General features: G+C 29.9%; 7 protein-coding genes and 1 pseudogene across 16 annotated transcripts in view; 3 read left to right on the top strand and 5 right to left on the bottom strand.

The window, feature by feature from the left end:
* Positions 1-5936, top strand: part of LOC114179326 (putative protein phosphatase 2C 55) — an 11246-nt gene extending 5310 nt beyond the window's left edge. The window contains exons 4-6 of one of the 9 annotated variants that reach the window (XR_014993935.1): positions 2503-2793; positions 5612-5704; positions 5855-5936. Coding sequence is in view for 7 of the 9 variants with exons in the window: in XM_028065627.2 (XP_027921428.2) it covers positions 2503-2793; positions 3452-3493 (333 nt within the window). In the remaining 2 variants the exon portion in view is untranslated. Of the gene's footprint in view, positions 1-2502; positions 2984-3451; positions 3892-3938; positions 4077-4156; positions 4499-5611 lie in introns of those variants that run through there. The other 8 variants (XR_014993936.1, XM_085671394.1, XM_028065629.2 and 5 more) reach the window with 8 other exon arrangements.
* A 12414-nt stretch (positions 5937-18350) lies between these two features.
* On the top strand, positions 18351-20504 carry LOC114179220 (scarecrow-like protein 15 pseudogene; annotated as a pseudogene).
* A 16702-nt stretch (positions 20505-37206) lies between these two features.
* Positions 37207-38087, bottom strand: LOC114177579 (disease resistance response protein 206-like). The gene has a single exon (XM_028062984.2). It carries the CDS (start codon positions 37980-37982, stop codon positions 37434-37436), a length of 549 nt encoding a protein of 182 aa, XP_027918785.1. The 5' UTR covers positions 37983-38087; the 3' UTR covers positions 37207-37433.
* An 8842-nt stretch (positions 38088-46929) lies between these two features.
* GBF1 (G-box binding factor 1) lies at positions 46930-52005 on the bottom strand. The gene is made up of 12 exons (XM_028064453.2): positions 51726-52005; positions 49623-49748; positions 49489-49536; positions 49312-49401; positions 49139-49228; positions 48806-48972; positions 48644-48701; positions 48376-48424; positions 48092-48294; positions 47685-47762; positions 47417-47542; positions 46930-47331 (listed from the first exon to the last, which is right to left on the bottom strand). Exons 2-12 carry the CDS (start codon positions 49677-49679, stop codon positions 47281-47283), a joined length of 1017 nt encoding a protein of 338 aa, XP_027920254.1. The 5' UTR covers positions 49680-49748; positions 51726-52005; the 3' UTR covers positions 46930-47280.
* Positions 52006-60141: 8136 nt separating this feature from the next.
* LOC114175685 (serine/threonine/tyrosine-protein kinase HT1-like) lies at positions 60142-65683 on the bottom strand. The gene is made up of 6 exons (XM_028060467.2): positions 65442-65683; positions 62511-62643; positions 61650-61845; positions 61197-61318; positions 60871-61026; positions 60142-60696 (listed from the first exon to the last, which is right to left on the bottom strand). Exons 1-6 carry the CDS (start codon positions 65663-65665, stop codon positions 60316-60318), a joined length of 1212 nt encoding a protein of 403 aa, XP_027916268.2. The 5' UTR covers positions 65666-65683; the 3' UTR covers positions 60142-60315.
* A 31667-nt stretch (positions 65684-97350) lies between these two features.
* LOC114179659 (homeobox-leucine zipper protein ATHB-40-like) lies at positions 97351-99048 on the bottom strand. Its single transcript, XM_028066072.2, has 3 exons — positions 98885-99048; positions 98489-98790; positions 97351-97676 (listed from the first exon to the last, which is right to left on the bottom strand). Exons 1-3 carry the CDS (start codon positions 98967-98969, stop codon positions 97461-97463), a joined length of 603 nt encoding a protein of 200 aa, XP_027921873.1. The 5' UTR covers positions 98970-99048; the 3' UTR covers positions 97351-97460.
* Positions 99049-116692: 17644 nt separating this feature from the next.
* LOC114178805 (NEDD8-conjugating enzyme Ubc12) lies at positions 116693-120085 on the bottom strand. 2 transcript variants are annotated; one of them, XM_028064905.2, is made up of 6 exons: positions 119910-120085; positions 119421-119533; positions 117771-117879; positions 117468-117546; positions 117200-117316; positions 116693-117122 (listed from the first exon to the last, which is right to left on the bottom strand). In XM_028064905.2, the coding sequence occupies exons 2-6, from the start codon at positions 119527-119529 to the stop codon at positions 116985-116987; spliced, it is 552 nt and encodes a 183-aa protein (XP_027920706.1). In that variant the 5' UTR covers positions 119530-119533; positions 119910-120085; the 3' UTR covers positions 116693-116984. The 2 variants fall into 2 exon arrangements, with proteins under 2 accessions (XP_027920706.1, XP_027920707.1); XM_028064906.2 differs by having other exon boundaries at positions 119740-120029.
* A 6888-nt stretch (positions 120086-126973) lies between these two features.
* On the top strand, positions 126974-128433 carry LOC114179227 (geranylgeranyl pyrophosphate synthase, chloroplastic-like). Its single transcript, XM_028065490.2, has one exon. The coding sequence runs from the start codon at positions 127258-127260 to the stop codon at positions 128350-128352; it is 1095 nt and encodes a 364-aa protein (XP_027921291.1). The 5' UTR covers positions 126974-127257; the 3' UTR covers positions 128353-128433.
* Positions 128434-144179: the final 15746 nt, after the last annotated feature.

Below are 144179 nucleotides of genomic sequence, written 5' to 3' on the forward strand. Positions count from 1 at the left end.
TTTTGTGAGTACGAAATACAATTTTTGGAATATCATCAAGGGGCCATGCGAATTTGGTGAAACCCTTCAGCAAGGTCAACTTTTGTGAAACCTGAAGCAAATTCCAAGTCTCCAAGGAACTTGTCTAAGGTGGGAACTGGAAATCGGTCCTTGATCGTAAGCGCATTTAGAGCACAAAAATCCATGCATACTCGCCATGTCTGATTCTTTTTATACTAGTAACACTGGAAAAGAGAATGGACTTTGACTGGTTGAATCCAGCCAATTTGATGCTTGATTTCTTGCTTCGAAAAATATAGATGACAGTATGATCAAACATATGCTGGGGCAATACTGAGAAAGAGGTAGATGTGGTGGTTAGTAGTTCTTGGTGAGGGTAAGGAGTGAAGGGCTGAAAAATGGGTGCAAACTTTGTGATCTTAGTTTGCAGGGAATCAAGTAGGTCGTGGCTTGATCAATGTTTAAGAAGGAAGGGTTAGGAATAAGGAAATTAGAATTGTGCTGAAGTTGGATATGAAAGTAGGTTGTGGCTTGGTAAGTGTTTAGGAGACGTTTAATTTAAATATGAATAATCTCAGTTGGGACAGAACGACCCTGTATAAAATGCATGGTAAGACGAGAGTCGTGCATAACAATTGTGTTGAGGGCCTTAAGCCAATTTACTGCAAAAAACAATATCAGCTCTTGCTGTGTCTATGACAAGCTCAACCTAAAAGCAATGCATTTTAAGAGAAATAGAAAAATGCCCTTGCAAATAGTGGAACAAGTAAGTTTGTTGCCATCACTGACCATGATACTCATCTGTGTGGTAGCTTGAGAAGTGAGGTTGAGAGAATGAACCATGCAAGATTGGATAAAGTTATGACTGCTATCGGCACCAACAACACAAGAACTTTGTGACCATTAAAAATCTCGACAATGCATTGCGCAGAGAAAGTAGCAAAATTGCTTAGGTCATTGGAAGGGTTGGTATCAAGAAGAGGAAGATGAGAGACAGGGCCATGTGGGATATCTTTGTTAGCCACAAATAGGAGGAATTTAGATTTGCATTTGTGGGAAGGTTTCACAAGTGTAACAAAGACCACGATTGGGACAATCTAATAATTCAATTGGGGTGAGGTGTTTGAGTGGTGTTTTGGTAGGGGTAGGAAGGGTAACGACTGAAGTAGAGAGGATAAGGGGGCCAAGGTGGTGTGATGGGAAGAGGGGGATCAAGGGTGGTGAAACTTTTTGGCTTCAAGTAAATTATCCTTTTGTAAATTGGCGAGGATAACAACTTGGATGAGGGTTAAGGGCTGGAGTGGTTTAACCTCATGGTGTATGCTGACAGAGGTTGGAGATGAAGCAACTCAAGGAACAAGGTTGCGAGGCCGACAGTATGATTAGCAAGACTATCGAATTTGGAGAGGCAGTTGTTAACAAAATCATGTTGGTTGAGTTTAAACAAAGTACCTTTAGGGTCATCATAGAACGAAGGCGCAAAATGCAATTCAATGCTTAGAGGAAATCTGCCCAAGACGAGATTTGGTTATTGCTATAAATCCAATAATACCAACTAAGTGCAGGGCTGTTAAGTTAGAAGGCTGCTATTTGGGAAGCGTTCACCAGTAGAGGTAGCATGAAATAATTGGGATAAATATCCTAAGCATATCATCGGATCCATCAAAATGGGAAACATCAAGGGCGGTGAGGGTGAGAACTAGTGCTAGAAGTAAATGACGTAGAGTAAGTTTCTGTGTTGGAAACATGACTGATGGTCATCAAGTTTGGAATGGAGGGGGCTCTGATCAGTTGTGTGGGTAATTTGGTTTTGGGTAAGTTTTACAACATCTCCCCCTATACGAGCCAGCGCCTCAACCTGAGTTTGAGCACGGATCTGGTTAGGGTCAGCCATGATGGATGCCACTGAAAGGACCAATTGATATGAGAACAGAAAATGTTTCTGAATTGGAAGCTCGGAATGTCACCTCCCAAGGAATTTAGGGAAGAATGATTTCTGAATAATGCTTCTTGTCTATTCATAATGGTACATCATACATCCATATATAAGGAAAAAGCAAAACAGAATCACAAAGGAAATAACATACTTTAATAGTTATCCTATAGCAGTTTGGCAGTTCATTGCTAAGGATCTTTGATAGATTCTGAAATCCTTAGTGCATCAAGTCCTCCCATCCAAAGGGACTATTCGTACTACGCTTGGTTCTTGTTTTAAATATCCGTCGTAGGAAAATCATTTGATGATGCAGTTGGGTCCATGGTTGCTAGGCTCCTATCAGATTTGCAGATCAAATTTTTATTTGCTTCAGTTTCCTCTTTCCTTTTAAATGTTAATTTGAAATTGTCCTGCAGAGTATTATTTGGGTCTTGGCACAGTTAACATCCTAGAATTTTTTCATAGGAAGCCTCGTAGCATATTAAGTTTCTGTATTTCAAAACAAGTTCATATAATATCTCTGGAAAGCAAACAGACTAACACACCCGTCACAATCACATATCCAGGTATTCAAAATATCTGTTGCACCAGGAGATGTTGTCGTTGCTGGAACCGATGGATTGTTTGACAATCTGTACAATGATGAGGTTGCTGAAGTTGTTTTGAATGCAGTTAGAGCTGGACTAGAACCCCAAGTAACTGCTCAGAAGATAGCAGCACTGGCTCGTCAGCGAGCACTGGACAGGAATAGACAGACACCATTTGCTACTGCAGCCCAGGAGGCTGGGTTCCATTATTATGGTGGGAAGCTTGATGACATAACAGTTATTGTGTCATACATAACCGGCTCAACATATGTGAGTTTTTCACCATCTTAGCTTTGTTGCATTATGTATATTCCTGTTTATCTACAGGGGCTGGGTTTGTAGCCTTGTCTGTCATTTTTGACCTGAATGTGCTATTGTTTCATAATCTTCTCTAAAACATGTGTTGCTTACATGCTATAGTGATTTACCATATATAAATTTCTGCTCAATGACGCCTTCATCTTCTTGCTTTGCATTTTATACGCCACATTATTTTGGCCATCTGTAATTTCTTTTTTCACGAATGTGAATGACTTTAGTATAACGATCAATGATCATCCTTAAAGTCAACTATCCCCTGACAAACAGCAACTTCAAAACCATATTCAATTCTTTGTTGTGGGACCATATTTACAGGCTAACCCTTGGGCCAAGCTTGGACCAAGGTTGGACCTTTGAGCAAGATAGAGATTAATGAGTTGTGTCATTATTTATTTTTGGAAAATGACACAAATTACCCTTCACAAAAATTGCACTCTATTCGACTGAATGCATCTCATTAGTTTTTTTGTTGAGTGACACTCACAAGCATGAGTGTGGGTACAGTGTCACAGTGGATCTGCTTGGGGTTTGACTAGGACTGGGGCGGTTTTTTTATGTGGGCAGGATAGTTATTCATGGTTGTGGTTTATGTCTGGGTTGTTTGCAGTTAGGAATGGTGACAATGTCAAAATGGAGGTTGATTTCTTAGGGTTGTCTTTTGTAGAGGTTGATGGTGTTCTTTTTTGATTAGTTTGATTGTAAAATGGTTTGTTTCCTGAAAATAACCGCATTTAAGATGGTTGGTGAGGTTGATTGTGGCTTACAACGGGAGGACTTGATAGTGTGTATTGGTGTGTATGGCACGGATTATGAAAACCAAACTTTGCATATCACTTTTGTTGATCAACTCAACAATATCAGTACATGAGAAAGCCATTTATAAGGCTGGAGATACAAAAAAGAGAAGAAAAGCTAACGGTATTAACAGAAGAAAAGCCAACTGGCTGAACAGAAAAACTGTGTATTTCTAACTGTAATAGTGTGTAAAGAGACACAGCAGCGGTCTGTATTTTAGTTGAGTTTCTGCTATTTGAGGTTTAGGTTTTATTCGGATAATTTTATTTGGTTCCGATATCTGTTTTCGGATGGGACAGGATGTTGTGTGTTAAACAGGTAGGATGGGGTTGTGCATAGTTCATCTGTTTTGATACGTAGCTTCTATTTTGGAGCTTGCATGTGATGCTGTTTGATCAGAGGTTTAATTACTGGTGCAATACGGGGATGGAGATCTGGTGAGTATGTTGGCTCCGTTTTTGTGTGCTTTGTGTGGTCTTGGCTGAGAAGTTGTGTTCATTTTCTTGTTCTGTTTCAGTAAGGGGTCAAAACCAGGGGATTGGAGCGTATGCTGAGAAGCTTTCATGGTAATAAACAAGGGAATGTTGTAGAGATATTGCATGGGAAAATTGTCATCTGCAACCACTACTAAATGGAAGCATAACCCTGAAACTAAAGCAAATACTAGATGAGTACATGGAAAGGAGGAATGAACCCCCTCCCCAGAAACCGGTAGCAAATGCCCCCCCAATGGTCCTTTACTTTTGTTTTTTATGTTCTAGGATATTCTTGGTTGAATAAGTTTTGTTTGAAAATATATTTCCATAGACATTTATAGAAGTAAATAAGAAAGGAAAATAGAATAACCTTTTTCCATAAACTATAATTAATTTAGGCCATGTTAAAACCATTTTTTTAAAGAAGTTAAATGACTAGTTTTTCTAAAAAGCTGATTTTAACTTAAGAGATAAATTATTTCATTTTGCGTTTTTATATAAATATTTATGAAGAAACTAATTTGTATAGCACCAAGAAGAAGTCGTTGGGAATATTTTGGTAATAGTTGGAGTGCAAGTTTTGTGTTAGAATGGAATTATGTGTTAATTAGTTAAACTAAACCGCTGCCTGGGAATTTAAGTCTAGTACTATATTGGATAGAAATAAAAATGTTGAATACCATATAAGAATTAAGGTCCACATGTCTTAATATTTTGGATTGGAAGTGGTGTCCATATTTTATATATCTTATTGTGTTTTTCTGATGAGTTCTCTCTTGGATATATCTATGTATTTATTGTTTTAAGATTTAAGTTGGAAAGGGCCTAAGGTGAATTCTCCTCTTTACCCATCACTTGTTTTTGTGTTTTCCTCTCTTTCGTGTCTCTTTGTATAGCAGTGCGAGGCAAAGTACTGCCCGTGCAATTCAATAGTTTATCGCTTACAAATAGTATAACCGAGTTTAATTGAATGAATTAATCATAAATTGGAATATAAAAACACTTTAAGGATTTGTTAGAATCTCCTTAACGTAACAGGGTGCATGGCATTTCTATGCCATGTCGTGGAGTGTGAACATAAATAAGTGCGAGAGCATAAATAACTACAGTGTTCTGTAAAATTTTCTTACTGCATGAAGCACGTGTCTGCTATTTAGGCATTCGCTTGTCTATTTTGTTTTTTGTTTTTTCAAAATCTTAAAAAAATAAATAATATTAGTGTGTGTCGCGGATGGTCCTCATTTTCATATAATGTTTAAAATGTTCATCATTTTTACCGAATGTTTAGAATGATCTTTATCTTCGTAATTCGTGTTTTATTTGGTCTTTTTCTGTAATGCCGTTTAAATCATTAACGGAATATTGTACAGGTGGCACGGTTTGTATTAGGGTGTGTTACGTGTACTGTACAGGTGGCTAATTAACGTTAATTTTTCAATTTAGGAAAAATTTTGCAATTAGGAAAATTTCTTTATCTTCATCTTTCTTGAGTTCAGATTTGCAGAGGAAGCAGCTAATACTTGTCATTTCATCATTGGATTGCAGTTGCACTCTTCATTTCAATTTTCTAGTTAATCATCATCAATGAGGTAAGTGGGTTCAGGGTTTTCTGGGTTATGTTTGCTCGTGGGTTAGGGTTTTCGTAATTCTATTTTTGGGTTTGTTTGTCTTTCGATTGTTGTGATGTTATGTATGGTTTCTAGATTACTTCCATGATTTTGTGTAGTTTGTGTCTGTAGGTGGGGTTCAGTTGGGTATTAAGCCACCTGTACAGTACACGTAATACATCCTAATACAAATTGTGCCACATGTACAATGCTCCTTTAAACGGTGCTACAGAAAAGGACCAAATAAAACACGAATTGCGAAAATGAGGACCATTATAAACATTCGGTAAAAATGAGAACCATTTTAAACATTATGTGAAAATGAAGACCATTCGTAACAAACATTACGAAAATGAGGACCAAAAAGGTATTTAAACCTATTAGATTAACTGAAAACGAAAACAAACCAATTTATTTTTGTGGTTCCTAATTTCTTCAAACTCATACTGGATTGGACATTTAAAAGTGCATCTTTGGTGCTAGGTAAAAAAGACGGCATAAATTAAAGTTTTTGTTTAGTCATTGCCATCTATCAAACGTGTCTTTTTTGTTTTTTGTCCTATCCTCAAACTTATTGTGGGATACAACCATTGGACCCATCACACAACACATTTTAAAACCACCAGACAAGGTTGGCATCTTATATGAAAGGCCCAAATTACAAACTTTAAGCTCCCACTTTTACTTTTTTTCTTCCCTCAATTTCTTGTCCCTAAATTGCACTTTTTTTTTCAGATATATGACGTCATCGAATTGTATTTTTTTTATTTTGCTTTAAAGGAATATGAGATATATAATGAAAATGCTTCATTTTTGTTATTTGGATGTGTATTCGGATAGATGTAAAAAAAGAGGTGTCGGTTTCACATATATAAATATATCGAATACAATAATCAATATTCAATTTTTCTAATTTCTTATATTTAACGAAGAGTATCGGTACTTGCAATTGTTTCAAGTTAACCACAGAAGTTATATGTGGCTATAATTGAATTGCAATATTCAGGAGAGGGACAAAATTTAAAACCTCCAAGAAAATAACTGTTGACAGAATCTCGTAATTGAAATAGTGCTGACTGATTTTCCAATCAAACACGGGTCTCGCTAATCAGGGTTTAAGGAATCTAATCATATTTTTTATTAATATTATTTTCAATGATTGATTAGTAATTTTTTTTTAATTTATTGATCAGGATATTGATTAACATTTACATAATTATTACTATTATTAAAGATAGATGAGGAGTCCAATAAAATTACTTAGGTTCTTGTGAAATTGATGGATTATATATAGGAATGATAATGGAGCAGGTGCAATCCATATTTGACTTGGTGAGTTGAGTTGGTCGGTCTTGCATAAGAAATACAGATTCATTTAATAATTTGAGTACAAGTTTATTGAAAATAAAAATAACTTTGAAGTGGACTTAAACAAGGAAGACATGAATAGTGAAGCTACTTTTGGATAGCTAGATATGAATGAACGAATTATTTTTAGATGATTTGAAGAAGAAAGCGAATTAGTGGACTTAAACAGACGCATAAGAAATATAGACTCATTTAATAATTTGAGTACAAGTTTATTGAAAATAAAAATAACTTTGAAGTGAACTTAAACAAGAAAGATATATGAATAATGAAGCCACATTTGGATAGCTAGATATGAATGAATGAATTATTTTTAGATGATTTGAAGAAAAAAACGAATTAGCAAGTTACTTAGAAGAAACATATATGACATATTGTGTTAGAAGGACAAGATTTTAGAAATTTTGAGTAATATGGATTATACATGCCAAATGCGGATAAACTTGTGGTTGGTCCATGCGGGCTGCGAGTTATGTGGGACGGGCTTAAATAAGACAGCAGACTAAAATATTCAGTCCATCTCACATTTTTTCTTGTAGGCCTGCAGGCTAGCTCGTATTTCTGTTTGCATTGTCACCCTTACTTATATTGTAACAACCAAATCGAAGTTTATACTTAAATTCCTGAATTTTGGATAATGAATCGAAAATATCAAACTAATTGTGTAAAAAAATAGTTCTGCATCAAGCTACAAAATTAATTTGTATCACATTTTTACTATCAAATAAAACGAAATTAGGTCACCGTTTTCAAAAAATAATGACACTAATCATTATTAAATAATAACCAATTGAATAAATTATAAACTAAGAAATTGATTTAATATAATTTAAATATATTTTAAAATAAGTCTATCCAACTTGATTTGAATGACTCATAATTCAATGTGACAAAGATGTTAAGAATGTTAACTATGAAGAAAAAAAAAGTACATAGAAGTTTTGGAAATAATTTTACACCATTGTATTTTATCGGGAAGTTATATTATTTCATTATACCGAGCCTTTTTTTCTCAAATTTAGAATTTCCGTATTTTCAAACTATGAAAATATATAGTTCATTAATATGAGACATCCGATACCTATTTGATTAGATAAAAAGACAGAAAAGAAAATAAATATCCAATAAAAGACATCTATTTTTGATATGGAAGACAAAATTTCCTTTTTGAAGTGAACCCATTGGAATTGATAACGTCATTGATCCATTGAAGTGGCAGAAAATAGTATAAGCACCACAAATCTTTGTGACTTTTTCCATAGACAACAAAGTTGTGTCATTATATCTCACGTCAACTATAATGTCAAGCTAAAGAAGAAGAAGAAGAAGATTACGAACATAAATATGGGAAGGAATCACATGCCGGAAATGCAAAACCGGGCAATAAAAACTACACACTATATTCAACATCTTAAACTTTAATGTGTTATATATGATATGATATAAGCTAACTTACGTTGAAACCCACTAGATTCGGTTCGAGTTTGAGTAATATGCACGGAATTTTGATAGTATCACCGTAACCCTCTTCTATTATTATATGTATAGTTTCAATGAAACAAATATGTTAGGTTTAATGTTAAATAAAGGAAAACTAAAATTACAATTTAACATAGGAAAAACTAAAGAAAAATTAATACAATTTATACAAATTATTACACTCATATCTATATTTATATCTATTTATCTATTGTCCAGAAAGCTTAAAAATGACAATGTCTTGGTCGAAAACTTCAACGAATTGTTATTCCCAAAATAGATGGTGTCAATATTTTTTGACCTTAAGTTCATTGAGATGTTATCATTCGCAATAAACATCACATCCAAGCTATCTGCTATGAAACCTGAAACTCTTATCACATTTTTGTTCTTGAAAGACAAGTCAGAAAATTGAAAAATGAATTTTTATTTAAATTAGTTTTGACCTAACCATACTATTTTTAAGGGTTAAATATATATTTAGTTTCTAAAGTTTGATGTGAAATTGAAATTCATTATTGTTTCGGATGTATTTTAGTTTCCAAACTTTAAAAATGAATGGATATAGTCATTTTAATTCAATTAAGTTAAATTGTTTTGATGTGTCAAATGTGTTTTCTGGTTATCATTGAAGTGGGAACGTGTCAAACAGTGTGTAAATGAGAAGTCATTTCATTTGAATGAAAGTTTTTTAATATATATATTTGTGGAAATGAGAAGCATAGGGAAGAGGTATGAATGTGGAGAAGATAGAAGATAGTAGAGTATTATTCCCGCAAATGAAAAATGACATCCTCCAATTCCTGAAAAAGCTTTAGCCTTTTTCTTTCTGTTTGTTTGGGGAGTGGGTGAATGGAAACCCTCTTTAAATGAGTCATCATAGAAACCAGAATCTTTTACACTCTCACCTTTTGTACTCTTCAAGCTTCCTCTCTCGTTTCCCTAACGCGTCACTCCCGTGTCTTCCATTCCTTCTTCACAACCTTAATGCTTAAGTATATGCAAATACATACATATACTATTCATTAATAATTCTTCCCTTTATGTCTTATTATATTCTATGCATGCCCCCTAATTAAACATGCAAATACATAAATACACAATTCTATGATTAGGTGGTTTGGTTTCAATCTTGTGATTGTGAGTCAATCAGTTCGAAAAGAAAAAAACAAAAATTAAAGATGTTTGATTTTCTTCTGTTTATCTATTAATTCACTTTTCACATGCTTGGAAGGATCTATGTAAATCATCAACTATTTCTTTTACTGTAGTAGAATTTTATTGTTGATTTTATAAATAAATTGTCATTATTTTGTAGTTTTTTTTTTAGAATCGTGAATCTAAAATCTTTGTTTTAATTTTTTATTGAAGTCTATGTGAATCTCGAAAGAATCATAATTCATTACCTTATAGTTAAACCGAACTTATTATATATGAACATCAGTGGTATTTTAATTTATTCATTCATCTACTTCTTTTGTTTCTCATTTACTGTACCTTAATCTTATATTATGTGATTATATTTTTATATATATAAAAAAACTATTATTGATTCTTATTGATGCCCCTAAAAAATTTAACTAACCCATGTTGTAATATGTTGACATGTGAATATATAATTATTACATTATATTTGTGAGCCTTTTGCAAAACTATTCGATATCTGATAAATTTTTGGTTTGTGAATTTTAGAATAATAAATTGATTTATTCCATTAAAAATATTTAATAAACTAATTAATAAATATCTGATAAGTATAAAATAACAAATAATATAATCATATAAGTTTTATCATATATATGTTTCTAAACAAAGATATATTATTATAAATTATAGTTTCATAATTATTTTAAAATAATTATTTGAGTACTTCCATTTGTTTATTAAATGTTGTATATACATTTTGAACAAGTCATTTTATTTAGACAAGTTGATTAAATGAGTATTAATTAAATTTTTTATTTCTTAATTTAATTTACTGTTACATTGACTATTCCTTTTCTATAATTTTTATTGTGTGTAATTTTTTCCATGTAATAAAATATTTACTATGTCAATTTGTAATATTAATTTTTTAAAATTTGATATGTAGAAACAATTACAAATATAAGTAACTCAAAAAATATTAAAAAATATATGATAATTAATTATATCTATAAAATTAAAATAAAAAAGCGGATATTAAAAAAACATTAAAATATAAGGAATATAAAAAAAAATATAAACTGCAAATTATAAAGTAGGTAAAGTAGTTTGCATCTTATAAACTAAAAGTTTCTAAAATAAATTACATTAATGGCCTATGTGAGATAAAAAAAATTAGAGTGCACTTGGAACACTAACCAATTTTGGGTTCCATTACCAACATGTTTGACACTTTTTTTTTCATATTTAGCTAGAAGCAAAATTTACCTCAATCTCCACTTAACTGAATTTCTAACTGAAATCCAAATGCACACTTGAAGACTAAGGAATTTCAGAACACCACTATACATTAAATTTCTCAACATGTCTCAAAATATATATATATATATATATATATGACCATTAAATTATTCCAAATCCCATTAAGTATCACAAACATAACATAATAACATAACTATTGATGATCCTTATGAAGAAAACAAGTAACATGAATCTCTATTGATTCTTCACCATTTAACACATTCATATACATGATTCCCATGATCAATAAAAGCTCTGATATCCCATTAATATATTCTATATAACTCAATATTTACACACACAAATATCAAAGAAATGTATTACATCATTATTATTAAACACCATTCAAAATCATATATTATGCATTCACAAACATATTCATATAAATGTTCAACTATTTTAAAGCTTCATAAAACAATTTATTTAAATTATCGGACTAAATAGTTAAATTAAGTTTTTGAGGAACTCCCTTCAGCAGATTTTTTTTAGATAAAGCCTTTTATCTCAATTTGGAACAATCTTTTTAAGAAACAAAAAATTTCTATTCCAAATGATTTTCCCTATACTAACAGTGCTTTTGGTTGGTTAAATTAGAAAGATAGAGGATCTTTTTGTTTTTTTTTCTTACTCTGTTAAATTTTGTTTTACAAAACAAAGAATATTAATTACAATATTGATATATGTATTATTAGCCATAGTACTACATGATGTCATCCTAGTTTTCGATACACCATATAATCTTAGTTAATAGAATATGCAAGTAATTACATTCTAGAAGGACAGCATAAAGAAATATAATTATGAAAAGTTGATTATCAATCACTTTATCCAAACAATGAATGAGTAGTGTAATAAAAAAAATCAATGGATTTGTTTTCTTTGGTTGTTTAAAGAATATACATGAAATTGTAAACAAAGTTTGCAATAGAGAGATAGCATTGGATCCTATGTAATAACTAGTGTGTTGGATGTAATGGTTTAAACCCTAAGCCAATAAAGATTATAATAAGTGATTAGAAATCGAAAAAGAAAGATAAATAAAGAGAGTTATGAAAAGCTCAAAATGAAAGACGTTTTGCATGTAATGACAAGTGTGGAAGAAGACTATATATATAAAAAAAAAAGTGTGGTGTTACGTTTGGAATAGAAAATGGGCATAAAGAGACTTTATTTTTTAGGTGGCCAAACTTTCTGTTAAAGTGGTCATTCCATTAACAATGTTTGGCGATTATTTACAATAATGGAGGGAGGTGGTAGATAAAGATATGTGCGGTGTGTCTTGGCTATGTAAATGAAGGGACGTATTTCTATCTTACAAAAATTTTGATGCTCTATCTGTCACGTAACATATAATATGTATCTTCATACTTACGAATATATTCCATCCCACAATTTGTTTTTATAACAAACTTTTCCACAACTTTCTACAATCATATCAAAATCAAAAGATTATATGTATTGTGTCAATAGTATAAATATTTCCCTTATATGTATTTACCTTTTTCACTTTTTATTATTTTGTCACATGTTTTCCTTTTACTCGTTTAGTTGTGTTCCCTTTGTTTAGGGTAAAGGCCTATTGTAAGAAAATATGTTTGATTCATTTTCATGTTGGCTTTTGAAACAAAATTTAAATTTAATCTTTGATATTTAAAACGAGTCTTTTAAAAAATTTAAAATAGGCCATCAAATTTAATCATTATTACTATTTAAAATGTTTAGAAAATACTAAAAAATATCATTTTGGTTACACTTTAATATATAAAATACTGGTTTTTTAATTTAGCCTATAAAATATTTTAAGTTTTTCTTACAAACATTAATATATAAGACCGTTTTAGTTTTGTAATCGCTATTAAGGCAACTTTGAGGGGACTTTTTTTTATATATTTTTAATTAGAACTAATTATAATATTTCATAGTACTTATTAATACAAATTAATTAAAATCAAATTCATTTTTTTAGAAAAATAATTATTTTTGTATTAAAAATTAATCAATTGATAATAAGTAATAAAGTTTTAATTTAAGATAATACATACTACATTATATATATAACATTTAAATAAATGTGTAATAATGAAAATTAAATACACTATATATAACTATTACATTTAAAAATATCTTCCTCTTCCTTTATAATGTAGTCATAATGTTTGTTTTTCTTGTTGTTCCAATTACTTTTAAACATGTTAAGCATATTTTTGACCAAAATTTCATATTTGAAAGACAATGAGGATACATATGAAGAAAAAAAAAAATCTTTCATCTCTCTAAAGAATTATCAACAAAACAAATGTCGAGTGTTAGTTTAGTTCATATCTTGATAATAACAATCAAACATGATCTTTAGTGAAAATTTTAAGTGGCAATGACATAGGAACCTTTTTAATCTAATCAGAGTCGTCAAAGTGGGTCAGAACTCGTGGGTCAATCCAGGTCACCATGGGTTTGGGCCGGGTTGAATTGAATTTTTTTTATAAATTTCAGTATGGGTCAATTTTTGACTCGCCCCACCAAGAACCTGGCTCATACAGATTGAACCCAACTCATCCGGGTTGAACTCGTGGTCAGCCGAGTTGGCCCACCAACCCGTATGGTCACACGCATTATGTTGGACTTTACAATGTTGAGCTATTTTTTTAAACCAAACACATTAGTGTGTTGGCAAATGGAAACCTAGCTTTAACTCAAAATAGATGGGATAAAGAAGATGTTTTAAGAGATGGAAATGTTATGGTTTTATCCATTCAAGACTCTAATATTATAGTTGGATAAGTGACAAGAATGCTTTGATCTTAGTTAGTAATTTGTTTTTCTTTTAATTTTGGTTTGTATTGGAGTTTAACATCATTTTGGATTGTATTTAGGTTATATTGAAGTTTATTTAAATTTTATTTTATTTAAATGGACTAATGAATCAACCCGTTTAATCCACCAACCCGTGGTGGATTAAACCAGATTCGAAATTTTTTGGCTCACTTATAAGTGAGTCGGGTTGGATTAACCCACTAAGTGGTCAACCCGTAGTGGGTCAAGTCAGGTTGGGTCGGGTGGCCCATTTTGCCTGTTCTAAATCCAAGTATTTTTCTTTTGATTGATTGTTTGCTTGTAGCATGCAATAAACTTTTGAAATGTAATGTAAAATTTACTCTATCAATATTTTAATTGATTTACTGTCATTGTTGTATGCTTATTTTGATCATCTTCGAGGGTTTCTAATTTGATGATTTAGCTTCACTAACAATAGTCATACAATAATTACTTCCATAAGCAACGAGTTATTTTTGAGAAGTTTTAATGACATTGTTTTTGTTCCATAGAAAAATTATTACCTGAAAAAACTCCAAACATTTATGATACATGTCCTTGGCATCTTTATAAATTTAAACAAGTCCCTACTGCTTGATTTGTTTAACAATCAACTATAGCACTCAGTGGGTCCACACTTGTCTCCAAATACATCACCATAACACGTCACTTGCTACTCTCACATATATTAGAATTAAGTCTAAATATAAATAAAATACATAGTTAATTTTAAAATACAAATTTAGAGTAATTAAATAAAGATTATAAAAGAATATATTAATAAGTAATTCAAATATTTTAAAAGTTTCGCACATTTGGCATATAAATTAAACAAATATAAAAGAATACATTTTACCACATATAAGTACACAAACGAACTCAAAACAGTATATCATTTATTAAAAAGTAACGCTGAATTGTTTTCCATTTCAGTAAATAATTACTATAAACAACATAGTTTTAAATAAATAGCATAATAATGTTGACAATTATAAACATCTCTTATTAAAATATGGATAATTTATACATATTTTTAAAATTGTGGGTAGTTTAGACAACAAGATGAAAATTGTGAATAATTTGATTTTAAATTTTCATATCATCACATGAACTAATAAGAATTAAATTGTTATATGGTACATCAATTATCTTGTGACAGAGTCAAAATTAGTCAAGTTATAATCGAATTAGGACACTTGAACTCCTACGTTCTTAAATAGGTAAACATGTACATTATCTATCAATTATAATTTTTTGTCTAATGATAAACTTTTGATCCAATCATTAGTATGAGAGTCAAGATCACAAATTCAAAACAATTATTTATGAGAACATTATCGCGAGTTGCATAATTATCCGATGCATACACCTTGACTACAAAAAAAATATCTAGACAATGATTAATTTTAATAACAAAAATTAATTAGTCATTATAGTGATTAATTTATATACCAATTTATAAACTATAGATTATTAGTAACTAAAATAATTTCTAAATTGATTGTTAATATAGTGACCAATTTATAGATCAGTTTCTTTGATAGTTAAAATCTTAATAGTTAATATAAGTGTTGAATTTAGAGACTAATTCACTATAATTACTAATTTAAAATATATTTTTGTTATTAATAATTTTTAATTTATGAATCTATATATAAATTGATTATTATAATAATTATTTATTTTTTATCACTAAAATTTATATTTATTTAAAGATTTTCTTTTAAGAAAAAGATGTGATCATTATATACTTGACAGTGACGTTTCTCTCTTGTTATAATAATTTATTAATTTATTTGATATTATTTTATCTTAGCTTCAAATATTAGGATCAACGTTCTCACACTTTTTATATTTATTCTTATGACTTTCGAGTTCTCTTTTTCCACATATTCCATTTCTCTCTCTAAGTAATAATTTTAACGATCTTTGATGATAAATTTAACTTTATAAAATATTATCCCAAATTTAAACAAAATTACACAAAAAGAAACAAATTATATGAACATTATTGGGGTAAGAAAAAAAGCCCTTATTTTATATGATGGATATAAAAGATGAAATACTGTTATGAAACTGGAAGCAAAAGATGCAACTGATAGTGTAATGCTTTATAGACGAAAAAGATGATTGAATTAGAATGTCAAACAAGGCCTAAACAAATAAAGCTTAGTAATAATAATAGTAATAATGATAATTGAATTGGGATATGAAAACCTGCCACATGAGTCATGCATCTATTTCAGCAAAAGAATAAAGCTAAAGTACTTTCTTTCTTTGTACGGACAAGTTAGTTTATGTGATTGGATGGACTATCGATGACCATGCAAATCTTGCATGCTGCTTAAACATCATCATTAATTCCCAACAATTTTTACTGCTCAACTTTAATAAAACTGACTAAGTCAAAACCACTTTATTCCTTTTCATCAACACTCTTTTCTTAACTTACAACCATTTCCACATTTCACATCGATACTTACTTCTCTGCACTAAGATATTCAATTTGATTTTCGTTCGAGGCTCATAATAATAATAATAATAATAATTTGGGGGTTAAATATAAATATGTTTTTGTCTTTAATTTTTAATAAATTTTAGAATTAGTTTATTTTAAAATTTTTGACCAATTTAGTCATTCATTTTTTAAAATACGTAGATTTAGTTTTTTTAATCAAATTTTGTTAAGTTTATTTGGCATTTCAAACACGTTTCATAATAATATTTGACTTAATATTAAAACAAAAATATATCAAACAAAATTTGATTAAAAGGATTAAATCTACGTATTTTGAAAAATGAATGACTAAATTGATCCAAAGTTTCGAAATAAACTAATTCCAAAATTTACTAAAAATTAAGAGACAAAAATATATTTAATCCTAATAATTTGTATTCGAATGACAGTCTATCATAAATTTTTCCTTTTTAGATTATCGATCATATTGAAATTGATAGAACTTTTTTATTTCATTTATAATTTGTACGTTGCAATGGGAAAATTTTTTCATGAAGTGAAAGATAAAGCAGCTAACCCCCCTTGGAAAGTAGTTAATGATGAAGCTTTTGTATAAAGATTGTGGTAGTACTTGTCTTGGAGGGTCCATTATTCACAGCTTTTGTGGGTCCTATTTCAAGAAAGAACGGTTTAACTTGGAGCTTTAATGCTGCCACTATTTCACCCTTTTAAGACTTTCACAATCAAAAGATATATATCTTTTTTCAATTGCAGTTTATACTTTCCTTCAGCTGTTTTATTTTTTCAGAAGCGAATGAAAAAATAATATGTTTAGGAGTCCAAGAAGAGGGAACGAGGAACTAGAGTCCAATAAAACGTAATTAATGAAATAAAATTAGCATATTATAATTTTTCTATTTGCCACTATATAATAGAAGTGGATTTTTCACACATATAAAATGTCTCACACCAAAAAAAATAAAAATATAAAGGCATAAATGATATTACAAAAATGTTTTATGTTACAATGTTTTGCTATATGCACTCAACGACAAAAACATTAAAATGGTGTAATTTTAACTTTGAAACTGCAAAATTGATATATAATTTTGAAATTGTGCCGATTTAATACGATTTTAGTTGATTGTAATTTTTTTTTCTAATTTTAATTATAATTGTGTTAATTTGGTACAACTTGAATGTATCAAAACTGATCGTATAAAATTGTCACGATTTCAAAATTAAACTTTTTTTTTTATTTTGAAAATAAAATTGGCCATTTTAGTGCTTTTGTACTCAACTCTAAGGAGGCATTGATTTTAAGTTATTTGCTTTCTCTGTAGAAAGCTTTTGCCTTAAATTTAATTTTTTTTAAACTTGTCAAAAACATAAAACTAGCAACTTTAAGATAACAAGAAAATAAACAGCTCCCAAAATTACACATGAAAAGTGTATTAACACTGAAAATGTTTATGAAAGTTAGGAGGGAGCGCGTTGCTTTGTGAAATGGATGCATAACTTTTGTCCTAGTATATACTTGATTTAAAGTATATAGTAATTCGGTTCCCCGGTATAAAATAAAATTTGAATTCTCTACTGAATTTTTATCTTTTTAATTTCCAAGATTAATCTTGTCTAAAAATACCGTGGTTAATTCAGTAAATATAATATATATGTTGACGGATTTAAATCTGTTCAAACTCATTCAATGAAGAAATTAAAAGTTAGTTGCTGATATATATATATATATATATTTTGACTTGTTTACATGTTTAAACATTTGATTGATAGGTCTGAAAGCTCATAAACCATAATTAATTTAATTAACCTTAACGATGATTTATGTTGTGTTTGATCCGAAAGGGAGAAAGTTTGTGGCGTGATGAGGTATGGTAAGTGTTTAGTGTTTAGGTAAAGATGTAATGTATTTAGGTGTGGAAGGAAGAAAAGTAAAACGAAAAGGCAAGGAGGTTTAGGGAAGCTTGACGCAGAAGCTTGACATGGTATGTATGCATGGATGTATGGCATTTAAGAGAGAGCGATAGAGATATTAAGTGTAACCCACAAGAGGCTGTTTTACACACAAACCACAGGACACGCAAAGATAAAAAGGCGAGGATCATAGGAAGCAAAAGCCCTCTCTCACTCTCCTAAACTCTTCCACGTTCCCCAAGGAAAGTAGCCATCGAACAAACAAGAATAGAACAACTCTGTTGGGAAAGCCACAAAGGCATCATCATCATCATCACCATAGAGATGAGAGTTCCCTCATCCCAACAGCCCAACACCCATTCTCCCAACCCAAACCTCCTCCTCCACACCCTCCCCACCGCCGCCACCACCACCACCAACCCCACCTTCACCTACGAACCCACCTCCGTCCTCGACCTCTGCCGCAGCCCCAGTCCCGAAAAGAAACCAACTGTCCCCAAGCCAGAATCCCAACACAACACCACCGCCACCACAACCAATACCAACAACACCCTAGACCTGGACGATCATGTCTTGCCAAATTCCGATTGGTGGGAGTCCATCATGAAGGACTTAGCCTTACCCGAAGATTCTCCCACAACCCTCTCCAAGCCTAACAACATCAACCCATGCATCCCTGACTTTCCACCTTCTCATGACCCACCCTTTGATCACCCCCCAGACTTCACCTCGCTTTCAGAAATTTACAACCAAAACCTCCCCTACAACTACACCACCACCAACGCTTTGGACCATTCCTTCCACGACCTCAACCACCACCACCACAACCCCACCAACAACGTCAACAACTGGGACTTCATCGAAGAGCTTATCCGCGCCGCCGATTGCTTCGACAGCAGTCACTTCCAACTCGCTCAGGCCATACTCGAACGCCTCAACAACCGCCTCATTCGCTCACCCATGGCCAAGCCGCTCCACCGAGCCGCCTTTCACTTCAAAGACGCTCTCCATTCCATTCTCTCCGGTCCCAACCGTGCCGCTTCCAACCGCCTCTCCTCCATGGCCGAGATTGTTCAAACCATCAAAACATTCAAGGCCTTCTCGGGAATCTCTCCCATCCCAATGTTCTCTATCTTCACCACCAACCAGGCCTTGCTAGAAACCCTAAACGGATCCTCCTTCGTGCACGTCATCGATTTCGAAATCGGGCTCGGGATCCAATACGCCTCGCTCATGAAAGAGATCGCGGAGAAGGCCGCCGGCGCTACGCTGCTCCTCCGGATCACGGCCGTCGTGCCGGAGGATTACGCCGTGGAAAGCCGCCTCGTCCGCGAGAATCTCAACCAATTTGCGCATGACCTCGGGATCCGCGTTCAGGTGGACTTCGTCCCGCTGAGGACCTTCGAGACGGTGTCATTCAAGGCGGTAAGGTTTGTCGACGGCGAGAAGATCGCGGTGCTGCTGTCGCCGGCGATATTTTGCCGCCTCGGTTCCGGCGGCGCCAGCGTCGGCGCGTTCCTCGCCGACGTGAGGAGGATGGCGCCCGGAGTGGTGGTGTTCGTGGACGGCGAGGGGTGGACGGAGGCTACCGCTGCGGCGTCTTTTCGGCGCGGCGTGGTGAACAGCTTGGAATTTTACTCGATGATGCTGGACTCGCTGGATGCGTCTGTGGCGGCGGGGGGAGGCGGAGAGTGGGTGAGGAGGATCGAGATGCTTCTGCTGCGGCCGAAGATCTTCGCAGCGGTGGAAAGCGCAAGGAAGAGGTCACCACCGTGGAGGGAGGCATTTTACGGCGCGGGAATGAGGCCGGTGCAGCTGAGTCAGTTCGCCGATTATCAAGCGGAGTGTTTGCTGGCGAAGGTGCAAATCAGAGGGTTCCACGTGGAAAAACGGCATGCGGAATTGGTGCTCTGCTGGCACGAACGAGCCATGGTTGCCACGTCAGCGTGGCGGTGCTAGAATAATAATATAGTATACGAGAGAAGTAAAATAATCCAACGACACCAAAACCTTATTTTACCTGTTTTAGAATGTGAACTTTTTTGTGAAGTTCACTTTGACAAAGATTGTAGTTTAACTGTAATTTAGTTTATTATGAAAAGTTTAAAATGTAAAAAAAGAAAAACCTGGAAGGTACATAAACTTGTATTTTTTCCAGACTTTTTTGCTTTATGTAATGTAGATAAATTGTGGGGGTGTCTGTATTCAATTTGTTTGAGAAGAGTTAGCATGATGTAACGCTCTTTTGATTCAAAGTATTTGGAAATGAATAGTTCTATCTTTATGGTTTATGGTGTGGAATATTTTGGTAGAAAAGTCAGAGATAAATTTCAGCACACACGTGCATGGTGATAATAGGCATATTCAGTGAAGAATACTAGTTTAGGCCTCTTGATGAATAGGGTTTTTCTGCAGATGCTGAATTTGTGATTTTGTTATGAATGGTATGTATGTGATAAGCTCTGAAAAGCAACTGCGACGGTTGTTGGAGGCGACATGATCACATGGAGATGTAATGTATATGTTTGTGGATGAGAACATTCTATGGCACATCAATGCAAAAGGAAGAAAAACAAGCACCAACGATTTGTGATAGACTGGGAGTAGTCCCGTAGTACTGTGTTTTCTGATTAGGTCATTACCATCACTTCCAGACGAAGCTTTTGAAACCTAAGATTTTAGTTTTACTTCATCGCAAGTATTCCGATACATGATAGAACTTGAGAAAGCAGGAGTATTGGCACAACGATTCTTGCGGATCTACCCTATGCCAAGAATAAAACATGTTTTTATTATCCTAATTATAGGAACTATAAATTTGATTTTAAATATGAAAGATAAAAACAATCTGAAATCATATTTGGGAGATTAAAAAAATTGTAATTTTATTTTGTCTTCAATCTTTCTGTGATGTTAAAAAAACTGGTGTAAAATCCAAAATGAATAAATATTTTTAATGAATATGCATGTAGATATCAGCTAAACATATTTTAATTAATTAATGGAACATGGAAGATTTGTTAGGATCAAGCAACAATAAAACATGAGTCCAATCACATAAGACATTGACATTATTTTTAATCCAAAACTTTAAGATAATGAGTTTATGGGTCGTTATCCTTATATAGTGTTCTACTTTCTCATTTCTACCTAATGTCTCACACTTGTATTCCTAACATCACTATTAGGAAATCCAAGTGTTGGATAACACTTTACCACTTTTAGAAACTAATTTATTTGCAAATTTTTGAAAACAAATCAAGAAATCAAAATAATATTATTGACTAACATCCCATTTTAATTGTATGAACTACTAAAACAAAGCATTCCATTACAAATATTCAAAAATCCAAGATATTTCTTATGTTAGTATAGTTATCCCAAAGATAGGACTATAATAATATAAGACATATACATCTTTAACTTCTATTTTGTGATTCTATTTCAACACTATAACTAACATGAAGTAATATTCTCTCTCAACTCAAACAACAAACTAAAATATTTTTTAAGATGTATCCTACACTTGCATCTTCATCTACTTATATCGATAATATGATAATTGTAAAAAAAAAAGAGAGTCAACCACATACAAGACAAACAAACACAAAAAGTATGCTAATTTGCAAAAAGAAACATCATATATGAATGAAACACGTCATATCACAATACAATGCATTCCAAACAATCACATAAATATAAATCATACAATTAAAGACTCTTCTAGACTTAATTATCCTGATGCATGCATTGATATCAGATTCACTTTAGACATGTACTTATATGGTGATCTCTATTGCTCTGTAGAGTTATTGCTAATGAGTTTCACCCTACCATACCACTCACAAGGTTAATTCCTTTCGCGTCTTAGGTCAAGGAAAAAATCCTAGACTAGGATCTTCTGCTACTCTTACCACATAACTCATTTTACTATATATGAGTGTGAATACTTATTAGAGTGTCAGGATATCTCCTTACTTGAATTCATACATAAATGCATACGGTAAAAAAACATACATAAAAATGATTTGCTTCATGAAATCTCGTACATCCTTAACACTTCTTATATACATCACTCAACCAATTATCCAATATGATAACTAAAACATCCAAAAATCATGAAACATTCCAAACAAAAGTACATTCTTTTATGTCAAGATCAAACCAAAACCACAAGTAGGTATATAATAGCCCACCAACATATAAAGTATAGAAAAAGTTCTACACAAAAAAGAGATCGGAAAAAAAAATGGAGCATTCGTATTAAGCAGACTTTTTTAACTACAAATATCAAATCAAAATCCCAACAGTCAAAATAAATAATGATATATCTAGAACTTTCTATCAACATTTAGTTCAATCCAACAATTAATGAAGTATGAATCCCAATTCTCCCGAGATGATTTAGACAGGAAAATCCAACTTGTCCAACAGGAGGATTGGTCGTCCAATGAGAAAACCTCTCTACCAAAATTGATTTTGACACTTGCTCAGCGAGTATTTGCTCGCCTAACGAAGACTGTTTGATGAATAAGCCAATTTTACTACAATTTGACAACACCAAATGACTTAAAACCCAATTTCAAGAATCATACATGTTTCAAAGGTAAACAAATCAATCTAACCAGAATGATCACATTCACCGAATATATCATAGAAAACCCCAAATTTTATAATACACCAAAACCCTAAAGTATATTAATTTCATAAAATTGAAGATCATATATACCCCAATTCAATTCTTCACAAAAATGAAACATGTAAGACTAATGAATTAGTTTCCCCACCTCAATTGCTATAAACATTCCTATAGTTAAGATTTCATACTCACTTGGCTGTTGTTGGCTCTACATAAAAAGTTTAGTGTTCAATGAATAGACCAAAATATTCTCCCTCCACTTCTTTTGAGGTTGGACGCACTAGAAAGCCCTCTTTTTATTCCAAACTTGGCAATGGGGCCTCTTTGACCCAAATGTGAGAGTCCTTTCGCTTTTGATGTAAGTCTTCATATGTTCATTGGACTCCTGCGCTTTGCTTCCTCATTCTGTTATAGGTCATTCATTGTATTCATAATTTACTACAATGAAAACAATATATCATAAAAATAATATCGATAAGTAACATTCTAAATAATTGTTCTTGTTATAAATTGAAAATAATGTCAACTAACACCAATTGAGAAGAAACTTTATCAGTGTTAGTTGACAAAAATTTGACTGAAAATTAAAATAAATTAAGATCGTTTAAAAATAATAGTTAATATTGATATATTTTTAATCATTAACAATTATTTAAATAATTTATTGCATTTAATGGTAATTAAAAAAATTACCGAGTTTAAATTTTCTTTGTTCTATCAAAACTTATAAAAAGAAACAATTTAAAATAAAACAACATAAATTTAAATTTAATGTATTTAAATAATTTTAAAATTATGAAATTCTTGTTCCATTATTAGAAGTAACTATGGCAAAGTTAGTAACCATTTTGAGTGATTGGTCGATTATGGTGCACTGATACTTCAATTTGGGTTACATATTCATGTGTGACACATATCTGTGTATGATATTTTATAATACTTTACTGATACTTATCGATAAAGTATCCAATCTACAAAGTAAAGTATTTTTATGATGAAAATAATTTATAATTTTTTATGTTGACAACATTAAATATATTTGATTTTAATTTGGATTCACATAGTACCAATCACATATTTACCATGTTTTTAAGAATTATCGTACATTTTTTAATATGTATATATCACATGTTGTATCATATTATTTTTAAAATAAATATATCGACATATCAAATATGTGTCATATCCATGAATCATAGTGAATGTAGGTTTGTATTCTTGTTAGAGAGAGCATATAGAGGAAAATTTGAAGAATCAAATTTGGTGGATATAATCATATTTTTACTTGTATCTACTGTATTGTATACATTGTCATTCACCAACTATATATCCTTTAAGACATCAAAAGCAATGTGTCTTTCTAGTTTGGCTAGGAGTAGCTCCCGGCTTATATCTCTCTCCCTCTTTATGTTTGTAAATATTTCTTCTTTTATGTATATATAGATCGGATACTCCAAGTGTCAAGTAATATAATATTCTTTTTCTTTGAGAATAAAACTTTGATGCTTTAAACGTGGAAATCTTGAGTAGAAAATGTCTTCAATTTGTGGCTGAGAAATGAAGGGCATTTAAAAAATACCTCACCAAGAACACATATATGGGATAAAGATGGACACATTTCCTTCTCGAAAAGGGTTTCTTGTGAGGTCATATAGGACCTTACCACTGTTGCCTTTCATAAATGTAATATGAGAATTCAATAATGATATATTTACAATTAATATTATAATATAATCACTTTATAAACATTTATTTAGTTATTTTGTAAAATACCATATTGCTAATTCAAATGTTATTATTATATTACCATAAAAAAATTATTATAGTTGATTGTATATTGAAAACAAATTCTTTAAACCATATTTGTTATGAGAATTAGAGTTTACTTAATTATTCCTCCCTATACTTTTTATCTATTACTTTCCTAACCCACGAATCAATTATTTTTCCTGCTCGGTTTGAGATGCTCTGGCTTTTAAGGCATAAGAAAAAAATACATTTAAATTTATAATATTATAAGATTAAATGCTATCAATGGGGTAACTTATAGGGCTTTGCTATAAAATTTCTATAGAAAAATTCCCACCTTTCCAAAATATGTTTTTGTTAACTTTATTTTACACTCCACTTCATAACTAAAACATATTTTTTATATGTGTAAAATATTATTCAGATATATATAAAAAATTATGTTATTTTATATATTTCGACAAAGAAAAATAACGGTTTATATATTAATAATTTTTCAACATATATGCAATAACCATTTTATCTCAACAAATGTTTGCATTAGTATATCTCGGCAAAATCCGGTCGAAATATGAAAACGAAAGCTTATTTTCATTGTCCCGTGGAACGTCAAACACATTTGTGAAAAGATGTTGGTTTAAATAGCCATTTTCGGGGTACTAATAGCAATGTCCTAACTTTTATTATCGTAATTGGGCTTGAATTTTTGTTATCCGTGGACCTATCTTCAATCAAATAGCTGCATGGACTTAGGAAACGAACGGTGTCACTCTTAAACAAAACTCCAGATTTTCGTATACCTATATATAAAAAAAAATGCTCGCATATTAATATTATGTCATAAAAGCGTAATCAAGTACGCTTTTAATTAAGCTTTAGATAGGTTTGGTTGATGACGTAAAAGAAGAGCATTAATATTTGATTAAAGTTTTATCAAAATTTAATTTTAGTAGCACTAATGTCTATTAATACATTTCAGTTATAATTCTTGAATTACTCTATAATTGGATCACTGCACCAGTTTAGTTAGTACTGATATCTTCACACTCAGTGAAGTCCTATAAACTGTTAAATCTCAGCATTTTTATCTTGCTTTTAAAAAATGTATACTTTTCTATGCATCATTATATATTTTTGTTGGAAATCGGTAATCAATTAAAAATATTACCGTCTTTATCTTCAAAACTCATCCATTAACATAAAAATTAAATTAAATTAATATAAAAATTAAATTAAATTAAGGAATGAAAGAATATAACATAGAAATCCAAAATTGGAAAAAATCATGACCGTTGTCTAATGACAACCAAAGAATAACTATGTGAAAATTTATATATAGACTACCTTTCCTTTGATCCCAAATACACATACACTCTCCAAAGTAAAAATTTAACCAAACTTTACAACACTCTACTACTATAATGAAAGTCAAATACAAACTCAATGGTTTTGACGGAAGTAAAAAACAACATGGACCTAGAGTCCATTATATAGTCACAAATATTCACTCTCTTACTTATTCTAAAAGATATGAAACTTTACAAAATGCATATTTTCATCACACTCAACAAATTTTGATATCCACAACAAAAAATACCTCAACGGAATATAATCGCACAAAATAGTGGCTCTGATACCACTCTTGGGTATCACAGTGGTATCAGAGTAATAAAATAAGTATTCACAACTATAATAAAAGATAAAAATGAAAGGAACAAAAAAGATAATAGGCAAATAATGTAATTTTATTAAAGAAACAAAAATTACATACCATTCTATCTCGTTTCAAGGAAAAAATAATGACAACTTCTATTTCTCTTAATTCTTCTATCAAGCAAAGCAATGGGAATAAAATGGGAGATACTTTGAGATGATTTCCTAAAATACACTAATTCTTTTTATAACACGAAAAGTAAATTTCAAGATAAGTTTCCACTAAAGTGAGACTTCTTTTCTGACACTCTTGTCTATTTGTCATCTTATTGTGTATAGGCTTATAAAATCTAGGGACTCATCATTTTCATGTTTCTTAACTATTATTTTTCTCTCCTTTGTACTCTTCTTTACAAGACATCCTGTATTAATTCACAAATTTAATCTTTAGAGGTGATTTTTTAATCCTTTTTTGTAATTTATTTGGTATCTTGAATTTTATTGAGCAAGATTTGTGCTTGATGCATAAGTTGGACTAAACATGTTTCAGGGTACAACTTTAAATGTATCTCATACTCTAGTCAATTGGTCTTTTTCTTTTTCATGTTCATAGTTCTTTATCTTGTATCTGAATCTTTTTTTTTTATTTATGTTAGTTCTTAGTTTTTTTTAGTGAGGGAGTTCAACTCAGAATCTCTTTCACCCTTCTAAATTCATCAAATTTTGTTTTTTTAAATTGTTAAGAGAGAGATCGAACTCTAGACCTTAAGCATGGGATCACATCGTAGACTTTCTAAACATGTGTATATATTTGGTTGAAAATTAAATAGAAATATAATGATTAGTCCCACAATAATATCTATGTAAATCCAATTGTTTTTATTTATTTGTACTTACATTCTTTCTTTCGTTCTGTGATTCATATCTTGTTTGAAACAGCGATTATAATGAAACTAAGAAAAATATGTTAGAATTAATAAATAAATAAATTTAATTAGGTGAGGTGACTCTTATAAAATTTAATAATGAGTTCAAATTTAATAAATTATAAAAATTTACTAATTATTATAAGAATTTATAATTAAATAATTACTATAATAGTGAACACGTTGGTTAATAAAAGGTTACCCCGATTTGGTCTATTAGCATGAAAATTTTCTTATTGTTAACCATTGGAAAGTGTAAAAAGGAAAAAAATAGAGTCGAAAAAGGAGATCTAGAATAAAAAAACTAGAGAACGTACTCTTTTTAGATGACTGATGAATTAATATTAATATTTTTATTATGAAATATACGTAAGAATCATAGATATTTTAAGATCCTGTGAATTATGGAATATATAAAAACTTCATAAAATTACAAATTCACGCCTAATGCCTGCAACGACTTGAAGATTTCATGTTGAGTTGAAAATCACATGTGAATGTTAGAAATATTTTAATATAATTTAAAAAAATAAATAATTAAAATAAAAAATTTAGTGTTACTGAAGTTTTTATAGATCTTTAATTTATGGATTAATGTTTTTTTATGACTAACGGCTATATTTTTATTACTATTTACTCATTTGTCTCCTTTTACTATCTATAAATACCACCTAGGTGCATGGGAAAGAATACAACAACAACAAAGATAACAAACATTAGAGTTTTCTCTGAAATGTTCTTCTTTTCTTCTCTATATTATCTTTAAGACAATGGTGATGGTGTTCATAAGGTTCGGATATCCTTCGCTGCACTCGATCGATCTGACGGGTTGTTGTATCTTGGGAGAGAAACGCATATGATTTGAAACACATATGAGTGTGTATTTGTTTAGTTCTGTGCAGTAGGGGCGTTTTCTCTCTAAGGATAGCGCTATGCGTGCCTCAACCCAGAATATTTCTACTTCTTACCTTTTATCTGTTATTTATTATTGTTATTATAATTGTTGATCTCTGATTAATATTAATTGTTTTATATATTGTCTTAGTATTATTATTGATTTAATAATTATTATTATATTATTTCATATTTATATTATTATTAATATTATCTGAGTAATCATTTTTTCTAACATTCTTAGAGAGAAAAGTCTATTATCTTATTATTTATATTTTTTGATGACTAATCTGTATTCATTTCCACAATTAAAAACAATATAATGTTGAAGACTGCAAAACACATTTTGTGAACTAATGTGTTTCTTATGGTTATAATTACATCAGTTTCAACTAAGCCTAAAATCTTATGTGTATAATTGTTTCTATTTCTATTGGTAACAATAAATGAAATTATGGATAAATGAATTTCCTGCTCATTGAATTTTTTTTGTGTGATATCTATAGCTAATGTTTTTGTTGTTATATTAATTTATGCTTTAATATTGTCTATTCTTACCATTGATAAAGATGTTATATATCATGTTATATATTGAGAAATTTTGGTTAGAGACCATTCAAATTATAAAATTTTGAGGTACAAAATTAATTAAATAGAGAAGTGATGATACATATCTTTATAAATGAGTGTTTTTGTGTGAAACTCATGGTATTATTCATTAAGTAACATCTTTATATAGTGTATGATGTTAATATAATGGTGCAGTGAAAGAAAGAAAGAAAAAAAATGCTTTGATATGGTAAATGTCATTCTACAAGTTGTAGCTTGTGTAACATTATATTGGTGAAATTTTATATCTTGCTTACCATATTTTGAACACAAAAGATTGTGATAAAACTTTTTATGAGTTATGATCACTACGCCAAAATTGTCAATAGACAGCGTTTTTTATATTAATAGATAGCGTTTTTTAAGCGCTGTCTATTGGAGCGGTGTCTATTAATAGATAGCGCTTGTAAAAAAGCGCTGTCTAATGACACCTTATACACAGCGCTTGTTTAGACAAGCGCTATCTATATAATTTCTAACAGATAACGTTTTCTACAAAAAGTGTTATCTATCGGGGCTGTTATAGACAACACTTGATTCAACAAGCGCTATCTATAAGAGCACTTTTCCATTAATAGATAGCGCTTTATTAATGGGAGGCGTTTTTAAATTCATCAATAGATGACGTTTTTTGAAACAAGCCCTCTGTATTGGTTTGATTTTTTATTTATTTATAATTATTTAACTTTTGTTCATTCCTTCTCATTATAATGTTACCTGTAGAAAAAATTTATGACAGCTATAACAACTAATAAAAAACTAACCAAATGTGATTCAGATTATAGAGTAACTAAAATGAAGGAGAATTGAAAATTCTCAAACAGTTACACAAAACATAATGAAATTTATATATTTAAAAAAAAGTATGAAATTATTACATGAAAAAATAAGGAAGAGCTAAAATTTTTGGTTCTCATCCATCATGTCCCATTTTTGGCAGATTGTGGGGCCAAAATACTTCATACAAAAAATTGTTCCTAACCTTCCCTATTTAGGTATAAGGCAATATACAACTAACCTATAAACATTTACTAATGAGATAAAAACACCAATCTTCCCTGACTTCAATGATTTGGTTGTCAGAATATTGTTGACATCTGCAACTAGGAAAATATTACAACAAACAAAAATAAAATTACATTAGTCAATCAAAATCACCCCATTATCAAGAAATATACTCACTATTTAAAATTACACTGTGATTTGTGTGTACCAAAGTCAACAACTACAAATTTAAAACAAGAATAAGAATACAATTAGTAAAAATGAAAAACGGAAGAAGATAATACTTTCTGTTCGTATGTTTAGAATGTTTAAGCATTTGGTCAAATTATATTTTTAAATGCACTATCCATATAGTATTTACAACTAATAACTCACACATGAAAAAACAACACATTAAGGGAAGAAATTTTAGTTTAAATATATATTAGTGTTGAAAACATTTTAGTTTAAATATATATTAGTATTTAATACATTTTAGTTTAAATATATATTAGTACTTTAGTTAATTTTAAAAGTAACGTTTTATTATTTTAATTAGTTTATTTTATTATTTTAATTAGTCTTTTAAAATACGATTAAATTTAAAAGTAAAGTGTTCTTTTATAAATATAAGAAATAATACTTTAAATTTAATGATGTAATTAATACTTTATGTGGCTATAATTGCAAAAAAAGCACATGGTTGGATTGTGTCATAACTTAATTATCTCCGCTTCCCACTGACAACTAACAACTTAAAACATATTTATGTACTACTTGAATATTACCATAGAAATTTGGAACCATTTTTGCCACATTCCTTTTACAGATTTCCTAAAAATGAAATGAAACTTGAAAATGGGAGAAAATAAAATTAAAAGTAAATTAAGAAAAGAATTAAGAAAGAAGATGAATAATTTATTTAATCAAAAGTTAAACTAAATGCATGATCAAAACAAGAATGGATAGCTGCCTAAATGAATGAATTTTCTTCACGGATAGAATGCACCTACCACTAATTCATATGCATGAGAGTAACCCAATTTCTACTGGAGAACTGAATTCACATGTTAAGCATCCCATCATGAATGGAATAAATTTGAAGTGCTATCATGCAATTATGAATGCAAGAAAATTATGTGCACCCATGGGAATTCCTTTGAGATTAATTTCTTGATCAAACTGATATAAAATTCAGAATGAATGTGTAAACATGAGTTCAATATACTGGACAAAATTTAGACTTAACTACAATCCCAACCTACCTAATCCAATTCATATCAAGACATAATACAAGAGCCATGACAGATTCGGGATTCAAATCACAACAGCAAACCAATTCAACTCATCCACTTCTAGATGCAATGTTAAAGCTTGATATGCCATGTATATGAATTAAGTGGTATGCATAGAAAGCTCTAAAATAGAAACTCACAGTGGTTAAACTGCATAAACTTATCAAACTACTTGAAATATGGTGGTGTGGATGCAGAATGTGAGTGCAGATTAAATAGCATGAATGGATTATGAATGTAAATATTAAAATGAATTTAAGTACTGCGTGACAACAATAGATGAAATTATAGCAAAGTGCTACATGATAAAATGCAGAATATTAATTTCACCAGGAATGTCGTGTGAAATTATAGCAAAGAGTGTATATAACATATAGCAATAACAATTAAGCACGTGACAACAACAAAATACCATATTAAACTCACTATGCATTATTAGATTTGTTGTGATAAAGTGCTACTACATGGCAAGAAAATCAAAGTCCATATTTTATATGCTAACAGAGAATCAAATTTTGGCAGCAGAGAAATAATTAAATTCAGAACCAGATTTATGCATCAACATGATAAATGGAATGCTAAATGATGGAAGAAAAATGAAAAGATGAATTAAACTAATTGAGAAGAAGATTAACCTAGATGTAGTGCTAAGCTAAATAAGAAAATGCTTGGAATGTCATGATAGTATTCAATCAGTGCAAGATAGTGGCAAATAACACAAGACAATAGTGACTTTATCACATTACAGCAGCAGAGCACTCCCCATTAATTCATACCAGACCGTAGCATATGCAAAATGAGTTCAAAACAAATCATATGCAATTAAATAAACATTCCAACACCTAAATGAATAAATTTTTTTCACAGATAGAATGCACCTCCCACTAATTCATATGCATGAAAGTAATCCAATCTATGCTGCAAAACTGAATTCATATGTTAAGCATCCCACCGTGAATGGAATAAACTTTAAGTGCTATCATGCAATTATAAATGCAATAAAATTATGTGTACCTATTGAAATTCCTATGAGATAAATCTCTTGATCAAACTAATATGAAAATCAGAATAATGGTGTGAACATGAGTTTAATCAACCAATTCACAACAACAAACCAATTCAACTCATCCACTTCTAGATGCAATGCCAAAGCTTGATATACGATGTATGACTTAAGTGGATATGCATAGAAAGCTCTAAAAAGGAAACTCGTTTTGGTTAAACTATATAAAGTTCCTAAACTACTTGAAATATGGTGGTGTGGATGCAGAATGTGAGTGCAGGTCAAATAGCATGGATAGATTATGAATATGAATATTAAAATGAACCTAAGTACTCTCAAATGAAGATGGATGCATTGATTTGAATATATATTTGATTTCATATAATCAAGCTTTCACCTTTCTTATACACTAATCATGAGAGTACGATCATATAATTACTTTTCTTTTCCCCCTTCTCTGATCATAATGAGTCCCCTAAGAATGGTTATTCGCTCCTCTCATTCTTCCTTCTAATTTTTATGCTTTTCTTCCAATTTTTGCCCTAAATTACAAAGTTTGGTATCCAAGTTTTTCTTCCAACGACAACAGTGGCCAAAATAGATAAAAAGGAATAAAGAATGAACAAAATAGGAGGTAGAAGGAGAAAAATAAGAGAGTTTGGTACTCACTGCAGTGGTTGTTGGTCGTCGTCGTTCGTTCGCTGCTAGAATACGAGAGAAGTCGTCCGCCGCTGCAAAAATTGATGGAGAGCGCCCACTCGCTGTCGCAACACGGAATACTTTCCCAAACCCTTAATCGACAACACCCGCTTGAAGAATGAAAACTATTGTTGTTGGAAAGGGATATGTTCTTGTGGTTGGAGAACGCAAATGCTACTACAGTAGGAGTCGCGGGTGCTGTTGCATGAGGGTTGTAGAAGAGAAAACACGAAGTTATTGCGCAGGAGAATAATTTTTTTAATACATGTGATGCGTGAGGGTTGTAGAAGAGAAAACGTGAAGTGTATGGCGCGGGGGAAAATTTTCCTTAATACATATACGTGCTATTAGCTCTCTATTTTGAATACATAGACTACACTTTTTCATTTAAACGCTCTCTGTTTGATCTATTTAAAATGTTTAATTTTATTTTTAAAATAATTAAATATAAATAGCGTTTATTTAAAAAAGCGCTATCTATGGATATTCATTTAGACAACATTTATCTAATAAAGCGCCGTTTAATGTTCCACATTTCCATTTATAGCGCTTAATTAAATAAGCGTTGTCTAAAGTGCGCTGTCTATTGTTAAATTTGGCGTAGTGGAAAGAAAAAGGAACCACATTTAAAATATTTCAAAGTGTGGGGTGTCTTACAATGGTTAACATACCTGTTAATAAAAAACATCTCGGTTATATATATTATAAAGTGAATGAATATATACCTCACCGTTTTGCCATCTAGTGTAATATTATTTGTGTTTTTTCTAGTTATGACAATATGTCCAATTTCTTGAGATTATTGAATGATATATATTAATGTAAATTGGATATTGATTTTGGTGACAAAATTAACTACTAGTTATGGTTATGTTTTAACCTTGGATGAAGGTGTCCTATTATGGAAGTATGTTGAAAAAAAAAACTAGTGTTCTGTCACAATCTACTATGCAAGCATAAAATTACTCATGGTATTGTCTCTTTTGACTTTGTCAGGTTAAAAAGAAATATTGCAGATCTGCTTATCAAAAGGTTGATGCATCAACAACAAGTATTTGAGTCGTCGAGGGGAATGAGATTATAGCCCATAAATTAGTTGCAACAACGGACACCCGTCTCCACATGAATGACGATCCCATGGAATGAAGTTCAATGGGTAACAACGAAGTTGTTGTTGACTAAAGTACACCAAATAATTTGATTAAATTTTATGTCTCATTCCTATGGCGAGGTGTACTATAAATTGTGGCATTAATAAGGTTGAGGTATGTGCATTATTATGCTTATTTTATAAAATACCTGTTAATAAACCCAATGGTTGAGGTATGTGCATTATTATGCTTATTTTATAAAATACCTCTTAATAAACCCAATGACAATTATTGTAGGGGTGTGAGTCACAAACCACCCTTTGAGGGTTTACCTAGTGAGTGTGATGGTGGGGCCGCCATTGTGAGACATGGGCAAGTCTATAAGTGACACTCATGAAACAAGATACATGCACAAGGTCGTAACGTGTACCCACTGATTAGAACCTACAATGAATACCGATATTGTATGTGTTATCTACTAAAACCCGGTCACAGGGGATGTAGTTCAAGGCAATCAAGTCTTTGCACTTTCTCGGGTGAAAGTTTATAAGAACTAGGTGTAAGGGTCAGACTCGGAAGGTTCCTTACACTAAACTACAATATTTTGTTTTAAATGATAATATTTTTTTTTTTAAATTATGTGGGGGATTGTTAGAAATATTTTAATATAATTTAAAAAAATAAATAATTAAAATAAAAAACTTATTGTTACTGAAGTTTTTATAGACCTTTAATTTATGGGTTAATATTTTTTATGGATAACGACTATATTCTTATTACTATTTACTCATTTGTCTCCTTTTGCTATCTATAAATACCACCTAGGTGCATGGGAAAGAATACAACAACAACAAGACAACAACAACAACAAAGACAACAAACATTAGAGTTTTCTCTGAAATGTTCTTCTTTTCTTCTCTATATTATCTTTAAGACAATGGTGTCACTAGTGCAGTAAGGGCTTTTGGCCCCGGTTGTTTTTGATATTTTGCCCCGGTTCTAGAACCGAGGCATATTGAGGTGAGGCAAAAAATGGTGGTTTTTGGCCTCGGGTGTCAACCGAGGCCATAGGGAGTACTTTTCTGCCTCGGTTCTCTGAGGACCCAAAGCCATAGGGGTACTTTGCTCGTACCACCATTAGCACTGCTGCGCTCATCCACGTCATCGAGATCGTCGACAAACGCTGTCGCAGCCAGACATTCACCAGCACTGAACGAGCAACCCACCGTGACGCTCAGACCCATGCTACCACTACACGGTCTGAATGCGACAATGACAAACCACCATGAACCAATAGAGCCAAGAGATCTAGAGATCCAGCACCTCTACCGTCGTTCGAAGCAGAACTTTAAGCCATTGTTGCGGGCAACCCTACCACTGTGTCGCCATCACCACCGCAAACAAAGGAAGAGAGTGACCACCAAATCACGTCTTTGTTGTGAGCCGCGAGCACGCCTCGTTCGCCAATGAAGAACCAAACACCACCACACGAGAAAACAAAGACGAGAATGCCTCCACCGCGCGCAAAGTGTTCGCTCAGGGACAAAGGTGAATAGTGCGAAGTCGCGAATTTGGGAACCTAAATAGGGCATATGGCCTCGGTTCAATTAATAACTGAGGCCTAAAGTCCCTTTATGGCCTCGGTCAATAAAGACCCGAAGCCAAATGTGACGGTGCTGGTGACATTTTTGAAATTAGGGTTACTGGCTGACTTACAGGCCTCGGTTCTTTTTTAACTGAGGCCAAAAACCTCTTCATAGGGGTGGCAATGAGGGTCGGCCCACCCCATTTAGGCCCGCCCCGCATAAGGCCCGCACACTGTGGGCCGGCCTGCCCCGCCCCGCATATACGTTGGCCCGCGGGCCGGCCAGCTTTTTTTTTTAAAATTTATTTATTTATTTATTTTTTTATGATAAAACTTTCAATGTTTAAAAATTGGGAAACTTTAAGAAGTTTACAAAATTAAGTAAAGACTTTGGGGAATTAGAAGATAAATTGATAATTCAACATTTTCATCATATTCATACTATGCCATACACAATGTATTCTTTACATTTTAGCACATTAAAAATTACATAATACTTGTCTTTTCCAATTATACAAGAATTTGAAATGTTAATGCAAGAGTCCATAAAAGAAGTAATTAATATACACAAGTGCAAGATTTTTTTTTTAAATTTTATGTGGGCTTGCGGGCCGGCCCGCGGGCCGCGGGCTAACCCGTGTGGGCCGCGGGCCTATGCGGGCTGAGCCCGCGCAGGCCTGCGGGCTCACTATCCTGGCCCGCCCCACGTTTTTTCTGCGGGCCGGGCCCGCGGGCCAGGCCCTAATTGCCATCCCTACCTCTTCATATTGCCTCGGTTCAAAAACACCCGAAGCCAAAATTGCTGACGTTGATGGCGTTTTTGAAATTTTGGTTACTGGGCTGCCTTATAGGCTTCGGTTCTTTTGCAACCGAGGCCTAAAACCTCTTACTGCACCAGTTTTGCACACACCCGAGGCAATATAGTTGGACGAAATTGCAAAAATGTCACCGCCTCCTTATAGGCTTCGGTTTCGCTATAACCGAGGCCTATAAGGCGAAGTAAAATGTCAAATCTGCACTAGTGTGTTCATAAGGTTCAGAGATCCTGCGCTGCACTCGATCGATTTGACGGGTTGTTGTATCTTGGGAGAGAAACACATATGATTATGATTTGAAACACATATGAGTGTGTATTTGTTTAGCCCTGTGCAGTAGGGACATTTTCTCTCTAAGGATAGCGCTATGCGTGTCTCAACCCAGGATATTTCTACTTCTTACCTTTTATCTTTTATTTATTATTGTTATTATAATTGTTGATCTCTGATTAATATTAATTGTTTTATATATTGTCTAAGTATTATTATTGATTTAATAATAATTATTATATTATTTCATATTTATATTATTATTAATTATCTGAGTAATATTTTTTCTAACAGTGAAGACTAATTTCGGAACACGAGATATTTTTTTCAGAATGAATTTAAGGTGACTGTATTAGTAAAGAGTTACATAGCAACACATATTGACTAAAAATAGTATTAGCGTACATCACCATGCAGATACTTGTTTTTACAACTTAAGTAATTGATATGGGTTCGTACGACAAAAATAACTTTTTAATTCATTATAATACAGTCAAGTGTTCATTGAGTAAGTGCTTATCAGTTAGCACTATATATAAGTTATTTATATAGTAGAAGAGAAAATAAAATTGTTTAAATGTGAGTTGAATGTTGTTTTCATTTTGAAGAATTTATTGAAATAGGTTTAAAATAGTTTGCTGACATATTACAAATTATCTTCACGAATTCTCCCAACATTCACATATCATTAACTTCATCAAATTTTTCTGAAGCCAAAATATATTTCTGAGTTCAGGAATCTCCATAATACAAGATTGAGAGTGAAGAAATGCATGGTATTGAGTTTTGAGGAGGATAAACACGGTGAAAGGATTTTCATATAGTACGCATTGTCTCGAACTGAGAACCAATAACATTATTACAACAAGCAAACCACATAGTATGAGAAGAGGCTGTAGATACAAACAGCCATATTTATTTAATATAATAATAACAGTAATTAGAGGAGGCTGTAGACAGAAACAGCCACATTTATTTACTGTAACTTGGTGTGTGTATATATGTATCACCAACACTCGTAAAACTTAATCTCAACACGAAGGCGGAAATAAACATCACCTTCAAAAGCATCGGTCATAATGGTGGCGATACCTCTATGCATAAAGAAATCTCCAGTTCCACCGGTGACTGAGATGTCTCTGGTCTTCTTCAAGGTGGGGTCAGCTCCGGCGAGGGTGATGGTTCCCTCATGATGTGTGTTATTGAGAACAAAGGTGAAGCCGAGGCACGCCGAGAAAGTGTTCTTGGAGTCGTAAATGTAGAAGCCCTGTGCCCGACCAACAGGTTCGGAGTGAAGGTTGTTGTCCAAGGTGACGGGGTCATCGAAAACTACTAGATTTCCGAAGTGGAAGAGGTTTGCCAGTTTGGTTAGGTTGGCACCTTCTGGGGCTGCTACTATTGCGGAGGTTGCATTCAGAGCGTTCCTTCCGTTGTAGATGATGTCGTGGAAGAAGAGGACCAGGTGTTTGCACGGTGCATAGTTCCTCTCCAGTGGGAAGGATGAACATAAAGCAAACAACGTTAAGAAAACAAAGAAGCCAACTTTGGCACCCATGAGTGTCTATGGGGAAAATGAGGGAGATGAACACAAGAGGACTTTGAAATAGGGAAGGACTGTGACTAATACTCTCTGGTTTTGAGTATTTCACTTGTATATTGGGTTCCATTCTATGGTCCTTTTTATAGGGAGTGATGGTTGCAGTTTCTTGAAAATAGTAACTGTATAACTCCAGAAATTTTGATAATGGATGCATAATATCTTTCTACTCTTAAAGTTTGGTGTTTAGTGTTGTTTTGAGAAGCATACTTCAAAATATTTTGAGTAACTTACTGTCAAGTGAAACCATCCCAGCCAAAAAAATAAAAATAAAAATTCAAACAGTAAAACAAACATTTAAATTATTTATGCAGTTGTACTAGTCACGACTTTTGATCATGTTAAATTAACAAAACATACACTCATCGTTACATTATGGTCATTATTCTTTGAGATTTCTCTCTTTTCCATCCAATCAACTTTTGTCAACTATTGTACTTTTCTTTTTTTTACTTTTTGTTGAGTGAAAGGGTGGTTAAAGTAGGTTTTCAACCCTTGGACAAACATGTCTCATAAATGAAGCATTTTGTTTTTGGAGTCAGAAACAAAACAAGTGATCAATGTAATCTTGGCAGCAGTCCAACAAAGAAAACCATATTGTTACTTTAGTCTATTTTTTTTTAGATATAAATATGTTTGGTTTAAAGACTTCCACATTAAATTGAAATGCATTTTATTTTAAATTTAGATATATTTTAGTCTTTAAATTTTAAAAATAAATAAATATAATTTTTTAAATTCAATTATGTTAAATTTGTTTGTTCTATCAAACACATTTTAATATAATTTTAATATAATGTTTGAATTGTTTATACCATTTTCACACATTTAAACTTAAATATAATTATGGAACATCTTTTAAAATGCATAAAAAAAACGTTATTAGATTTAAATAATTTCATCTATTTATTTTTAAAATTTGAAGATAAAAAAAATCAAAATTTTGAACATAGACAAATTTTAATTTAATGTCAAAATTTAAAAATTAAAACATATTTAATCATATATATATATATATATATATATATATATATATATATATATATATATATATATATATATATATATAATTAGGAGACAAATCTTTAAATTGCGAAAATTTAAAACTCTTTTTTTTTTCCTAAGCAGTGCTTACTTAAATAACTACAAATTACTTGAGCTGACCCGGGAAAAACTAACAACGATTAGTTCCACTCATCCCGTTAATGCTGGAAAGTTCATTTCCGTATTTATTAATCTTTAAATACAAACAATAACATTATAAATGTACATAATCTTAGTTTTTACATGTTTTCAAAATATCAGTACATTAGGATTCATGCACCAATCAAAGTAAGAAAAATAAGTGTTTTACAATTTTTCTGCTAATCATACACAGATCTTTAGTTGGGTAATAGAAAAAATCTCTTCTACATGAGCCTTTGTATTCCTAAAAATTATAATATTTCTTTATCTTCAAATATCAGTATCTTAAACGCATACGACAATAATTTCTAAGTACAAGATATAAGTAGCATAGAAAAACAGTATTCGAATATGATAACATCATTTTTTTATTTATCAACATGTGAATATTGAATATTGTTAGTAAATTTTCAATCATTGTTGTTTTCGTTATTCAATCATTGTTTTTTTTTTGTGCTTTTACAAATTTAGATGCATGTAATATGAAATTAAACAAAATACCTTATTTCGCATTACTGAATTAATTGATGTAGTAAACATTTTCTATTCCATACTTATACAGTTGATGTAGAACATTGGTTATTCCTTTAACTATATTTTGTGCAACATGTAATTTAATATAAAGATTTTAAGAGATACTTTCAATATTTAATCGTTTGGTACTAATATTCTTGTAAATGTAGTTTGACTTTTCGAAAATATTTCCCAATAATAAAAGTGAAGATAAATAAAATACATTATCTTGATCATTAACAATAAATGATGTACAATATAAACCATGTATTTTCTACATAATAACTATTAATAACCCCCTAATCTGTATTTTCTTAAAACCTTTGTCTCCTTCCATTATTAATTCCTGTTGTTGCCATGTTTCTTCAGGACAACTCTCAAGTGGGACTCACACTGTGATAAAGAAAGGAAAATGATACATTAAAAAAAAAAATTAACAAAATTTAACAAACTATTAAATAAGGTACAAAAAAGTACACTTTTATTATTTTTTTTGTTAAAAAATAAAAAATTAATCTACTTTAATACTATTTATAAAAAGTTTGTTAACTTTTGTTGAAAATTTTTTTCTCAACAAAAATTGACAAACTTTCTGTAAATAATATTAAAGTAGATTAATTTTTTTATTTTTTAACAAAAAAAATAATAAAAGTGTACTTTTTTTTACCTTATTTAATAGTTTTTTAAATTTTGTTATTTTTTTTTGTTAATGTATCATTTTCCAACAATAAAGAAAAATAGCAACATGGCGCTAGGAACTTAGCCATATTTATTTCCTCACATAGCACTTTATTATAGGTTCTTTTATTGAATAGTTAAAGTTCAGATGAACCCTATCAATCAATGGCTCTCATTTTCAAATTAGATTGAAAAGAAAATTAGAAAAAAGTTTTATTTCCAATATTTATTACCATTGCTCCTATAACACAACGCTTTGAGGAGGTCAATTGTTTTTTCTTTTATGAATTTTTCTCAATAAAAATAAATATAATTCATAAGTATTTGAAGATAACATGTATATGTACCTTTTTATCTTAGCGTCTCATTATACTTAATAGATTTTTCAAATGAGATAAAACCTAAATTTAATATTTTATTATTAAACATGATTATAGGAAATATTTACAGAGATTAATGATATTGTGACTCATTTTGTTTGACTATCACATCACAAAAAAATCAAAATAAATAATTAAAATTGGATCAAACAAGTGAGTCAAAATATCATTATTCACCTCTGGTGTCAGATAACTCTTTTTCTTTTTCATTGATTTATGTGTTAACTTTTAGAAATATCCTTACAAAGATATTATTTCAAATAAAAATTATTTTAAATTTTATCAGAAAATGGTAAAAGGAATAAATTAAATGCGTAAATTGTATAATACAATAGAGTATAAATGGGAACAATATTTAAATTACATGATTCAGCAAATAAGTTATTTAAAAATTTCAATCCTAGGGAATACTAGTGAGCGTGTTCATTTTATTATAACAAAAAATCATAAAATTATATTATTGTCATTATTATAATTATAAATTAAATATAAATAATTTTTATAAATTTATTATAATTTTATTTATTTATTTTGTGGATAACTTTTTAATTAAAAAATAATAAAATTTTAAAAAATGTCAAATAAAAAATGGTTAAATTTAAACAAAGAGTCACTTAATAGATAATATTTATAAAATAGTTATTTTAATTTAAAAATACATATTAAAAAATAAAATTAGAAAAAGATCAAAAACAGGTATCATTTCTACATACAGGTATAAATAAATAGAATACATATATAGGACTGTTACTATACAGGGATATTCTTTCCATTATCAAAATAAATCTCTATTAACCGTTATGTAACAAATGCTTTCACAAAAACAACACTTTTTATTACACTTAGGCAATGATAATATTTATTAAACTCTTATTTGTTTACACTCTTTAATTTTAAGTTTCCTTTTTTTTAATCATATATCTTCTTTAGTAGTATTAAAAAAAAGAAAAAGGGTTATTTGACAACTATTTGACACCTTTTCTAAGAATACAATAGTCTTTTTAAAATTTAACTATTATAGTTTTAGAAGAAAGAAAAAGTGAATAATAATAAGAAGTAGTGTCAATTAGTGATAAAATAAAGAGTGATGTCAAAATATCAAGTATCCAATTACATGTTCATACGTGATGCATAATTAACACCGTTAATATATTACTAACTAAGAAAACTTTATTGTAACAAATTTATTAAAATAAAGACTCTATTAAGTCAAATAAACATAAGAATATTTACTTCAGATTTTGTTATAAAATTGAAGAATTCTGAAGTGATTTAACTTTTTATTTATCATGACGTACGTATGCTACCATGAAAAAAAAACTCTAGAGATAGTTTTACTGTTTCTCTTTAACTTCAAGCTTAAATCATGTATAATCACAAATGAAAAGAAAAAGAAAACCATTATGTTACAAAAGCCTTAAACTTCACCTACACTAAAGTCTTCATTTTATTTTAGTCTTGTCAACATCAGTCCTTTTACTCATTAAATATTAGGAATCCAGATAAATTTAACCCAACAAAAACAATGTATTGAAAAAGAGTTTAAAATAGAATTTAAGTCTCCGTTTATTATGTATAAAAACAGTAACTGATTCATTACTCTTACTTTAGTCAAAAATCAAATCCAAAGCTTTAAGATCAAGAAGAACTGAAAACAAATGTGATTGAGCCAAGTAAGAACTATGGGCATAAAAGTGAAACACCACTTTTACTTAAAACTTCAAAACAAGTTGATGAAGTACAAAGTTATATATTATGAAACTTTAAACTCACACGTAAATAAATTGAAATGCCTCAATAAAGTCACCGACTTAAATGGTTGACATACTCGACTATATTTCTCATATTATGGCCTTGGTGTGCAATAAAGAGTGACATATAGGTATGGATATAAATGAATGGTTGAATTCATAAACGACATTATCTTAGTCTTACGATGGAGCAATTTATTCAAAACGTGAGAAGAAGAAGAAGATGGAGATATTTTAGTCGATAAAATATTAATATCTTTATTGTGAATGTTATTATAATTATATTGATAGTGATAATAATTTATGTTCCAATTCCAATCCAAGTTCGTCCGACAATCATTGTTAAGAATAACTACCGCGTTGAGTTTTATGGTGGGTGCAATGTTTCGATTTCAACCCAAGTTCGTCCGGCAGTCATCGTTAGGAATAACCATTACGTTCCCAAAATATTTAAACTTCGCTTGATCTCGACTCTTAAATGATGTGAAATTTATTGGATATACCAGAACAATATAGTTGAAAATTTGGGTTCTATTAGCATAGCATGTGAATTCAAGTGTCTACTCATATGTCATATGCGTGTATGTGGTTACAATTTAGCTTATATCTTTTTTGGGTGAAACAGATGAAAAGGCTTAATGGAATTGATTACGTTAAAAAACAGTGGCAGGTATCTTCCTAACTAAGATTCAGTGATGAATATATAGGTGTCTTTCCATTTGACACAAAATAAATTCTGCGTGGATAACTACAAAATTGAGAAACCACAAGGACTCTTCACAACCACGATCATTTCCATTTTTATATAAGTAGTGCAATCATTAATCTTATCGGATTAACTTGACTAAACTAAGATATGCATTGTATTTTCTGTGACATTATTAGCCAACCATGATTTTCTTAGTAGATCCACCTATGATATAAATAAGTTGATTTTATTTTTTATACCGAGAGAGAAAACTTTTTTTTCTTTTCTATATTATACGAGAATGGATTTAGTGACTTTTTTTCGAGAAAAGTCACGTAATTTTAATTAATTTTTATGTGCTAAATGATTAACTTTAATGTTATGTGACTAAACTATAATTACTTGACTTTTTCTAAAAGTCAATGAATCCGTTCCCATTATACTTTAGTTGTAAATCACAATGTTCTCGTCAAGATAATTCTTATAAATGCTAATTAATTTCTTTATTCGAGTCTTTAATTTATGATTGTTTTTCCATTTCAAGGTCTTGATCTCGTAGGCGGGCTATCTTAAAAAATATTGATTCTTAGTTTGCTAGAAATATTAGTATAATTTAAAAAAATGATAATTTTAATGATAGTTATCTTTACTAATACTTTTATTAATTTCATGAATAAATGTTGTTTATGAGTGAACTCTTTTTAACATTATTATGTAAAACTAATGCGGAAGAAAGATTAAGGACTAACTTTTAGTCATTGTCACTCTCATGATATTCTTTAATGTGTTTTTTTTTTCATTTCAAACATCCACTCTCTAAACTTTGATGGTACAATATAATATAGAAGAGAGCAAATTTGATGACCCAAAACACATAGCACATGTAAAATTTATAGAGATCTCTGTCCATCAACACAATAATTGTCATAATACATTGTTGCAAATTACACAAGATTATAGTATCAAAATTTATGCAACAAATTAAAAAATTGATTGACAAATGGACCACATCCATCGAAATAATTGACCATGTAAATATCTCATATTATCTCACATATCACATATTTGAAAATTTTCTAACCTATTATATTTATTTTGTTTTAGAGGGATTTATTACTAACAACTTTTTACTCTCTTTTATAACTACAATTCGTTTTACATAAGACAAATACACAACAAATACAACAACCCTTACAAAAATTTATAATATTTTATTCTAGATTATCTTCTAAAACATTGGTTTTTATAAGATTTTAAGATTCTTTATTGTACTTGTTGGATTTGATGAGTTGTTGTATTTTGGGATATGAGTGCATATTATTTTGTGTTATCCTGTATAATGGAGGCGTAGTGCGCTACATCATGCTCTTTCTAGTCATTTCTTCATTAATTTTTATCATATATTGTTATTTTTTATAAGAATTAATTGGTTTGATCAATCTTCTTTATTCATACCTCTATTTTATTACTTACATTCTTAAAGAGAAAAACTCGATTCTTCATTATTCTTTTACTAAAAAATTCAAAGATAATATTGTATCATATGTTTGTCATGGATATGTGTAAGTCACTCTCAAGTAAGTTTGAAAAATTTACAGGCAAAATTTTGTCTCTACTGGTAACAACAAATGAAATTTTGATTCACTGAACTATGATTATTTTATGTGATCTCTAAAACTACTAATCCGTCTATTATATTAAGTGATGATTCAACATCTTCTACTTCTAAGCATGGTGTTTCTAATGAAAGTACTTTATGTCATGAATATATTTTAACTGAAAATTTATGAGATATTTTGTCATACTAAAACTCTTCTTGAGTTATGGAAAGCACTTGAAGTGAAATATGGATATGATAAAAAAGGTTTGTGGATATGTAATAACATCCATTTTTATCTATTTTTGTGTGTCTATTGTCATGAATATATAAACTCTTTTTTAACTTTTATCTTGTTTATGCTAACATGTAAACAAAGATAATAGGGAAAGAGAAATTTGCACAATGTATTTTATATTTGTTCAGATCAAAAGATCCCACGTCCAATTGTTAATCACTACTAAAAGAGGAATTAATAGGAATTAATTAAACACTAAAGTAAACTTAATATTACCATAACAATAAGAGCAGTTTAGAAAGAAGAAACTAACTCTTTTGAAGTTATAAGAGATGAAAGACACTTTCCTCGAATCTGCAAAAAATGAACATCTCCTTTGAATTACACAAAGGATGAACAACTTCTCCTAGTAACAAGAACAACACTCAATTAATTAAGATTACACTTGATGAAAAGTTAAAATTGACATTTAAAATTTGTTTATGTCATGAAATTTATGGATGTCCATTGAATTGTTAGCAGTTACCTATAATTGATTTCTATTGATGTTATCATTAGTATTGTAATCATTGAAGTGTAATCCTTGAGTTGTCTTTCATATATATAATTAGGAACTTCTCCTATTGATAAATGACACACAGAAAATCAGTCTCTCTCTACTTCGTGTCCTCTTTCTCACGATTATTCTATAACAGATTCCACACATTTCTGACTCAACATAAGTTAAGTGATCGAAAACTTCTTATGGGCTGCTATTTCCTGCACCCCACTCTTTTCTGTCAGCAACACCAAGTTGTAATTCCCAATTTATTTTTCATATAATAAAATTCCTTACATCTTATTTTTAATATTTTTCAGATTGAAAGTTTCAGATTCCGAAATGTTTTCTGAAACGTCCATTTCTAAATATAAAAAAAAAAAAAAACATTGAAAGATATTTCCAGGGAAATATGTTTGGCAACATTTATTTTGGAAAGCTCTTTTATATTTTGTGAACATTTTCAGATCCGAAAATACTTTCTGGAACGTCCAATCCGAAAAATGAAAAAGCTTTCGGAACGAGCGTATGCATTTCCATTATGGCGGGTTTCGGTTTCTGCGTCGTTCCAGTCGAGGGTGGAAAGCAACGAAACGCAGCGCGGAGCGGCCTTCAGGTGGAGAAGTCCCATGCACGGGTGCAAGACGTTCGAGATGGTTCCATCGTGATGATATAGTTAAATCCATTCTTTTTATCTAATCTTGTTGAAAACCCTGGCATGTCGTTGGCGGAAGGTGTAGGGTTCGGAGATGAAAATGGAGGAAGGTGCGGCGCTGTGTTGTTCATGGAAGAAGAGAAAAGGAAGAATGATGGAGATGGATGAATTAGGGTTTTTAATATTATTTAATAAAAGGGTAAAATGGAGATTAAAGATTGTATGGGGGTGCAGGAAGGAAACAACGGAGGTACGGGAAGAATGAACCCTTCTCATGATAGAGGTTCAGAATATATAAATTCAATTATAAATGTAATTATTTTAAAAGTTGTAATCTATGCAATGAAATGCTGTGACTGTCAAAATGCCTAAAGAACTGAAAATGCAAAATCAGATTATCAGTGTCTTATGTTGTGTCATTCCTTTAAACTAATTACTTGTTTAAAAAAAAGTCAAAAATTACGTAAAATCGCCTCATGGAATCTATACTATTGTAAAAAGTATGCATCTTAAGGAGACTGACAGAGATGACTTAACTACAATATGAAAATCAAAATCCCTCGGGAAGTAAAAATTTCGGGGAGAAGGGATGTAGTTTTGACAGGTAATGATAGCGTGCCTTGGGGTTATAACATTCTTCAATCAGCTGAAAACATGAACATGATTAGTATCGAACAAAAAATGACTCTAAAGTGAAGTAATGAAGATTTCAAAAGTTGAAGCACGACTCTCAACATCAGTTGCAAAACTATGTTCTGAACAGAAGAGCTCAAGTAGCCTACATTGTCTATTCTACGGTACTGGTTGGTAAATATTACAAACAAATGACATGTAAAATCATAAGGGCAATTACAATTGAGGGTTAATCATATAAATTAGTATAACAAGGAAAAAACATTATATCCTATTCTCAATTAAGAGACCGGGCCATTCATAAGAAAATTCCAGCTGCAGATTCGTCTTAATTAAGAAACTATCAAATTTTGCCGTTACCATCAAACACTACACCGAGGAACTCAAATGTGTCGTTGGTTCATCCAAGGTCAGCAACTGCTTCTGGCCCACACATCCGTTCCAACTCTTCCTGTTTAAAGCAATTATGTTCAAATTATAAACTGCAAAAGGTAATAAAGGGCCAGCGAAGGAAGAATGGTAAGAAAAATCTATACCTTGATTGAATTATTTTCAGATGTAAGCTTCTCGCATTCTTCAGAAAGTCTCTGAAGCTCTTCTCTGAGTTTTCGATTCTCACTTCCCAGTGTCTCCACCCTCTTTTGTAAGTCTTCGCATTCAGCCTGGTCAGTACAAGAAATGCAGAACACGTCATTATTCTCTGTTAAATTGTAAAATGGTAGTATGAAAGAACCTGCATAGTCAAAAACTTGTAATCTTCCACAGTAACAAGGGTGCATGAAATGGATATTAGACGAAAGTTACCTGCTTGCGTAACCTTGACCTCCTAGCTGACTCTCTGTTCGACTGTTTCCTCTTCTGTCTTTTCAGCTCACGTTCATCCTACCAAAATCAAGCATAGCCATTAAAACAATTTTACTATTTTAATCTAGGAGGTTCCAAAGTGTTGTTAAGCCTACTACAACCAATTAACTCAAGTTCAAACAAACGATAATCTAGGCAACACAATCTATTTAACTTTAAGCTTTTTTTTCCTTCCTTCAAAATCCTCATAATATTGAGTGACCATACCTGGGAACATGATGTACAGTATCAACAAAACATTCCTTTTCAAATATATTATTATATGTAAAACAATATAAATATGTTCACCATTAAAAGCAAAACATAAATAGAATAATTTCTAACAAAAACAACTGTAGGACTCGTACTTGTATCCATTGTTCACCAAGGGCAACAACTCCTGGGGCACCAGATTGATTATGTCTCATTTTTGCAGCTTCGGCACCACCAGATGAGGGGTTCCATAAGTCCATTCCAATATTAAGATTAGTGGCTGGCATTGAGACAACAGGCTTTCCAGGCACAGAAGATTGAGAAATGGCACCCCCAGAATTGTTCTGGGCATTGGCTCCTGAAAATTTAATGGAAATGATAACTCATCTCAGCAACTGAGAAGGAAAAAAAGATAATCATGAATGGAGATGATTAATACCATCCACAAGCATCAGGTCAAAGCTTCCCTTCTTGTTTGTAGCTGATTCCTGTGGAGAAAACATCATAAAAAAAAAAGGCAAACACAGTTTAGAGAAAAATCAACAAGCTGTTAACTAAACCAATTCAATTCATACTTTTGCTGCGAACATCAAAATAACAAAGCCAAGTGATTGCAAATGAAAAACAGGGTGTTGTTTATATTTCAGCAAGGCTATTATTTACAAAAACAAGTGAAAGCACATGTACTAATGTAATCTGTTATGTACCTGCTGGTTAGTATTCTCGTCACTGGCATTTGATGAACCCTCCGAACCACTTTCACCACTGCTTCATATATTTTTAATAGAAATTCATATTAAAAATGTATATTGAAGATAAAGAAGTAGAAAAGATCTAAATTAATTAGTTCACTCAGTTTTTTGCCAAACCTTTGAGACATGCCATCATTGCCTGAACCTGAGCCTGCCTTTCCACTCTCTCCTGCTTTGGAACCTGTATTTGCAGAAGTTCCTTTCAATTTTTTGGACGAGTCTCGATCCTTTCCATCAGCTCCCTTCGCTTCAATCTCCGTACTTTGCTGGATAGCACTCGGAGTCTAGCAAAATGATTAAAAAACCAACAAAAAAAAGATAGATTGTGAATTAAAATGCCCATTTATAGTAAAGTAGTGAACATGGTTGCCAACAAACAGATAAAAATTCATCCTTTTCTGCTCAGGCAAAGAGGCATTCCAGGGATTGGAGTGTGAAAAAGTGGTTTACCACTGCCATGCTTGGATGAGCATAGATACTCCCAGGAGGATATAAAGCTGGGTATGGGACTGGAGTCCCGTATGGCGGCATCAAGGGATGCTGGAAAAATAACAAAATTGTAAATGAAGATTCATTTCCATAATGTATAATTGCACATATCCCAAATGATTTACTACATTTACCTGGCTTCCCCATAAAAAGGGATGGGGAGTTGGGGAAGCAACAGTTGAGGCAAAAAAGGGGGGTGGAGTAGCTCCAGTAGAATAATAGGCCTAGTAAAAAGCAAATGCATTGATATCAACATAATTTATCTGCAGAAGTGCTTCAGCAGGATGAAGCTATTTAACATATATTCCTACCTGCATGGAGCTTGACCAATCAGGATATGCAGGCACTGTTGGTGTCTCCTGCTAGTGTAAACAGAGAAGATAAGGAGACATAAGAGAAAGGAGAGGCAAAATAAAAGGGAGCAGGAAGATAGTAGGGGAAAGACCTGAACTGATGAAGATGACTTTGAAGGTTTAGTTGTGCTCTCTTCCCCAGCCCCCATATAGAATAGTTTGGAATCAGTTCCTCTCAGCCACAAAAACAAAACAGACCTATGATCAAATGCTGATATCTGTGCAGGTAATAAGATCAAGTTGAATACATTCCTATGTCAGAAAATACACTCTGAATACAGAAAATATAAATTAGATGGCAAAGCCACTGACACTAAATAGCAGAAGCTATCAAATCTACTGCTAAATTATACTGTAGTACATGAGTTTAAATATTATTTTGTGTACTTCATTCACCAAAGAAATATTTAATTCCATTTCCTTTACAATTGATGAAGTTTTTGATTTTTTGTTTTTTGTATTTCCCTCTACCTATTCACCAGTTCTCTGCTGTAGTCAAACCCCAAGCAGCCCTTTCTAACATGGATAAACTAATGCTCTTGTATGGAGCATAAAAAAACAATGACAAAATTGATGTCATGCAATGAAAAAAATACTAAAAAACAAACCTTGAATGGAGCATAAAGCAGTAGAGACACAGGGATAACATAATTATTTATGTCATGCAAAAATTGATGCGTGTTTGTATATTCAGAAATGGAATTTCAGCTATGTGAATTTAGAATCCTGGTAATCAATCTCAGACAGTGATGCAGCCAACTTTGAAAATTCTATATAGCAGGATGTGTGATGACCTTTATTTTTAACGTTATAATACAAACTATAAATGGTATTTGCCACACATATTATGTCCCACTGTCAGTTTACACAGACAACCACCATCAATCTACAAGCAATAACAACATAGTAATGAAAGATAACAGTGAAATTTAGAAAAAAGAACATAACAAATTATATAAAAACTGTTACAATATGAACTGATAAACATAAAGGAAGAAAAACTAACACAGCAAATAAAAAAACACTTATAAAGCGTGTGGGAACACAGGGAAAAAAGAGGTAATTTGTGAAATATTATCCGGACAACAGTATTCAAGGGGTATTCCAGGGGTCAAAATGGGAATTTGAAGGCTATATACCATGGAAGCGCCTCTATAGCACACAAAAAGCCACTGTTTCGGCCACTATGCTCAGTATTATGTCAGGTTTACCAAGTGACCATTGTGCTTTAGGTCATTTAATGTATCAATTGCGTTTCAGGTCATTTAAAGAGGTTCATTCAAATCAAATACATGCAATTGCAATTCTTGAGTACTTTATTAGATGCCACAGATTAAAAAGGGATTTTTTTATACTATATTTATCATCTATCCACTTTGACAATGCCCTTAGTTTTTCTGGGCCAATCTATTACTTTCAAACAAGAGAAGAAATGGAAGCAATACAGCTCAACACAAAAAAAAAAATGAAATATCCATCTCAGCTATACAATTTATTCATTTTGTAAGTCCTTTTTTTTTTTATCTTCAGTAAGCCTAATCAAACAAAGGCAAAATTTCCCTTTCTGCCCTCCCTCTTATCCATGAGATGATGCTATATTTTTACACTACATGATAATTCCCTCTCTTTTCTAGATCCGCAAACCAAACCAAAACTTAACCCCATATATCAAATTACATCTTTCTGAAATCAGAGATTTGGTTGAAAATCCCAGCAAGCATGAGCATTAGCACCAAGCAACTCCTTTCAACAATCATATAGCTGTTTCAGAGAATGCCACAGACAAAGACACACACCAAAAATTACTTTCCTTAGCAAGCAATAATAACAAACAAAAACAATTCAGATTCCTCAGAATATTTTAAGAAACAAGGAATAAACAAACTAAAGAGTAGAACCAAAATCAAACAAAGTATGAGAATCAAGAAAGAAGCAAGAAAAGACGTAACAGAAAATTGGAATTCTCTGAAAGGTCAGACGGCAAAGCAACCCCAAATAACAATAACATAAAGAAAATAAAGCAAGAGAGCATTGTGTAATCGAAAAATCAAAGTCGGTAAAAAGCCAAGGACTGTGGGACACATAAATAGAAGAATAGTGGTTAAGCAAAGCACAGAGTTTGAGCACGGATCTTGAAGCAATTGGTATTGATAATAAATTTGAGAAGGGGCTAGAGAGAAGAGAAAGAACCTGACCTATTTTCATGGCGTTTGAGGAGAGGGATGAGGTGGAAGTCCAGGTGGGATGGGACAAAGTGGATTTGAAATTTGAAGTCAATAATTCGACACTAGGCTTTTGGTTTGATGTAGTTATAGTTGTATTATGGGAAAACCGAAAGTGAGGTGTTGCAAAGGTTTTTAAGTGTTGTGTTGTGTTGTGTCTGAGAAGGTGTTTGTTGTGGCGTGCGTCTAAGAAGGTAGAAGGGTAACAACAGTAAATGTTTGTTATTTTCAACAACTCCTGTGGCTGTTGTTGCGTTGGAAACTCGAAAGAGAAAAGGAGGAAGGTGTGTGTGGAGTGGGCACGTGGGTTCTACCAGCGGACACTAATTGGAATGTGAAAACATAAATTGAAAATTGAAATTCAGATTGAAACTGAAACCAACCAGAGAGGAGGAGTGAGTTGGATTGGGTTTAGGGCTTGTGGCGTGACACGTGCGGAGAATAGGGTTACAGCTGTGGGGTGTCCGCGTCTCACTGGATTAGGTTTCAGACATTGCAACTTTCGCGATGACTCATCTGACAACTAAGTGCTTTTGTGGATAACTTTTTTTAATATTTTTTATTCAATACGACTTATTACTATATCAATTTTTTTTTCCATTTTAATTCTTTCTCACTCCGCCCCCTCATCACTCCTTTTCTACCTAATTTCTAAATGTAAGGAGGCAACGGATTCGGATGGACATAAACCAAAAAACACACATGTTATTTGTTAGATATGTATTTAAAAAATGTTTGCAGGTTTTTTTTTGGATATTTACAAATATTTAAAAGAAAATATTTTATAAATTTTTAAAATAAAATTAAAAAAAGTTAAATTAAATTTAACTTAATAAATTATAAATTAAATTTTAATTTTAAATTTTAACATATACAAAATATTAAAATATTCGTTATCATGAATAATAAATACTCACAAAAAATATTAATTATATGTCATAAATTTTATTAATAACTCCTCACAAACATAAATATACTTGTCATCCCTATCTTTCCTTAACCGTATTGATCGCAGTGTATTATTCAATTTTAAATTCAATTAAAAAACAACCACAAATCTTTAACACTGCTGTTAAACGTCAGGGTGTATCATTCAAATTTTAAATTCAATTAAAAAAAAGCCTTCTTCTATGCGTTGGCCCATTTCCAAACCTATGTTCGAGACGGGGACTGAATGGTAATTTTTCATTTTCTTTTATTTGTTGGGGTTATAATTTATTTAAATGGTTCTCCAAGTACCGATATTTGATAACATCTTTTTGACATTGTATCACAATTACTGGTAAATATAAATAATAAATGAATTACTTGCTGTTCTCATATATTTTTTATTAGAGCTTACTCCATGGAATTCACCGAAACATTTTTTCTAACCTTAGTTTTTCATTTATGAGCAGAGAGAAATGAAACAGATGTTATCATACGCAAAAACTAAGAATCTCGGGGATATTAATTGTTATAATTTCATTCATTTTATTTCCATTATTATTTCAAATCATTTCTATTTTAATAAAAAAATAATTTTTATTATAGGAAAAGTGTTATTTTTACTTTTTTCAAGTTTAAAATAGAACTATATATTATCTTATCATTTATATTTGTCTTGTTCGGTTTTAGTTTCTTTAAACATGTCTTTATTACAAGGTAGAATTGAAAATCATAAAATAAAAAGCACTTTAAGCATTTTTATTATGATCAAGAAAACCTATGAAATTTATTTATTTATATAAAAAATATTTGTGCTAGTAAACTTACAATAATTTTTTAATAATTTCTTATTTATGAAAATGATAAAAGTAAATATTTTGATAGATGAACATACATTTTATGTGACTTTCTAATTTTTATTATATATATATGTATTATTTCTAACAATTTCAAATATTTAAATGACTAATAGTACGATTATGTTTATATAATAACATCATATTCATATAACTCTTGAATCATTTCAAAAAGAGATACAAATTCATCATTTTTATATTTGTTCTTTTTATGTAGTCAAAACATTATTTCTCTCAGACTCTATCCTTTCTATTTAGTCACAATGTTTTGTCTCAACACAAACTTCAACAAATGCACTATCATATAGGATTTTGTCCTTTCCATGTAGTCAAAGCACTATTTTTATAGGACTTTATCCTTTCTAGATATCCAGAACATTATTTATTGATATTAACCATAATAATATAACTCCGACAAGATAACAGTTATTACTATTTGAGTTGGGGATAGTAACGGGTTCGATCTAAACAAATAATGTCTATGTATAATCTGATCTACAACTAAAAAATTTTATCAGTTATACGGTACTCATTTAAAAAATATTTAAAAATATTTAAAATTTATAAGTGTTCGTGAATACTCAAAAATATTTAAGAAAATATATTTATAATTTTTTAAATTAAATTTAAATAAAATTAAAGAAAAATATAAAATTAAATATATATTTGTATCCGTCCAGAAACAGCGCGTCGATATATTACCGATGATAGAGTTGATATATTATTGATGATAGGGTGATGATCAACAAAGAAGAGATATGAAGTGACATTGTCATTAAGCCGATGCCAGTAAGGATAGCAAACCAATCTCCTTGTAAGAAGCTAAGATTAAAGAAATAATACTAACAAATATTATGTAATTATTTTAGCCGAGAAGATATTTAAGGAAGATATTCTAGTTATTATTCAGGAAAATCTTTCTAGTTATTATTTAGGAAAATTTTATAATTGGATCTTTTAGTTGTTATTTTAGGGAATATTTTGATTTTTATTTGTTAGACTATCTTTTAGGCGGTATCTGATTATGTATATTGACAACATTTGTAAAGGATTGGACTCTATAAATAAAAGTGTTATTCTCATGGTTAAGGGACAGATATATTTTGGCCTAAGTAAGTCATTAGCTAAAGTTGAAATTTATCTTTTTTGTTTTTGTTTTCGGTTGAAGGTTATTTTACACCTTTCCTTTCTTGACCGGAACAATATTAAGTTAAAATTTATCTTATAAAATATAAATTAAAATTTAATTTTAATTAAATATAACTTAATCAGGTTAAAGTTTTCACCGATAATGTTAGGGAGACAATAATGATTTCATCAATAACAAACATGTTATATTTTGTTAATAATATGCTGGAATTTCTTTTACATTCTTAACTGAAGATGAGTCAACATTAATTAGGATTGTTTTTGTTTTTTATTTACGAATTTCAATTTGAGAAATTTGTTAGTGTTAGATCCTAAAATTTAATAATTAGAAAAATATGCAAATATAGTTAAATATTTTAAGTAAAAGATAAAATAGTTAGTTAGTTATAAATTGAAGAATTTATTTCAATTTTAAAGATTTATTTTTTAAGAAATAAGATTTGCTGAATAATTATATATGGTTAGATATTAAGAGATATACTTGGATATTGTTATATACTAGATATTCTTACAAATTAAAATATATCCTTAGATATGGTTAGATATTATGAAATATTTTTATATATCATTATTAGATAACAATAACTGATATATAATAATGTATTTTTATTAAATATATTAAACTTATAAATATATCAGGACAAGGATTAGGGTGAGAATTTTAATAACAGTGATATGTCAAGGAAGAAGGAAAAAACTTTTAATGGTTGAGTTTACAGGAACACAAGAAAGAAGTGAAGAGTAAGAGATACGAGTCTTACATTCATGTTTTCTTGTTATTATTATTACTATTGTTATTTTTTTTGCTTTCTTATGTGTGCATGATAAATTGTCTTAAACTATGATTATTTTTTGTTATCTGTAGAGGTTTAAAAGAGTTTTTGTTTAAAATATGTTGTGATTTGAAAAAATTGATAATTGATTTTAGGTATAGAGTTTTTTTTTTGAGAAAGATGATATTTTTATGAAAGAATATTTTTCATGATTTGATGAGTATAAGGGTGTGTGAGTATCTTGGGTTGTACAAAAGCTAACTTTGTTGCTTTTTGACGTTTTTTTGTTGTTATCTTGATTGTGTGTGTGGATACGAGTACTAATGTTAAATTGTGGTTGTTTGTGGAAGGTTCTTAAAGTGTTGAAGCTAGAGGGTTGATCTCTCTAGGCATAGAACTTTATGAATTGTATTTGTTTGTGGATGGTCTTTGGAGTGGCGAAGTAAGGGGGATGATCTTTTTGGGCAAAGAACTCTATGAACTATGTTTTGTTTGGATATGTTTGTTCACTAGTGCAGAATTGCATTTTTACCTCGCCTTATAGGCCTCGGTTGGCGAGGAACCGAAGCATATAATGGCGCGGTGACAATTTTGCAATTACAGGCAACTTTTATGCCTCGGTTCACATAAAACCCGAAGCCAAAAGCGGTTATAGGCCTCGGTTCCAAAAAAACCGGTGCCAAAAGAGGTTATAGACCTCGGTTAAGGAGGCCCGAAGCCAAAAAGGTTGCTAGAAATTTCAAAAATGCCATTGACGTTGGGACTTATAGGCTTCGGTTGGGGAAAAGTCGGTGCCAAAAGGGGTTTTAGGCCTCGGGTGTTAGGGAATCAGGGCCAAAAGGGGTTATATGCCTCGGTTCTAAATTAACCGAGGCCATATAGTTTAATTAGGGCTCAAAACTGAACCCCCTTTCTTCCTCGCGCGCGCTGCTCCGCCATTTCTCTTTGCAAATTCCGGCCACTCTTCTCTCTGCAAGTTCCGACCACTCCAACAACGCGAGCTTCGTGCTGCCACTGCATCCGTCTCCTGTGCTGCCACTGCCACTGCCACTGTTGTGCTGCCACCGTTGTGCTGCCGTCGTCGCTGTCTCCTCCTCTCTCTGCGACTTCCGGCGAGACCACCACGCGAGCCCCCTGCAACTGTTATGCTGTCGCCGTCTCGCCTCGCGTCCGGCTACGCTGCTCTGGCCAGTCGTCCCTCTCTCTGCAAGTGTTCTGGCGTCCCTCCACCACCACGCAAGACCCTCTTCTTCTTCCACCAACTGCTACCGAACTTTCGCGCCTCCGGCCACCGTCGCTGCACCTCCATTTCGTACGCGAACATTTTCCTTCTTTTGCTGCAATTGTCGCGCCGCGGTTTCTTTAAGGTAAATTTCCAATGCGTTTTTGTTTGGTTTTCTGTTTTGTGTATGTTAATTTTCAATTTTAGTTATTGTGAGTGTTAATTTGCATTGAGATTGAAATTGTTTGCAGTGTTTTGATTAATTTTGTGAAAGGATTGAGTCTCAATTTAAGAGCATTGTGTCTTCAAATGTAGAGCATTAAGTCTGAATTTAAGAGAATTGTAAGAACACTATAATTAAATAGGTAATATATGATGTTAAGGAAATTGTTGTTTTTGCTTTTATTTGTTACTTATGACTTTCTCTTGTGTTTTTTGTTATCTCTCGTAGCTCTCGAACGCGTTGAATTGCATCATCTTCCACTGTCATCTGCTTTTTACGCGCTCCCAGGTTCCTAATTCTAATATTTTCCTATGATGCCAATATGTTGTTTGCTTTATATATATTTGATTAATTATTTGTTAAAACATGTTGTTTGCTTTTCTTATATGTGAGTTAGCCTTAGTTTCCCATTTGAGATTCAATACGAAAATTATGTATCGTCCCCGAGTTTTCATTTTGAAAAAACTACATTTTTTTTAAATTAGATATAAGGGGATACAATACTAATAATTTAAATGTATTGAATCTTGAATTGTCCGATTGAACAGTTTAAGAAGATTAATCACTTTCTAGTAATTTATTAGTGCATATATATATATATATATATATATATATATATATATATATATATATATATATATATATTAAAATACATATCTTAAAATTCATGAATATTTGTCAATTGTGTTTTGTATTGATCTTCGGGTGCATATTTGATTGTGGTTTATAATCACTTCATTTCGTGTATCCTAAAGGCCAATGCGAAATGCTGGCAAAATTTCGTGAAATTTAAGATATGTATTTTAAAAGTAATATGTACCAATAAAATAAAGAAAGTGAATCTTTTTAAATGGGATAGGGTCACATCTTGATTACGACGTGAGCATTGATTCAAAGATTACTGAAATTTTTCACGCAATTTCAGTATGGATCGAGATTGGATTAATTTACCACGTATTAGCACTGAGTATGAGAATGAAGTAGAGGAATTTATAAAATTTGCGCAACGTTATGGGGGGAGAAGTGATGATGAGGTGAAGTTCAGATGTCCCTGTGTCAACTATTTGAATAGAAGAAAATTGAATGCAACTCAAGTTAGGGAACATCTTATTTGTGATGGTTTCCTTAGAAGTTATACAATATGGACATGGCACGACGAATTAATACACATTCCAACTGTTTCTCGGACTGAATATCTTACCAATTCCTCCATGAAAGAGCGACGGGAAGAACAATTTGAATATCGGACTGCACATAACATGTTGTTAGGGAGATCAACGACTAAGGCAAAAGGTCTTATATGGTGTTCTCTCCAGGTTTGATATTTCTATCCATATCTTCATAATTGTTTGCTTGATTTTCTTCCTTAATTAATTGTAACGTTGTTAATATAATGTAGTGTAATAGACAAACCGACTCATATGAGTGTGGTTACTATATAATGCAATGGATGACAACCACTGTGCGTGCTCGTATTACAAAAAATTGGGAAACGGTAATATATATTTGAATTAAAACGAATACTTTGCAATATTTTCTTTTTATATACTAACTTAACTTCATCTATTATTTTGTAGACATTCAAGAGTCTTGCAACAATTCCCGCAAAGTCCATCAAGTTTGGTAGGATAGCATGTGCCAAATATATAATTGAAATGTATAATACTATTGATTATGACATGTATCTTGATTGTAAATGATTTGTAATTTTCTTTTAAATGAATTTGAATTGTGGATGTGTTATAAAATATTCTGTTCTGGTCTATTCTGGTCTGTGCTGGGTGCTGAACAAAATTTGCTGGTTTAAATGTGGGAATAACACCAAAACAGAAACTGCATTAAAAAAAATAACATATTAGGCCTCGGTTCATACCAGAACCGAAGCAAAAAGCGTACTTTTGGCCTCGGGTGCAACCAAAACCGAGGCCAAAAGGGGATCGAATTTAAAAAAAAAGAAGAAGCACATATGGCCTCGGGTGCACCCAAAACCGAGGCCAAAAAGGGATCAAATTAAAAAAAAAAACACATATGGCCTCAGGTGCAACCAAAACTGAGGCCAAAAGGTCGGGCTCTATGGCCTCGGGTTCCATTGAACCAAGGCAGAAGAGGGCTCTATGGCTTCAGTTCTTAACCGAGGCCAAAAGCTTTGCTCTTTTGACCTCGCCCCAATATGCTTCGGTTCGGGAACCGGTGCAGAATATTAAAAACAATCGCTGCCAAAGCCCCTTCCTGCACTGGTGGTTTGTGGATGGTCTTTGGGGAGTCGAAGCTAGATTTGATGTCCCTGGACAGAGAACTCTACTGATTGGTTTTATATTTGGTTCTTAAGTGTAGAAGTCAAAGGGTTGATGTCTCTGAACTAAGAACTCTATTGATTCAAGGTTTTGTTGTGTTTTAAAAACTATTGGTAAACTATTTTCAATTACACAATCAAATGACTAATCAAATGTTTTAGGATTTTAAACACTTTCGAAATTATTTTCAAAATTAAGGTTTTTATGTTGTTTTGTTAGTTTACCCTTACATGTGTAGTGGTGGTTTCTACCTGTGATGACTCATTTTTATACTAGAATAGATGATTGTGAAGAGGTTGAGAAAGTTGTATAACACTAAAAAGAGTGGTCAATGCCTATACATATTTGATGCAAACTTTTAGTCTAATATTTTTCCTTTCCAATAAAGATTATGGTCCTAAAATAATGATTTTTTTTATTATTAAGATTTTCAGTAAAACATAAATATGCATTTTTTTTAATTATTGTTAATTATAGAGTTCACGAAGCGAGAAAAATTGAAAAGTTACATTTACTTGATATTAATAACAAAAGGTGGACAAAAGATTTCTAAATGTCAACATTATAAAATTAAACTTAATCGATATCAGCATAAATAATTGTAGTTGAAGTGGAAACAATCTTGATTTAATTTCAGTTGGGAAAAAATTTTGCAAATATCAAATGAAAATCAATCAACGACTTTTAACAAAATAACATCAATCAAAATGAATTACAAATTATTATTAATAATGATAGTTTTTTAATTTTTAATAACTATTTAATATTTAAATAACTTTTTGAACTTAATGGTAATTTAAACACTTTATCTAAATAAAAAAATTAAAATGTAAAATTTGAATTGTTATATTTAAAAAAAAATCTAAAACTAATAAATTCAAATTTAATGTTATGATGAAATTTGTTTTCTTAAACCCGACACAATTCTCACAAAACTAAACATCAAACAAGGGAATACTTAGGTTTAATTACACATTACCAGCAAGTAGAGTATTCAAAGTTCAGAGTATTAATTTGGACTATACAACCAAATCACTACTAAATCCTTTCTCCAAATGTATGCAACTATATATATAAATATAAATGACTCACCCATCATCTTGCTTAATGTAGATTTTTTAACAAATGTGAAAGCATTTTTGAAAGCATAACCATAAACCCTTGCCCTTCTTAAGAGTCCTTTTATGCTCGGTTTGGGCTATGACTACTGGACTAGAGTTTTGTGTTATGACCTGAGATTGTCCCTCTAAGCAGACACTGGTATTCAGACTCTGAGCCTCATTTTCATGTTCTGTGTTGTCTTCAACATAGGGGAAAATTTCCTGCACACTTGTTGTTGGACACACTTTTTCCTCAGCTGAGTGATAGTTATGGAGAAGTTTTTCAAGGAATTGGGTAATCTCTGAGAATTCAGGTCGTAGCTTTGGGTCTTCTGCCCAACAAGACTGCAGTAATGGAACCACAACTTCTGGAAAACCCTCCAAACTAGGCCTCATCTTCTGCAACCACCAATAAAGACATTAACATAATCCTTAAAGAGCAAAGAAATAACATAATCCTTAAATAACACAAAATTAGTATGTCTGGCATGAAACATTATTCTAAAGCAAAATATATTAAAAATGGAAAGAAAGGACTAATTAAGGAAGAAAAATAACGCTCTTATGACTTACTTTTGCAGTAGCATATGCTGCTAACAAGTCACTCCTTCCTTTAAATGGAGTCTGGTTTTTAATTATTGCCCATAGAACCATAGCAAAGCTATGAACATCTACCCTATGGTCATAGCATTTCTTGGCTCCTTTAGAAAGTGGATCCTTGCTGAATAACTGGTGCAGATAATAATGTAAGGATTATACATCCAAACACATGAAGAAAATTCTAGTAAATGGATACATATACATATATATATATATATATATATATATATATATATATATATAGATATAGTGATGGTAGATATTTATATATGCAGAGACAAATCTACCATATCATGTACCTCAGGAGCCATGTATCGATATGTACCAGCCTCAGAAGTCATCTCACCAGATATCTCCTCTCTAGCTGTCTCAAAGTTTGTAAGTAAAATTTGCATTTTGTCTTTGGGAAGAAGCAAATTACCTAAATAAGTCACGGATAACTTGTAAATGAAATAACTGCACCTCTTGTACTCAGAAAAAATATATATACGAAAATCAATCGGTGTTAATAAATTTCCTTGACTACTGTGAATGAACTAGTTATTGTAAAGGTAAAGAAATAAAAATACTTCATATATTGGATCCCCTCGATTGGTCCGTATCTACATTACACATTTCATAAATTAACAAAAAGAGTTAATTTAGAAGACATACTAAATTTGAGAGAAAACAAAATATACAAGAAAACCTAAAAAGTCATTCAGATAGCACATCTTGTATAGATACTTATCATTATAACCAAACATAATTACCAGGTTTTAGATCGCGGTGAATGATGCCATTTGCATGCAGATACTCCATGGCTTGAGAAATATCCAAAGCAAAACTTATGGATTGCTCTAAACTAAGAGCATTTGGATAAATGCTCTCTAGGTATTTATTTAGCGAACAACCTTCCAAAAATTCTGTAATTATCATCATTGTTGGCTCCACAGAGGCGCCAATAAACTGCAAAATGAGTTTAAAGTACACAATATACTTATAGCTAAATTAGTTTTCACTAGTCAATCTAATATCCTTGTGATTAGCCACATGTAAATCATAAGAAGCAAAAGCTCAGCAGTACAGTGGAACAATTAGTATATGTCTGTGTGAGGAACTTAAATGTGTAGAAAAGTTTAAAGGTACATGCTTCTTAGTTTATGGAGAACACAATGTTATAATTAGTGAAGGTTAGTGAAAAGTGAGACCTTAATATCCATTTATTTTCATTTAAGATGGAATCCTGAGTATATTCCTATATAAAGATAATCATTCTAAACGAATGTTTATCTTTAAGAAAGAAAATGCAAATGAGTGTGTGAACACTAGTGAGTAAATCTCCTCTAACAAGTCTTTTTATCATTTCTTGTAACTCCTATGTGGTCTTGTTAAGTTTGATGAGTAATACATAATTCAAATTGGATTAAAATTCTTGTAATCATGGTCGATGCAAAACACTTTAAAAACACAAAAGCAACCACATTACGTGTTCTATATCTATTATGTATTTCCCAACAACTGCCTAATCTTTTGGTAATTAAATTTGTTTTATAACCATTAAAAGAAAGACAAGGAATGCAGAGAAGAAGACATTGTGAAGCACTAAAGTAAGAAAAGAAATTGAGAATTACCTTTATTATATTTTTATGTTTGATTTTGGATATCAAGTTAACCTCCCGCTGAAATTTTGCTTTACAAGAAGAAGTAACATTTGATGTTTGCATCGGAAGCATAACCTTGACAGATACAGGATTGAATTCATACCTAAACCACAAAGCAAACAATAAAAACTAATTAAAAATACAGGGCATTTGAAAAAGTAAATATGAATTCACGTTAATTAGACAATTTAACCACCTAAGACTAAATATCAAAGGTAACAAAACATGACGGTGTATATGAATATCTATTATTTGGGTATTTACACTCAGAAAAATGAAATATTTTTTTATAAATAAAACAGTAAGCATGGAGGAAGTCTTTGCAATAGTAGAGATCAAAGCATGAGCCTAGATTATTAATAAGTACTCCACAACTACTTTTTCTTACTTAGATTGGTGGCAACACGCTTCTCTCTATTTAAAGAAGCTAAAAGCTTCGGTGGTAGTTATTTTGCATGTTCATGATCTTACATGTTTTCTCATATTTGAACCATCATGGTGTATGAAAATTGTCTTTGCTATTGTAATGATAAAATAAGGACATGTGTATTTAATTATATGCATACATTTTCACCATCTGTTTTGCATGCATAGAGTGGCTTTGCACACTAAGGAGTATGAAACACAACCTTGTGCAATATTTACCAAAGGGTGAAAAACACCTTAAGTTTTTTGTGTAATCTACTTTTTGGATTATGGTAGAACTCTATTTGGTTATTCATTAGATTCAATAAAGGGGTCTATCCACCAATATAATGGTAAACAACTACAAGGGCATGTTTTGGGATTTTGATCTTATAATGCGTTTTCTCTTTTTTCTTTTTTATTGTTTTTTCTTGAGTTGGAACAACTAATTAATTCCATTCCATATATTTCATTTTACTAATAAAAAATTCATTTTTGTTTTATCAAAAAAAACCATCACTATAATATAAATTATAAAATGATTTAATAATAAAGTCGAAAAGTATGATAAAAAGAAAAATCAAAAAATAATGAATTTAGGAAAACTAAACCATAAAAGAAATAAAAAACCAATTAAACAAGTTAAAATGGGTTAATATATAAATCATATGGTTTTTATTGATATGGGTCTTACTTGGTAAGCATGGTTATAAGAGTTGTTACCCATTATCCATTGTTTCACGCACCTTCATCATGTGATGATGAAACTTATTCACATGTAGGATGAGGAGAGACCAAAGAGTTTTTCTTTCACTCTTTGGTTGACTTGAGAGGGATGAGCGCTACGAAAATAATATTTTCTAAGCTATTTTAACATTTTTAAATATGTTGACAATTTCAAAACTCATTATTAAATAAAAAGTAAAAATTACCAAATTCAGAGTTTCTTTTATTGAATTTTAGTTGATAATAAAAAATGTTTTAAATAACATCACAAAATACTATCATGTGGGAGATATGGGCTTTGGAATGTGTTTGGAATTTTAACTATTTGGTAATAGAATTTGGAATGTTAATAAGAACTTGTTTAAAAAAGGATTTTACAAATATAAAAGAAACTAAATAATATAATAATTTTAATGAATAATCAAAAGGAACAATTTTTAAAGCAATTAAATTATTTTAGCATTAAATACATTTTGCTTTAAAAACATTGATTATTTTTGTCTCTTGTATAGTGAGCATTAAATATTTAAACACCCGTAAATGTATTTTCTCTTTTATTTAATACAGTCATTAATTATAATCTTCAAACCCCCTTTTTTTATATAGAAATATACATTATTCTTTATTATAAATTATTTTACAACATCTATAATCTTCAAAGGGACCAAACCGATTCATCCAAGTTACCTCACCATGGATTATTCTCAAAAGTGAATTAACACAACCTATATTTTTTGGTTAACTAAAACAGATCAAAATAAAAGTTAAATCTATTTTAATTTTTTTAAAAAAAATATTAAAATAATTAAACATTTAAAATATAAGCTTTTAAATTAATGTTTTGACAAATGCAATTGTGTAAGGTAATTAAGAAATTATTAAGGATGAGATACAAAAAACTTGTAGTTTATATATTCTTTGAAATAATAAAGTGATTTTTTTAAGTCAACTCTCTATCTTGCATGCTAATTTCACAGTGGACGAAATTGACTTGCTAGATGTTATCTACTTTCCCCGATCTATTCTTGTTTTCTAAGTATTTAATATGATTTATATTTGTAAAATATTAAATTCATTATTTTTCAACAATATTTTCTTATAAGAAAATAGAAAAGAAAGGTATGATATTCAGTAAGATCTGTTAAGGCGACTATTTAATTGCTACTCACATTTCACCATAAATAGAACAACTTTTAAAGATATGTATGTTATGCATACTCATTACTAGTTAAACCCCAATGTATTCATTTCTAGATTGATTAATCTCAAACTAAGATTTATAATATAATTTAATAACTAGTTTGATTTTAAAAGGATTATAACAAAATATACTTACCATCATTTGAAAGGTATATAAAAGGATTTCTAAAAATATTAGAGAAAAATTAAAACAATTATATATTCATATGTTTACATACAAATATCGCTTAAGCCTTCAAATCATGAAATGTAAATTTCTAATCTTCCATTATTTACAGCATAAACAAAAATCACTGAGCTAGCCCCAGAGACATCTATAGCAGGTAAAAATCACTAGCATTAAAGCTAAAAAAACAAGTGTCTCAGATCAATAAATGAAAATCAAAAGCTAATTGTTCTGGGCATTTCTCAAGGAAAAAAAATTATGAATGCGTAACGCTTGAATCACATGGTAGGAAAAATATGCAGATCAAAAAAAGTCAACCAAACAAGGTGCAAAAACACAACAACAAACGCAGAAACAAACACAAACTCTTGATAAAAATTAGATTTTGCAATTGGAATACCCACCATCCTTTGTAGACTATTGAATGCAAGCCTTCTGCGATCGGTTCATCAATTATAAGTTTACGAGTATCCACTAACACGGTAGGATCTATGTCGAAGACAAAATCATCATCTTCATCGATAGCATCATGGTCACTTTCAGCGTAAGCGGAACCAAAATTTGATAGTGAGAGATGGAGGATGAGATCACGGTCGCAGAGAGAGACGAATCGGCGTTCTTCCGCCATTATCGAAGCCCCAGTTATTTTGAGTTACAGAATGGAAGAAGTAACAGCAGAAACACAAACTTCTGATTTATAGATGACGCTGAGACTAAAAAAAAAAACGTGAGTAGCATATAATGCTTTTGGAAGCATCTGCAGACACAGCGTAATCATTTGTTTCCAAAAGGTGATTACGCGGTAAAACTAAAACATGATCGTCGAGGTAACATATAACTGCCCTCTCTTTTAATGATTATGCTTCAACTTACACGTAAAATAAGAGGAACACTGTTCATAACGCTCGATCAACTCACGCAACTGCGTTATCATTTAACCACGGTTCTGAACTCAACCTCTGAATATGTCTTCTGATAAACATTCCTAGTTAAGGAACATCTTTAAGGTCCAATACTATAAACTTAATCTTCATGTAGATATTTAAATGAGTTTGTGTTTTTTTTTTATAAAAAATAATACTCCATTTTGATATTTGTTTTACTGAACTACAACTTAATTATTTTCATTCTAAAAATATGTATTTTTTTTAATTTGTAAATAACAAAATAGAATTTTGTTCATTGGTTTAAATAAACGAGTTCTCATTATCTTGATGTTGTAAAGTTTGTAAAATTTAAATTTAAGTAATTTAAATAAGGACCAGCATAATTCTCAAACATTATTTTTTAATAATTGGTTAAAATATCGAAAATCATAAATTTTGGTGATGTCACGTTTAAACCAAAAGAAATTTAGTAAATAAAAGGTGAGATCCACCAAAATTTCAATCAATTTCAACTAATAGAGAAATAGTTGGAAAAATGGTGCTCGAAGTTTTTCTTTTCAGAGAAAAGAAGGAATAATTTTTTTTTTCAGCATAAAAAGGGTGTTTGAAGTGTGTTTTCGTTGTTCTCTAAATGAGTGAGATCAATCAATTTTAGTTTGTTTTTTTATTTAAAATTTGAGTTTATTTATCAACCATTTAATGAATCAAGCTTAAATAGTGTCTGTTGTCCATATTGTTTTACTCTCTTTAAATGAGATTGTCTCTTGTGGAAAACGTGGCGAAAAAAAAGGAATGAATAAATAGTGAAAATAAATGAACATATATAATAACTATGTATGTTATAGTTAAAAGTAAAAGTAACTCTATGACAATTTTTAGCAACATTCAATTGTGTTCAATTTAAAGGTATGAGTAATAAATATGAAATCTCATTGCTTTTAAATATTTTTATTGAAAAATTATGGTAATATTAAATTTAATGTTGAAATAAATTAGAAATATAATATATATATATATATATATATATATATATATTTGAGTCTTTTGAGCGATATAGCATCAATGGAACATGAGTTCAATCCACACATACGGAATTCATACCACCTCTAACACAAAACTTTAAGGCCATGGATTTGAATCTTCATCCTTATATGGTGTTGAACTTCCTCATTTTTATTTAATATGAAACTTAGACTTATATTTGGATTTCAAATATATATATATATATATATATATATATATTATTCTAGTTAAAAAAGGTGTAAAATAACCCTCAGCCGAAAACAAAAAGAAAGAAATATTTTTAATCCTAGCTTAAGACTCGCTTAGGATTAGGGTTTAGATTTAGGGCATGGGAGTAATATTCTTATTTATAGAAAATAAATTGATTACAAATATTGTAGATATACATAATCAGTTAATGCATAATAATAGTCTTAGAGATAATCTAAAATTATTCCCCTAAATAACAATTAACGTATCCTCTTTTAAACATTTTCTTAACCAAAATAATTACTTTACATAATCTAAGATTATGATTCTATCTATCTTCACGTATACCATCTCCTCAATCCTTCTGGCTTCTTGCAATGACCTCAGTTTTGTGGAGACATTTCTTCTTCCTCGTATATCAACAACTCTGTCTCGTTTTTATGACGATGTTAATATTCTTCTTCTTATAACACCAACTCAGGTCGACTTTATGACGACGTCATTCTTTTTTATTCATATATCACTAACTCTGCCTCGACTTTATGACGACACTACTCTTTTTCTTCATACATCACCAACTCTGCCTCGATTTTATGACGATACTACTCCTTTTCTTCATATATCACCAACTCTGGGTTGGTTTTATGATGGCACTACTCTTTTTCTTCATATATCACCAGTTTTGGGTCGATTTTATGACAACACTACTCTTTTTCTTCATATATCACCAGCAGTGGGTCGGTTTGATGACGACACTACTCTTTTTCTTCATATATCACCAATTATGGGTCGGTTTGATGACCACTCTACTCTTTTTCTTCATATATCACCAGCTCTGGGTCGATTTGATGACGATACTACTTCACATCTCTGCTCCTTGTCACTCCAATGTTGGCAGCACACCTACATGTCGTTTCTGGACAAGAATATATATATATATATATATATATATATATATATATATATATATATATATATATATATATATATTTACTATGGAGGTTCGTCTTAAATCTATATTATCATGTAATTGATTTTTTAACACAAAATCATTATAATTATAAAATAAACATAAATAAATAAAGTAAATTACTAAAATTTACTCAACATAATAACATACACTGTCAATATTGTATTGTTTAACCAATAATTAATCATCCAAACAATAAAACTTATTATTCGAATTTCATACATATAGTCGTTAAAAAAGGAGTTCTAAATGTTTGAAACCTTATTCTTAATCTTCATATGATTTGAGTATTCAAAATTAAAATTTCAACCAACACACTAGAAAAATCATAAATAATAAAGATAAAGGTTTTTATGGTTCAATTAAATCACACAATCATATATTCAATTAAATATAATTAAATATATTTTTTGTCTCTTAATTTTTATAAAAAATTAAATTTAGTCAATCTTCAAAATTTTAAATTACTTTAATTTTTCAGTTTCATAAATGAGTAGATTTAATCCTCGAAATCCAGTTTCATAAATGAGTAGATTTAATCCTCGAAATGAATAGACCATAAAATGTTTCACTTGATCTTATATTTTTGTAGTGAATTCAATTTGTACCATACCTAGTCAAACTCAACGAAACAAGTAAACAATACATACAAAGCAGTCAAGTACTCAGCCTAGACCGACTACCTCAATAGACCCGGTAAGATTAAAGCCCAGGCCGACCACTCCAATAAACTTAGTAAAAATGGAAGCTCCCAGGCCCACTCACAGCCCAAGCTAGAGTCCAAGTCAAGGCCCGACCCATGAGGTAATCAGACATCATAAATGCTCTATAAATACACGTGGATCCCAGTAATTAAAGGTACGTATTCATTAATCACTGATTTGACCTTCTGAGAGCTTTGACTTACTTGAGCTTCGGAGACTCTTCTGCAGGTAACCCCTCCTGGGTCCAAGCTGACATGTATCAATCGGGAAGAAACCAACCGAAGAGATAACGGACTACATAGCAAGGTGACGCTTGTGCCTAACTCATTTTATTTGTTCTCAGCAGGAACAAAATTAAAAAAAATTATCACTCACAAAGCTCACCAATCATCTTTCACGCACAACAGAACTTTCATCTTCATTAACAAAAATCACAACAGAGAAAAAAATATCACCACCAAGAAGAACAAAAAGCACAGGTTACTCTATAATCTTATTCTTAGTTTTGTTTTGAACCAACGCGGTGTTATTTTCTATATGTTTTCATCTCTTGCTTCAGTGTGAGGTATCCCTCCCCTTTGTATTGGATATTTTGCATACACATTTGTTCTCCTTCCCTTCAAAACACATATTCACATGCCTTAATGGCAAAATTAATTGAGAAAAAGGGAAAGGAAGTTTGAATAATAGTGAAGGAAGAGGGTGTAATAGCATTGGGTACTGTGGCAAGAGGTTCGTGGAGGGGCCAACGACCTTCGATTTGACTTGGGTGAGTCAAACGGAAGTCACAACGGCTATGTCAACCACTCTCTCAGCAACGACCTCTCCCCGACGCAGTGGCGATGAAGGATGTCGTGGGGCGAAGCGTGCGATAGCCTCCAAAGAGGGAAACTCTCGTGCAACGAAAAAGAAGAACGACGCCAGCCGCGTCAACGATGGTTCTGGTCGCAAGCTCCAACGACACTGGCGACGATTTGGGCTGGTGGACGTGGAGGTGAGTGACCTTTGTTGGTGCTGTTATGACCTATGTGACCAATGTTGTCCGGATACGGAAAATGGATACAGATACAATACATGGACACAGACACGAAAATACAGTTAAATATATATATATTAAGTTTTAAACTGTCAACTAACACATCTATGAATATAATCTATCTATTTAATATTTAATATGGGAAAAATAATAATAATATAAAATTTGTTCTTTATTTTAATCATTAAAATCATGTCAAAAATAATAAAATATCTTTTAAATTAAATATAATGTATCAAACACGAGACACATCATTTATAAGACGCGTCATAGCATCATAGATTATAACGTCACATAAGAAAAAAATAGAAAGAGAAAGAGAGTGAAGCTCGCCACGCCAACATTTTTTGGTCGATCTATACAACTATGAGGTATGTTGGAGTTGTGGAGTGGTGTGTTGAAGATGATAAATGGAGAGGAGAAGATAGATGGAGCTTTAGGGTTTTGAAGAATTAAAAAAAAGAAACATGGAGTAGATGCTTTGCTGTTACCCTATTTTCAATTTTTTTTTTAATTTAATTCACTTAAAAAAATCTAGTGGCACGTGGATAACGTGTCCAAACATCATGTTCCATGGTGGAACGTCGTTAGACAGCTTATCAAAATTTTAACTCAGTTTTGAAGACCAAAAACATATTCATATTTTATCTCATAATACCATTGACACAAAATTTTACCACTTTAATTGGTAACCTAACTGATTTAATCAATTAAAACTCACACTAAAATGGAATTATTTGGATTCAAGAGAGTGCCAACAAAAGTTAATATAAGTACCAAAGAACAAATATGGATAATAGAACATGCTGATTGCGAGAGGTTGATGAAGAATGTGTTATAGTTATTTGTTCTTCGCATGCAAGGTTTCATGGAGTGTGGAATCAATATAACAAATGGTTATGTAAAAAGGTGCAACAATATGGAAAGGAATGTGGCTGGCTATAGTTGGAGAAATTTGGAGACATAGGAATGAGGTGATCTTTAAGCAAAAGAAAGTTGACACTGAAGAGATTTTTAGTTTTGCTCAAGTTAACGTTTGAGCTTAGTTGAAACATAAAATTTCTTCGGTAAAGTTTTCATAAAGTGACTGGTACTTCGCTCCTATTATGTGTTTAAAATCTCTATGATATGATGCTTTCTGTGTTTAAGTTGTCAAGTGAGCATGAAAAGGATTCCCATGTCTAAAGCAATGAGCTCTTCATCAGTGATTTTGCACACTTCTTTGGTTACTCCGTAACAACCAAGAGAACATAGTCTCGGGAGCGCAACGAACCATGCATACCTGGTTTTGTTTTCACTTTCTGTGTAATCTTGTAGACTGGCCGGGGAAGGTGCGATATGGGTGACTAATCTTATGATTCCTGATGTTGGGAAGGCATAGCTCTAGCATTGAAAGTCCAGTTTAATTGTTTTGCCAGATTATTGTAGAAGCATAGTTTTGGAGATGCATTGCATCTTCTCTCATTTTTTTGTAAATGGGTTAGAACACCCATCAAATGCTCTATTATTAATTTAATTTAATTCTTTGCCGATAAAAAAAATATATAAGTCAAGACAATATTTCCACCAACTTTATCTCACTAAGCTAGATAGAAAATAAAACAATGTTTGAAGGTGTTTGTGGATGACAATAGTGTGCATCAGTTGGAACCACATAAACAATGTCATCTTTAGAAACGAAATATCATATGTTAAAGTGGTATTTATATTGGCACAATTAAAATTATGGTGGTGAAAAAAATAACAAGGTACCTACACATTTATGAGAATTAAATTAGATAAATTTTGTTTCTTTAATAAAGCACGTCAGTGGTAATAACAAAACAAAAAATTAGATATAATAAAGAACAAAATTATTAAGATTTTTTTTTTTCTCTTTCTTTGTCTTTTGAGTTATTTATTGTTTGTCCTCCCACTCTCTCATGTTCTCTCTTTTTGTTTTTAAGAAAAAAATAAAGTTAAACTCAAATTCATTATTTCGCTATCATTTTTCATTTATTCTATTCAATTCTTGAAGAAAAAATAATAATTCTTTTTTGTCTTACTGGATAATGAAATATTATTTCATAGTACACTATTTTCTTTTATCTCATGAGTCTTTCGTATAGTGATTTTTAATGAATATAAGAGGAAAATTTAACTACTATGTGTTTTCTCATAATTCATTTTTAATTTTAATAGTTTATTTTTTAAATCTTGAATTTTTTTAAAATAGGTATATTGATGAAAAATAAATGAATAAATTTATTTTTTAAAAGTGGTAAAAGGAATACATTTGAAGATGAAAATAACATAAATTCAACTTCTTCATCTATTCTACTAAAGATACTATTGTTTAATTAGAAGAGTTCCTTCTTACAATTAAAAAAATAACAGGTGAGGAGTTTTATATTAATTCTTTAAAACATAATTCAGGTAAATGTCTTCAAATATGATAATATCCAATAAATTATAGAGATAAAATTAGAAGAACTTATTTAAAATGAAATTCATAATAAATATAACTTTAAAACTATTATTTTTTCAAAGATTTCTACAAAAATATTTCAATACGAAATTAAGTACTTTAATGCTATAAGTGAGGATGATTAAATATATAAATTTTAAATATATTATTTTTACTTCTCATAAAATTGTTAGTTAAGATCCACGGATAAAAATATAAGAAGAAAAGTTTGGAATACATGTGAAGAGGAAAAATAGAATTAGAGAATAAAACGAGATTTTGGTCTTGTTTTGAAAGAAGAATTAAAAAAATTATAGTGAAATTCTTTGCTTACTAACTTACCCCACTTTCATCCTTTTTCTTCTAACTTTCACTTGTAATCTCATTGAAAATATAAAAGTAAAGTCACCGAACTTGTTAAATAATTTACCACATTTATTTGTGATATATAAAAACAGAATTCCTTAAATACAGTACAATATAAAAAAAAAAAACTCAGTTTAAATACTGAAAATATTGTAAATACAGTATTCTTAAGTATCAATTTTAATTGTGTAAATTTTAAGTATGGGTTTCATTTATGTAAATATGAAGTGGTGGATTAATACATCCGTAAATTATCAAAATTGTAACGCTTCATAGTTTAATAAGAAATTTAGAAAATATTGATGTTATTAATTACTACATCATTTAATGAATAATCATTAAGAAACTTTTCCTTTATTTAGATGACATAAATATTTATAAGTATTGTACAATCATGTTTAATATTTTATTTGATACACACCAATAAAATTTTAAAAATAATAAAATAAAATAGTTATATTTTATTGTTATTAAAAATTAAAATATAATTAAACGTAAAAATGTTTAAATTAACAAAAAAAAATAGTTAAACATCTAAAAAGTAAAAAAAAAAACAATTCAAATATGAAATAAATAATAAAATAAAAGTTAAATATGTTTTTGATCCTTTAATGTGAAAAATGAAAATAGTTCATTTTTGAACCTTTTGACTAATTTAGTCCCACAATTTTATAAATGTGTGTATTTAGTCTTTTTAACCAATTTTTTTCAGTTAATTTGACATTTCAAATACATTGCATGATAGTATTTGAGTTGTTTACATCGTTTAACTCAATTTTTCTTCAATGTTAGCTGAAAAAACGTGTTTAAAACGTCAAATAACCTTAACAACATTTGGTTAAAAGTACTAAATTTACACAATTTTTAAAGATGAGAGATTAAATTAGTCAAAAGTTTTGAAGAGTGACTATTTCCAATTTTCATTAAAAGTTAAGGGACAAAAAACTAGAACTGTCAAAATGGATTGGAACCTAGGAGCTAACTTGACCCACCACGGGTTCAGGGTGGATTTGGCTGAAATTTTTTTACAAATTATAGTACCGGTTAATTTTTGACTCGACCTACATAGAACCCGTTCATCCGGGTTGAACCCGAGAGTCAACAAATTGGTAATTTGGTATTTTTGTGATTTCAGTTTGTATTTGGAGTTTAATATCCTTTGGATTGTAGTAGGATACTATTGAAGTTTATTTATATTTTAATCATAATTATAATTTAGTTTTATTTAGACAGAAGAAAAAAAATTGTACTTTTTTTAATTGAGTAAATCAGTCAACTAACCCGTTTAACTCACCAACTCGTGATGGACCGGACCAAGTTAGAATTTTTTTGGCTCACTAATAAATGAGTTGAGTTGGGTTGACTCACTAAGTGACCAACTTGTGATGGGTCGGGTCGGGCCAAGTTACCCGTTTTAAGAGCTCCACCAAAAATATATTTAACCCATAAAATAACTATATTTTAATGTTACTAAAATTTTTAAAGAGATTTGTTTTTTTTGTAAAAATTAAAGACGGTACCTTTCAAATCTCCACATTTCTTATTGAAACACTCTTCCAGAGATTTTTTTTTTTGTCTTTTAAAAAGAGACCTTAGAATTTTCAAAGTGCTTATTTTATGTTGGTGAGACATCCTTTAGAAATTTTAAACGATATTTTTGTCTTTATAAAATCTGTTATATTAATTTATAATATAATTAATTAAAAGAGTTAATTATTTCAGTTTTCAATATAAAAATGATAAAACCATTTATTATTAATTATACTCTTAGCTCGTGTCGAACATTACACTGGTTAGCATTCTCCTTACTTTATCTATATGACAAAAATACTTATAAATATTATATGTTATAATTGATAATTTTTTTGATGAAAAAAAAATAAAAATTAGATATTTAACATTTTATTACTTGTTAATTAATATATTGGATTGCTTTTTTTTTTAATTTTTATTATTTTCTATGTTAATTTAATTTTTTTTATGTTTAATTATATTTTAATTTTTAACAATATTACTTATTTGTATACGAATCAAGTCGTCACACTACTAAAATTTTGAATTTTAACGTCAGTTAAAAGTGGTATTTAGTGGCGGTTTTAACCGCCACTATTTTCTTTTCCGTCAGTTAATTAACCGACATAGAATTTGGCGCCACAAAAGTACTATAGCGTCAATTATTATAACCGCCGGAATAACTGCCACTAAGAGGATTAAAATCAGTTTTAACCACCTCTAAATTTAGAGTTTTAAAAAATTATTTATTATTTAGTGGCAATTGTAACCGTCAGGAAGTTCAAAAAATATAAAAATTTAGCGGCGGTTGGAACCGCCACTAAATTATGACTTTTTTAAAATAAAAAAAATTTAAAATTTATTTTGAAATTAAAAAAATCTAAAATCTATTTATCAATATATTTCGATAATTACATTGTTCTTATCAATAATAAATTCACATAACTTTTATACTTCATAACCACTTTGAGCTAGGTTTTCTCCCATGACCGCAACAACAACTAGATTTCCTTGTTTCGTTTTTAGATAGTTAGATAAAAAACAATGTTGGCCACATAAAAATTTCTTGGATCCCTAATATTGCAAACACTACAATGAAGCTGCAGAAATAAAATGTGATGAAATTTAATTTTTCTAAATAAAACTATATGTATGGTCAATTATTTTGTAATATTTGTTAAAATGAGCAATTTATAATTTCTTTCACTACATTATTCCTGTAGAAACTTCTTACAAATCTAGTAAACTATATATCTTTTGCTAATATAATTTTAGCAAAAAAATGAAATTATTGTACGTGAGCTTGGACATTTCACACTACAATTTCCATTACAAATTTGTGGAACGCAATTAAAAGAAGTGATAGTATTATGTTGTTATCATTGTTATTAATTATATTATTGTTAACATAACTTCATCTTGATAAAATAAAGTGCAGGTTTTTTCATATAATTATTCGTGTGGATACAGGAGAAATTTTTATCCCTAATTAGCTCTTTGACGTAAAAAGGATGGGCACAATATATAGTATTATAATAGATTAGAATATGGTCCATGAATTAGACAGGGTACACTCTCAATGACTGCAACACTAATTATGGATAGAAATCTATCTTAACTAGTTGAGTTTTTTTAACATAATCATAAATCATAAGCTATTATTGTCCTGCTGCAACATTAGATACATGTTATTCTAGAAAAATAAAGGCCAAAGAAATGCATAATAAATAATATGGTTTTCTTTATTGTGTATGAGTTAAACTTGATGCTTAGATATGTTCAATGTGTGTAGTTTCTTAATTCACCAGCAACCACACGCATTTATTTGGCACCTTTTTCTGCAGAATATCACTTGAACATGGCTCTGCCTCTAAATTTCAGCTTTCCCCATCATCTATGTCCCAAAGAAAGCATGTATATGCTGCTATAACATTGTTGAAAGAAGAAAAGTTGTAAACAGTTGCATCTTAATTATTTATGTAAAGATTTCTTCTTCTTTTATTCAGAAGGGAACATGTATAATGTATTGCACACTAGTTATAGAGGTTACACCAATGCTTTCAATGAAGGATCAAGAAGAACCGGGACACCATGAATTTTTCTCTCCCATTTTTCAGAATTATAAACATGTTCATAAGCATAACATTTTATATAAGATGTGTCTCAAACTAAATTTCCAAGTTAGAACCTTCGTCGAAGCTAATGTTAGGCCCATCACCTTGTTCAACAGCTTGGGAATCTAGTACCACGTCCCCACTACTACACCTGTGTAACAAACTTAAAGCCGAAGAACAAAAAACTCAAAAATGGATGTTATCAACCTTGTCAGAATTGCATATGCTACCAAATGTATTTTAAGGAGAAACAGAAAATCCACATTCACAAAAAATAACAAAACATTTTTTCAACCTCCAAGCTTGAAACACTCACTAAACTGCTCGCAAGCATTCCAAAGATGAGGATATGTTGTTATTGCCTCCACTAGAAGAACAATTTGATCATCATCCAGAGCAACAAAATGTTTATATGCTCCTCATCTTATACGGATATCTGCAGAAGCTGTAAAATTTTTGAAAGGGTGATCTAAAAATATAGGATGGAAATGAGAAAATAACAAATTAGAAACCTGAAGAAATATGAATGTTGTTGTCTGGAACATCTATTCCCTCTTCTTTATGCAAGAGGTTCAACCCTTCTTCTACTTGGGTTCCTTTATGAATAACATTTTTTCAGAATTATAAACATGTTCTTAATTTTCAAGTCGTTTGAGAATTTTGAACATAATAGAATAAATCTGACATTCCCTTGACAAATTACATTCCCACTCACCATTACATATATTGCATCCAAACTAGAAAATTTTAAAACACAATAGTGACGAGTCCAATTAATAACTTAAAGAAAAATTCTAAGATCATGCTTTCAAAATTATTTTAAACATGTCTTGTAAACAGAGCTAACTTAAACCTAAGTTTTACACTCATATACACAAATATATCCAATCTAACGCTTCCTCCCCAATATTGCAGGTTCAGGTTAACATTTATTTATCATATTGCATTCAAGGAAAAACAAAAAAAAAACTATGAATAAAAGGAGTACGAAACCAATAATCAATATTAACATATAATGATTTATAATCTGAACATAAAAATTGAAATTAGGTTTCGAAAATTGAAGTTAGGTTTATAACAAGCTAAAACTCAAAATTATTCGTGGAGAAAAAGAAACAACTAAAGTAGAGAGAAAAAACACTCACAAGAATTCAATGAAGGAGAAAATGGCTCTGGATAGAAGAGAAGATGCTGGAGAAGAGATGATTTCACACTAATAAGAAAATGCGAGAGTTTCATAACAGTTTCGAAATTGATGATTCCACGGAAATGGTGAGCTCTCCATTAATATAGAATGAGAAAGAAGCTTGGGAAACTTGCATTGGTAAAAAAAAAAGCTTGAAAAGCGAAAGGAACTCGTGTGCAACAGTGGAAGACGAAAGAACTCACGAGAAAAGAAATCAAGGTAAGAGAAGAAGAAAAAAAGAGAAAAATTAACTATTTTATTTTCCATCAGTTTTAAATTGACTTTAAATACAATATAAATTTAAATTTTGAATAAGACAATGTCAGTCATCAAGAACTGCCAGGAAATAACTGTCCTTATAAAATATTTTTGTTGTAGTGTCGCTATTTAAACAATGGTATAAACGGTAAATGCATTTATTATTAAACACTTAATATTAAAAATATTTTAGTAGAATTTTCCTGAACAACCTTAATTAAATATTAAATAAGTAAAATACAGTAACATATCTCTGTGTTAATACATACAATCAAAAAATTTCTCTCCATTAAAGTTATCACACGAATATACTTATTAAAATTAAGAATAAAATATTATTTTTAGAAAAGTTAATTTATTAAGTTAAATTAAAATAAACTTTTTAAAACATAAATAAAAAATTTATTTTATTTGTACGATTACTTTCCTATTCTTATTTCAAGGACGAAGGAGTCTCGACCTATATATAGTTAACTTAAGTGAATTAAAAACAAATAATTCTGATCTAACTTATTTTATAATAAATCAAAAATTCTACTACCCAACTTAACTAATGATAAGTTAATGAATTAAGTAGATTGATTTACTAATTCATATAAAAAATAAAAAATAATTTTTTATTTTAAAAAAATAAATTTAGAAAATGGATTAAAAAGTAAAGTTCATAAATTAACAATAAAAAACTAACAATAAAGAAATAAAAAAATTAAACATTGAAAACATGAAATTTTAAAAATTAACAAAGAGAAAAAAATTAGCAAAGACTTGAAAGAAAATAATGAATTGCTAAACTAATTAATAGTTTCTTTTATGAATTTAAAGTAACAATTTTAAAACAAAATATCATTTTAAAATTTGCTACCTTAGATATGAGGGAGAAGCAGACTTTCAGGCTATATTGTACAAGAAATTTAAATATCTTTAAATTTATAAAAAATGGACAAATTATAGTAAATGTCTAAAACTGAATTGGGGAGCAAACCCTAACACAGATGTTGTGATTAACGACATGGTAATTGCCTGTGGAGATGACGTTGGCCTTCATATCCTCGGAAATACACTTGGGGTGAGAGAATTTCAGCACGAACACCATTCACTCCACAATGCTACACATCAATGCTCTGGGCCAGAAGAAAAACCATAAGAAGATGAATATTGAACTTTATGGCAATCGAATGTTCTCAATTTGGGATTTTAGGGTAATGAAAACGCCGAGGAGCACCAATGCCCGGAGCAGCAACGAAAGTAAATTAAGTTGAAGGTGAAGGATAAAAGAGAGAGAAGTTAAATTATTTTTTTCTAAAACATGAGTGATTGAAGGTTAATTAAGTGAGTTAAATCCGTTTTTATTTATAATTGATACAAGTATTAATTTTTAGGTTTAATTCATATTTTGGTCCTCTAGTTATGATGCGTGATTTATTTTGGTCCCCTAATTTTTTTTTAGATTCAATTTAGTTCTTCAATTTTTTAAAACAGTTTAATTTAGTCCCTCCCGTTATCTATGGTTAAACGGCGTTATAATAGTGCAGCTATGTCACTTTGGAACAGAAACGTGGCAGGTTTTTATAGCTGGACATCAATGTACTGTGATTAAGTGGCAACAAAATATATGGAGGGATAATTGGTCAACCCTAATTTTACAATTCATCTTCTTTGTGCAGGAGTTCTTCAACATTTGGTGTATGTTGATTGTGAATAATGTCGAGGGGGCACTCTTCTTCTTCTTGGTCGCATAATCCGCGGAGAATGTAAAATCCAAGCTCATCCAATCATGGTGGTGGCTTTTCCTCTCATGGTGGAGCACAACGGCTTCATAACGCAAATACCGCAAAAACTAACCTTCGAACTGGCAACGACAACGGAAATCCACAACCAAGATTACAGTGAACACTTTATCTTTGAATCCTTCTTTGTTTGGTTTTTTCTTCAATTGATTATGCTTCTCTACCAAATTTCCCAATTTGATCTTCGATTCCCTATTTTATTCGAACTCTAACCCTAACAAATTTATCCCCTTTGAAAACAAAGTTATTTTTTTTAACTCTAAGTCCACATCACCCAATCTCAATACACTGACACACGTGATGCACAGATGCCACAGTATCACATTAAAACAGTTTGTCATTAATTTTTGTAATGTTGTTAACCTCGAGGACTAAATTGAACCTCCTCAAAAAATTAGAGGATTAAATTGAACCTCAAAATAATTAGAGGATTAAAATAAACCACATATCATAATTAGAAGACCAAAATGAATTAGGCCTAATTTTTATACTGGGTTCGGATCAAACATGTGATAAGCAAGTTGACTAAAGCATAAGATATTACAACTTGTAAATATTACAGTTTTAATTGGCGAGGCTCAAATACGCGTTTAAACTTATATGATGTACCCTTTTTAAATTCTATAATACCTTCAACAAAATGTAAAAAGGGTCGCAGGTAAGTTTTGTATGGATTATTACCAAATTAGTGTAATTTTAATTCTATATTATTGAATTGTATAGAACTTATTAAATAAATCAAAATCAAATTAAGATTATAGTCATTTCTTTATTTGACTTTATTAAAACCTAAAATGTATACATTTATTGTAGTTTATAAAAAATACTCAAATTATATTGTCATTATATTTTCTTCATAGTTATAAAAAAAATCATTAAAACCTTTATATTAACTTATGTAAGAGTGCATTAGAATAGTTAAGGCGTGTATGCAGTACTTTAAAATATGATATCCTTACAAAATATAAAGAAACAACAAGCGTAAAACTCCCTAAACCTAAAAATCTAAAACAACAACAAAAAAAGTTGCGAGTTTATAGTATATTCAACTTTAATGTCTCGTTGTACAACTTCAGTTTCTCTAAATAAAATAAAAAATTAACAAAAATTTTAATTCTTAACTACATTAAATAAAATCGTGTTTATACCACATAATTTTACCACTAACATATAACATAAAACTTTTTATGACTAAAACAACTTCACTTAAAGACTAAAATCGTATTTATATAACACAACTTTTTATAACAAAGTTATCTTGTCTAAACATAACTTATCCATGCACTTAATTTTTTTTTTAAATTCTACCTATTTTAATAATATCTAGCAAAATTTGCACCTCTTTCATATCTTTTTTAAGTTTTTTTAGGATTATATAAAATTCAAATCCTAAAACAACGCAACCGGAAATTTAGAGCACAGAGTCGTTTGTTCCAATCATAAAAAATCGCAATTACTTCATTTAGTCTCCAAGCACCAGATTGACAGGTATACTTTTGTGTTATAAACATGTACAGTAGACATTCACTTCACTTAAGTACGTATTCCCCCTAAATTCATATTTGAAAAATTTTTGGATCAATAAATTAATTACTTTATTTATAAAAAAATAATGTAAAATTATTTGACGACTTTTTTTATTCCTTAACGTGTGATTGTCAATTGATCATTTATAAACTATGACATAAAATGAAGAATGTATCATTAAAATATATGTTTTTAAAATATATTTCAATTTTAAAAATTAGTTATTATTTTAGAATTAGGAAATCAAGACTTAAATATTGTAAATATTTTATGTTATATTTTGTTATATATATATATATATATATATGAATAAAATAAAATAAAATAACAAAATTTTTTACATAACATATTAGTTATATATATCATACACTTCATATATCTCATATTTTTATAACCCCTAATAATTTACAACACCATAATATTCTATTCTCTAATTATATGACCCATAATATTTTATATTGTAATTGTATGATTATTAAAATTTTATAAGTCTGCATCCCAATTAAGTCTACATCAAACTTCTCAAAAAAAATGGGATCTTAAGTGAATGTTTAGTGTATGTGTAAGGAATAAGACAATAAATGAAAGCTTGTTAGGTCTATAAAGGAGAAAGTTCAATGGGGTGATACAACACCAATGAAATCTGAGTCCAACCATTTAAGGGATACCCTTCTTTGTAGACTTTAGATATAAAGACTCGTCTAAGTTGGTCACCACACTAACCTTCGACTTTGATACCATTGTTAGTGTCAACACCCAATTTCATCCGGGTGAATGCATTTGTTTTATTAAAAATAAAATAAAATAAAATAAAAAATATGTTTTTGATTAATGGTATATTTTTTAACTTTCATTCTACCATGGAAAAAAGAAAAAAAAAGAAAAAGAAAAATAAGGGAGAATCTAATTTGTCTTTAATTATCACACCCTTTTCATGAGCCTAAATGTTTTGTACATCCTTTCAAACCCATTGTATGCTATTTACACAACACACATGACATGTTAGAAAAGGACATCTTATAATATCTAATTTTAGATAAGGGTATAATTTTAGAAGCAATACATTTCAAAATAATTAAAACACTACAAAAAAATTGAAATTATCGACGGAATTTTATCGACGGATATATTTTTGCCAATAAATTTGAATTACCGACGAATTTTACCGATGTATTCTCAAATTTTAATTACCGACGGATAACACAAATTTCATTTAATGACAAAAAATCCGTCGATAATTAAAATCCTTTTTATCGACAAATTTATTGACGGATTTTTTTGTCGGTAAAAGAAATGAGAAATTTCCCCCGCAAATTTGAATTACGATTTTTTTCTTCGGTAAGTCAATTTTTTTACCGACAGATTTTTTCGTCAATAAAAGAAACGAAAAATTTCCCGCCCAAATTTGAATTATCGACGAATTTTTCTGTCGTTAAATCTGTCGGTACTTAGATAACTCAAAATCCTTCAGTAAAATCTATCGATAATTTAACTCTTTTTTATCGACGGATCTATCGTCGGTAAAAGGAATGAGAATTTTCCTGTCCGCCCGAACCTCACCTTATAAGAAGGAGAAGGAGAATAAGAAGAAGAAGAGATATTTTAAAACATCTACTTTTATCTTGCATACTTAATTAAAGGGAACCGTCTTAGGACGGACGTTGTGGGGTGCTAATACCTTCCCTACACGTAACCGACCTCCGAACCCAAATTTGGTTTTGAAGACTATTCTTATTTTAAGGTTTTTCTATAGTTTTCCATAATAAACTATGGTGGTGACTCCTCTGTATGTTTTTAAATTATTTTTGTCGTCCTGTCGCGATCTCAGTTGCGACAGTTAGGTCTATCAAGGAAGAAAAGGGAGAAGGTTCACTGGAGATACACAACACTAATGAGACTTGAGTCCAACGACATAAGACATTGACACCACTATCAATCCAACACCTTAAGATGTGAAGTGAAGACAACACCCATTCTTTCTCTACATCGGTGAGGAACCTGTGACCTGATATTTGGTTATGACAAAACCCATAGCCAATCAAGAAACTTGCACTGTTAACACTACAAGAAAACTTTTAATGGTGACCAATTTTAATGACAAATAATTATTATTAACTATAGTGACAAATTTATATACCAATTTACAAAACTAAAAATTATTAGTTACTGAAATGGTCACTATTATGAATGAAAAATTATAATTGGTCACTAAATTGATCTTTAAAAATAGCTAACATGGTTTTGGATACATAAGTAAATTGGTCACCAACTAATAGATGAAACAAAAGCAAACAAAAAGTAGAGTTTTCACCGTATTCTGAGACTATTTTTGTGGGTCAAATTCTTCTCGTACCGGCCACCACCTTAGCAAAACAAAATTCATCCCATGAGTTTGGGCGACTTCAACCAAACAAAGATTATCAAGATTTTTCTCTTTTTTATTGCTAGATTTTAAGAGAACACTATGTACATTAAACACGTTCTCCATCTCTTGACTATTCCCAAATTTCACTCCACTTGTTGCATCCTTTAAAGATTTTGATTCACTCACTGCAATCTTAGACATAATACACAATAAGGCCGGTAACTTACACACCCCCCGTTCCTAGTCCATCTACTTCCCCATTTTAAGAGTCTTCCACAACACAATCACATTACTTGCTCCCCCACGACAATGCATGCCGCTTTTTCAGAAACCAGTTTCCCCTCGCAATTTGCCACACCATCTTGGACATTCGACGATTGAACTACCACGCAAACCCCTGAAGAAGAATCAATACCCATATCGCCTACCGAAAATTTTGGTTTTTTACCGACCATTTATTGACGCTCATTTTCTGCGACCACTGAACTTTCGAAAACCCTAAATCAACAAAGTACGACCCGTGACTCAAATGGACGACCCTACCACGATCTTTGTTGCGACAGTTTGTTTTATCAAGGAAGAAAAGGAAGAAGGTTCACTGGAGAGATACAACACCAATGAGACTTGAGTCCAACCACAGAAGACATTGACAACACTAAGAATCCAACACCTTAAGATATGAAGTGAAGGCAACACCCATTCTCTCTCTACATCGGTGAGGAACTTGTGACCTGATATTTGGTTATGGCGAAACCCATAGCCAATTAAATGTCGGATTCCACACTCACGACCAGGGTGAGCATCCCTACAACTTCCTTTTCAATCATTCTCATATCTTTGCATTGCAAGAACAATACTTGCATGATCTTTCTATCGTAGCAAGAAGTCACCACTCCCGCTCATCCTCACGCGCTTCTGCTTACTCCCTAATTCCACTAGACATTTTTCACATGACACCGGAGAACACCTCGCTCCCCTGCTTCTGCAACTAGCCACGGTCGCCACCGAATGCAATGACCCTTGCACTGTTAACACTACAAGAAAACTTTTAATGGTGACCAATTTTAATGACAAATAATAATTATTAACTATAGTAACAAATTTAGATACCAATTTACAAAACTAAAAATTATTAGTTACTAAAATGGTCACTATTATGAATGAAAAATTATAATTGGTCACTAAATTGATCTTTAAAAATAGCTAACATGGTTTTGGCTACCAAAGCAAGTTGGTCACTAACTAATAAATGAAACAAAAGCAAAAAAAAAAAAAGTTGAGTTTTCACTGTATTCTGAGACTATTTTTGTGGGTCAAATACTTCCCGTACTGGCCACTACATTGGTCAAACAAAATTCATCCCATGAGTTTTGGCGACTTCAAACAAACAAAGATTATCAAGAATTTTCTTTTTGACCTACCATGTAAACCCCTAAAGAAGAATCGATACCCACATCGCCTTCTGAAAGTTTTGGGTTTTTCACCGACCATTCATTCACGCTCATTTTCTACGACAATTGACCTTTTGAAAATCCTAAATCAACAAAGCCTGACCAGTCGCTCAAATGGCCGACCCTTGTGTGGTAGCGAGTGAACCAAAATGTCTGAGGAACGAAACGAGTTTACGAGAATGTTGGAAGAATGCATCGAGTGTAGTGGAATTTGGGAGTAGTGTGAACGTGGTTGATATGTATAAAGCTTTGATACCATGTAGAAAACAAAGAACAAAGAAATATATGAAGAAAAAGATTGTGTATTATTGAGTGTGTGTAAAATATTACAAGAGAAGTGTTATATATACACACAAAGCTAACCCTAGGAGAAACAAATAATGGGTCTAAACATGGGCATATGCTAACTGTAACATCCCTAAGGAATATTACTGATATAAAATACAAAAAATTCAAATTTCATTTAAGTCTATACTGATTAGGAACTATTTCCCAAAAACACGGGAAAATTTAAAACTTTAATAATTAAAATCCGTAATTCCAAGAATTCATGATTCATAAAAACTAGAATAAAAGTCAACGGCTCCAGCCGGATTTACATAATATTCTCAAAAACAAAACAGTAAAAGTGTACATATGTATCTACAAAATTATCCCATGATAGCCCCCGCTCCGTGTCTACGCATCTCCTGGCCCACCTGTCACATCATCTGCTCCCGGATAACAAGTTATCCGATCATCACCACACACACAGATAGGGTGAGTTATGCAAAATAAAAAATAACAGATATATATGAAGTAAATATGCTTCCCCACCCAAAACAATATAAGTACAAAACTCATCATTTCCAAAACACCCAACCATGACCTCATAGTCCTTCATGAGTCATATGCATGAACTAGGTCTTGGGACTTCCCTGTGCTCCCACGAAACTGACTCATTCGTGGTCCAACCCTATGAGCCTATCCCGCTCATAGTCCTGCCCTACAGACTCCTCGTCTGTAGTAAAACATCTAAGTCTCACACTTGGACCCTGGCACGCACGCAATCACCATACTATGGACTCTTCGCACCATACTATTTTTGTGGGTCAAAATTTTCCACTACCAGCCACCACATTGGTCAAACAAAATCGATCTCACGAGCTTCAACAACTTCCAACAAACAAAGATTATCAAGATTTTTCTCCTTTTCGTTTCTAGACTTTAAGAGAGCTCTGAGCACATCAAACATGTTGCCTCATCTTCTGACTATTCCCAAATTCAAATTCACTCGCTACATTCTTTGGGCATTTTGATTCACTCTATGAAATTTTCAACAGACCACACAATGAGGTTGGTAACTTAAACACCCTACGTTCATCATCCCTCTCCTTCCCCATTTCAAGAGTCTTCCACAACACCATCACTTGAATTGCTCCCCTCGATAGTGCGTTGCGCTTTCTCAGAAACTTGTTTCCCCTTAGAATTTCCCATACCCTTTTTAATATTCAACGATTGAACTTCCACGCAAACTTCCACAACACCATCACTTGATTTGTTCCCCTCGATAGTACGTGACGTTTTCTCATAAACTTGTTTCCCCTTAGAATTAACCACACCCTTTTTAACATTCAATGATTGAACTTCCACGCAAGCCCCTAAAGAAGAATCGATAACCATATGGCCTTTCGAAAGTTTTGGTTTTTTCACCGACCATTCATTTACGCTTATTTTCTGCGACTGTTGAACTTCTGGAAACCCTAAATCAACAAAGTCTGACCCGTCACTCAAATGGGCGAACCCTTGTGTGGCAGCGAGTGAACCAAAATGTTCGAGGAACGCAACAAGTTTACTAGAATGTTCGAAGAATGTAGTGAGTGTAGTGGAATTTGGGAATAGTTTGAATGTTGTTGATGTGTATAGAGCTTTGATACCATGTAGAAAACTAAGAACAAAAAATATGTGGGAAAATGGATTATGTATTAGTGAGAACTGATTTATGAGAAAGTGGCATGCATTGTTGAGGGGAGCAAGTCAAGTGATGGTGTTGTTGAAGACTATGAAATATGGAGGGAAAGGTATGAGGAACGTTGGGTGCGTAACTTACCAACCTCATTGTGTGGTATGTTGAAGATTGTAGTGAGTGAATCATAATGTTTGAAGAATGGAACGGGTGGAGTGGAATTTGGGAATAGTCAAAGATGAAGGACATGTTTGATGAACTTAGAAATCTCTTAAAGTCCAGAAATGAAAAGGTAAAAAATCTTGATAATCTTAGTTTGTTGGAAGTCGTCGAAGCTCATGGGATGAATTTTGTTCGGCTAAGGTGGTGGCTAGTAGGGGACAACTTTGACCCATAAGAATAGTTTCAGAAAATAGTGAAAACTCTACTTTATGTTTCTTTTGATTCATCTACTGAATTCTTCTTTGTGTAGTTTGAAATTAACATTTTGATAGTATACGAGATGTATCTCCATTGCATAGTAGATGATAGTTTGATAGGGTTATGTTCTAGCATTGGTGAAAGGTAGACTCATTCTCTGATGTAGTATTGTTGGTGAAAAGTTATATATATGAATTTGGAAATGGTTGTTGTCTATGTTACCATAGGCCCATGTTTAGGCCCATTTACTTGTTTCTCCTAGGGTTAGCTTTATGTGTATATATAACACTTCTCCTGTAACATTTTATACACACTCAATAATACACAATCTTTTTCTCCATATATTTCTCTGTTCTTTATTTTCTACATGGTATTACAGCTCTATAAACATCAACCACGTTCAGACTATTCCAAAATTTCTCTACACTCGTTGCATTTTTCGAACATTCTGGTTCACTCGCTGTGTTCTTCAAACAATTTGGTTCACCTTTTGCGTTCTTCGAACATTCGGTTCACTTGTTATGTTCTTCGAACATTTTGGTTCACTCATTGCGTTCTTCTAACGTTCAGATTCATTCGTTGTGTTCTTCGAACATCTTGATTCATTCATTGTAATCTTCAATGCACCATGCAATGAGACTGGTAACTTACGCACCACATGTTCCTCATCCCTCTCCTTCCCCATTCTAGAATCTTCCACAACACCATCACTTGACTTTCTTTCTCGAAAGTGCATGCCACTTTCTCATAAATCGATAGAGAATGAGTTTATTGATCTTCATCCTTATATAATAATATACTTTCTTATTTCTTACCCAATCATGTGTGACTTAGACCCACACATGGATTTCCAACCATTATATGGCAAGAGAGGTTTTCAAAAGAAACTTAAATATATTTATGATCTATGAAAAATAAATGACTCTTGCTTTCTGTAAAAAAAAAAAAAACTCTTTAAATAACACTAATTATTTACAAATAAAATGTCTAGTAAATATTTCATGTCAGGTAATTTTTTTTGAGATAATAATTATTTTATTTATTCTAAAACAAATATGTTATCAAGATGTAAAATAAATTTATTTTATTTTTTTATTTCCGGAAACAAAATTCTTTAAAGTTACAATTTTTCATTTTCCATCCTAAATATTAAACGTTAAATAAAATTTCAAGTAATTATTTCAAGTCACGTAATTTTTTTGAGATAATAATTATTTCGTTTATATGAAAATGAATAATAAGACAAAATAGTGATTTAAAAATTTTGATGGGTTAAAAATATTTTAAAGAGACTAAATCAAAATGCATACATTTTATAATAATTAAAAAATTCACAACAAATTTCATAGAGATAAAACCTAAAATATATTATTAAATTCAAAACCAAAATTTTTAACTTTACCCGGACTAAAATAATATTTAAACACAAATTTTTATCCAAAATTAAATCAGAAAACCAATAGAATACAATTACATTTTCATAAGGTTTTTTAAGTCATTTAAATGGTAACATAAATAGCTAAACTATTTTATATTTTTTTTAACCAATTACAAACATGATCTGATGATTGTAAGTAGTTATTATACAAGTGAATATTTTTCATAAAATTTTGTAAGAAAGTAATTTTTTTTAAGAGTTTTAATTGGTAGATAATTTTGAAGATAATTTTTTTTTATAAAATTATAAAATTCGCAAGTATTTCCTACAAAGTATCTTGTGAAAGATGTTTTGTACAAAATATTTTACAAAAAAGTTGATAGCAATTTCTTGCAAATAATTTTTTATAAAAAAATTTGTAAATATTTTGAAAAAAAAATTAAAACAAGATTGACAAGAAATATACGGAATTTGCAAGTGTATCAAATCTCACAAGTAATAAAGTGTAAAGTTCACATATCGTTTTCCAAAAGTCTTGTGCAACACTTGACAATTCTTGCAATTCATAATTCGACAATAAATTTTACAAAAACAAAAATAAAAGATTTTCATTTATTAACAAAATATAAATCAAATATTTATCTTTTTCAAATTTATTAAATAAAACCTTAAATATCTGAAAAGATAATAATACAATAAAAATAAAAGATAAAAATAAAACATGATAATACCCATTATCAATATGATTATGTTAGTATATATATATATATATATATATATATATATATATATATATATATATATATATATATATATATATATATATATATATATATATATATATATATATATATATATATATATAATGGATCAAAGTCTGAAAATTCTTTATATTATATTATTGGTACATGAATTTTGTTTGTCAATTGGGAAAATTTCGAAGTTAACTAATGGGAAGGAAATTTCTGAGTAACATACTATTTGGTAGTAAATACACTTCATAAACATGATTCTTTTTCTTTTTTAGGATAAGCATTTTCCCCACTGTCAAAAGTAGAAAAACTCTTAAAAGAAGCAATTTAATTTAATCCAAAACTAAAAATTTATTTTATAAGGATCATCATTTTCAAGAAAATCCAAAGAAAAAAAAAAGAACACATGCGGATAAGGAATTGCTATTATTTCATGGACAATGACACTTTAATTTTTTTTTCTAATCATTTTTAACTCACTATTTTAATTATTATTAGATCATCACATTACATTATTTAAATAAATTAAAATAAATTATTTAATGATGATTAAAAGGATGAGTTAAAAATGAATAAAAAAGTGAATTAAATTATCTTTATTCTTATTTCATTCCGAGAAGAAAAATGGAAGAAAAATGTAAGAGATAAGGTGACAAGTTGAAGTTCAAATTCAATGAACCGAATAGCTACTTGAGTAGGTCAATAGCATATCTATGAAACGATTTTTTTTTTCTTTGACTTTATGCTTCCCTTTTCCCCTAAAAGGAGGGGTCCTATCATACTAGGATGGCTAGGTGTGACAAAACACAAAGAATTATTGAAAAACAAATCCCTATAGTATTAGTATTAATCGCTTGGCTCTAGGATGTATTTGAATTCGAATATGGATTTGGAAGAAAAAGAAGGTGAATATGATGGTGTTTGAATTAAGGAAAAGATAAAATAATTTGAATATGGATATAATAGATTAAAAATATGTTTTAATGAATTAAATTAAATGATTATCATTTTTTATTTTTAAAAATAAATATGATATAAATTTAAATATTAATATTATTATTATTATAATTATTATATACTAACAAAAATACATGCACTATTATGTTTTTATGTTGGCATTTTTTTAAGATAACAAAAATAATAAAAAAATATTTAATTAATTTTTAAAATAATTGTTAAATATTATATTTGAAAAATAAAATATATATATAACAGTTAAAGACAGAAGAGATATTTTATTGTATTAGTATGTGATAATAATGTAATGTTATTAAGTTAATATATAAAATAAAATTATATTTATTAAAAATAAAGTGAAACATGTCATAAAAGATGAGAGAATAATTGTTCATAAATATAGCAAAGGAGAAGAGCAGAGATAGACAATTTTATCAAAAGTTTGTAAAAGTAACGGTCAATTTTCAAAAATTTAATAAATAATTATATTTTAAAGGGTAAAATTGGTATTTTGAAATGTAGACACAAAAGAAAGAATCATCTTTATATTATAGAATAGATATAGATAGAAGATATAGAAGAATAGATATAGAACAGATATAGATAATTATAAATTTAAATATAAATAATGTAAATATTCTTATATCAGGATCTTCTCTTTCATGTTTATTAGTATTTTCTTCTTTTCCGTATACTTTCTTGATCCACCACTCAGTTATGGTGAAACTTCGTCTCCTACCGCCCACACAGTTGTTGGAGGCTTCATCGTCACCACCACAACAGGAGCACCATCTTCGAAAGAGCTCCTCCACCACGACATCAGGGTGCCCACCACTACAACACAACAACCAGTAAAACCAGCACCGCCACCACCATGGATCACACGACCATGAACAATGAATAGAATAGGAAAAATAAATTGCAAGGAAAGGGTCAAATAAGTCATTTTCACTGCAATGACATGGCATTCTCCGCAAAACTCTTCAATTGAGTGAGGGATCTCTTTCCAGCAATTCTGCATATCAACGCTTTCTTTTTCGTACAAATTGTAGAAACTAAACATAATCCACACTCACTCTTCCATCTTGGAGAACAATAAATTCATAGATCCAAACACATGGTAAGAGAAGTTATAATAAGAAAAATTATTCTTTTACCCCTATATTTTATCACTAACGAAGCTTAATGTACATTATTGATTTTTTTAAAGAAAAAAAATGATATATTAATTAATAATTCACATTAAGTCAAGTTAAAGAGTAAAGGATAAAAATAAAACAAAAAGTGTGATTCATTTATAACAATATATACACATTTATGCTCTTTAGACTCTAATATAACGTATATAGTCGTTTACGAAGTTAAATGTATAATTTTCACTAGTTATTTCATTTACTAAAGGAATGTTATGTTATATGTTTTATGCTATAAATATTTGATCCTTTTAATTAAACTTATTTTTATGTTTTATCTTTTTTTAATTTGAAGGTTCTATTCACCATGGATAATTCTTTTTGAATTTGTAACTAATTATATCTTAAGAATTTATGACTTTTGACTTTTAAGTATATTTTAAAATTTTGTTGCCTATTATTTTAATTTGGTGGTTCGTAATAGTAACTACTTGAAAAAAGAATTTATAGTCTATGATTTTTGTTTTATATATATTGAATGTATTTATTTTTGTTTTACCTGGGAGTTTTGTATGGTTTTGCAAAAAGGATATTCAAGTTTGGATTTGATTCGATATTAGATTTTTTATTTTTATTAGTCATGGTAAGGATTTAACTTTCTATATTAGTCTCACTTTTTTTATCAACATTCCATAATTTTTCTACCTTTGCTTTGTATTATGTATGAAATATATCTCATCAGATCGATACACAACTCTTCAATCTTTGAGCAACAAGACTGTTAGTAGAGGTTGGATCCTGTCCTATCTGCACATAATAATCTAACTGTAGAATAATAAGAATGCTAGTAAAGGTTGATTTTACCTTATTGGTACACAACCCTCTATGAGCAATAAGACAACAATGAAAGGTCATATCCCTTCCTCTCCTTCACTTTTTTTTTTTCCTTCTTATTCCTAGATTCTCATTTTTCTTTTCCATTCATTATTTTTGTTTCATATCTCTATTTTCATCAATTTTCTTCCATAAATGTATACACTCTTTACTCTTAGGTCAAACTCGATTTCCTTAGGTAAACCATTGTTTATAATTTCACAAAGAAGGCTTGATTTCTATGGCATATGAAAGTGTCAAGTCGCTCCATTGAAGAGAAAGATGTAGTTGTTGAGCCAATGTCCTCAGAAGAGTCATGATTGTTCTATTGATAGTTTTATTTATTTTTTATTTAAGTAAGAATTGTGTTTTCCCTTAGATCCCATTGAGAGAAGTTTTGACAATGGTATAGCTTGACCTTTGCAAATGAAAAGACGTGTTGTAATATTTTGATAATTTTTTTAATATTTGTATTTGTTGTTTATTTCTGTAATGTAAAATACTATTTTGATATTTTTTGATATAATTATTTTTGTTTTCAAACTCATTATCATATGTGTAATTTTATCACTATTATTTTATAAATAAACATTACTTACTATTGTCCACACCCGAAATCGCAACGAAACGACAAATAAAAAGTAAAAATTGACAAAAACAAAGTTTGAAATAGCTACCATAGTTTATTCTGAAAAACTATGGAAAAACCAAAAAAATAAGACAAGGCCTGCAAAAAACCATATTTTGGGTTAGCACCCTACAACGTCCGTCCTAAGACAGTACCTTTAATCAAATATGCAGAAAGATGTTCGTCCTACAATCTCCTTTTAGAAAGTGTTCTTTTAGAATTACGTGATCACCTACATATTTTTATTCATAATGAATAATCAGTGATCACGTAATTCTAAAAGAACCTTCTAGAAAGTGTTGATTTGATTTTTTGTTTTTTTATAATTTTGAAAAGTTTTTTATGTTTTTTGGTAGTTTGAATTATTTGGATTATTTGAAAATGGAGTCATGTGACGTGAACGACTAAACAGACACAAAAAGTAAACAAAGAAAATTATTTTTTACTTTTGGTTCTTTATATATATTTTTTATATTTGTTAGAAAAAGAAATTCAAAATAAGTGCCACGCGACGCAAGTGGTTGAACAGACACTACAAAAAATAGGAAAAAATAGTTTTTAATGATTTTTAGAGTAAAATATTTGTAAATATTAGAAAATAATGAACCTAACCAAAAGTGCAAAAGTTATGTCTAAAAAAGAAAAACACGTCCAATATTAAAACAAAATATAATAATGATTAAGAATTAACAAATCAAAAGAAAAACAAAAAGATAGGTGTGGCGTACTTTCCAAACTTTTCAATTTCTCTTATTCTCTACTAATCTCACCCTCTTCTTCTTTACATTACAACTACATTTTCTCTTTTTTTTTTCTCTTTTCTTTTTTACCTCCTTCAATATATTATTTTTTTCTCAAAAGAAAGAGATAAATGAGGTGTGTACGTGTGTATGGTGATGGGAAAGAAGTAGAGAAGTGTAGAGAATATTTCTTTTTCCAATCCCTTCTTATATGACAGATTATGTATGTATATCACACATTGCAATACCAATGTAAATCCAGCCTTAAGTGTAATGAATAATATAAGAAAGGAATTGGTCATGATCGCAAGACATTCATTTCGAGAATCAAATCAAAACAAATCAGAGCACCATATCAATCATCAACAATAACATTGATTATAATCATTAGAAGAGATTATAGTGTGTTAATTAAAAACAAATTGGGCATTTCCTTCTTTTGTGTTAATTAAAAACAAATCGGGCACTTCCTTCTTCTTCTTTTCATCTCTCTTTCTTTCTCTTTTTTTTGCTAAAATTAAAGTTTGAAAATCTCTTAAGAAAATTTTATTTCACCTTTTTTGTTTACCATTAACCAATTTTTTTTTACTTATTTTTTTTTTCAAAAATAAATTTATTCACTCAGACAAAATTGGATGTTGACAACTATAATATAATAATTTAATGTCATCGCCACGATTCTTTTGATTCTTTTCTATCCCCATCCAACATATATTGATGTTCAAAAGGTGAAAGATCTATGTTAAAATTTTATTATTATTAGTTTAATCTTTATTCTTTGTATGTTGTTGATAAAGTGATGTAGTATAACTTTTATTAATATATAAAAAATGAGATTTCATTAGAATTTAAAAAATTAGAGTAAATAGACATTTAAAATAATATTTATTTTGAATATTTATTTTCCTTTTATATTTTAAAAAAAATTAAAATTTTACCAACTAGGTTTCATTAATGTTTTCAAATTTAATAAATGTTTTGATTTTCATGAAATTTTATTTGATATTCTAATTTGAAATGTGTATAATTATAATATAATTTATTTCTAAAAAATTGATATTCAGGAAACAACACTCCTTCTAATATTAAATATTTAATAATATTATGTTTCCTTTACCGTAGTTTTGTATTATTTTATAAAAATTAATTAATTGATATTTAAACGATAAGAAATCGGGTATAAGTATGGATACGAGTATATACCCGTTACCCAGTGGGATGGGAATAAGACAAAAACTTAATACACGTTTTGGTATGGCGATGAGAATAAATTATTTCTTTGGGGATGAATATGGGATAGCAAAATCCATGCCCGTCCCGCCCCGTAGGCATCTCTAAGAATGAGACAAAAGAATTAATTTATTGTTGAGCCCAACAGGGATGTACCTTGTTCCTACATGTTTACATTCAAAATGAAATACCACGTCATTCTAAATGAAAAACCTATTTGAGAGAAGATTTAATTTTTTATTTGGTGAACTCAACAAGGATTGACCTCACTCCTACACTACCTACATATTTTTAATCATAATGAATAATTAGTGATCACGTAGTTCTAAAAGAACCTTTTAGAAAGTGTTGATTTAATTTTTTTTTTATAATTTTGAAAACCTTTTTATGTTTTTTGGTATTTTGAATTATTTGGATTATTTGAAAATAGAGTCATGCGATGCGAACAACTGGACAAACATAAAAAGTAAAAAAGTAAAGATAAAGAAGGTGTGTATGTGTGTATGTGTGAATGGTGATGGAAAAAAAGTAGAGAAGTGTAGAGAATATTTCTTTTTCTGATCCCTTTTCATATGACAAACTATGTATTTATATCCACACATTGCAATACCAATGTAAACCCAACCTTAATTGTTTGTAATAAACAATATAAGGAAAGAATTGGTCATGATCGCAAGACATCTTGGGAATCAAATCACAACAAATCAAAGCACAATATCAATCATCATCAGTAACATTGATTATAATCATTAGAAGAGATACATAGTGTGTTAATTAAAAATAAATTGGGCATTTCCTTCTTTCTTTTTTTCTTCTTTTCATTTCTCTTTCTTTTTCTTTTTTTTTTTTTTGCTAAAATTAAAGTTTGAAAATCTATGAAGAAAATTTTATTTTACCTTTTTTATTTACCATTAACCAAAAAACATTTTTTTTTTACTTTTATTTTTTTTTCAAAAATAAATTTATTCACCCAAACATAATTGGGTGTTGAGAACTATAATATAATAATTTAATGTAATCGTCACGATTCTTTTAATTCTTTTCTATCCCCATCCAACATATATTGATGTTCAAAATGTGAAAGATCTATGTTAAAAAAACATTATTATTAGTTTAATCTTTGTTCTTTGTATGATGTTGATAAAGTAATGTAGTATAACTTTTATTAGTATATAAAAAATGAGATTTCATTAGAATTTAAAACATTGAAGTAAATAGACATTTAAAATAATTTTTAATTTGAATATTTATTTTCTTTTTATATTTTTTTTAAAAAAATTAAATTTTTATCAACTAAGTTTCATTAATGTTTTCAAATTTAATAAATGTTTTGGTTCTTATGAAATTTTATTTGATATTCTAATTTGAAATGTGTATAATTGTAATATAATTTATTTCTAAAAATTTGATATTCACGAAACAACAGTCCTTCCAATATTAAATATTTAATAATATTATGTTTCTTTTACCGTAATTTTGTATTATTTTATAAAAATTAATTAATTGATATTTAAATGGTAAGAGATCAGGTATGAGTATGGGTACGAGTATATACTCGTTACCCAATGGGATGAGGATGGGACAAAAACTTAATATATATACGTTGGATTTGGGTATGGCGATGAGAATAAATTTTTTCTCTACGATTGAATATGGGATAGCGAAACCCATACCCGTCCTGCCCCGTTGGCATCTTTAGGGATGAGACAAATTTAATACCCGTTCGGTTTGGGTTTTAGGGTGAGGATGAATTTTGTCTCTAGAAATGGGTATGTGATAGCGAAACTCGTCCCTGTCTTGTCCGTTTTCATCTCTACTCCTGATTTTTATGTATTATTTTGTGAATGTTATTAACTATTATTTTATTTTGGTTGTTCTTAATCGTAATTACTTAAATTATGGTCTCCATCTCTTTGGATTTGTTACTAAATTATTATATGAATATATTTATTCATTATTGACTATGGAGGGAGTTTTTTATTGGTCTAGGGAGGAATATTCGACAAATTTGAATGTGATTCGGTCTGAGTTCTTATATTTCTTCATTGGTCATGATAAGAATAAAACTTTCTAGATTACTCATTCTTCCCCTTTTTCGATCAGCTCTATACCCCGATAGTCCTTCATGCTTTTTGCTATATTATTATTCATATAAAACAAATCTCATCATATCAGTATATAATCTTTTAACCTTCAAGCAATAAGACTGCCCCGTAATCCTTAAATTATGTAGTAATAAGACTATGATTTAAGTTCAAACAGTAATTATACACTATATATTAAAAAAAGATAAGTCAAGGTTTAAACGTTATGTAACCATGCAACAACTAAAGATACAACTAGTTAAGTGAAGTCGAAATGTATATGATGATGACATATATGCATTTTCCATATCATACGCAGACATGTACACAATATCTTGCAAGCTATATCAGATGAAACAATTTACATCAGATAATTGAAATATTTATACAAAATGATAATTCAAATTATGTACAAATGATTATTCAAACTATTGACAAAAGGCTAATTAAGGTTGTTGAGGTTCACATGTAGAGATTAATCCACCCCATTCCATTGACGTAATGAGTCTCCGGAATGTAGAAAACATCACCATAATCATATTCTTCAACCCTAAACTCTTCAGGAAATGGTGGGTTCACATCTTCCAGCAAATGTTTGCTTGCGGCTCTTTCACCACGCTCTTGTAACTGCTGAATCTCCTTCTTTGCTTCCGAAAGCTGCTCCTCTAACTTCAATACCTATATTTGAACAATGCTATTATATTCTTACTTTTTTGTGAACTGTGATGTCATAATATGAACCTGAGAGATAAAGGATATAGCGTCTTGTTTGTTTTTGTTTTTGTTTTTTCCATCGAGATGCAGTGTATTTGAACACGTCACGTGGGTTCTGATAAGTGCGCATTAACCATTGCCCAATATCAGTGCACAAAACATTGTACGTACTTCATCCAAGGCCGAAAGACAGTGGCTTTTCTTATACACTAAGGATGTCTTTTGGTGTTTCATGTCAAATCATTTGTCAATGTATTGTTCTAAAAATTCCACTAAATTTCTTTAGAATAATGTTTTTCTAAATAATTTTAGACAAGATTTTTTCTGGGTATTTATAAAACGTCTTTATTTAAAATATGTGATCAATAAAGATGATTATATATTACTATTAGTTATAGGTATGATCTGAACTCTTTAGCTTACGAAGTGGCCAACAACTTTGAAAATTTTGTTCTTGGGATTGTACTGGTTGTAAGTACGTGATTAAACTAGTAGTGGGGTGGGGGAACTATTTTAAATAGAATACATAAAGCAGCGACTTTAAGAACTAAAGTAAGAAAAAGACAATGATATATAGATATAAGTATAAATATAGCAGAAACATTCCTAAATTTGCCCAAAAATTGACGTTATTGTTGTGAGAAAGAAGATAACGCAGCTGAGACCACTAAAGCTCATTGTTTTCGATAAATTGCTTCAAGCACAAGAATAGCGTAGAGCAATGATGTATAGTAATGAAAAGCAATATAGAAAAAAAAGAAATTAGGAATACGTACCCGATTCTCAAGTTGGCACTTCTGAAGCATGGTGGTTTCATGAACATTCTTAAGATTGGAGTACTCTTCCTCCAACTTTTTGGTCTTCCAACGAAAACGTCGATTTTGAAACCATACCGCAACTTGTCGAGGATCCATACCAAGCTCAAATGCGAGTTGGTCCTTCCTTTCAGATTCAAGTTTGTGTTCACTGCAGAAATTTTTCTCGAGAAGACTAACTTGTTCGGCAGTGAGCTTTCTCTTCTTGGTGGTGGCCACAGCACCATTTTTGTTTCTCTTACGTCTTGGCTTGGTTTCTTTGCCTGTGCAAATACGTGTGTAGATTAATTAAAATTAAAAGAGTTTCGAATATCATATTGAAGATACAGAAACAATATATAGTAGAAAAATAGAGACCTTGTTGAGGAGGAGTTACTTCAGTGAATGCACCAAGATATTGGTGAGTGAAGAGCATCATTTGGTCTTCAAGTTGATGATTCATATATAACTCTTTTGTTCTCTCAAAGATGAGTGAGATGTTGTTCTTGAAAGAGTTCAATGTCTACTGAGACACAACAAACAATTCAAGATTACCTTCTATTTATAAGGAAAATGATAGAAATATCTGTTTAATTTGTGTAGATGTTGAAGAAGACTTCCAAACTGCTCCCAAGCTGAGTTAAAATTGCAAGTAGGTGCCATTGTAGGCTTCTTCTTTTTTTTTTCTTAATTATTAAATTCTAAAATTTATGACTAAAATAAATCTAGAAAATAAATTAGGGAAAAAATGTGAAAGAGTCAAATTAAATATCAACAGAAATATTGTATAAGATTACCCTAGGCGTTAAACACACGTTCACATGTAGTTTGCTTTGTTTGACTGTGAGAAGCTAAAGAAATGAAGAAAACACGTACCTCAAGAATAACATTGTCTAAATTAAGAAAATGAAAGAAAAATAATTAATAAAAAAACGTGAAAATTTAATTATTTAAAAATATTAAATTAAATAAATAAATTATAATTTTTTTTATTTAATGGGTTGTGCCTAAAGTTACTTATATTTACTATTAAATTTTAATAAAAAATATTAAATAATTAAGATGAAAATTAAATATGATAAAATATGTGACACATAAAACATAAAAATATTTTAATATAAAATTGAAATATAATATAAAATTTGCACCGACTTATATTTAATCCGTGAATCAATCCGATTCATCACGGATTTGAGTCAAATTGAGGTAGAAAAAATTTAGATTTTCAAATGTGAATCAAATTCAACTTGATTCACTTAATCCGCAAGTTAAATGAGTTTGAACTAAATTGAAGATGGATTGATTACTTTTTTAATTACTTTTTTTACCACCTTTTTGCAAGTTTTTTAATTATAATTATTTTTTATTATAAAATAATTAATTAAGGATAAAACTGGAAAACGAAATGTGGACACAAAAAAGGGTATCATCTTTATATATGGTTAGAGATGTTTGGTGAAATAGATAAACACTTTGATTATACTACTATAAAAAGAATGAGTCTAATACTTTGATTTGACTGCAATAAATACATCAATTAAATTAAAAAACAAAATATCCTTGAGTGAGTCAACTCACTAACCCATGATGGCTCGAATAAGAATTACAAGATTTTTTTTATCATCAAAAAGTGAACCAGATTGAACTAACACATTTGTAGTTCAACCCGTGGTGGACCAATTTATGTACACTGGATTAGCTCACTTTCACACCTCTCACTTTAATATTTAGCTTCATTATATGTGTTGACTATTTATGTAGATTTATAGGGACAAATTTTAAATGTTTGTTATAATAATGAATCATAAAGAAAGGAAAAAAATGTTAATTAGTAATTTGGTGTCTATATTTATATCTTTCATTTCTTTTGGTCCTATATTTTAGTTCCTATTTTTTTAAAAACGAACTCAATTTATTTTGTAAAAAAGACTCAATATGAATCTTTATGTTAAATTGATATTAACGATGTTAAGAAGTGCCATATATCAATTTTAGGTCAATTACATGTCAAATCTCATCTTTTCCTTGAAATGTGTCACATGTCAATATCACATTAGTCCTAAAAAAGAAAAGGATTCATTATCATATTTTGACACAAGAGACCTAAATTTTGAATATTTTTTATTATTATTTTTTTATCATAAAATAATTCTTATTTTTTAATTCAAATATTTAACTATTGGATAAACTTTAAATAATTTATTTATGTTATTTATTATTTTAATATTTTATAATATAGAAACATATATTAATAAAATATTAGATTATTTCTTTTTATTTTATTTTATTTATTTATTTTATATATTATAACTTAAAAGTATGTATTAATAAAATATTTTTACATTATAATTATAAGAAAAACCATTTGTTTATGTAATAAATATAAAGATTCAAGAGTATTTAAAAACAATTAATTATAAATTCGATATGATTAATTATATTATTCATATTCATATTATTATTATTATTATTATTTACTTACATAAGAAATTATTGTTAAAATGATTATACATTGTATTTTTTTATAAATATTCGCTACAAAATATGAAAAATTTAACAATAAATATTCTTCGTACTCTTATTTATTTATTTATTTTGCACTTTCATCCCATTTATGTATCTGTGTGTGTCCAATAAATAATTATGAAGCTCACGCTACTTGTTTCCTTCTTATTCAATAATTTGCAGAAGGGGTAACCATAATGAATACAAAATGGATTAATATTGCAAGATAAACTAATAGATACTGTTGGACATGTTTGCATATAAGTGGTAACAGTTATAAAACCTTTCTTAAATAAGCAATTCATAAAGAAAGAGATTATCATATATGATGCATCTAAATCATCAGCCCATAAGCATATTTCCTTCATAAACAAATGAGGTGCAATTAGCCCTTGGGTGTTTTATATTTGAGAAATTTTTATGCGTATAACTTCCTTAAACAACAAAGAAAATGGGACAAAGAAAAAAAACTTTGTAGTAATATTGCTGCGAGATGAAGTAAATATGTGTTTTAAAATGTATATTATACCAAATACTAAATGTAGTAAGAAAATTTTGAGACATAAGAAGATGGTAAAAATAATTAAAGAAGTGAAGAAAAAAACATAAAAAAAGAGGAGATGATGGATCCAACACAAAGTTTATTCTCCTCAAGGCATTTGAAAAGAAAGCAAAAGAGACTAGAGAGTTTTGTTTTTTGTGTTTCCCAAAAGGATCTTTATTGCAGCAAGGGCAACATGGACAACATGTGCTAGAGTACTACCAGACAAGTGCCAACACGTGATAAAGCTAAGGTTGTCTTTTTTTCTTTTTTTTTTACTGTTCAGATATCAACATACTAAGATAAAATAATAATAATAATAATATCACATTTTAAGGATTAACTATACTTTTAATCTATAATTTTTGATATAAAATTAGAATTTATATATTTAATGAATTTTGATATAATTTTTATTTTCAAACTTTAAAAATAAATTAACATAATTTTTATATTAATTATATGATTTTTTTTATATTAAACGATGTTTTTTAGGATATTTTTGAATTGTATTTACCATTTGATAGTTTTAATTTAAGTATCAATATAAAATATCATTTAACATATAAAAATGTTAAATTAAAATAATTATATTTATTTATCTTTAAAGTTTATAAATTAAATATATTAAAATTTGAAATAAAAATAAATTTCAATTTTATATTTAAATTTAAAGAGTAAATATATATTTAATTTTACTTTTTAATTTCGTTTCTTTTAAAGAATATAATTATTAAGTTAATTTATTCAGTTTTTATTTTAATCACGTGGAAAAGATAACTTTCTCTCTTTCATTTTCTTTTATATCGGGTAACTTAAATTTTCTGAATTTTCTTTTCATTTTCCTTTGCAAGGAAATTTTATACACTTTTCTACGGTCTTGAACCTAATTTTGCGGAGAAATATTATTATTTTTGACGTGGGCAACTACTACGTATCCCTTCAGCTGGGAAGATACGTCAGGTTACAACTCAACTTGAAAGAAATTAGAATTAAAAGTTAATATAGTAGTAGATAAGAAAAGGAAAATTATGACCTTTAATTTGAAGTGGTAGATTATACAGGATTTGATGATAATATGCATAAAGTTTCACGTGTTAATTAAAACTTCATCGGTATGGAACTTGGGCATTTATATGTTTCAATATTTGTAGCTAATAATATATAAAAAAATTATATTTTTTTATCAATAAATGTTAGTTTTTAATTTTATTAGTGGAATGAATTGAATTCACAATATTTCTCACGTTTCCTTCCAAATTATCGATATTACAATAATGGACCTTGAAAACTTGTCTCTTTTCAATATTTGTAACAAAATATACAAGAAAAAGGCTGTGTTTTTTTAATAGGCAAACCCTTCCAAATGAGTAGTATTACAATAACTAATCTTAAGCACTTATCTATTCAAATATTTATAATTAAATATATAAGAAAAAAAATTATATCGGAAAATGCTAGCTTTTATAGTTTTGTTAGTGGGAGAGTTCAACTCCCAACCTCTTGTACTCTCATTTAAGATCTTTCAAATCAATTATTAATGAAAGAATTGAACTTACAACATTTCCTATCATTCATTCTGACTTTTACTTTCAAAAAAACCTTCTAAACTCCAAACTCTATAAAAGGATTGTGTTATTATAAAGATAAAAATCCATCAAAATATACAATATGATTTCCAGTGTATTAACAAATAAGGATAATCATATAGAAGGTCTCCGTCTTCGTTACAAAATCTCAATTGGGTTCTTAACTTTTAAGTTATTCCAATTGGGTCATGTTTTTTGAAAATTTATTCCAATTCGGTCCTTTGATTTTTTTTATTTTTGACTTTTTTTTAACTTTTTTCTTAAAAAACAGCTGACACGTGTCAAATTAGGATTTCTCCATGTGTCAGCTTGTGATTTTTTTATTTTTTAAAATTTTTAAAAATTAGAATAAAAACTGTCACATGTCAAATTATGGTTCTGCCACGTGTTAATTATTTGTGTGAAAAATCTTAATTTGGTCTCTGTATTTGTTATTTTGTCTCACTTTAACCCTAATTTCTTTTTAAACTGGAATAATTTCATCCCTTCTAAATTGAGACCAAATTTATCTTTTATATTAATATTATAATTATATTTTTATTATAATAGATATTTTTTAACTAAATTAAGTTTATTTAAATTTAAATTTTGCATTCAATTTTGAAACTTATATAAAACTATTTTAAAATTTTACATTTGAATATATAAATTTGTTTAGAAATTATTAAAACAATTTTTTTAAATAAAGTTCAATTCAAAATTTAAATTTAAATAAAATTAATTTGGTTAAAAATATCTATTATAATAAAAATATCATTATAATATTGATAGAAAAGTTAAATTTGGTGGAAGGGATAAAATTACTTTAGTTTACAAATATATTAGGACTAAATTGAAAAAATATAACAAATACAAGGACTAAATCGAGATTTTTTATATAAATAATTGACATAAGACAAAACTATAATTTTTTTTTTTAAATTAAAAAATCACAAGCTGACACGTCGCAAAACCCTGATTTGACACGTGTCAGTTGTTTTTTCAAAAAATAAATAAAAAACCACGAGCTGACACGTAAAACAGTTAACGTCCTTAATGATACCATGACAGAAATGACCAAATTAAAATAAATTTTAAAAAAATAGGATCCAATTTTGAAACAACTTAGAAGTTGAAATTTTAACGAAAACAAAAATCTTCCGTGTGATTAAACCAACAAATAATAATAATAATAATAGTAAATAATAATAATATATCTCATAAAAGATTGATGACCTAGAAAGAAATAAAAGAAATCATCATTATATAAGTATAAGAAAATACTTCATAGATATAATTTTTTGATATTTTTAAATTTTATAAACATGCTTAAATTCAATATTAATTACTTAACTTCAAAATTTTATTCCGAAAGGTTCTTATGCTAGTTTGGCTTGAATTTTTAATTACAATTTTATAATATCACCAGGATACAGTGATATTTTTTTTTTTCTGAATATTCTGAGCTTTTTACACGTGAAAAGAGCATTTTGTTTCCAGACTAAATTCATTGAACTAGATTCAAATCTAAAATTAGCACGCAATTCCATCAAATCAAATTTATATAAATTAGTTATGATGAAAAAATAATTATGAAAGTAATATAATTAGGTCATAATTACAACTAATTTATTTTAAATTAAAAGTTATATTTTCTTCAAATCTAACCTCTGGTAATACTACATTTAAATATACTTAAAGTCATACTTCCAACAAAAGTTCATTTTCCTTCTTCTTAACATTTAATTGTACATTTAATCTTCCCAATTTTTAAAATTAATTTTATAAAAAAAAAAAGAATGTGTGAATACTTATAAAAAAAAGAAAAAAAAAAGGAATAAGGTGTGGTCACAATCCAGTCAACCTTTTATAGAATATTTGAAATTGTGAATGCTGGACAAGAAATGAAAGCATGTGTTCTTTGTCTGTCCTACCTTGTGTAAGTTTTCTCTATCACTATCCTAACTACATGTTGTGATGTGGGTGAACTACTTACTAGTTAAAGCTATACCTAGATAGTGGAATTCAACTCAACTTGCGAGAAATGTGGAAACTTCTCATATTCTCTTCTTTTCCTATCTCCATAACCTTTTTTCAACATCCATTTTTTAGGTTCTAATCAACTTCTTATATAATTTCTTCTAATAATGCTACGATCCAAACTACCAAATCTTACTTTGTAGTTGGGAGGCTTGTTAATTAGTATTTTTTTTTATTGATAAATATTAATTATTAGTATTTTTGTTAATAGAAGGAATTGAACTAATATTATATCTTTTAAATATTAGTGGAGGAAGTTAAATTCATAACCTATATTTATAATGTTTTTATCCTTTAAATTGAGACAAACATACGTCCATCAAAATATATAATGAATAAAACAAAAGGCTCTAATATCCTACAATTTTAAATAACTGAATTTCAGAGCTTTGAGATGTTTCTTGAGAGATTTTTCTTGTGTTCTTTGTATATTAAATTTTAGATATTTCCTCTATTAATATAAATTTCCAGACTTCATGGTCTGCCTTACTATTCTTTATCAAGTTTAAATGTCTTTAATTTCTGTAAGAGTTTTACTTTTTGGTTCTTATAGTTTTTTATTCTCACAAAATTTAAATTTTGTTAAAGTTTCTACAAAAATAGTGAATCATTTTTTGTTTTACTGAAAAAAAAATTAATCCCTCTAAAACATGAAATAAATATTTTCATTCTTAAAATTTATTTGTAAATAGATCAATAATATTTATTTTAAGGATTTAAAAAAGAATTTTGGGTATATATACTTGGCATTATCCTACAGACACTAGCATATGTTACTTGGGACAATTACTTAACTTTTTGCTAAGCACATTAGCAATTAACGGACCTCACACCATATTAAGGTCAAAGCAACATTTTTTATTGAAAACTTAATAATTTTTATAAAAACTTTTTTTATTAAAACAAGCATATACAATCTTATAGTCTTAAATTTTTTTATATGCTTAAATTTGATTTTTTTTTTTTCACAAAGACTCACCGTCTATTTTAAAAGATTAACCAGTATCCATAACATAATTAAAAAGTCTTACTTCTACAACAATGAATAGTAAATGTTGAAATGGGGGAGTTTATTGATTAAAATATAATAAAAACTATAAAGTAAGTAAAGAGTGATGAAGTAATAAATTTAACCCAATAATAAAAAAAATGTTACAAAAATTATTTAAAAAATAAAGAAATTTTATTAAAGAAAAAAATTTAGGAGAGGGAATTGAGAGCCTGGAGAGTGTGGTAGATGTATCTAAAGACATAAAATGTGTGTCATTATCTTTGTCCCCTGTGGACTTGCATTGACCACTTATTCCATCCAAAATTCCCACGCGTAAGCTCGTAATTGATTCACACTCTATTGCGTGTTCAAATTTGAGAAGCCTTCAACCCTATAACTTCTTCCAACCACCATGCCTAGACAAATAAAAATTAATTAATAAAATAAAAATACATCATAAATAAAGAGTTTTTTTAGGATACTGCAATTTTGCATCACACAAATATGATGAGCAAAGAACAATGTTTTACAATTATTGTATTTGCTTTCTGTAATATCCAATAATGCTTGAACCTATTCCAACGTTCTTTGTTGAAAGTATAATGCAAAGTCTTAAGTCTCAGTTTAATTCGGATGGTTAGTGTAAATTTTTAGACAGTTAACTAATTATAAATTATTCCACATTGGATTTTGAATTAATCATATTACATTGTAGATTTTGTCGAACAAATTATATAAAAAATGTAAAATTACAATTTTTAATAATAATATTTTATTAAGTATTTGTGTATTAGATCTTCCGGGAAGAAATAATTTTTCTATTTCCAACACAATTAATAAATATAATGTACATATAACTGCAAGACATTATTGTATTCTAATTCATTGTACTTATTCAACATTTTGTAATCTAACTCTTTAGGATTGAATGGAGAGACACTCGTGACACTCATACTGAGTATTGTAATTGTAATTACTAAATTTGTATAAGTTAAATATGTTTTTAATTCCTAAATGTTAAATTAGAATTTGTCTCTAATCAAAATTTTGATATATTTTGGTTCTTAAAATTTAAAAATGAATAGATATAATTTTTTTTAATTCAATTAAGTTTTTTTTACATGTGAAATACATTTTTCAGCTAACATTGAAGTGAACACGTATCAAATGAAATAAATAACACAAATGTAAATATGTTACATACGCAATTGACAAGTCAGAAAATTTTAACATAATTAGGTTAAAATGACTATATCTATTTATTTTTAAAGTTTAGAACTAAAATGTATTAAAGTTTCGAAATTAGACGAATTCTAATTTTACATTAAGAATTCAAAGACTAAAAACATATTTAATCAAATTTGTATTAATGAATTAATACCATTGCTATGTGTTAACCTTGCATTGTACATTTTCCTTTTGAGACTTGAAGTGTGATTATATTTAGATATGAATGACATTTTCATTTTCTTAATTTTTGATTTGAAAGTTTTAGTTATGCATGCTTTTCTTAAGTATTAAGTATTGAGACAAGAGTAACTTAGCATGATGCTTAAAATATTATGTTCAAGACAGTAAGTAATTAAAAGGTAAAAGTTGCAAGTATATTAAATATATATACTAATACATGTGTTACACGTTAATCTTATATTTATACTTTTCCTTTTGGGTTTGGATCGTAATGGGTTATCTCCTTACTTGGTTATCGATAATGGGTATCAGCAATCTATCTACCAGGTGTCTATAAGCCTTCTCCTGGACAATTTCATGAAATCTTTGAGATATTCCAACGTGAATGAACGAAGTTGAAATGGATTCGTGTATAAACAAACTTGCAGTTTTTTGAAGAGGGTTTATACAATACGTACGAAAACTTGCCTATTATGGTGAAGGTTCCTTTTTCTGTTCTACACAGACCGGGTTCAATGCACCACATGAAGAAAGGTAGAAAATGAGAGAGGAGAATATGTCAAAGGTGTCAAAAGGAACACTGATTAGGATTGATTTCAGTATACATTTTCCTGACACACAGTGCACATATCATTTTCAAGCCAAAAGCAATTGTTTTGCCATTTTTTTTTCCATTTCTAAGAGGCAAAAGCTCCGAACCAGAGAGTGTAATGATACATATGCATACAGAGGTATAGTATAAGTAACAGTTGACTACTGATATTTTGAACAGATTTTGCAGCCACACATTACATAGGTCATTTTCAAGTTAAAAGTAAATGTTTTGGCAATTTTTCAATTTAAGGGGGAAAGCTAGGATTATTATTGTTAGGTATAGAAGACATAGACATGGTTAATTTAAGGGAAATAAGATAAGTGGAGAGTTGATGAGCCCAGATATGCATACCTCTTATAGTTTAGCAGGGTTAAATGTATTAAAGTAAAGATATAGTTAGTGGCACAATGTGTTGACAAATTAAGGATAATGAAGAGAAAGACAATAGAAGCAGGGTGAAGAAGGAGAATAAGACAAGGGAGGTTCTTTCGTGCTTGTTTTAAATTTCTTAGAATGGAAAGGGTATGCCAAAGAAGATGCGCGTGGCAGAGATGAGATTCCTTGTGTCATATGCTTTTGGACTTTAGTTGTTTGTGAGTGTGATCTTAACTTTGAGTAAACTAATCAATCAAGTTAACAAATTAAAAAATTGTCATGTTTATCCCGATACCTCTTTCACTTCTTTTCCATCTACAACTTTCATTTACTTTGTTTGATATCTTGTTGAGATATTTACTCACCACCCACCGGTCAAATTAAGTGTTCTTCCTTCTCATTATGAAAAATGCATGAAATGTATAAATACCATATACATAAAATGTTAGATAGGTATTTTGAGAAAGATTTATTAGAGAAATATAATACCTATGATGCACCGATACTTCAACTTGGATTACGTATCCAATATTTTAGGATACTTTATCAATACTTATCAATTAAGTATCTAATTTACAAAGTCGTAGTACGGTACAAGAAAATCTTTGAATAATGATCAATTTTAGTAAAAAAAATAATTAGTCACTATATAATGACCAATTTAAGTATCAATTAAAAAATTAAAAAGTATTGGAAACTAAAATGGTTCCAAAAAATTATAATTATAATAAAAATAATTTTTATTATGAATTGATTTCTAAATTGATCAGTAACATTAGCTACCAAGATTTTGACTACCAAAATAATTGGTTTCTAAATTAGTCAATAACATTAGCTACCAAGGTTTCGGCTACCAAAATAATTAGTTTATAAATTGGTCTCTAATTAAAAAATTGGTCTCTAACATATTTTTGGTTACTAAAATGGGTCATTATTTAAGAGTTTTCTTATAGTGGTACTTCTATGATGAAAATAATTTATATTTTTTATGTTGATAACTTTAGTACATATAGTTTTAATTTGGATTAACACAATAACAATCATATATTTATTATGTTTTTAAGAATTATTGTACACACTTTTCAATATTCATATATCGCGTATCTATCACATATCATGTCCTATTATTTTCAAAATAAACGTATTGACGTATCGGATACGTGTCGTATCTGATACACGTATCGTATTCATGCATTATAGCATAATACTAATAAGAAAGATTTATTAGAGAAACATAATAATAATAAGACCTCAATCTAATTCATATAAAATTGATGAGTCTTCTATTTTATAAGTTAATCAACTTTCTCATTCTCATGTGAGATTTAATCTCATACTTAAATTCTAACCAATAAACTTCCTTTTAAGGGTAAGTCTCTCCCACATTAGTTCACTCTTTCAACACCTACATGAAATTATTATAAAGAAAATAGATTTTTTATATAATACTATTATCAAAATTCTTTACTCATTATACATAACAATAATTCATTTTTTCAACTGTTTGAACTAATAAAACTGCAAAGCAATATGGATATTATCTAATTATATGAAGCTTATCTTATCATTCAATCTACTATTTTAATTTTAATTGTTGTATCTTTCTCAATTAGGGAATATGTGATGAAGTCAAATGCTAATCAGCTATATAAGAGAAGTGTATTAATTAGGGTTGTAAACAAAAGTGGTAAAAATTAGACAAGAATATTTACTACAAAAGGTTCTATTGCAAGAAAGAAACTCTCTTTTAACTTTTCGAATAACTACGTCTTCAAAATTATATTCAATCACCACCTAATGGAGATTTATAGTCAAACGATCGAAATGATTGTGCACAGTAAATTGTTTATAAGTCTTCGGAACCCAATATGTTGCATCATTGTATACATTTAACATAGAAAATCTACAGGTTCTTTTTCTGACACACATTCTTATAAATTCGAATAAGTTATATTCCATGAATATGATTGTATAGCTCATAGCAATGCATGTGATCCATTACAAAAAAAAAATGTCAATTTTAGTTGTAATTAGCTATTGTCCGTATTTAACCTCTAATTTTGTTAGAAATTTCACATTAACTAATGATAAAACGAGTATATAGGTTTGTATGGTTGAATTAGGTTTAAAGTGTTAGGTTTTACAGAGGGGATTTCACTGAGGAGATACAACACCAATGAGATTTGAACTCAATCATATAAGACATTGACATCACTCTCAACCCAAAATCTTAAGACAATGAGTTTATGGGTCTTTATCCTTATATAGTATTCTACTTTCTCATTTCTAGTCAATGTGGAATTTAGACTCACACTTGAATTCCTAACATAAAGTCCACTTCTTAAAATGTATCATCAGAACCATATGTTTGCGTTTATCTTAGCAAGATTTGTTATTGGTTAGGTCTACTGTGTCATTTCATTTGCTATCAAACCGCTATTGGACCATCCATTAAAATCTACTTTCACGCTCAATATGTACTTAGCATGTATCATCAGAACTAGTTGTAAGACGAATTTATAATATATAAGTGAATGCAAATTTTACCTTATAAGCCAACTTTATTCAATTAAATTAGATTTAAATTTCTCTTCTTAACAAATTTTTATAACTTTAAAATTGTTGAGACTAATTTAGTGACGAAACATGATTAAACATTTGGGTATGTAAATATTTAATTTTCAATATTTAAATTCATAACATAAATTCGTATGCTCATGTTATAGACATCATAATGCTGCGAAAAAAATCAGTGTTTTTACATTAATTATTATTTTGAATATTTAGACGTTGACAATTAATATAAAAAATGGACACGCTATATTAATTCAATCCACAGCACTTTTTACACAAACTACATGTGAAAGCATATTTTTTAATTGAAAATGATATTATTTATATGTTAGATATCATTTTTGTTGTTGTAAACATTTATACATAACATATAAAAAAAACTTATATAACAATGATTAATTCATATATATTAATTTAAAAGATACAATTAAGTAAAGCTCGAAAACAAAACAAAAAAAATTATTTCTAGTGACCATCTTGAAGGAAGAGGACAGTTTTCTTGATGGCTATGAATGGTGCAATGATTATCTAGAAGATTTGAAAACTACCCTCTTTCCTCAAGATAGTCTGTCTTGCTTCTGCTTTATGGAAACTAAGTTGTTTGAGCTACTTTTATTCTTAAGAGAAGTAGTCAAGTTCACCATTTGACCTTCCTCCATTACCAATCTTTCATCTCCTTGAACACACATGATCATTAATTCATTAATAGATCACTTATCCTTATGTGTGTTATAAGCAATTGTAAAGGGAGCATATTGATGAGGCAAAATATACAAAATATAATGTAGTAGGAGGAAATCAGATATGGTAACCTATAAGGCCTTAGTTGAGCCACAATGTCCCTAGACGCATGATTGATCAAGTACTTTCTTAGTCCCGATGAAATTTAAGGATGAAAAATACATGATAATAATGTTGGTAAGAGATTTATCAAATGTGATGAATTGTTCATCAATAACCTTTAGCAAATCTCTCACATTGTCATGCTAATCAACCGAACCCACCCGAAATACCAACAGAAAAGTTGGTCTTTGTTAAGGTCAATTTAACCTTTCCCACTTGTCATAGAGATTAACAACATCTGGAGGGTTTGGTCTTAGTAATTACGATCATCCTAATTTTCTAATAACATAATCAATGTCCATCCAACCAAAATGGAGAAGATTTTCTCCTTTCCAAACTTATAATTATTACTTTTTTTAGTTTGGGAACACCGTAATGGATATTAGAAATATTCACAGATTGAAAAAATGCAAAATTTTAAAAATACATGCTCATTGTCATAATTTGGCACTATAACAAAATAATATTTTGTCAATGAAAACATATCTTAATTAATCTATTGTCATAAAACTTCTTGTGGGTCAAAGGCAAACTCAATTAGACTTACATAACCAAATGATAAAATTATTGTTTTTTATGGATGCAAACATATCTTGATGAATGGATTTAGTGACATAAAACTTGCATGTGGGCTAAAGTCTTACTCAATTAGACTCACATTAGCAAAAGATAATATTAGTATACTATTATGTTTTACCTATGTAAACACATGTTTTAATTAATGAATCTAGTGACATAAGACTTCTATGGGCTAAAGCCTAACTTAATGAATGAATCTAGTGACACAAAACTTGTTTGTGGGCTAGAGTCTTACTCAATTAGACCTACATCAGCAAATGATAAAACACTATTATACTAGTATGTTTTACCGATGTATACACGCGTCTTAATGAATGAATTTAGTGAAATAAAACTTGTTTGTGGGCTAAAGTCTTGATCAATTGGACTCATATAACCAGATGATCAAACTATTAGACTATGTTCCTCTTCTCAATTTATGTGTGGGCAATTTGAGAAATATAATTCAATATTTCATCCTAATTAATCATATATGTAAAAATATTCTGGTTGGTAAAAATTCATTACATCACATAATTAATTATAATTAATTAATGTTTATTATGTGATTATAAAAATTAATCAATAAGATATGTTATGACCACTATTTAATCCATTAAAAATATATCCACATTCAAACATTTAAAAAAAAATTGCATCAACATTATTTATAATGCAACCAAAATAAATAATAATGTTCACATATATAAATTAATAATACAACATATAATTTAAATAATTTATATCATCATCTTCTTATGATGCAGTAAATAAACGAGTTTAAAGCTTCATTGTGTCAAATCATATGGTTTTATACTTTATTATTGGTTTCGTATCAAAACATATATTAAGTACAAAAACTTATATAGTACATAAAAAAAATTATAGTACCTACAAAAACATATATTATGTACAACAAAAACTTATAGTACGTACAACACCTTATAGTACAGTTCTCAACCAATTTCTTCTTTTATAGGAAGGAGTTCTTTTATCAAAAGATTTAGAATGAACAATCATATGTCAATCCTTGATGAAATCATACAGTAATTCAAATATAAGGTATTACTTAACCATCACACCATAAAATATTCTACATTAAGATATAGATATAAAATAAATTTATATACTCCTCATTACTTTTAACAAAATAAAATATGCATTTTTAATTCATCTTCAACCTCGAAATAATGAGGACGTCCACTATCGAAGAAATGTGTCAATTGTCATAAGCAAAAGTGACAATGTTTTGCATTACATAAGTACACAAAACAAAAACAAATCTCGATTCCTATAGCCATTATGGCAAAGCCTCGAAAGGTCGCAATGGATGCTCTGAGATCTTTTGTACCCATAACTTCAAAGCAAGCCCAACAGTGGGTTAGTGTCACCTCATCAATCGTGACATTTCCAACGCCGATAATATTATGTTTGATATCAAACACAGCCAAAACACAAAACACAACTAAAGAATCTAGAAGGATAACCTCAACATATTCAAAAAAAAAACAAGACAAAGATATTTAACTTGCTCTAGAACAAATGATAAAACTAACACGAAAAAATGATTAAAGACTAACCTTCAACCATTGTCACTATTATGAGAATGTGATTTTTCATTTCAAACCCTCACTCTTTAAACTTTGATGGTATATTGTTGAAGAGAGCATATTTAATTACCCAAAACATATAACACATGTGAAATTTATAGAGTAGTTGTCACTATAAGTTATTGTCAATTATATGAAATTACAGTATTAAAATTTACACAACAATTATAATTGATTGACAAATGGACTATGTGAATATTTTATATTATCCAATATGAGAAATTTTTAACTCTGTCTTCATATCAAATTAAAAAAAATGGATATTATCCATAATATATTCTGTAAATGCGAAAATGTTTCAGCCAAATAAGATCGAATTTGAAAAATGTTAAGAGGACGGGTCTATTTGTTATCCTAACTTTTATTGGATTTTAGATAGACTAAAAGTTAATTCATGCCTACCTTACTTTAAACATTGTAATAACCTAAAGCTTTAAATTCAAATCCTACATTACAAACATCAAATAATCGATTCAATTTCGATTTCCTAAGAATTATCACCGGTAATTGTCAATTATTTAATTTTTTTTTTTTTTGTAACTTTGAAGTACATTTACACTTTCACACGAGAAAATTGAAAAAAAAAAATGTGCTAGATCTTTTAGAATTATATCTTATACAAGAAATGAAAAAAAATATTATTCAAACTATTTTTGTTAATTTTATGTATGGTCAAATTTGAGTCATGGATTTGTGTCCATGATGTAAACACTGTTTTTCATGAAGAAAGTTGTGTATACAGTGGATACATTCTTCACCTTTCTGTTATTCTTGTAAACTCTATTCAATAGTTATTCCCTTACCTTGCTCAAAATAATCTAAATAATTAACCAACACTCCATTATTGGGAAATGTGCGGAGTAATGATTGAATACAAAAGACATAATATAGATGATTGAATATTAATGGAATTTTATATTCAACTTTGGTCCTGAAGCATTTCAGAAGTTAACTTGCAACCCAATGTTTTCAAAAAAAATATTTCTATTTCAAGAACCTCTCAAACAATCAACTTTTATACCCGGAAATAGTTTGATTTTCCAACCAAAAATGAGAACGAAAAAATCTCGATAGATTTGTATTTAAAAATATCAAGTTCAATTTAAAAAAATTATTAAACTAAGTGTCATCAATATTCAAACTAAATCACGCTACAGTATTAATTGCATGATATTTTATTAAGAAAGTCCTACATTTTCATGGGAAAAATAAGAGTGAGTTCCACATATGCATGAGTGATGCTTCCATAAAAGAGAGAAAATGTCAACCTTCGAAAAGCTTGTGCAACCAATCATTTAGGATCCACGAAACAAAAAAAAGGGAGTTCAAGTTGCTCACTATGAAAGAGAGTGAAAATATATACAACTTCCTTGGATGAACCTTGGCAGTGGTGAATAAGATGAAGTCCAATGGTTCGATAACAGAACAAAGTATAGTGGTTAGTAAGATACAACAATCATTGACGACCAAATTTAATCACGTTGTTTGTGCAATAGAAGAATCCAATGATTTCAGTGCTCTAAGTATTGATGAGTTGCATGAAAAAACCGATCCAAGGATACCAAGAAAAGAAACTAGATGACACCTGCAAAGTGTTTCATCCAAGGATGGCACTCGGGCCTGTCATTCCTAGCCCAACAACTCACCCCATATGCGGACCTAGCCCAAAGACTCATACCATATTCGGTGGGTAATGAGACATTTCTACTACTACTACACTCCATATCTGTAGAGGACTGACATACATACCACAACCCTTAGACTCCAATTTGTAACCTTTCGGTAGGGAACCCATATACAGATTACAACCCTCCGAGCTCAAACTTCCATTAACCATGAATGCTTGAAGCCTAAACAATGTCCTTTAAATCGGTTCGATATCAGATTCTCCCATAATCCCTTAATCGAGATGTTCAGATTTCGATGTAAAGTGTGTTAAAGTCTAAAACTAACTATAAATATGACTAAATTATAAAATATAAATATATGTAAATTTCATTTCATCTTCAAAGTTTCGACTGCATATGTGGAGGAGAGAAAAACGCACATCTTACTAAGAAAAAGATGGAAGAGGGAGAGATCGATGCCAGATGGAGAAAGGGGAAAAAGGGCTGTGGTAACAAATTAGTTTGGGGAAGTAGAGTAACATACTTGTGATCCCATCATTCAAACCTCGAATAGAGTCGTGGTACTGAACCACACTGCTGAAAACGAGCATGTAAAATTAATTACTCTTCTCTCGTACATTAAAACCATTAATTCATATTTCTTATCTTTGGGGGAAATTAGATGAAAAATTTTCTCTATAAATTAATTGAAAAAGCAATTTGTAACTCACAAGATGTGCACGGTTCAGTTTAGCTTCTTATTTTCTTTACCTATATTTTTTTATGAAAAATTGTATGCCTTTGTTCCCAACAATGGGTGACCCTTGTAATAACATGGTAGTGATCTCAGACTAAGCCCACAAACCCACTGCTGTATGACGTTTAATCAATGTTGCATTTGATGGAAACGCAGTAAGAGTAACTAAAACGAACAGTCAAAGAACAAGTAAATAGTCATGCCAATTGCAATGGGAGCAAGCAGAGAGTATATATATATATTTGACCACTGAATCCATTTTTGTTTGGTCCACTTTAAATATCAAGTCACATTACAAAAGCAAGCACAAAAAGTTACAGTAACGAATTGCTTGGCTTTCTTATGCTTGGTCTTGTTCGGGCTTATCATCTTGCTCCACCAGGACAAATAACAGCAAGCGTTTTGAAAGAAAATGAAATTTTCGCAAGTAAATTTTACAAACCATGGACCTTTTAAGCAATGATATAATATTCCAACTGCGGAATTTAAGTTAGGGAGCAAAGATTACATACAACGAGTGAAATAGGTTTGTCCCACATACCCACCAGCCATAGCCCTCCTCACATTAGACTCAAACAATTTCGGGTTCTCTCTCAAGACCGCAGCAGCTTCATGATTCAGCGGATCCTCATAATTTGGTTCCTGCAACGATAATTCAGAGATTATAATGTAAAAGTTCCAAGGATAGTAACAAAAATTGGCTAAAACCAGAGTCATACCGTGAAAAGATGATACAATCCGTAGATAACTGTGTTTATATTGAGAACAGGTTTCCAATCTTCTCGCAGGATGTTAAGGCAAACATTTCCTTCCAAGTCTATATTTGGATGGTAGACCTACGTGTATGGCATGACAAATTAAATTATGAGTTTTGAACAGACAAGGAAAATGAAAATATGTCACAAGCAAGATTAAACACGTAAGTTTCTACACAAATAAAGCATGACTATATAATACCAAAGATAATCATGGCTTCATAATTCCTACCTTTGTCTTGCACTTAACCTTTGGTGCCTCGTGTGGATAGATGGGAGACACTTGGAAAGTAAACAAAAATGTGCCACCCCTGTAATGAACAAACAAAAAATAGAGGAGAAAAGGAAGTTCTCAGTTCATTTTCCTTGTACTTATGGGGTGGAGAAGGGGGATGTAAATCCAACGAGATTATACATTATTTTCAAGCATTTCAAAAAAACTAAAAAGTATACAACGAAAGGACATGAGTAGGTACATCCAATTCTCCAAATTAAACAGAAAAGAGATGGGCAGATAATTTGGGAAGTTCCGTACATGTAATATCCATCATCAGGTTGGATTGAAACTTCAAAGTTCATCAGGTCATCTTTGCCATTGGGAAATCGTATGATACAAGATGTTGGCAGATTCAACTCACTTATGTCTGCAAGAAGTCCACACCAATGTAACCAAAAGCTCGTATAACAGAATAAGATGGCAGAAACCACAGCCTCAAGTAATCTCAAAACAAGATCAGTAATAACAACAAAAGCCTTATCCCACTTGGTAAGGTTAGCACCATTAGCTACATGAATGACATATTGTCTGGTTATATACCAGATCTCAGAGTATTTTTACCATGAGAAACCTACCAACAATTCTTTCTTGGTCTCCCTCTCCCCATTTTCATAGGAATAAAAACCATACAGCCAACTCGTGCTACCTGAACTTCCCAAAGGTCTTTTTTGTATGAAACCAAACCATTTAAAACCAAAAAACAATATCATATATGTCTACTGAACAGATACTCATTTTAAGAGATAAGAGATATATCAGTTTACAACTTCACCACACACCATGGGAGAGTACACAGAAATCGGAGTATGTTAAAGCAGAAAATAGCCAGATTAAATTTCAGCTTACCACATGTAGAAAATAAATGATCTTCCCAGAAAAATCAATAATAAATTCAAAACTAAAAAAGCTTCCATGAATACAGATGGAAGTGATATAACCACCGAACAACAGCACAAACAATCACCAGATGATTTTTTCCCCAGTCAATTCACATAAAATCCAAAATACACTGTACTCCAAGCATGACAGCTACCAGAAGCTAAAGAAATTGATGAGAAACGATTGCAGTATGACAGTTTCACTTTCCAACCCACAGTTTCTAACAAATCAAAAAAGTTACTTGTACTTAGATCCCTTAAAAGTCTCTAATTGCCGTTTCCCTCAAAGTTTGTGCAATTCTTACTTGAGAATTAAAGCAATACCTAATCCTGACAAATGCACGCAAGATATTCTCACACAAAAAATGAAGTAAACACTGCATGATGCCTAAAAACAAAATAAATTTATGCAATCTTGACAAATGCATGTATTAGACTATTAGAACAAAACTAAAGTTTTTATACAACATAATTCCTAAAAACAAATAAAACCACTTACATAAAGAAAGTAAATTAGCCAATAATGTAGATCTTCTAAATCACTAAGCCAAAAGCACGAACAAAGTGGCAAGCAACTCATCTTCCAAAACAAGCTTCAGACATCATAACATACAAATTATGCGATAGATATTCACTATGTTCACTTAAAAAAGTAAAAACCTTTTTTCTTCAGTACAAAGTCACTCAAATTAAAAAAAAAAAAAAGCAACACACTTATATATTGTTGAGTTTTTCTATCCTTTGTGATGAAAAAAAAAATCCTAGATCAGAAAATATCAAACATTCTATTCCTACAATCAATAGATCAGTTCAGACTAAGTGAATCGACAAACTCCTTTCAACACATCCTTCCTCGTGCATGCCCTCAAGGCCACAGAAGCCCCTGCTCTGGTAATTAAAAGCTATATAAACTCTTTTGACGCATCAATTTTGGGTAGGACATGCATGATCGAATTAACTTGTGCACATAAAGCTTTGGGCCAAGCACACGAGTTTTGCCATTTACAAAACAGAAATCATAGAGGTTAACCTTTGTGAAGACGCAACTCCCCAGCTGATTGCTTCTTAACAGGTGGTCCTCCGCTTGCATTCTCTGCTTGTTCTCTCTGCTTCTCCTTGACTTTAAACAGTTTAATCATCGTCCTGCAACGGTGACATCAACTCAATTACGCACAACATTTAATTCATCAAAGCCCGGCAAAATAAAAATCGCAACTTCAATCCAAAACCGAAAAGCAAGCAGATCAGAATATTCAACCGGGACACAAAATTAAAAGGGGGGGAGCGGGCACAGATCGAAATTTGGGCCTAAGCCCAATATTTAGTTATCCCAGCGATGATAAACCTACACGTCTGGTTTCCGATAAAAAGGAATTACGAAAGCGTGAAACCCTAAGAAACGAAGGGGCGTGAAGGAGAGGGAAATCTGAGGCAGATGAAGAAGGGTGAGGTAGTTGGAATAGAAATGAAAAGCGATGCGATGAGGAAGAGAAGAAAGGGAATTTGAATTGAGAGAAACCTGTATTGAGAAAAGTGCAGAGATTGAGAAGAGGAAAAGAGGAAGAAGGAAGAGATTTGGGAGGGGTTTCGCAGCTGGCAGGCACCGCACACACTGCACTCGCACGCCGCAACTGCTAACCTTTTTTTAGCTCAATTTTCCCATAAAAAGCCTTTCATTCTTTGGATAAATTTTGGTGACGTCACCAACATGCTGCATTCTAATTTTACATCTTCCGTCTAAAATCTTTTTTCAAATAAATAATCACAATACTTAATCATCAAACTCCGTTAAGTGGATGGGATTTAAGTTTTGACCGTTAAAATATGTCACAACATTTGTATTGTGAATTATAAGATGTGATGTTATTTATGACATCTAATCGTTTTATTATTCTTTTTCTATTCAACTCTCCTTTAAAACACTACTATTTTTAGAAGATCCAAATACCTTGCCTTTTCTAAGATTCAGAACAATGGTACTATTAATGTGTGGTAACCCGAACGTAATACCATTTACGAAGAGTTATAAATCAACATCAACCCATCTTATATATTTAATATATAGATTTAGGAAATCTATTAAAATCGTTTCCAATTTTCTAGACTTACAAAGTTGTTTCATTTTCTTCTCAATCTCTTTTTCTATTTATATATCCTATTTTTATTGTGTTATATTCTCTACGTTTTAAGCATAACTTTTTTTATGAATTTTCGAACCTCTAATTTGTTTTTAATCTAGATTGAGAGTCACAAATGTCATTGATTTGGACCATATTCCCGATGATAAACCGTGTGATCATTTTGGAAACGGAGCATTTGATTTTGAGTAAAGATGCCAACGAAAGGTCTCATTAAATTGTCAAAGAATAAAGTTTGTACTCGGATTGAGAAAAAAATATTGGACTTTAGTGAAGGTGAAATGGAAATGTTATCAAAAATATTTTAGAACCTTTTGCCAGAAAAAATTTTCTAAATAAGGAAGAAGCTCATAAGTTTTATGAGAATTGCACACAAAAACAAAAAGAGTTTTGAATTTTAAACGAATGATTTACTAATAAAAATGAAAGAATGAAAATGAGATTTTTGTTGTTATTACGAAGGATTTTCGAAGAATTCTTTTGTTAACCTATCTAAGGATCAATATAATAGGAGATTACCAAACGTGGATACAAGAGTATTATGAGAATCAAATAAAAAAGTCCTTAAATATATTTTTTTAAAAGACAAGAAATAAAGTATAATATATCATGTATCTTAACTTATGTACAAAGTTACATTATTAAATACCAGTAGAAAGTAGTCACAAATCTACATTTATAAAAAATAGTGCACTCGTGTAAATTATAACAAAACTTTGAAAGAATAACAAAATTTATTGTCTATTAACCTTTATTTAACATACACTTCATTTAATATTGTAAATACTTTATACAATTTTATGTATCATCACGTTATTTCAGTGTATTAATCCCTTACTTACAAAACATAGTAGAGCTTTTTTAAATGTGTGTCTATCCTACATTCCCATTTTATCCATCTCTAGTCTTATTGCCTCTATTTCTCCAATAGTACTCAAACATTCTTACCATTCTTTTGTAAATTTAGTATAATTCTCTACATTTTACTACTTCTTACATCTTCATTGTGACTTTTGACAAAAAAAGTCTTTTAGGTCATATCCCAAATGATTGTTATCTACATACTTTTTCAAATGATATTACCTTTGACAATGAGCTATAAATTACTAAATTGTTTAAAGTGATTTAGCGCTTGTATATATTGTATTAAAATTGTTCCAATCCATCTATTACACATGTTCAACACTATAGTTGCAAACTTATAAGAAAAAAAAATAGATGACATGTTTAATTCACCTCACCGCACATCACATGAATGTCGTTGCCTAGTAAGATTCTCCTGCATCTCAAGTTTTGTTTAATTGTCACTCTCTCCATAATTACCCTCCAAGATAAATGTTGTATCGATGACAATGCCTTAACTTTCCAAAATAGTCTAAAGAAATTAGTATCATTCCCTTATTGACTATTCAACAAGTTTTCATAAGTTCATCTAATAGTGTAAACATCCCTCCCCCCCCCCCCCCCCCCCCACTACATCACACCATTTCCATTCATCTTCCCTTTCCATATTTGGAGATCTTAGTTCTAACTCTGCCATTAGGGTTGATATATGTGGTTTTTCCCACTAAAAACATGCTCCATGTCACTCAACACACCATTCCCATTTGTCAACATTTCACCAACTCCACTCTCGTACTATAACCCCAATATTATGAGCATTTAGGTATAGTATAGGAAATCTATACATGAGAGGAGAATCTCTTAACCATCTATCGTCCCCAAAACTAATCTTAGAACTTATCCCTAATTTTTACACTACATTCTCATTAAACCATTTTCCAATTGTCTCATTTCTACACACAATCCTAAAATGATTTCACCACCTTGATTTGTGTGTTGTGGTACCCTTATCATTCAACTTTCTTTAAAATCCATATTTGAATTCTAAAATATCCTCTCGTGGTCCATCATTTTCCATAACCAACCGTCATTTTCACTTGGCCAAAGCAATATTAAATAACCTAATGTCCTTGATACCCAACCAACCCTTCTTGTTCCTTAGGTTTGTAGATATTCTCCTACTTTATTCATGTAATCTTTCTACCTATCTCTTCCCAACTCCATAAGAAGTCTATTTGTAACCTTATAATAGGATTGCATACCTTAGATGACATTTTAAAGAAGGAATAGTCAAACAATGGGATAATTGTAAGAACATATTTAATTAGACATGTTTGGCCCACAAAAGGTAAGAACCTACCCTTCCACCTAGCTAGTTTTTTCTTAACCTTATTCACCACATTATTCCAAAGGCTTGACTTTCTTGACTTCCTCCCCCCTATATATGCCTAAATATATGAAAGGTACTCTCATAATAGAACAACGGTAAGACTTTTGCAAAGCATTGTAATACATAGTTTTTGTGAAAATAAACCTTAAGTACATACACAATTTCAAAACATTTCAAAATACTTTTTATGACTATATATATATATATATGGAAAAACTTATAATTTAAAAAATGTTTTTAACATGTTAATTCTATCCCAAAATATCGTAATTTTGAATCAATTTTTAACTTTTGTATGGATTTATACTTTTTCTTTGTAGGTTGGTTATTCATATCACGATAATGATTTTATCCTTCAAATATGAATCATATTAACATGAATAGATAATATTCCTAAAAAGGATATACTCTCACATAAATCATAAAATGTTTGGTAGTTCTTAAAGTACACAAGTTTATTTAGATTTTAACTTTGATATAGAGAGTTACCCTTAATTTGTTTAACAATCATTCAACGCATTACCATTAAGACTCTCATTAGTAAGTCTCCATCTCTCATCTTTCAACTTGTAAATTTTCATTTAAGATTATATGTTGACACTACATCTTGTACTTCTCTAATATACTTATTCTAATTATTCTCAATTAGGGATATATTTTAATATATATTTTTCTAGTCTTAATTATCAAATCATTATTATATATCTTTTCAAGACACAACTGTCTCATTACCAAGATATCTCTAGAATCTTTATTTTTTACATCAATACATCTTCCATAAATTTTCACCTTTTATACTAAAGATAACTTTGGTATAAATATCTTTAATTAGAAATTAAATTCTTCATCTTTGTATTTCATTAGAAATATTCAAAACATTTATATATATATATATATATATATATATATATATATATATATATATAAACATTGTATACCTTCAGCATATACTGTTAGAAAATGATTACTCAAATAATACTAATAATAATATAAATATAAAATAAAATAATAATAATTATTAAATCAATAATAATACTAAGACAATATATAAAACAATGAATATTAATCAGAGATCAACAATTATAATAACAATAATAAATAAAAATAAAAGGTAAGGAGTAGAAATATCCTAGGTTGAGGCACACATAGCGCTATCCTTAGAGAGAAAACGCCCCTACTGCACAGGACTAAACAAATACACAATTATATGTGTCTCAAATCAAATGTGTTTCTCTCCCAAGATACAACAACCCGTCAGATCAATCTCAATCGAGTGCAGCGAAGGATCTCCGAACCTTATGAACACCACTGTCTCTGTTTGTTGTGTTTTTCCTCATGCACCTAGGTGGTATTTATAGGTAGATAAAGGAGATAAAGAAGTAAATTGCAATAAGAATATAGCCGTTAATCATTAAAAACCATTAAACCATAAATTAAAGGTCTATAAAAACTTCAGTAACAGTAGAATTTTTATTTTTATTATTTATTTTTTAAATTATAATAAAATATTTCTAACATATACTTCTTAATAAAAATAATTTTTCTCCTTGTTACTTTTCATCGTTGCTTTCCCTTTTGTCTCATTCTTCTGATATGACTTATTACACATTCAAGGTTCATCATTTTCATCATTGTATCAAGATTATGATATTAATGTCACATGTTTTTCATGTTGCATACATAGGTTGGGAGATGAAAAACATTGAATTGGACTTACTGAATATGTAAAAGTTGTCAATTATGAGGCTGTGGACAAGAAACAAGGTGTTGTAAATAGAAATAAGTAAGGGGTGTAATCAATCTTTTAGAGATGTGCAAACAATGGGAATAAAGGGGTTGTAAGTAAGATAAGTCCTAACTATTGAGACCCGATCTATCTTTCTAATGGCCTTTTTCTCATTGGGAAACCTAGTTCTCATTTCTTCGATTTCTTTAGTTATTAGAAAAATAAATCAAACAGAAATATGAAAAAGTGGTATTTATTGGGTTTAAAAGTTTGGTAATGGAGGAAATGAATACAATAAAAAATAGAGAGAATATTAACTAAGAACAAGATTTGCACTCATCATGATGGCTTATTATCCATATTCATATTCATCGATCCATAAATAGTCATCTCCACCAAGACAATTCATATTGTATGAGAATCTTTAAATGCAACTGAAGAGCTTTTCTGGTGTTCTTTGAATTCTAGAAGCTTTGGGAGGTTCTTCATCCAAAACTTTAAAGGTTATATTTCTTTTGAGATGTTGGAAGAAAGTTTCAACTTTTTCTTTTTTTTTTTTCTGTTCGCATGCAACAATCCTTCTAGAGCTGTCGATGATGGATTTGAAGAATTAATTATGTTTGTATGTATAGATTTTAAGAGAGGAAATGCAGAGATTTGAGGGATGGATCACTTTTTTTATCTCATCAAAACATAGCAGATTTAAAGAGATATATAGTAATTTACAATAATATCCTCCTAAATCGTGTATATATATATATATATATATATATATATATATATATATATATATATATATATATATATATATATATATATTATTAAAGTTAATAATATATATTTATAATAATTAATAATAATAAATAATTTATATGCATAGTAATTAAATATAATAAAAAATAATATATATAATAATTATTATTATTGTTATCATTAATAGTTTTAAATAATAGTAATTATTATGAAAATAATAATAATAATTTATTGTAATTTACTTTTTATTTTTTTTATTAAAATTTATTAAATAATATTTTATTAAAATTTAATATTTTTACCTAATCTAAAAATTATTTTATATATTTTTTCTATCAAAAACATTTTAGTAATTTTCAAATTTTATCTATTATAATTTTTTATTTTATCTATCGATCATTCAAATCATTCACTAACATTCATACAATTTATCTTCAAATTCATTTATTTTATCCTTTAAATCCACACAAAGAAACACACGTATTCATATATACAAATTTATCTTCACACTTTCTCCTAGAACCATCTTTTTATGTGAAAATTTAGGCATAAGATACGAGAGAGATGACATACTCTTAATTTAGTGTCGTTTCTTCCATGCTTAAGTTGTTGTCATGTTTTTAGTATTTGGCTTTTATACGTTTTCTATGACCACATTATATCGGGAACCTTCAATGTATGAGTTTGTAATGAATATACGTGAATGTTAATATCAACATTTTCGATATTGAAAATAAATGAAGAAAACGTTGGGACGGTCGATTTGGGCCAAACACTATGTTATCTCAAGGAGTTAGGGATTCATGGTCCCATTTTTTTTTAAATTATATATATATATATATATATATATATATATATATATATATATATATATATATATATATCACATCAAATAATTGTAAGTAATTATTCTAAAAAACACAAACTATACTTGGAGATGGTAGTGGTTAATAGAGTTGAGGTGACTCTATTTTGTGTTTGGATGTGTTTCAATATAAATGTTATTGGAAGAGTTCATATTTACTGGGCGCTAAAAGATGAACGAGCACTATTTTTTTTTTTGTTGCCAATGCCATTGACAAAGAGAGTGCTAGTGGTGGATATAATAAGGTGACATTAGTAGGATGAAAACAACGTTTCAACTTGTTGACAATAGGGAATAACATTGACATCTACACTAAGCCATATAAAAAGAAGAATACAGAAAATTACGGTGCATCAAATTATTTTGTGATCCATGTCAACATAAGAGTGTTAAGAAAATTGTTCACCATATCACTTACTTAAAAACAAAAAACAAAAAATCTATTACCTTTAGATTTACAATCCAATTTCTATATGACCTTTAAATACAGTTTCACTTAAAAAAAACATTAAAAAGAAAGATAGCATAGTATTTCATTATTATGGATTATAATAAAGAGTTGAAGGTTTCATAATTAATAATATAAAGCATTTTATACGTATTGATGAATGAGGAATTATAGGGATATTTAACGAAATGGTATTTGGAAAGAAGATGAATCAGTGATATTCATTCATTCCCCTTTGTGGTGGTTTCTTGCAAAGTATAGGAGAAGTGGAGTCACACGTCAAATAAAAGCATATGGTTTGGTTTAAAAGAATGGGAAAAAAAGTTGATGGAATAGACACGAGGCGGGCAAAGGAGGTGACAGAACATAAAGGGAGTGAAAGAATAGATAGATATATAGATAGATGGGTTATATGCCGAATGGTGTAATAGTTGAATCTCATCTCATCTCCTAAGATCCCAATAACCAATCCTAAGTAATTGACTCATTGCTGCAAGTGGAACCCTTTGCTTATCCACTCACCACTCACTCACCACTCACCTCTCACCTCTCACCATTCACCACCACCCCTTCTATTCTTTTCTCCTCCCTCGTTAACCCACCCTAATACAATGCATTAACTCTCATACTTCGCACCAAAGCCCAAACCTTTCAATCTAACTCCACAACCCACCCTAACCAAACAGATTCTCACAAACCCCACCATGAGTGCCGTTAATTTTAACGCATGGCTACACCCCAGCTTCACCAGATCCAGATCCCCAACTTTTCTCTTTCACGGCCTCACTAACTCCCCCATTCCCTCCCTCATCGTTACCAAACGCCCAAGAGATAAGCTTTATTCGTCCCCGTCTTTCACAGTCTCCGCAGTGCTCACCAAAGAGGAGACGGTCGAGACGGAAGAGAAGCCGGCGTTTAACTTCAAGTCCTACATGCTCCAGAAAGCCGACGCCGTCAACCAGGCGCTTGACGACGCCGTTCCGCTCCGCGAGCCGCTGCGGATCCACGAGGCCATGCGCTACTCCCTCCTCGCCGGCGGCAAGCGCGTGCGCCCCGTCCTCTGCGTCGCCGCCTGCGAGCTTGTTGGAGGCGCCGCCGCCACCGCGATGCCCGCTGCCTGCGCCGTTGAGATGATCCACACCATGTCCCTTATCCACGACGACCTCCCCTGCATGGACAACGACGACCTCCGCCGCGGTAAGCCTACCAACCACAAGGTCTTCGGGGAGGACGTCGCTGTCCTCGCCGGCGACGCGCTCCTCGCATTCGCCTTCGAGCACATCGCCGGCGCCACCGTCGGTGCCTCCCCGCCGCGCATCGTCCGCGCCCTCGGCGAACTCGCGCGAGCCATCGGCGCCGAGGGACTCGTCGCCGGCCAGGTGGTCGACATCAAGTCCGAGGGGCTTGACGATGTCGGCCTCGAACGGTTGGAGTTTATCCATCTCCACAAGACGGCGGCCCTGCTGGAAGGCGCGGTGGTCCTTGGCGCCATCCTGGGCGGTGGAAGCGACGAGGAGATTGAGAGATTGAGGAAGTTCGCGCGGTATATAGGATTGTTGTTTCAGGTGGTTGATGACATTCTGGATGTTACGAAATCTTCCCAGGAATTGGGGAAAACTGCGGGGAAGGATCTCGCGGCTGATAAGGTTACTTATCCCAAGCTTTTGGGGATTGAGAAGTCTAAGGAGTTTGCTGCCAAATTGAACAAAGATGCTCAGGATCAGCTCTCTGGCTTTGACCCTGTCAAGGCTGCTCCTTTAGTTGCTTTAGCCAATTACATTGCTTATAGGCAGAACTAGATTGTTGAACTGTGTCACAAATTAACAATTGTTTACAAAATTTAGATTTATGAAGCCATTCTATATGCTTATTGCAGTGCAGCTAGGGATTATAATAATCCCCTTGCCCTTCCTCTTTCTTCCTTACTCGTCAATTTTGAATCATGAATAAGTATTATATTCCTGTAATTTGTAATTAAGTATTATATCCTTATGTGTATATAAGTGTAAAGGATTTTTATACTAATCACACAATGGCATGTCTGGTGACTTTCACAGTGTTTTGCTTCAAAGTTAATATGGTTGAAAACGTTTCACTTAGGCTGTGTATATAAATTAGACTCGGCCTGTTTTTTGGATGTTGAATATTTTGTCTCAGGAATTAAACTGGTGAGGTTAGTTTTGCCCTGATTATGTAAGTGTTTCTCTGATGTTGGCTTTTGAGTTTTCAACTGATATTTTCTCCATTTGCTGTTGTCTTTGGTTGCTGGTGTTGAGTTTGAGTCTGAAAAGAATTTGGTATGGCAGATGCTGTGTTGGGGATAATTGAACACATTTGTTTAATTCTATGTAGGTATATTCGAACATATTTCTTTCTGCTGTTTAATTTTCAGCAGAGAAGGAATAGTTAGCCATGTCAGTGGAGGATGATGAAGCAATCAGTTTCATATTTAACCTTGGTTCATCTATTATATAATATATTATGGTAGCTATGGAATTAGGTGTCATCAAGTCAAATGAAACACTTCTTCTATCTTGTTGACTCCTTAAATTTTTAGATTCTTTTAAGCAAAATGATCGCTTCAAATTTGCTATCCTAAAGACAAGTTTGTTCTTCTTGCTGTTAAAACATAAACTCGTATCAGATGCTCCACAATTGAGCAACTTATTATGCTACAAAGCATGGAATGTCAAACTTATTAGTTTAAATTGATTTTTAAACCAAGATGATATGTGAACGGACTTTAGTCAATCTTGTTTTCAAAGGGAAGTTTAGCCTCTGTGGCCGACTTTGAAGTTGTATTCTCACTTGATATTGCTGGAATGTATTGTTAGGCAAGCAATAGAGTTTAGGTACAACAAAATTTTGGTCATTGGTTGGTCTCTTTTAATATGACAAACAAAAATTTGAGTTTCTGTTGAAAGTGGTTATCAAAACGTAGTTTCTGAGGTGTCTCGGACAAAATTGTTAGGCAAAAGTAGAGAATAATATAGAAGGAAAAGAAGAGCATTGATGGGCGAACTAATTGTATTGTATCTTCTGAGAAAGAAGCTGATTCCCGAGTCCTTTTGACTCTGGAGTAGTGGTGGAACCTTGTGCTTTTGGAAGCTATTAATTTATTCTCCAATCCATCCCTGGCACTTGGAAGGGATGTAGAAGGCCAACTATAAATAAAGCACTCTTTTACCTTATTATTTCTCATTATAATATAAAATTGGGGTATATATATGTTCGGATGTTGAACTATGGTCATTAATATATATAATTTGGGTCTGTCTTGTCTATATGATAATCTAATTAATTTGCACAGGAGATGGTTTTGCATTGAGATAAAGTACAAGCCAATACATCCATGATGGACCAATTAGCACCTTACACGAGCCTTTTAATGCAGCACTGCACTGATTGGTGATTGGCATGACACGCCCTGAGAAATTTTGATGTCTGCATTTTTCACCAGTTTTGTTCTGCCAATAGTGTCTCATCAAAAGCTTCAAAATTCCGGACCCCATATGTAACAACCTTATTGTTGGATTTTATGTATTTTGCTACGTTGTCAAAATCTAGACATGAATCATGGGAACTTTTACGTTAAGTGTTGATTGGACGATGCATAATTTATCATGTGATGCATTTTGACTCTTAACTCCTATTTGTAGAAAAATGACAAAGTTCACAAAGATGCACGTTGAAAGCAATTAAGAAAAGGATGTAATGTAAACTATCTATCACTTACGATTTAAAAAGACTCGATGGCCAGAACTATTGGTGGAAAGAGAAATGCCAACGTCATCATTTTATCTAGTTTTTAAATTTTATGATTATTGAATTAAATTTATTAAAGTTTTATTTTTTTTATGAAACTTAATTTTTTATCTATTGACTTTTTTATTTTATGATTTTTTATATGTTTTAATCAATCATAGAATATAGGTTAAATAATACGATGCTAGTGGGCAACTAAGATAAGTGGCGTATACGTGGGGGCAGGTCTTCCAATCAATGTACCATTAATTCTTCAAAAAGATTGTTTACTGGAGCAATCAGACAAGACAAAACGGAAGATTAATTTTCCAATTTCTCTTCTTAGTTTCTTAATTTCATTGTATTTTACCTTCAATATATTTATGTTTTCTAAAATAAGATAGCAAATTTGTCTTGTAATTTGTTAACTATAAGATTGTGTAATTTACGTATAATGTGAAAAAAAATGAAATCATAAATATAACAACAATCATACAAAAATAATTCATAACGTGTTTCTCTCTTTTTCTTTGTTTTGTTAGTTTTTTATTATAAAATGTCTAATTTTTTTTTTTTTTGCGAGAAAATGTTTAACAACTTTACAAAAATAGATTCACACAACATTGGTTGATTTAATTCAAAGTTTATATTAAATTTAAATTAAACCAAACATAATCACAATTTATTTGTATATTTGATTAAAATGACTATTTAATGAAAAAATTGAATTAAACAAAAATTGTTAACTCTCTTCGTTACTAAGAGTATCAAAGTAAGTTAAACTAACTTATTCAAGGGGCTCACCATAGACTTAAGCTTAAAAAGTTTCGTAACTTTGTTTGATCTGCAATGGGGTGATAAGTTAAATAGGTTGATTAATTTTAACCATATTTTATTCTCCTAACTTATTTCATATATTGATTGGATTACAATTAAAATAAATTTACTGGATTAGTAACATAATTTGAATTTATTTTGAATTCTTACTGTGATATTTCATACTATTTATATTTCAGAAATAATTTTGTCTTTTATTAGTTCAAGATGTTGAACTCCTCTGGTTCTTTTTCTTTTTTTTTGTATTTTGTTTTTTCCTCCATCTCCAATTGTATGTTCATTTTGCACCATTTCTAGATAATAAAACACCATTTAAATGGTATTTTTTTCTAATTCAAAGTCCTAAATATTATTCTCTCACAAAAATCTCTCACCCCATGTAAGAATTAAGTCCAAAAAATAAAAATCAAACTTTTCAATATAAAACATGGTGGGGGTAAGGTGGAAGGAGAAAATAAAATAGAGAAATTTCAAAGTAAAAAATGATGCAGATTTTAACATGTAGCAATGTCAAATCATCTTAACATCAATGAAAAATAACAAATTAACTCTATTCATCAAATATTGAGACTTAATTAAAAAAAAAAAAAAAAACAAGGACCCGAATTCGACTTATATATTTTCCTCGTCAATATGTTTCGAAGTATTTTTATATTTTACTTTTTTTTTCTATTTATTTTACTGTAGAGGCCCAGACTAATATTGTATCTAATACCTTTAATGTTTTGCACCATATAAGCTTGGTCAACCTTCACCTTTGATAAATATGTAACTATTTCCCTTAAATCAATTAAAATTTAGTTTCTGACTGATGTCATTTGGCCAAGCAAGTTGAACTTCTCTTTAATAACAATAATGGTAAGAGTTGACATCCTTCTAAATTAGTTCACATAAATCCTTTAAATCTTTTTGTCGTAATATCTTTTCAATTATTTTCTTATTTTTGTTGATGATTTCACTAAGCATATTTGGATTTATCTTTTGATATATATATATGACTTCAAAAATTTACACTTTAATATATTTTTTAAGTGGGTGTCAAAGTTATACATCCGAACCAAAATGAGTATCATCTGACTAATTAAACCTATTTTTATAAATTTCTTTTAAAATGTTATAAAATAATCTTTTTTACCTTTCTTGATTTAAAGGTTTTGAATTGTCTTGCCCTCATCATTAGTTAACATTGAACCAAGTTTATTAATAATGTTAGAAAATTCATTTTACTAAGCTACAAGTGGGTACTAAATCTATTAATAAACTTTACCCCATATTACCTTCTTGTTTATAAACTTTGACTTACGTTATAAAACTATTTTTATAAGTAAATACGTCATTTGTTATGAACATATTTTTCATAACATTTTATATTTCTTTTTTTGAGCCTAATATAGAAACTCACAACATCTTCAAATTTAATATATAAACTATTTATATACTATAAACAATATCATTGAGCCTCTTAATTTTTTTATAAGAATAATCATAACAAAGAATTTTAATTACATGAAGCATTTGGGATGTTTCAACCATATGTAATGTATTAAGAGTTAATACTTAAGCCTCAATATTTACATTACATCCCTAAAAGACTTTATATAATAGTTTAAGCACATAAAAATAATTTTAATCAAACTCCCTTTGCAGGAGATAGCTTACTGCTAGCACAACTATAAGGAGATTTGCATATTCCAAATAAGATTGGAAATTATATATGTTGTGTAAGTTTAACTTAACTATCCACAGATGATTTTTTTGTCAATAAATGACTATTTGTCCTTCTTTTATTTCACCCGCAATAGTGGTATAGATTGTAATATGCTATGTCTCTCCATTCCTCATCAATCATCATCACCAAGGTCTTTATTTTGTTGAGATAGAATTTTGATACTATAAGTACCCCAACATCCATACCTGCATAAGAGCATAGTCACTCTAGATTAAAGAGTCCGAGAAAATGTTAGATATTTTCAAAACTATATGATTTTCATAAATCTGCTCTATAATAGTAACAACCTTGTTTATATTTGTTATTGTACACCTTTTATGGTCCTCTTACCTAATATACTAACCTTTGACTCATCCTGTTTATCTTATTTTATCAACGTTCTTATACAATAGACACTATATAAACACCAATCAAAGTATGAAAAATTTATATTTGAGCTTTTACATTTTAGCCACACCCATACTCTCAATTGATAATAATAATTTATCAAATATGATCTTAAATCTAAAATATAACTTTAGAGATACATTTAGACTAGAAATATATCTAAATATTTATGTCTTTTTCATAAAAGACATCAACTATGACATATTTTTCACCATTGGAAAGGTCACCACTCTTTAATTAGTTTTGGCTATTGTTACAATAAATCAATAATTTTGATATTAACTTAGATATATCCATAATATTTTTCTTCATGAACATCTTGATGAGGAAGTTTATATGGAACTATCCTCATACATTACTTATATAACCCAACCAAGTGAATTAACAAGTCTATGATTTGAAACAAACAAAAATATAATGATTTGCTAAATTTTTTTATCTTTATGTTAGTGCAAAAATTACATTTTACGTTGATTATTTAAGATTGATTACATCAATTTTAACATTTGTTTACATCAGATGTTGAATCAACCAATATAATGTGTCATGAGAGGAAAAAAGATCTTATATGCAAATCTTCTCCGCCCATCATTTCTGAAGGAACATCTACCCCTAATTTTCTCAAGGATAATGATATTTTAACATACTTTTTTTTATCAACTTTTAACCCACTACTTTAATCACCCTTAGATAGTTTATTTTGATTTTTTGTAGTGATGTGATGTAATGATCTAATAGTGATCAAAGTAATAAGTTAAAAGTGGGTCAAAAAAAGTAAATTAAAATATCATTATCCTTTTCTCAACTTTCTCTTATCTTTTGTGACCTTTTATCATTTCTTTAGTGCCTTTACAATTTACTCTTCAAAAATTGTTCTTTTAATTGGAGATCCATCTACAAGTTAACACAAACATTCTTTCATTTTATGTATAGGTAGAAAGTTAGTTATAGAATTTAGAATAAACTAAAATTGTTCGTGTTTAAGAACTTAGATGTAGAATTTTTTCAATATACGAACCAGAATTAAATTTTTTATTTTAAATTTGATATAAAAGTCATAAATCTAGTAGTGAGTCTTAGCAACAAAAGCCAGTTCTATGCGACGGATATCCACGATGAAAGTTGGAGGATTAAGGGACTAAAATAATATAATTATATAATTATTAGATTGGATTATTAGTATAATGTTTTAAAAAATAACTCTTCTAATTAGATAATTTGATTATTAGATTAGATCATTAGTATAATATCTTAAAATATGTGAAGAAGTAACATCTATCTATCTTGTTTTCACTTCACCAATAACTTCTCTTTTACCACTTTTAAAGAATGAATCTATTATTTTATTCTTCATCAATATACATTTAAAAAAAATTAATATTAAAAAATAATTTATCATAATGTAATAAAAAATTGAGATACGTAATTATTAAAAGAAAAATATATTATAGTCAAGTCACATACATTTTTTTTTCTAGTTTATTCTATAGATACAGTTGAAAATTTTGATTAGTGCTCGAGTCAGATGATGAAAAATTATCATATTCGGTTCTTTTGGAGGATGGATCTATAAGAATTCACTTATCCCAATAACAAAAAAACCTGACTTGAATGATCTTGTATTAAGAGCAAAATTGGCTAAGGAGATGGGTCATAATTATTATGGAGAACCCACATGGCCTAACGATCTTTTATATATTTTTCCAGTAGTAATTCTAGGTACTATTGCCTGTAACATAGGCTTAGCGGTTCTAGAACCATCCATGATTGGGGAACCCACGAATCCTTTTGCAACTCATTTGAAAATACTACCTGAATGGTATTTTTTGTCCCGTATTTTAAATACTTCGTACCATGGCCAATAAGTTATTGGACGTTCTTTTAATGGTTTCGGTACCTATGAGATTATTAACAGTACCCTTTTTGAAGAATGTTAATAAATTCAAAATCCATTTCATTGCCCAGTTGCCCTTTGAAACAACATAATACATTTTTTTTATATTCATAAAAAATGAATATACTAAGGATAATGAAATAAAAAATAATGTTAATATAGTTCGTTATCAAATTAAATAAAGAAGTTACCTTTTTTTCTTCAAGAAAAAAAAGATAACAAATAGTGACAAATGAAAGTAAAATGTAATAAGTTTGTGTCTAACTCTCTTTTCTTCTTCAAAAACAAAAAGAAAACATATGAGACCGGAAGATGAGTACAAATTTGTGAAAAACTAAAAAGACAACGAGAAGAAAAATAAAAAATATCTTAATAAATATTTGATTTAATTACTCATTTGATTTTTATTTTAAAGATTTAAGTCGGTTCTCTAGTTGTTTTAGTCTCAATTTTAGTTCCAACTTTTAGTCATAATTTAATATTTTTTAAAATATAAAAACAAAAAAATAATTAAACCTAAATATTTTTACTCTTTATTATATTTGATATTATATTTTATTATTTATTAACATTAAATATTATGTTTTATTAAAAAAATAAAAAAATACACAATTTAATTTTTATTAATTTTTAAAATATATTACTTATAATTTTAAAAATTTCAAAAGTATACATAGTTTAAATATATATATATATATATATATATATATATATATAATTAAAAAAATCAAAAATATTTTGGGGAGCCGCAAACCCTCCCAGTTCCTTATATAATCCGTCATTGTTTCTGGTAAAACAAGATCATTAGATAACCCTAAACGTCCATTTAACGCTAACGATTCAGAATTCTTTTTCTTCATTTTGATGCTTTGAACATGTGACTGAAAGGGTTTTTTGACAATATTTGACTCTGAAGTAGCAGTGAGAACCTAGTGCTTTTGGATGCTATTATTTATATCCTTCCCTGAACTTTGGCACCTCACACTTGGAAGAGTTGTATAGGGTCAAACTCTAAAGCATTTTGTCTCCATATTTCTCAGAATATTACGAAATGGGTGCAATATTTTGAGATGCAGACGTTCAACTTCAAGTTTTTTCTTCTATCTTGAATGTTAAGACTAATGATATCTTGTATGCAAAATGATTGAACTTTATACTAACGTAAACTTTTCTTCTCGTAACCTCAAACAGTTACTTATTTGTTATTGTTCATGTTACAGTTACTTATTTGTTATTGTTTATGTTAGATCTTTTAAAAAATGATTGCTAGAGAGATATAATACTAATGATATATAAGTTCAATACATACATAAAAAATTTACATCACTCTTAACATAAAATATAAAGATCATAAATTTATAAGTTTACTTATCGTGTAATTTAAACTCACATTTAAATTTTTAATCGTTTTTTTCTTTTTGTAATTAGTCTGTTTCATGTTCATTGGAGCTTGATTTCTATACATTTGAACTATATTCGATATCAATGTATTACAAATACATTCATATAAGAGATTACTGCAAGATAGTGTTCAAACTTGATTGGATGATTGGTCATACAATTTCTCACTTTGAAATCAATTTCTAAGTATTGAGAAATAGGCATAAAGTCAACAGAAGGATTTTAGTTTGCATCACCACATTTACTGATGCAGTAAGAAATAAGATCGTTGATGTAATATAAAAATAACTTTAATGGTTAGGGATCATTCAATAACTTCTACTATTCGTGTTTGAGTTACTAGTACTTTTTTTCTTGTTTATTTATTTTCAACTAAATTAGATAATATGTATACCAAACAATTGAATCAATGGGTTTAATTCCATCTTATTTTTACAATTATATTGGAAAGAGCTGGGTAATTTTCTAAGAGAGGAAGTGATATACTTGAGATAAAATATGAATATTTTATTATTTAAATATATAATTTATAAAAGGAAAAATTTAATTAGTTAGACTTTATTTAAAAAAAAAAACATCATCTTTCTAATACACTCTATCTCTACTTTTTGTTTAGAATTTTGAAAGATATGTTGATCTTTTCATATATCAAAGTCCACTTTAGGGATCTTGGTGGAAAAGGAAACAAGTTTGTCCAATCAGAAATCTTTTAAAAGCAAGTTCTTCTTATATACATATATGTGTGTGTGTAAAATATATATATATATATATATATATATATATATATATATATATATATATATATATATATATATGTCTCTGTGTGTGTGACGCGCGTGCGCGTGCGCGGGTGTGTGCGTGTGTGCGTGTGTGTGCGTGTGTGGGTGTGTGCGCGCGCGTGTGTGCGCGTGTGTGGGTGTGCGTGTGGGTGTGTGTGTGTGTGTGTGGGTGTGTGTGTGTGCGCGTGTGCGCGTGCGGGGGTGCGCGCGTGTGTGCGTGTGTGTGTGGGTGTGCGCGTGTGCGTGTGCGCGTGTGTGCGTGCGTGTGTATTCTTGCAAAAGGCAAATCTGAGGTGTAGACTAGTTGGAACTCGGTCTCTTTGTCATATATTTTACAAAAAAATACTTTTGTTTCTCTTTAGACTTGTCTTTTTCGGTCATATCTCCTTTGCTTTGGTGGAGAGCAACTGCTTGGCTTTATAGAGGTGTGTAGCTCATCCTTGCTTCAGTCCTCCTAGGATTGCGGGAGGTAGTTGACGTGTGCGGGTAACCCCAACCTAGTGCATGCTTATACATGAGGTCGCCCCAGTGCATGCACACACATAAGTTGTCCTGGTCGGCCCACCGCATGCATACACATAAGTTGTCTGAAGGTTGGTCCACCGCGTGCATACACATAAGTTGGCTAGAGTCTGGTCGCCAGGGTGTAAATATATATATATATATATATATATATATATATATATATATATATATATATATATTATATTTTGATGATAGTTTGTATCAAATATAATTTTTTTTATTTGTCTCGATTAAATATTATGAATATGTGCATTTTTATTAATAGATAACAAGATGATTTCAAATTTATTATATTGATAATATTATTTTAAAATATTAAATATTTTTTATTATGTGTAATTTTATTAAAAGCTTTTTGTATTAAGATTGGGTGTATAATATTGATTCATTAAAGATTAGTAAATACCTAAACCAGCAACAACTATTTATTTTTATTATAACTAGATAATTAGATTGGGTCTCTCACCCACGACCCATTAGTCTTTTCTTTTTGAGATTTTCGACATTTTAAAGGGTATTCCTTTCCCCTTCTTTTTTTTTTCTTCCTGCAACCCATAAAAGTGGTAATTCTCACCCATCATTAATTATAATACAAATCTATGCACCTCCATTTTTCTAATATTTTCTGAATTGAATATCCTGAAAGATATTTCTGAATTAAAAAAATATTTTTTTAAATACTCAAAGCAAAAATTACCAAAAAATACATTTAGGATTGAATGATCTGGAAATATCTTAAAAACATCTATTTTAAAAAATATTTTTATATTTCAAATTAATTATTTGAAAAAATATTTTTCAAATCTGAAAATACCTATCGGAATATGCATTTTGAAACATATTTAAAAAATTCTTCCGGATTGCAGCATCCGGAACTAAAAAAAGTCATATGCATCTTCTGCCACGTTTTCTAGGTCCCATGCATGCCCCCACACGTATTTACATAATGTTGGAATTCATTTCGTTCATGCAGTAGTTGGATACGAAGGAAGCAACTGCCCAGGTATGCAAGACCAGTAGTTGGATACCAAGCAGTATTTGAAAAAAGAATTCTGGGAGAAAAAAAATTATTAAATCATGATATTTTCTGGAGATTTTATCGGTAATCAAAATTTATTGATAAATTATCAACAAATATTTATTGAATTTTTATTTTTTTGTCATTTTTATCCAAAAAGAATGAGTGCTTTTGAGTTTGATAAAAGAAAACAGAGAATAAGTAAAAGAGCACACAAAGCTGTTGATAAACAATTATATTTTTATTTTTAATTTGGTGTTTTTTTGTTCTTTGATCTGCATGTAATACAATTTCTATTTATGGACTCTTTTACCCTCTTTTAAATCAAAATTTCCAATCGAATTCCTTCTCAAGTTTCACTTTCCTTTTTACAGTATTATAGGAAAATAATAATAAATATATAGAGTGAGAAATGTACTTTTACATCACAAAACAAAACAAATACTTGGTCAACAATACTACTAAAAAGTTTAAAAAAAAAGAGAAGAAGATAGTTTTCTTGTGTTTCACAAATCGAACTAAAAAACGATAAGAAAAAATAGTATTCTTATAATTTGAAAAAGAAGTATTAGTATAAACTAGAAATCAAGAAAAAAAAAGTTAAAGAAATAATGTTATTTGAACATCATTAATGTTAATTATTTCTATTAAGGCATGAAGTTTATTATTATTATTATTATTAGAAGGTGAAATAATAGTTTGCAATATTTGTTTGTAAATGTAAGGCGTGAAAAGAGTATTAAAGGATGTAAGAAAAACATTCTCAAATTATTATAAGATTTAGAAGTTTGGATTCGTATCCCCAATATTTGTCAATTTTTTGAATGGACTTTAGAATTATGAAACTGGGCATTGCAAAACTCACCCTTCACGGGTCCAGGGTTTTTCTTCCTGCACCCCCAATTCTTTTTCCTGCTCCTCCAAGTTTGACTGCAAAGACCATTATGTCCTTCAAAAAAATAAAAATAAATTATAAACTAAATTTCTCCGTAGTCAGCATCCTCAAGAATGAAATTTGATATCCCGATTTCTGAAAGCCGGTAACACCGGTTTCTAAAAGCCGGTAATACCGACTTCTGAAAGTCGATAACACTGACTTCTGAAAGTCGGTAACATTAGATTATATAGTTTAATAAAATAAATTTCGTGACATACTACAACCGTAATGAAATACTATAATCTAAAAAGATAAAGATTATAGATGAGTATGAGATAGCGAAACTCATCGCAAGGATATTCCTATTTCACTTCTCCAACAACTTGTGGCTTGTCAACAAGGATTCAGGGTCGCCAACCATGAACAAAATAAAATACAAAAAAATTAAAATAGTCCAAACAGAACTTCGCAAATTGGTACACCCGCATCCACCGGCTCCCCCATTACTTTTAATTTTTTTATATATTTTTAAATTATATTTTTATATAATTATATTATTTATATTAAGTTTAGGAAAAATTTTAAGAATTTTATTTATATATTTTTTTTGTTGTATATCTTTATTGTTTAAAAATAAAAATTAACTTGATGGATGTTTGTTGATAAAAGCGATTAGAGTTCTATCTCTAGTCATAATAAAATTATTTTTCAACAAGTCATAAAGAAAGTATTAAATTAAAAAAGAAAAGTAAGGAGATAAATCGAGAACCGAGATTGAAGAATAGAGAGATTGAAGAATACATTATCACAATATCTCTCATAAATCATTAATATTCTATTATGATTTATGTATCTTAAATTTATGATTCTCTTATGATGTTTCTTTCAACTTAAGTTTTATCCAAATTAGTATGAATCTTAATTATGATTTTAGGATTTTTTGTATCAAATTGGCATGAATCTTAATTATATTTTTACCCAAACTAGTACAACCTTAAATTATGAAATTTAAAGGTTTTTGTGTTTTATGTTGCAAATGGTAAAATTTATGGATATATCTTGGGTTGCATTACAAATTCCGCTATACATAATGAGTTAGTTGGATAACATTGAATTGTAATAGAAATTAGAATACTTCTATTGCGTGAATTCAATGATTTAGAAATATTAGAAATTGATAAGTGCATACGTGAATCACTTTATAAAAATGGTTTAAGTAAATAAAATGAAGAATTTTTTATTTAACTAGAAAAAAAATTATATATAAAAAAATTAAATTTGGCACCCCTAACATTTTTATTCAAGTTTTGTCACTGTCCATATCTTGAATATCGATAATACCAGATTCTGAAAGCCGGTAGCACTAGCTTCTAAAAGCCGGCAACACCAGATTTTGAAAGCCGGTAACATCGGTTTTTGAACGTCGGTAACTCCAATTTCTGAAAGCCGCTAACTCCGGTTTCTGAAAACCGGTAACTACAAACCAAAAGGGTAGCAATGAAATTATAAAAAATTTGGGGTGTAGAAAGAAAAATTGGGAGTGCAGGAAGAAAAACCCCGGATCCATCTTCTCGTTTGGGCTGTCTTTATTTCTTTTGGGGTATTCATTTTTCTATAAAAATAATAAATGTGATATATATATATATATATATATATATAAAAGTATGCAAACTAAAATATTAACAAACAGAGTTGGAGAGCATGTGAATTTTGTTGTGCTAATTCCAAAGATTGAATTAGAATGTGAACATATATATTTTTGGCTAACAATTGTTACTGAAAAAATTGATATCATTTACACTACTTATAGCATTTTCAGCCCAATTATAACTATTTAACCAATACAAAATTAGTACCTGAACATAATAAAATAAGGATTAAACACAAAGTACAGTCTAATCCAACAAAAAATTGTATAAATATGTGAGTTTTTTTTTTTTTCTTCTAAGCTGAACTTATCCATCTGAGAACAAATTCTTAATCAAACATTGACTCGAGTGTTTAAGAGTGTCACCTAGAAAACTGAAGGTGAAGACTGAAAACGATACGTGAGTAATTTTATAGGGTACAGTTGACCTTCAAAAGACAAACATGAACAAATTATATTGCAGATTTAGATAATCATTTTGGACCACTGTATAAAAACTTTTTTTTTTGGAAAAATTTAAATATATGAAAATAATAAATAAATAAATAAATAAGCATAAATAATCAAATTAATTTCTTACAACATACCTTGAATATTCGTATATTTTCTTAAATGGATTTTGAGAAAAATTATCTAATCTAAAAATTAAAATTGTATATTATCTTTCTAAACTATGGCTTGGATATTTTATTTGTATCCACATATTATAGTGAAACTAACATTTTTTAACATCTAAAACAATTTAATAGTACATATCGTGACATGATTTAGTTTTTTTTTTTTCACTGAATCAAACCCAATTTTCTTTGAATCTGTAAAAAACAAAACACCAATTTCAACGAAAAATTGGAATAATTCAACCTAAGGTACTAATTTGTACTTGTTGATGACAGCCAATGACAATTTGTACAGGTAAGAAATGAACAACACCACATAAGTAAAATGTGTATTAAAAGACATCGTTTTGTTTAATGATCAATTCAATTCGTTGAAAATCAATCTAAAACTGAATGAAATTATTTGATTGTTGACAAGTTCACATTACCATTAATGTTATAACTATAGGAAACACACGTTTGTGTTGTTGTTTTTTATGATAGTAAAAATAATAATATTATAATTATAAAAATAAATATAATAATTAATTAATTTAAATATTTTTAATTTATTATGTAGGTAAATTTTTTATTATAAATAGATACTTTAGTTTCAAAATTAGTTAAAATTATAAGAAATAATCAAATTAAAAAAAAATATATCTAGTTAAAAAAATGTTGTTTAAAAAGTAAAATTAGTAAAATTTGTGTATAAAAAATTCTCTTTTATTAACTAATGTTATAGAAAAGAATACTGTATAATGTTTGAAAAACAAAAAGGCTGAAGAGACCCTTTCTCAATTGCATTTGTTTGAAATAAGTGGGGAAGTTTATTTGCAGTGAGAAAAACGCAAAAAACACTTGTTAATACAAACAGTTGAAATTGGGAAATAAATAAATGAACTAAATTAGCATTTTAGCAATTTTTGTCAACTTCACCACCATATTCTATTCCATTACGCGTGAAAAATGAATGTTTAAAAGGGCTCTAAATTATGGAAAGAAAAAAAAAAAACTGAATTATTGGTTTCTTCATTCTTTCGAGAAAAGAGTGAATAGATTTTGCTTTCCATTTTAAGAAAATATTATTTGATATTTTGAACTCTGCCTCATTATTGTTTTACTTTATAATCAAATTAACATAAGTAGCATCATATTTATTAATTTGTACTTTATCTACGATAAATGAGCACTTGATGAAATGGTGAATGCATTGAAGATAATCACAAATGAATTACATTATTCATATAAGATAACTCATTATCTCTTTTTAATCATTTCTTTCTTAAACAAACCCAAATGTAATTTCTCCTTACATTACAGATATATTATATATCCATCATAACCTAACCTGATGCAACCCATCGATATTCCAGACTTCATCATTCTTATCTGATAGATTCATCTACAGCACTCCTTTGGATATGTGTATTAGGAAAATAATTAAAATAATTCTTAAATAAAATATAGTTAGTATGAAGAAAAAATTAACGCCTACTTGCATACAATTTTTTATTATAATTTTTTTCATTGTCAATGTGTGGAAAATTTTATTTAGTTTTAAAATTTTGTACGTGTTGTTGAAGATTTATCATAGCCTGGAAACGTGTTTTTTGCTTATTAAAAAATGTCATCTCCTGCATCAATCAACCAATAGCGTAAGAACATTGCTTAAATCAACTAAGTTTTCTAAACGCTTCTTGTTTTGGATTATCACCTTCGAATATGAGTGAGTTATATATGTAGTGCTATATACCTTATTTTCAATATTTTCCGTCTATAATAAATGCATGTTCTCACGCCAACTACCGAACATCTGGCCAACTATGAGGGGGTCAAACTATAGATTATAAAACAAAATTAGTAAAACTTCTTAGTTAGGAGACCTAATATATTTTTTTTAAAAATAATTAGTGGAACCAATTTTATTCCACTATATCTTCATAACTTACTCAACCAGCATTTCTATTCTGTGGCTTCGTATTATAACTTTTTTTTTTCTCATAGATAATAGTTTGCCACATTTAAATATATTTTATTGGAGTTATCTGTTTAGATTTTTTTTTTCTATTGTGATTAAATTATCTTATTCAGTTGTTTTAATATAGTGGAGAAAGGAAGTTAGCAAAACACACGGATAAAAAAACACCTCTCTCTCTCTATCTATCTATATATATATATATATATATAT

The sequence above is a fragment of the Vigna unguiculata genome, chromosome 3, assembly GCF_037176805.1.
Source record: "Vigna unguiculata cultivar grain cowpea cultivar isolate G323 ecotype 2 chromosome 3, ASM3717680v1, whole genome shotgun sequence".
In the NCBI taxonomy this organism is placed as follows: Eukaryota; Viridiplantae; Streptophyta; class Magnoliopsida; order Fabales; family Fabaceae; genus Vigna; species Vigna unguiculata.

Coding starts and splice junctions, on each gene's coding strand:
- LOC114175685 (XM_028060467.2), bottom strand. CDS start 65,665: ATGGCGGAAGAACGCCGATTCGTCTCTCTCTGCGACCGTGATCTCATC. Junction 62,644..65,441: donor TCAATAGTCTACAAAGGATG/GTGGGTATTCCA, acceptor TTTGTGGTTTAG/GTATGAATTCAATCCTGTAT. Junction 61,027..61,196: donor ATCGATACATGGCTCCTGAG/GTACATGATATG, acceptor TATCTGCACCAG/TTATTCAGCAAGGATCCACT.
- GBF1 (XM_028064453.2), bottom strand. CDS start 49,679: ATGGGGGCTGGGGAAGAGAGCACAACTAAACCTTCAAAGTCATCTTCA. Junction 49,537..49,622: donor AGTCATCTTCATCAGTTCAG/GTCTTTCCCCTA, acceptor TTACACTAGCAG/GAGACACCAACAGTGCCTGC. Junction 48,295..48,375: donor TGACCTGATGCTTGTGGATG/GTATTAATCATC, acceptor TTAAATTTTCAG/GAGCCAATGCCCAGAACAAT.
- LOC114177579 (XM_028062984.2), bottom strand. CDS start 37,982: ATGGGTGCCAAAGTTGGCTTCTTTGTTTTCTTAACGTTGTTTGCTTTA.
- LOC114178805 (XM_028064905.2), bottom strand. CDS start 119,529: ATGATTAAACTGTTTAAAGTCAAGGAGAAGCAGAGAGAACAAGCAGAG. Junction 117,880..119,420: donor GGAGTTGCGTCTTCACAAAG/GTTAACCTCTAT, acceptor GACTTCTTGCAG/ACATAAGTGAGTTGAATCTG. Junction 117,317..117,467: donor AGGTTAAGTGCAAGACAAAG/GTAGGAATTATG, acceptor CCATACACGTAG/GTCTACCATCCAAATATAGA.
- LOC114179227 (XM_028065490.2), top strand. CDS start 127,258: ATGAGTGCCGTTAATTTTAACGCATGGCTACACCCCAGCTTCACCAGA.
- LOC114179659 (XM_028066072.2), bottom strand. CDS start 98,969: ATGAATCATCAACTTGAAGACCAAATGATGCTCTTCACTCACCAATAT. Junction 98,791..98,884: donor AGTAACTCCTCCTCAACAAG/GTCTCTATTTTT, acceptor GTATTTGCACAG/GCAAAGAAACCAAGCCAAGA. Junction 97,677..98,488: donor AGTGCCAACTTGAGAATCGG/GTACGTATTCCT, acceptor GTTCAAATATAG/GTATTGAAGTTAGAGGAGCA.